General features: G+C 37.5%; 2 protein-coding genes across 2 annotated transcripts; both read left to right on the top strand.

Annotated features, from left to right (window-relative positions):
* Positions 1-37,277: 37,277 nt before the first annotated feature.
* On the top strand, positions 37,278-124,323 carry srrm4 (serine/arginine repetitive matrix 4). The gene is made up of 13 exons (XM_053481340.1): positions 37,278-37,409; positions 91,552-91,698; positions 98,092-98,181; positions 106,114-106,191; positions 106,335-106,361; positions 108,259-108,309; positions 111,249-111,329; positions 112,201-112,318; positions 117,171-117,454; positions 118,954-119,121; positions 119,217-119,321; positions 119,590-119,733; positions 121,723-124,323. Exons 1-13 carry the CDS (start codon positions 37,279-37,281, stop codon positions 121,967-121,969), a joined length of 1,671 nt encoding a protein of 556 aa, XP_053337315.1. The 5' UTR covers position 37,278; the 3' UTR covers positions 121,970-124,323.
* A 6,622-nt stretch (positions 124,324-130,945) lies between these two features.
* Positions 130,946-140,496, top strand: hspb8 (heat shock protein b8). The gene is made up of 3 exons (XM_053480455.1): positions 130,946-131,498; positions 134,035-134,098; positions 140,235-140,496. Exons 1-3 carry the CDS (start codon positions 131,150-131,152, stop codon positions 140,398-140,400), a joined length of 579 nt encoding a protein of 192 aa, XP_053336430.1. The 5' UTR covers positions 130,946-131,149; the 3' UTR covers positions 140,401-140,496.
* The last annotated feature ends 3,683 nt before the right edge of the window (positions 140,497-144,179 follow it).

Here is a 144,179-nt window from a genome sequence, read left to right as displayed (position 1 = left end):
CACACACACACACACACACACACACACAGAGCACAGCCCGGGGTCACTTGGGACTGTTTGATTGACAGCTTGGAGGGTCAAGGTGTTGAGAGAGAGAAAGAAAGAGAGAAAGAAAGAGAGACGCAAAGCCCTCTCGCCCAGAGCAGTGTGTATCTGAGTGAACTGATAAGAGATGAGAGACATACGAAGAAGGAAGATTTAAAAAAAAAAAAAGGTTGCTGCCACTTTAGGAGAAGGAAAAGGAGGAAGAGGAGACGCCTGTGTGGTGGAGGTGAAAAAGGAGGAGACACACTTGTGTGAAAGAGATGGAGAGACACCTACTCCTAAGGAAGAAGAAAAAGAGGAACAAGTGAAGAAGACATCTATAGCGAAATGAAGGAAAAGGAGAAGAAGCACATGTGAGGAGGAGGAGGAAATGGTGAAGGGAATGTCAGGAAAAGAAGGAATAAATAAATAAAACGAGAAGAAATGAAGAGGAGGCGACACCCAAGAGGAGGAGAAGCATGTGTGAGGAAGAAGAGAGAGAAACAGAAGAGGATGAGAGAGAGAAACACCTGTGAGGAAGAGGAGGAGAAACACCTGTGAGGAAGAGGAGAGTCATCCTTACAGGAGAGAGTGAGAGAGAGACAGAGAGAGAGAGACAGAGAGAGAGAGAGAGAGAGAGAGAGATCCATAAGGAGAAGTAGGAAAAGAGGAGAGATACCAATAAAGGAGAGAAGGAAAACATCCTTGTAGAAAGAGAAGGTCGGAAGGAAAAATGAATAGACATTTCTATTTGTTTTTCTGCCTCATACTCTCTCTCTCTCTCTCTCTCTCTGTTTTTCTGTCTACTCTATATTTCTTTCTCTTTTCCTATTTTTCATTTCACCTGCCTGTTTTTGTATAATTTCCTCCACCTGTCTGCTTTTTACACTCCCTTTTCTTTTTTTCATCTCTATTACTTTCTGTAATATCCACTGTCTCTCCGTCCTTCTTCCTTTCTTTCATTTACAGTCTCTTTTTATTCTCTGTCTTTCTCTCTGCCTCACTATCTTTCCTTCATTATCTCTCTCTCCCTCTCTCTCTCTGACCTTCCCTATGTTTGCCTTTCTGCCTTTCTCTTGGTCCTCCTCTTTATTCTATCCTCCTTTTAATTCTATTCTTTCCTTTTCTTTTTCTCTATCCCTTTCTCTTGCTCCATCTCTTCCTTGCTCTCTTTTCTGCATTTGCCTTTCAGTCTCATGTCTTTCAGTCTCTCTCAGTATCTCTGACACTATTTCTGTCTCTCTCTCTCTCTCTCTCTCTCTCTCTCTCTCTCTTTCTCTCTCTCTCTCTCATTATCTATTTTACCACTTACCTTTATATTCTTTATAGATTTTGTTTTTCTCTCTCTCTTTAAATACAGTATTTGTATTTCCCTGGTTCCTTTTGCCCAGCTCTCTTTTCTTCTTTCTGTCCGCCTTTTATCCTCTCTCTCTCTCCCTCTCTCAATTGAACATTATCTTTCACCCTTTTATGTTATATTTCTCTTCCTCTCCATTTCTTTTCCTATCTCCGTCTCCTTTTGTGCCTCTCACTTTTTTTTAATTCTTTTTATCCTTCTTATTGTACTGTTTCTCTTACTCTCTCTTTGTTGTTTTGTCTTATCCGTCTGTTTTTTTTAAAGCTATAAATCATTTGGTTATCTATCTTTCCATCTCCTTGGCTTTGATTCTCTCTCTCTCTCTCTCTCTCTCTCTCTCTCTCTCTTGTGTCTTTGTAATGAATACTTTTTGTATTCGTTAGGATTCTCTGTCTGATCCGCTGTTCCTGGAAATTTTAAGTGTTGAAAACAAAAGTTCCAATTTTTCCTTTTTAAAGAATTCAAGCTTCTTAAGTTGCTGTGACACCAAACATATAGCTATAATTATATTATCACTACTCTGCAATAGTTGCAGATGAAACGCATAAATAGACGAGCGTCTGTCTGGGTGTAGCAGTAAAAAGTGAAAGACTGAATGGACAGAAAGCTGTTTCAATTATTCAGGAGCTCACAGGTAAAATGGAATCACATCTAAACTCTGACATTTCATTACAGCACTTCTGAGAGAAAGAAAGAAAAGAGTGAGCGAGTGAGAGTGAGTGAGAGAGAGAGAGATTTTCTTGTGAATTCGCTTCGTGCTTGTCATATCGACACATCACAGTGACACCTGTATCTATTATTCATTATTCAGTATCGCTTCAGATCATCTTTTCTTTTTCACAGTAAAAGACATATGCATCTTTTCCTTTTACTCCTCCCTGATTATACGTTGTTGTATCGGTGTTGAAAAAATTTCCTTCAAATGACATTTTAAAATTACTTTTTTTTTTTTTTTTTTTTTTTTATAAATTTAGTCCTGTCCAATTCTTTTTTCCCCGATTTTCTCCCTAATCTAGTAGTGGCCAATTACTCCCCGTCACTAGGAGGCTCCCACACACATCAAGGCTACTACAACCACTCAGTCGGGAGGACGAAAGCTATCCCGTGTTTCCTCCGAACGACGTGACGCGAGCCGACCGCATCTTTTCGAACTGCTCGCTCACGCACCGTTAGGGGCGGAGTAACACACTTGGAGGAAAGCGCTAGCCGCTCCTTTCGTGTGCGCGAGCTCACAGACGCCCCTGATTGGCTGTAGCGCCGTGACTAATGTGGGAGCACTAATACCTCTCATCCCTCCCCCCTGAGAGAGCTCGGCCAATCAGCTCTCTCTGTGCCTCCGGCTGTGAGAGGAAAACAGCATCACCCGGGGTTCGAACCAGCGATCTCCGGATGATAGGGCGAGCGCTTTACCACTGCGCCACTCGGAGGCGACATTTTAAAATTACTAATTAAATTTTATGTTGAAATACATAAATGAATTTGTATAATAATCAAGGTATGACTGTCACATTGACTTATTTAAATGTTTTTCTGATAAATCTATGCAACAATCCAATTTGCTGGATCGTATTTATCAAATTATCATAACAAAAATCATTCAACATCATAAATTCTAAAATCGCTAATGGTGTTGATTAGCTAGCTTGAAAGCTCAACTTATTTAGCTTGGTATAATAACAAAAATGACCAACAAATTTAGTTAATCATACAGTTAAAATGGCTTGATAAAAAAACTAAACTAAAACAAAGGACTTTAATACCGAGGTTACTCTGAACCAGTGTTGGGTGTAACACATTAGAGTACTTGGATTACTTTTTTGATGTAACGCGTTAAGTCCGCCATTTAAGTATTCAGTTACAATGAAACCTTGGATTACAAGCATAATTCATTCACGGGCTCGTATTCCAAAACACCCGTAACCCAATCGAATTTTCCCATAAGAAATAATAGAAACGCAAATTATTCGTTCCACAGCCCCCCAAAAAATAAATACATAAAAAAATTAGTAAAAATGAAACAAATTAACCTGCACTTTACCTAAAAATAAATCCAGACAAATAAGTGTTTCCGTTTGTGCGACCAGGCGCTGTGTATGTGTGTGTGTGTGTGTGTGTGTGTATGTGTGTGTGTGGGGGGGTGTCCAATGACACACGCGCACACAAACAGAAGGAGCAGGCTGAGCCTTGAGCAGAGAGAAACACTGTTTTATTAAAAAAATAAACAAATCTCTCTAATGACACTCGATTGAGCGACATACTAACGAAATCACTGCTGTAAAGTAAAAGTAAAACAAATAAACCTGCACTTTACCTTTAAAAAGAATGGCAACAGAGCAGTGTTTCTGTGTAGAACAGAGAGAAACAGTGTGTGTGTGTCTGTGAAGGCAAAAGTACGATGGGTCTGTGTGTGTGTGTGTCTGTGTGTGTGTGTGTGTGTCCAATGACACGCACGCACACAGACAGAAAGAGCAGGCTGAGCCTTGAGCAGAGAGAGAAAATGGATCTTTGGACCTCATGATAATTTCATTAGTGTAGCAGGATATTGTTTAAAGAAGTAAAGCTAAAGGACTTTGTACTGTGTTCTGTTATTCTGCACAATCAAAAGTCCCGCTTTGACTTAAACATCTTTTGTACAACTATTATATTAGCTTAAATCCTGATGTAAATCAGTAAAGTGGACAATAATGTTAACTTTTGTTAATGTAAATTTACACACGGTATGGTATATTGGTATACTTTATTATTATACCAACGTACATCTGGCTATGTTTCTTTGATTGTGTGAGCGTGTTTCTCGTTTCCACGGATTAATGTGTATATTTTTTTTTTCTTATGATGAGTCTTATTGTGACTTTATTAGTTATTTTCAAACCTTAAGCTGCATCACAAAAAGCCATAGTTTTAATTGTAGAGCCTACAGGAAGGTCTCTGAATCTGAACTCAAGGTAATAAACTGTTGCTTAACATTGACTCAATTGACAATAATGCAATGAGATGTCCCTTTAAGATAAGATTAACTTCTGAATCCTGATCCATTTGATCTTTCTTTCGTTAAAAATTTAAGGTGCTTTTTGAGCTAGATTTTTTTTTTACAACACCACCAACATTTATATTTCATTGTTCTTATGATTAACGAGTGCATGTCATTAATTTCACTAAATGTATTTTATATAAATGCAATCATATCAACTCTATGAAGCATTTTGGAATAAAAAAAGCTTATTAGCACTTACAACTGTAATAAACTATAATGGTTATTTTCTCTAAAGTGTGTATTACTATGTGTCTAATTTTCTTTGTAGCCTGCAGGTGTTTTGCTTCAATTGCCACACATCGTTTATAGACCATAAAGAGCATTTGTCCAGAGAGATACCTGCGTACAAGCCAATGGACAGGAAATGTCGATCTGTTTGAACGAGTAAACATAGAGAAACAAAAACCATTTTAAATACTATAAAGAAAACCAAAGGACTGTTTGGCATCGAACAAATACGAGAAATTACTGCAGAAATAATTTCTCTTTAGATCACTTTGTTTAAAAAAAAGTTGATCTTGTTTTAATTAAAAAAATGATAGATGAAAAGTGATTTCTTTTTATATAAAATTTTAATCTATCTCAGCATTTCATTCAATAACAATTTAATTTGACTTGTTATGAAGCTGTACATTTAATTTAAGACAAAATAGTATTTTTGGAACAGGAAAAATGGATATAGTGCATTTTTTTAAAGTTATTTACATCTTTTCTGTTTTAATCTTATAAATTGTGTCTGTATCATGTCTTTGTTTAAACTGTAGTAATACACAGTATCAATACTTACTGGGAAAACATTCCCATGAATTGTCTGTACATTAGCCACTTTGAGAAATGCTTTAAGCTGGGCCCAGCTGTCATCACCACATGACAAAGATTTGTATAAATTTCCTTCAAAATCCTTACAGATAACATAGCAGACTATAGATTTTAAAACCTTATGGTGAGGTTTTTAAAAATATATAAACTACCGTTTGGGGTCACTTGCAAATTTCTTTGTTCTTGTTTAGTGATTTATTTTCTACATTCTACAACAATACTGGGGATTTTAATACTGGGGAACTATAAAATAAAAACATATGGGATTAGGTAATTACGTAACAACAACCAAAACAACATTTAGTTGTTATTTTAAGACACAGAGGTCAGCCTTTCTGTAATAGTTCTTGCAAGAACTATTACTGAAAATGATTAAGAAGACAATAACAACAATAAAATGCAAAAGGCTGTAAATTTTTTATAGGTTCATAGGTTGAACAATACTTTTCCAGCAAACATTATGGGAAAAATCTTTCTCCCCAGAGTATCTTCAATATGAATTTGAATAATTAAATTCATCCTAAATTATCTGTACATGCATGCAGTACTGTGCAAAAGATTAAATTACAGAAATAGGATTTTTTTTTTTATTACTTTGACAGGCTGCAAAGTGCCTCAAGATACAAATAAAAATTTTATTATTTATGTAACATAAAAACAGGCTCTCACGAAACCTGGAGAACTATTACTTAGAATACTAAAAAAAAAAAAAGTTTGGCTCTTTGAAAGCAAACTATGAAGTAATGAGCGGTGTGGGGGATTGGTTGTACTGTGATGTGTTTAATATATGAATCTGAACCTATCCTGTATATCATCTGGCAAAGATTAAATTCAATTCAATTTTATTTGTATAGCAATTTTAACTATTGTCATTGTCGCAAAGCAGTTTACACAATCAAAAGAATTATTTAAGTTGTATGGAATGTGAATTGTGTATGAATCAAAATGGTCAGATAGTCCCTGGTGAGCAAGCCGAGGGAGACAGCGGCAAGGAAAAACTCCCTGAGATGGTAATAGAAAGAAACCTTGAGAGGAACCAGACTCAACGGAAAGACTCCAAAGATGAATTCGAAGATGAATTGTGAAATGTTTTTAGTTAAAATAAAATACTATTGACTTGTGTTTCTTATGGGTTTTATGACTTATTGTACTTGCGTTCTGTCAGTAAGGATGCACAGTAATTAGCGCTGTACTTCAATTAGTAAAGAATGCTGGAGATCTGTTTCAGAAATATGCATTTCTAAACTAAAAACTAAAACAATTAGTTTTTTAATATCTAATAAAATAATAATCATAATAAAAAACTTACAGTAAATGGTAGTGATTTTTGGATCTTACTGTAAATCTCCTAATGATACAGTACATAAGTGCATGTGCTAGACTGAACAGCGTCTGTGTTTTCACAGCTCCACAGCTCCATATCACACGACTGTGAAGAACTTTTTAATTGCAAGCGCTAAATCTAAATTTAAATCTGCTGAAGTCAAAACTCAGGGTTTACTGTGACGATGCCTCTTAGTTAGCGCGCTGCTCATGGTAAAGTGAAGATTTTATAATGATAAATGTACCAAAAGAATAGATTGAGGCACTTGGATTCAATCTCCAGCAAAGTGAATAATAATAATAGAAGATAGAAATAAAAAAGGGATTATCGGCATATAGCGTAAGTAAAGTGTAGCCATAGTGGGATGGTAAAGTAAGTGCTACTTTTTAAAAGCAGCAATCTTAGCTCAAAAGTTATGTTTAATATTTTTATCCAGGAAAGTTACATGAATTTAAAGTTGGCATACGTAGCTACTCAAGTCAATTTTCTGTGAGCTATTTAGCTTTTTTAAAGCACATGCGTCTAGTTCATGTGTCCAGGGTTGATAAAATTTTCCATTATTAGAAGATCTAAAATTTAAAGAGAATCAGGTGTCAACTTAATTATGGTACAGTATGTAAAAAAGATTCTGTCAATTTTAACAGTAATATATTGCTTTACCCATTATGTACTATGTTACTGTTAGACACAATGAACTACAGTATGTAATTCATAGGATGATACAAAGCGCACTCAAGTAAAATCCTCTTGTGATTAATTTTCTGGTGAATGAAGATGTAAAAGTGAATTATATTTACAAAAGACTTCAAATGAGTGTTGGCTTAGGGTGGCTGAGGCTCTAGGCTGTTGGTTTGGGGATCTGAGGATCCCAAGCCTGGATAAAAAATGAGTGCGTAAAACCTGGACCAAAGTTGTCCACTGCGGCAACCAATTAACAGGTGCAGCTGAAAAAAAGTTTTATTTAATTCTACTTACTACTTCGCCTTGTGAAAGAGTGACATATCTGTCTGTGGGAACTGTACACACAATCGTTCACCAACATCACGTGCACATTACCGAACCTCGGCTGGGAGTTATTGTTTTGTCCACTGTACAGTCTGGACCTCAATCCAAGCCATTTCCACATGTTTGGAAAAGCTATCAAACATGGCTCCGGCATCCTGAGAAAACCTTCCACCCTTATGGTATACAAGAACTAGTGAGACACTGGAGTAAGTGAATTAGTGTAGCAGGGGATTATATAGAAGAATAAATAAAAAATTTTAATCTCTGTACACTATATAGTAAATAATGTGTTAAGTACAGTTTTTAGTTGAAATGTACTGTACAGTAGGTTACTGGCAAAATGCCTGGTGCCAGCATGGTAAAATTATATATATATATATATATATATATATATATATATATATACAGTTGGGTAATATTTATTACAGTAGAATACCATAAGAAAATGACAGTAGCTCTTACTGATATTATTTACAGGTTTTTACTGTACGTTTATATTTATTTGCTGGCAACCCTGCTGCCTGTAATGTATTGTACATTTCCATTCATACATACATCCATTTTCAAACACTTATCTGCTTAAGCTTAAACGCTTACATCCTGTCACAGGATAGCAGTTCTAGCAGGGAACCTCACACTTAAATTTACATTTTCAATTTAGAATATTTTTCCAATGCAGAATTTTTTATTGATTTGTTTGTTTTTTAATTGATTTGTTGTCAAACATAATTTAAGATTATGAGCATTGACATGAATATCTAATATTTTTTACCTTGGATTTATCCCATAGTTACCACCTACATACCTCATAGTTGCCCCAGTTACCACAAAGGTCCATAGAGACTTCATGCGTATTTATCCTACATTTACCCAAATTTAACAGCTTCTTCTTCAATACCCCTAGCTACCCTGTAGTTATGCAATACTTATTTTATCTTTACTCCATAGGTGTCCAATAGTGATACCAATGATCCCTTTCTCCATATTTATTTTTCAATAACCCCAGATGTTAGTTTAATGCCTCAAATTTGGTAAATCTAATATATGCGGTGCACAAATGGCGCCATATTCATGGAGGCAACAATTACCGTTGGATAACAGAATAGGACGTCGAACAAGAAATACCAAGAACACATAACTGAGGAACACACCATGATTTTAACCCAGTTTCCTTTAGAAGATGTTTGACAGAGCCTGACGTTTTTTACAATGCATCCAGGTCGACTACGTCTTTTCATTTCCTTGTAAAGTGAACCAAATCTCTGCTGCCACCTGAATCTACTCATCAACTTGTTACCAAAGCTTTTGTGTGTTAAATTGAGTGCATTATTGTGGCTCTATAGGTCCACAATGTGTCACTCCTAAATTAAATGAAAGCCGATGTTTGGGATCTGTGGGGATTTTCCCCCCAAAAAATAAAAAACACTGCACTGTCTAATGACATGGACATGACTTTATGTCAGTAACACAAACAGGAAGAAACAAGTGACTGTCATTAGTACAGACAATCAGCGAGGATGCTGTAAATTTCGATCATAACAAAGGTTAAGGTTTTGTCACTCTGCTTATTGATTCGTTTACGCTATGAAATAAAAAGGAATTAAATATTAATTTTCATCTTTTCATGATGTTGGTATAATAAGTCTTTCTAAAGTTCATTCGAAACACACACTGTCGCTGATATAACGACTGAAGAAGAAGAGCATGACATTAGTGTATTAGTAAATAATTTAATCTCTGTTGATAAGGTGCACCTGTTTCTTGTCCTCCACTTTCCTTATTTGTTCCTGTTACCATCAAATTGTTCTTTTTGGTCCGGCTTCCATATTAAAGGTGGTTTTGCAAACCTGTTTTTCTCCTTCAGTATTTAATCTCCTATATACCTGTTAGTTTCTCATTGTTACCCAATATGTATTGCATAGTTACCTTATATTTGCCCTCTATTTTTCACATAGGTACTCATAACAAGTAATAGTTATTCTGGATTTATCACTATATAGTTACTCTTTGCTGATGCGGCGAGGGGTATGCTGGCCTGGGGCATCTAGGCGTTCTCGGAGGGGTGGGTTTCTTGGGGGGTCCGGCGCTGGGGCTGCGGTCCTGGCCTGGAGGGGGCGCGGGTGGCTCCTGGGCGGTGGTTTTTTTAATTTATTTATTTATTATAATTTTATTTTTCCCCCCTACCGTCCGCACACGGCGCTGCTGGGGAGGCCCGTGTTGGCGGATGTAGGTTGCCGGCCTGGCGGCCGTACTGCTCCGAGATAGGTCCGGGGGGGTTTTGGGGTCCTGGGGGCGCTCTACCTCTGGGCTGGGGTTCCGGCTGGGCCTGGGGGGCCTGGGTCCTGGCTGGTGTGCTGCCGGGATGTGGGTTGGTGCTTGCCCTGGTGCCCGGCCCTGGGCGGGGACCTTCGACGCATCGGTGGAGCTGGGGGGCCTCTTCAGCTGGTGGGTGGGTTTCTACCATCTGCAAGTGTCCTCTTTGCAGGGGGGGTCCATTACAGGAGGAGGACGGGCCTAACTTGGGTGTCTATTGTTCTATGTAGTCTGGGAGTCGACTGAATGTGGGGGTGGGAGTATTTTTTTATTTTTTTATTTATTTATTTATTTATTTTTTCCCTTCTTCTTCCCCTCTGTTGTGGGGCCTGGTGGGCTGCCCCGGGCTCTGCGGTGGCCAGTGGGGCCGCTGCCATGGGCCCTGGTTTGGATGGGCCTGGGTCCCCGGCCCTGGGCGTTTTTTTTTTGGGCAACGGGGGTGCCTATGGGGGTCAGTAGGGGAGCTGGTCCCAAGGGGGGGGTACTTGCCCCCTCTGATTATTTTCTCCCCATCCCCGATGCTTCCCTCTTCCCGCTCCATCACAACACCATACAGGTAGGGCTTTGGGGTGCAGGGGTGTTGCTGGGATGCAGGGGAGGTTTTCCTTCCCTGTCTCCTTGTGACCACCTGCATCTCAATTTTATATCACATCTTAGACACTCTCATTACTTACTGTCATGTTACACATACATATAGGGCCTTGGGGGTGGGCACACTGAATGGCGTCCAGAGGGCGGGCTGTTTAATCAGCCTTACCTCTGGTGCCAGTGCCCACTTCCCAATTTTAAGTGGCACGTAGACATTAAGGGTTCTTGGGAGGGGCAGAGCTGACACGAGCTGCCGGAGGTTGGTTAGTGTCTTGCCCCTCCCTTGTTTTAAAGCACTTTAGAACAACACACACAAACACTACATTAGAGCGGGAGGAGCGAAGCGGGGGTCTTCCTTTTTTCCACACCCCCGTTCTCTATCTGCGGTCCAGGGCCGGGGGCTGAGAGGAGGAGCTGGCCGTTCGGTCGGGGTCTGGGCTGGTGGTCCTTTCCGCTGCTGCGGGGACCGGGGGGGTCTTTCTGTCCCCACGGCGGAGGGAAGTGGGTATATGGGGAGTGTGAGTGTGTATACTGTCTATTTTTGTGTGTCTACATGTGTGAGTGTGTGAATATTTGTTTGTGTGTATGAGGGTGGGAATGTATGTTTGTGTATGTGTGTGCCTGGCTGTCTACGTTTAGGTGTCAGGTCAGGTCCTAGACTCCACCTCTCTCAACATCCCAGGCCCCCCCTGCTCTGCCACCACACACAGCTGTGGGGTGCCCCCAGCCGCTGGTGGGTTGTTGGTTTCTCGCTCCGGGGCGGGGCGGTCGTTGAGCGGGATCTGGCTCTCCTGGCTTGGCTGGGCACCGGCTGGTGGATGGGGGGGGCCCTGGGATCTCTGGACCCAGGGACCGGACTGCCTCGGAGTGGACGACCACCGGCGGAGACTGCGGTCCTGTCACCACGGCCCCCTGGGGCGTCTGCACTGGGGCTGCTAGATGACCCCCCTCTGGGCTCTCCGCTGCCCCTTTCGGGGTGGGGGGGCTGTCCCTGCGGTGGTTCTCCTGAGACTCCTGTGCTCTCGGGGGCCTCTGGATGTCTGGGACCCGTGTCTCTGCCGTATCTGCTCCATGCCTCGCGGGACGGGACTGTGGTCACACACACTATTAAACATTTACATGGAGGAGCCCTATGAACACAAGCGCGCTCACACACACAGGTGTGCACACAAACGTTCACACTGGTGTACAAACAGGTGCTCACACACACACTGTCTTTGCTGTTGCTTCAAAACAAAATGTTTATTTCAAAATATTTTATTATGTGCGCGGCTCAACAGGTTTTGGGATTTGTGGTTTGCCGCGAGTCGTGCAGGTGTTGGTTGTGGCTGCGGTTTCTCTGCTGTTGTGTCTTCTGTTGTTTTTTTCTCTTTTTCTTCGACAGGTGCGGAAGCGAATTCTGACTGTATTCTTTCCCATCTCCCACCCCCCCCTCCTTTTTTTTTTTTTCTCTTTTCCCTTTTTTTTTCTCCCCCTTAAATGTTTGTTTGTTTATTTATTTTTATTCTTTTTTTTATTATTATTATTATTATTTATTTATTTTTTTTTTTTTTGGTTTATTTTTTTTTTTTTTTTTAACTCTCTCTTCTCTTTTTTTGGTACCCCGGTCTTGTCTGTCATAATATGGGAAACAAACAAAATAAATAAATAAATTAAAAAAAATATAAAAAAAATGGCTGTGAATGATGATAGAACAGCTACACATACACTCTGCTATGTGTTATCTGTGATACTGACAGGCCGGGAAAAAAAAAAAAAACTATATAGTTACTCTTTATTTACCTTAAAGTTATGCCATGATTCCACAATATTTGTTCCATAATTATCCTCTATTTACCTTTTATTGACCTCCTGGTTACCCCATAGTTACATCATATTTACCATATCTTTACCACATAATTGCACCATTATAGATAAATAGATAGAGTATTTTATTAATCAAAAAGAGAAATTGTAAATAAAATAAAAATTACAATGTGTACCTATAGTTACCCTTTGTTTAGCCCATAGTTACCCCATAGTTACACTATATTTATCCTATAGTTACACCAAATTTACCCAATCTCGGTTACCTCATATTTGCCATCCATTTACCACATACTTTAGATACCCCATTGTTGTAACCCTACATTTAAGCAATAATTACCATATGTTTACTGCCAACTATTATTCACCTTTCTTACCGCACACTTACCATAAATTACAAAGTAATTTTAAGTTACTCTAGTTGCTAATTATTTCCCACCTGGTTATCCCATTACCACCTCGTTATTAGTTATTAGCTACTACTATTAGTTTATTAACTTGTGTTGGATGAAAGAGAAAAGAGAAGATACATGGTTCACTGCTTTTTCATGTGTGACTGTTTGTTCAATTCTGTTACCTAAGGCCATCTCTTTAGATTTCATAGTAATCCTATTATAATATGTAATTTAAAACGCCCAATAATTTTCCTATTCATCTCAGTTAGGATTAAAATGAATAATCCCGAGAGTTCCTTAGGGTTATTGAACATCAGACATTTTTAATGAACAAGATCAAAATGAGCCAAAACTTATCCTTGCAGTATAAATATTTCACATATAGCATATAGTTCTGTAATTGTGTTATGTTTTTAATAAAACAGTTATTTAAGTTTAATAATGATGACCTTTTGAAAGGGGCAGTTTTAACTGACAAGCCGGTATACTTTATTCTGTCTGTTTTTCCTGCAAGTTTTCTCATTCTCAAGAGGACGAATATAATCTCACCCTGTCAGAATGACTGATTTTATCTGTGTAATGTGTCCTCATGTTCTTCTCTAGGATGACCTTTTATTGGAAACAAGGGACACCGATATATATTAAAGCACCCATATATACAGTATATATACAGTATATATATATATATATATATATATATATATATATATATATTTTAAAATTGTATTTACTTTTTAATAAATGATGAGCCTTTCCTGTACAAAATCAATAAATCAATTTAGGAGTTAATTAGGGTCACTATGAAACATTTAATATCTAACAATAGCATTATTATTATTATTAGTAGTAGTATATATATTTCAAGACATTCTGTATTTGACATTATGATTTGTATAAATTGACGGCATAAAAAGAAAAATTTTACAGTAAGTTTTAGACTTACAGAAAACGTTTGATCTCTGTTATTGCCAACAAAGGGTATATAACAAAGTATTGAGATAAAAATACAGAAACTTAATTTTTCTCCCTAGTCTGGTTTCTGATTCTTTAATGTATTAAATATAAAGATATCATTGAAAGAGTGAGCTCTGACCAATGTACAGAAAAAACTTTTCTTTTATTTATATAGGTTTCAGACAATATTTTATATTAAATTAGCTACTAAATAACAGTCCCCATTCATATAATGCTACATTTTATTTCTATTCATCCTACCTAATAAACTTTAGTCATTGAGTTACATATATCTAAATCCAAATTAGTTGAAATATTTCCCGCATTCAGTGTACATGTATATACCAGAATATTATAGCTTCATTGGGTCAAAGTACGCCTATATACTGACTGAGGGAGTGAAGCCTGACATTGACTTGAGAGACAGAGCAAAATCATTTCACCATCAGCAATTGCTGCCAGTGTGCGAATCTTCAAAAAGACACATTTTAAGCCCTAATTAGCTCTCTGCTGTCTCATAAGAGGAAAAGGAGACACACTGACAAGTTTTTTTTCCCCCCACTTTTCACTTGGTCACCTCATCAGTTTCTGCTGTGCAAAGATGTTCGCACGAACAGAGCTTCTAATTAAGATCCTCATTAGGATTAGGGAGCTTTTCTTTTCTCACTGTCGGATCCACAGCGGTAACTTCAGCAAATTGTGCATTTTAGCTCCATGCCTCTTTGTTATGAGAGAAACGTTTTCTAAAATGTCGACTATGTTTATATATATATAAAATAAGTAAGTTAATACATGTAAAAAGTAATTTAGGTTTTTTTTATTTGCTGAGGAAAATATGCACAAGTCAGTTTTCTGGTAAATTTCTATTTAGATCTGTATTGATAAGATAGTTGATCTGTTTCTTCTTTACAGCCTTCCATAACTGGCCAGACCTTCCTTAATTCACCCTTTAATTCACATGTCCATATTAAATGCCTTGCAAAGGTCTTTATCCTATATATTTTAATCTATTAATCTCATGTGTACCAAGTATTTAGCTATTGCTTGCCTCATCAATTCCCCATACTTGCAAAGTACACTGTTTTATTGCCACAGTTATTATTCCCTAATGACCTCAACACTATTAACAGTTATTTCATAGTTACCTCACAGTGGACACTCTGGTTAAGTTTCTAATTATCTACTCGCTTTAATAATTTTGGACACACCTCCTAATTCAATGTTTTTTTTGTTTTGTGACTTATTGTCTACATTCTAGTCAGCTGTTCTGGAACGTTTCTCACAAGAACAGTATTGTGTCAAGTGCATTTGCAAAACCCATCAAGCTCCATGATGAAACTGGTTCTCATGAAGACCTTTCCAGGAAAGCAAGAACAAAACTGACCTCTGCTGCAGAGGAGAACTTCAATTAGAGTCACCAGCCTCAGAAATTACCAATTAACAAACAGCACATCAGATTATAGCCGTTATGAAGCTTTACAGAACAGAAGTAGCAGATATACATCTCAATATCAACTAAGGAGATAGGTGTGTCCAAACCTTTGACTGGTAGTGTGGCGTTAACATGACATTATTTCCTTAATGAATTAAGATCAATTGTGTTAAAGGCGCTTATAAAATAATGCATTTGGCTGAAATTATATCAGAATTTAATCGTAATGATTGCTTAGTGACTCTGGTTTCCATGAAAACAGCGATATAGTCCTGATCACTGTTTCCATCCCCATAGTAGTCACTGCTTAATGTACCTATTAACATAGGCAATTATAGTAAGAGCTACAAGATGAGACAAGGCGTGACATGCAGGAACTGCACACTCAATAAATATTGATCTCTCTCTCTCTTTCTCTTTCTCTCTGTCCATCTATCTTTCTCTTTCACACTTATAATATAAACAAGTAAATCATGTGTCCGTCAATAAGCTGCGTTTTAATTCCTCCTGCCTGTTAAATGCTTTTGAAATTGTATTAGTTTAACAAAGAGCAAAATATATTTCTGTCTGGCTCTATCAATCCTCTTTATGATTCTGAGATGTGTTTTAATTGTTTTAACAGAGGTACGGATGTTTAGAAATAATGCGAATAAAGGGCTTTTTAAGCAAATGTTTATCTCTCTGTTTCTGTCTCTTTCTTTCTATTTCTTTCTTTTTTGTTTCTAAGACATTGTCTCTCCCTCTCGGTCCACATCTGTTTCTCTCCAGAGAGTAAAACATTCCCACTATTCCCCCACTGAGTCCACAGTCGGTGGTGCAGCAGCAAATAAGGTGATGATGGCATGCTTTTTTATTGCACTCGTTTTCCACCACTGAAAGCAGAGTGAATGTCTTTTATGCCCTCGTCTGCATTCAGATAGAGGGAGGGAGAGAGAAAGAGAGAAAGAGAGAGATGAGGCACTCATTGCCCTTGTTCTTTTTCATCAGGACAAAAAAGATTTAAGCGAGGCAGGGTTGAGTCAGGATGGAGTGCATTGACCTAAAAGAAAAAAAAACAAAAGAAATGAAAAGTCATATATATTTTCAAAAGCACTGAATTGGAAACAGGATGTCTTCATTCCAGAATTACACCTAACATACTGTAACTACAATATGACAGAGTCACAAACTGAGCATAGTTACAAAGATGAATAGAGAAGAGAAAGAAATCACAGAAATGGCCTTGGTGCAGGAAAAATAACCACTTCTAGCTCAACAGCTTCGCTGACGTAGATTGGCTTTTTCACTTTCTTTCTGTTCAGGGGCTACAGTGCTGTTTTGGACTTTTGGTAGACATTCTACTGAGGAACATATCTAAATTTATACCACTGTGCTGTAAAATTCTCATTTCTGATTAGTCAGAAGGCACTGAATCATTTTCCAGAACAGCTTGATATCTTTATAAATCACAGGTTTATATTAATGCGCTCATTATACAGGACAATATTGTTTCTATAGTAACGACTCACACATGATGGATGAAATGTAGGCTGAAAATTGTAATTCTGGGCAAATTGCCATGGTTTTATGGAGGAATAAAGCACTCCAGGACAGGCTGTTATTGGAAAAGAATCAGTAACTCTGCTTAATCACATCACCCCATGATTGATTATTTACTTAAGCCCCCCCCCCCTCCCCTTATATACAGTGGGTATAAAAAGTCTACACATGCCTGTAAAAAGGGCAGGTTTTTGTGATGTAAAAAATGTGACCAAGATAAATAATTTCCGAACATTTTCCACTTTTAATGTGACCTATAACCTGTACAACTCAATTGAATAATAAACTGATATCTTTTAGGGTGAAGTAAAAATAAAGGAAACTGAAATTATGTCATTGCATAAATATGTATGCCCTTGAACTATAATCCTTTGTTGAAGTACCCTTTGATTTTATTACAGTACTCAATCTTTTTGGGTAGGACGCTATCAGCATGGCACATCATGATTTTGAAATATTTCACCATTCTTCTTTGCAAAAACGTTTACCAAATCTGTTGCGAGGACATCTCCTTTGCACAGCCCTCTTCAGATCACCTCACAGATTTTCAATAAGATTCAGGTCTAGGCTCTGGCTGGAAGATGAAGTTCCCCTTTGTCTCCTGCTTACTAGCAGAGTCTGAAAGTTTTGTGCCAACACTGACTGGTATTTGGAACTTTTATAATTCTCTAATTCTCTCCACCTTGGCTAAGGCCCCAGTTCCAGTTGAAGGAAAACAGCCCGAAAGCATGATGCTGCCACCACCATGCTTCACTATGGGTATGGTGTTCTTTTGGTGATGTGATCTCTTTAGCCTGGCATACACATAATTCATCCCATAACCTCATACTCCGGTACATTTAAATGCACACTCTTATCTAGTACTGCTAATATAATGAACAGCAACTACGATAATTCTTTCACACCTGTCCTTTCTTTTTCTACCCATCCCAAGGCACCTGGAGATTGTGCCAGCTCCAGTAGGCAGAGGCCCACCCTGTGAAGATCCTGAGGCATCCAGAGAATGACCACCTCCAGCTGGATTTTCCTTTATGATGCTTTGGAGCTACCGTACACGCTCTGCTCCCGAGCTCCCAGTGATCCAGACCACCTCTGTCATCCTGGTGCCTAAATAAACTGGAATCTATGTTAACTTAGACATCTTGTGTTATATTGAACTTCCAGCTGTCTAACACACAGTATGACTGCAGTTCAACCCCTGCTATCTTTTTTGAGGATGGGTTCCATGTTGAGTCTGGTTCCTCTCAAGATTTCTTCCTATTGCCACCTTAGGGAGTTTTTCCTTGCCTGCTGAGCAAGCCCTTGGCAATCAGATAACTATGATCTATAATCTATGTTAAAAGCGCTCTATAAATAAAATTGAATTGATGTGCTGTTTAAAAAGTTAAACCATGGTTTCATTAAACCATAACATATTTTCCCAGGTGCTTTTGAGAGACTTGTGTGTGTTTTTTCAAAATTTAGCCGGGCTTGGATAGGCTAGACATATAAAAAATATGGGAGATTGTTGTCACATGTACTGTACTAAACAACCAGTACTTGCCAGAAATTCCTGCAGCTTCTTAAATGTTGAAGTAGGCGTCTTGGCAGCCTCCCTGACCTGATTTCCTCTTTTCGTAAAATTTGGAGAGGCGTCCAATTCTTCCACTGTAGCACTGTCTTCACTGTGTTCCATGGTATATCTAATGTCTTGGAAATTCTTTTGTAGCCTTCTCCTGACTGATAACTTTTAACAGTGAGAACCTTCTGATGCTTTGGAAGCTCTCTGGGGACCAGGGCTTTTGCTTTTGTCAGGCATTTGCAAGTAAGACAATGTCACAAGTACAGCTGAACTTAATTTGGGGTTAATCAGAGGCACTTTAGATGACACACCAGCGACGTTATAAGAGAGTGTACACACCTTATGCAACCACATTATTTTGTTTTTTTTTATCCTTACCCCCCTCCGACCTCCCAAAAGATTTCAGTTTGATTTTCAAGTTTTGGAATAATGGGAATCAATTGAGTTATGCAGGTTATAGGTCACATTAAAGGTGAAAAAAGTTCTGAAATTATGCATTATTTATATGTTCTCATTTTGTTTGACAAAAACCTGGCATTTTAACAGGGGTGTGTTGACTTTTATATCCACTGTATACATTATGTATTGTTGCAGCAACAAGATTTATTCTTAGACTTTTCCAAAATTGCTACCCAGAGTTAAGTCAAAAGTGTGACACAGCACAGATGTTGTGAAAGAGATGTGTGTTGATGTGGCATCACAGGACTGATGTGTAGATTGACGTGAGTGCAGTGTTAAATGTTAAATGAACACTTTTAGGCGTCAACATCCTTACGAGGCTCTGAGTGTCATCTGTGTTCACTCTGTAGGGGTTTCAAAAGTGTGTGTGTGTGTGTGTGTGTGTTCGGACAATTGACCTCACAGAGTCTATTTATCTTGGACAGATTGAACAAGATGATCCTCACCTCCTCTCTCAGTGTGTCTGCTCCTGAAAAACAACTTAACTTACTTAAAAAAATTCTCTCTCTCTGTCACCTTCACCTATCTATCTATCTATCTATCTATCTATCTATCTATCTATCTATCTATCTATCTATCTATCTATCTATCTAGCTAGCTAGCTAGCTAGCTTACATATTCTTTTGTGTGAAAAAACATGGGCATAGAACACACACACACACACACACACACAATCAACAAAAAAAGCACAAACAGTGCTAGGGGTGATCAGGAGTCACAGAGTAAGATGGTGTTTTCGAGTTTGCCTTAATAAGTTAAAAAACAAATCAATGCAGTGTGTGTGTGTGTGTGTCCTACATCTAAAACTGAAACAGTCAGTGCTTACAAGCTGTTCCCCACACACACACACACACACACACATGCATGTATACACACACAGCTGAAACTTGAACAATTATTAAAGATTTCTCTGACAAACGCTGATTTACTAGCAGCAACATTACAGTCTGTTTCTACTTGCTAATTTATTTTTGCTACTTTGCTTTTGCTAACTTTTCAGTGTGTATTTAGTTTACTTGTTTTTTTTTTTGTTATTTGTTGCTAGGTTTTCTTTTCCTCACTTGATAATACTCTTACCCTCAATCTTTTTTTTGTTTTTTTCATTTAGAATAATTTACTTTTGTTAGCTAGTTAGCATTCCCAGCTAGTTAGCTTCTGCTTAAATTTCGTACCTCAGAAATATAAACCATGAGATTTCAGATGGCTTAAACATTCCTAGTCCCACACTGTCTAGCTCACTGTAACAGAATATGTGATGGATGTGTCAGGTTATATAATGAAGATCCTGTAACTGTAGCAACAGATTTCCTTTTAAAGAAAATCAATTCAATTTAATTCAATTTTATTTATATAGCGCTTTTAACAATGGTCATTGTCTCAAAGCAGCTTCACAAAAATGAAAGAAATTAATTAAAAATAATAATAATAAAAAAATAATAACAATAATAATAAATTGTGTATGTGTGAGAAAAATGTGTCTAGATAATAATGAGATGAATGAATGAAATGTCTCTGATGAGCAAGCCAAGGGTGACGGCAACAGTGGCAAGGAAAAAATCCCTGAGATGGCAATAGGAAGAAACCTTGAGAGGAACCAGACTCAACAGGGAACCCATCCTTATTTGGGTGATAACAGATAGAGATGATATAACACCATGTGTGTTATGCAGCTGAGAGTACAATATAACAGAAATTCTTTCCAGTCCAGTTCAGCATAGGGATGAGTCAGTAGGTGCAGAGGGCAGATGGGGTCTGGATCACTGGGAGCACAGGAGCAGGATGTTGGAGCTGGTCCTTCTCTGGATGCCTCAGGATCCTCACAGGGTTGGCCTTTGTCTACTGAAGCTGGTACAATCTCCAGATGCCTTGGGATGGGTAGAAAAGTACAGAACAGATGGAGGGAATTAGCGTAGTTGCCATTCAGGATAGATGTACTGAAGTATGAAGTTATGGGATGAGTTACGCCTATGCCAGATTAAAGAGAAATTAACATTAACGTGTTTTGTTTATGCTTCCATGCTATTCCACAAGTTTATCATCATCCTATTGGTTGATTTCAGATGAAAATTGTAGCAGAGATTTTAATTAAAACATATAAACTTCCCATTACGCCTGGAGGTTAGAACATCTCTAAGCAGAAGGGCTCGTGTGGTTTCTGTGTATGCAGTGATTAGTACGTAATAAGGGAACTGGTGACAGTTTCCAAGCCTGGTAAGTTAGCAGGGGTGGTATGATGCTCTGTGCAATGTTCTTCCAGGAAACCAAGGGTGTTGGCATTCATGTGACATGTTTTTTTTTTACACGTACCACCTACCTGAACATCGTTCCCATATACGTCCCTTCAAGGATTCCGTAATGGCAGTGGCCTCTTTCCACAGGGTAATGTACCCTGACACTCTGCAAACATTGTTCAGGAATGGTTTGATGAGCATGGCAAAGAGTTCAAGGTGTTGACTTGGCTTCCAAATTACCCCGACCTCAATCCATCCCAGCATTCATAGGATTTGCCAGACAGAGAAGAGCTTTCCATAGAGGCCTCTCCTCACAACATCTTCACACAAATCCTGGGCGTATGTTGGCTCAACTTTTGCCTCTCACCTCTAGGATTTAGGTCGGATTTCTGGTCTATTTATTGCTTTTTTTTGTTCTCCCTGTGCTTGATGGATTTTGTCCATGTGCACAATTTTTCTCTTACTGTCGAAAGACATTGCTCCCTAGTCTATGATTGGGTATGTGTGTGTGTGGGTTGGCTCTATGAGTGAGGAGTGGAACTTCTCACCACTCCACTCTGCTGGTTGGCTCCCGATCTGAGTGTCCCCTGCCCTGTGGCCTGATTCCCCTGCGAATAGGCTCCAGAAAAAGAACAAGAACAAGACCTTAGGAATTCAGGCTACAACTTTGTGTTCTGCATTTAAGTTGTGCTCTCTAATTCCTTTTTGTCTTTCTTCATTTCTTAGAACCTCACATTATGTTTCATGCTGACTGTTATATAATGACCAGCACCGTGACCTTAAACCCATCCACTGTCTCTCTGAATCAAGTAAAGTGCGGCCATTAGCGTAACTTAGAGATGCTACCATCATTACTGATGAACATTATGTAGTGTCCTCCAGGCAGGGATCGTCAGCTCCATCTTTCTCAGTCTCAGTCTGGAAATCCTCTAGCACAATCAGACTGACAGGAGGCTAATGAGAAAGGACATGACTGTCTCTCATAACCTTGTCCTTTCTAACTGCTCTCTTTTAGAGCTGTGACCATACAGGAAAAACGATCAGTCATATCAGGACGGAAGTAGACCAGAGGTGGATCCCAAATGCTAGAGATCTTATTTAAATAAGCAGAGAGATGTAAAACTGTGCAATAGTGTAGCTTGACAAGAGGAAAGCTAATAACATTTTAGAAAACATGTAAGCTAATTAACTGGGGGCCAGTCAGAAGCCTAGACAAAACATTACCGGTTTTGCAGAAGTCCGACGGGTCTCATCCAAAACCGCTGTCGCTGTCTGCGGGGTCTGTGTCATCTGAGTTTTGTATGTAGCAGCAGTGAGCCTCGTAGTACGTTCAGGCACCTCTGTTAGTTAACGTAATGTGTGAGTAACTGCGTGTGTATGTACACAGTCAGCAACCTTTATACAGTTACTAGTTTACTGTACGTAATTGAACTTTTGCACAAATATCTTCATAAACAAAGCTGACGTTAAATCAAGGAGACTAGCACACAGACAATGACATCATCGGCACACAAGGTGACGTAACAACAAAATTCTGTTTTCCCTGTCTACACAGTACCACTGAAAACAGAGTTCTGCAAAATATTCACTTTGGCTCAATTTTCAATGACCAAAACTATGTTCGCATGTGAACAAAAGGCCAAAATCTCAGTTTTTAAAAATATGTGTGGACATGGCCTGAGATGAACCACATTAAAAAATAATGAGATTGTATACAGTCACTCACTCACTGTCTATACCGCTTTATCCTGTATTCAGGGTCGCGGGTGGCCTGTCCCAAAAGGCTTAGGACACGAGGCGTGGTACACCCTAGACAGGGTGCCAATCCATCGCAGGGCACACACACATGCACTCACTTACACTCATTCACGCACTACGGGCAATTTGGGAACACCAATTGGCCTAATCTGCATGTCTTTGTACTGTGGGAGGAAACTGAAGTACCAGGAGGAAACCCACCAAGCACAGGGAGATCATACCTATAAGGTAAACACTTTGAAGGGTTCTTGGGATAGTCCTGGATTCTTAACTTCCTAAATAGGTTTTATTTGGAACACTCAGTGTTAGGGACAACCAACAAAATTTTTATATTTTTGTATAAGTATAAATAATACACACTTGTAAGGGTTATAGGGGTAATTATGGATTCTTAGCTTCCTAAGTGGATTTTACTTGGAACCCATAGTTTTAGCCTTTGCTTAAAGGGACAGCGAATGACTCTGAATAACATTATTGTGCAAGATTAACAATAGTAAAATAATAAATTTGTGCAAACACCTTTCTTCTTTCTTTCTTTTTAGTATAAATTACTAAGCTTTTATAAACCCTTTCATATAGGTTCTTGGGATAATTATGGATTCCTAGCTTCCTAAATATGCCCTAATGGCTGGAAGCACAATGACAAGTCTTATGGGTTCTAGGTTTATCATTTTTTTCTCTTTTTTTTTTGTAATCTTTATTTGGTAATCTTTTTACTTAAATTTTAGCACTGTAACGGGCTTAACCCTTTTTGCACAGGTGACACCCCAGACACACAGACACGAGGCGAGGTCTTAGGGGAAAAAGGGAAATTCTATTTGGAAAAAAGGAAAGAAAAGGGTTAAAGAAGGGAGGCAGGTTAAAAGGGGGAAAGGGGAGGCAGGATAAAAGGGGAGGAAAAGGGTGCACGTGCAGGTTCGTTGGCAGTGCACAGATGGCATGCGGGCACTCGGCTGGCTAAAGGTGGGAGAGTGGCAGATTGGAGCACGCGGAGGAAACGCTCCTGCACGTTCCCATGACGACCCCACCTAACACAAGCCAAGACCTGTTTCACCTATCTCTCTCTGGGTGCGGCCACAGGCGGGTTCGTGAGCAGTTCTTTCCCGCTCTGTCCTTATCACAGAGATCAAAGGGCTTTAATTCCGGACCCCAGACTAAACTCCATGCTTCTCTTTTATAATGAGGTCCATTAATGTTAATTATAACCAGCCGGCCCAACCTGGCGATCCGAAATCAGATCAGACCCGTTTCTTTCTCTCTCTCTCTCTCTCTCTCTCTCTAACTCTCTCTCTCTTCTAAATATCTGTACATGTGCAAGACAACTAAACAGAGCAGGTAGCACCACTGGCAGCATCTACCTAAAAATTACACTGTTGTCTATCAAGACAACTGGGGGAAAAGCAGAAGGTATATTATCTGAGGAAGAGGGAAAAAAACACTGCCATGGATAGAGTGGATGAAAATAAAACCTTTTAGTATAACATATTATATGAAATTAATTTAATGCTGTTTAAAAGTGCATGTTTGCACTTTTGTGCATGTTGCAACCAGAGTATGTTTAATTTCACCTTTAACTTTTAGAAATGGAGAGACGACTGTTATGGAAATACAAAACATATTAAACATAATATGGAACAAAACGCACAAACTATTTTGTTACACAGTTATGAATAGTGGTGGACAAAGTACACAAATGCTATACATTTTACTATATTAAATATTACTTAAGTGAATGTAGAAGTACTCCATTTCCCCTTTTACTTAAGAAAAAGTACAAATGTATTTACCTATAAATGTACTTCAAAGGAGCTTGTTACATAAAACAAATTACATAAATTTGTCCGTAGATGGCTACTGTTTCAAACACCACACACTAGTGCAGCTATGTAATGCAACCCCTGGCAGGGATGTAGGGAAGTAGACTGTACAGATATTTGTTGCAGGATATATGGGAGTGAATATATATATATATATATATATATATATATATATATATATACACACACACACACAGTGGAATCTTGGATTACAAGCATAATTCATTCCGGAAGCAAGCTCATTTCAAAACACTCACAAACCAAATCAAATTTTCCCATAAGAAATCATGGAAACTCAAATGATTCATTCCACAGCCCAAAAAAACAAATACCTAAAAATAATTAATACAAAATATAAAGTCAAAATAAAACAAATTAACCTGTCTTAAACCAAGACTTGTTCGTTTTTCAAGTCAGAATGTATTTAAAATCTTTGCTCGTCCTGCGGGACACTCGCAAACAGTGTTACTTACAATTTGAGGTTTCACTGTATATATACATATAAAGCCTTGGCGTTGTGTATTGAAGGAAGTACAGTATATCTATATGACTATACCATTATTACCTTGACTGAAATATGGGAGCATATTCAAAATGAGAATATTATTATTATATAATATATTATTATAATCAATGGTCATAGAAATGACTAAAAACAAACGTAATCATGTGCATCTGTGCTTTTCCTTTGTCATGTTTGTATAGTTGGTTAAAATGAAATAAAATTCAGTTTATTATATTGCCTATGCTGTACTTAAAAAACTAATATTTTACTCTTTACTGCACAATCCTGAGCTCTATATATATTATGTATATGGGGTATATGTATGTGACAAACACATGTATATGTTTTGAGAGCTACTTATAAAACACAACCTACACAATGTCTATGTCGCGATATGGCAACATTTTGTGGTAAGAAAGACCCAAAATCTCTATTCAAAAACTCGTCTTGTTCATTGTCTTTGAGAGCCATGCAGTAAAAAGCTGGCAGTAGCTTTAATTGACAAATAATAGTGCTAAAAGCAAGTCACCACAAACAAGACACAATAGCAATGTGGCTCAGAGTCAGACAGGAGCGGATGAGGCCAGTGGCATTAACGACATGGCTGAGAAAACGGTATGCTTCTCCGCCTAATAAGCTGAAGACAATGTGCTGAGAATAAGTGTGTGTGTATGTGTGTGTAGAAGATTTAATCTTTGTTTAATCTGCTCAGCGTGATATATTGTACTGCCAACACACAGGCTCATAAACATTACATCAGAATTGATGTGTCTGGCAAAATCTACTACATTTATCCAGAAACTTTCTTATTAGATATTATACATTACCTAGTCCTGACCGAGCAATCTGATTGGACGAGAGGCTTCCCACGAGCAATGATAATGGATGGTAACACCGCTGGGATGTTTAACTATACAGTATGTATCATCGCGTCACAGGTGTTTTAATGTTGCTCCGGCAACATGACATCTGTGTCCTTTCCTCTGGCACTGCCTTTTTTACCCTGGTTTCAAAACCGCCTGGAGGTATCAGAATCAGAAAGAAGCTACAGTAGGATCCACACTCAGGTCCATGCAAAGAGAAGCAAAGGTTAGCCACTGAAGGGCTTAGATTGATTTGCATAACAGTCATTTAACAAGTTCATTACAAATTAATGCTCATATAACCACATGAAAGGTAAAAGGAGTCTCTGTTTCTAAACTTTTTAACAGTCAGTTTAACAGTCAGTTATTATATCCACTACCAGTTAAAAGTTTGGACACCACTTCTAATTCCATGGTTTTTCATGTTATGCAAAATTGGGCAGGGTAATTACCCTAATCTGCATGTGTTTGGACTGTGGGAGGAAACCGGAGCACCAGGAGGAAACCCACCAAGCACGGGGAAAACATGCAAACTCCACACACAGAATTTGGTCAACTTTCGCATTAGACTGTGTCTACTGACTACATGTAGGATATAAAGTGCATCTACAACCTGTATTTGTGTTGCTGTCTACATCGCTGATGAATATCTGCAATTTCCTTTGGGATCAATAAAGTATCTATCTATTTATCTGTTTATTGGTGTTAACTCTAAATGAACTTCCCCTCTTGTAAGTTTTGGTCTTGCTTTCCTGGGAAGGTCTTCACGAGAGCCAGTTTCATCATGATGCTTGATGGGTTTTGCAAATGCACTTGACACAATACTGTTCTTGCAAGAACTGTTCCAGAACAACTGACCTTCGTGTCTTAAAACAGTCAGTTGTTAAAATAACAACTGACTGTTGTTAATTGTTCATTAACAGAAAATATTAATTATCTTATGGTACGGTGGCTTATTGATGAACTTTGTCGACTTGCACCTCCAGGGTGCAGGTTTGATTCCCGCCTTCAGTTCTGTGTGCATGTGAGCTTGCATGTTCTGCCCGTGCTTGGTGGGTTTCGTCTGGTTACATAAAGATTAGGTCAATTGCCGTTCCCAAATTGCCTATAGAGTGTGAATGAGTGTATGAATGTTGACCAGAGGTCTTATCACAGTCGTAAAATGGAGATAAATACAGTACAATGGTCACCATTGACCTCCACGGTCCCTAGTTATACTAAAGAGGATGGACGGATGGATGAACGGATGGATGGATGGATGGATGGGACACTAACTCTGTTATCACGTTACGTTGTTGTTTGACAGACAAGGGTTTATTCCTTATGTATTTAGTACTACTGTATATACTGAAAAAGGCAGAATTGTCAGGCAGCATTTATGTCAGCATTCCTGTCTAAGGAATAAAATTTTCAAAAAGAATCAAACACTCAGGAAGATGGCCCTGCATTCAGCACTTTTTTCTACACAAAACTAATGAACAGCACATTGAGATGAGATATCACCTCGGGGAAACATATGCATAATTATACGAACACTAAAACCAAACTCAGTAATCTTGACTCAGCATCAGCATCTGTTGATTATCATCAGAAAAAAGAAAAAGAAAACAAAAACAACACTTCTATTTGTACAGATCAGCTAAAACCCAATGATCCTGAATACAGCATTTCTCCCTGAAGTCTACAAAAGTGCTCGCTTTGCAATTCACACACTCGAGGACGAGCAAGCCGTTCCTGGTTGTCCCATGGAGGCGTCACGTTCAGCACTTTTTTTAATTGAATTTTGAAACTTTTATACAGACGGGATAGTAAATGAGGCCCAACAATTTGTAATTGGATGACTATAAAATAATTTCACAGCTGCAGACAACAAAATGTACATTTTCCTCTGCTCGGAGGCGTTTCTGCAAATGCGGTGACAATTAAGAGAGTCTAAATGGGTCTCTGCAGAGCGATGCGATATGTGAGCTCTGCTCTGGGATGAACTGAGCACTTTTAAAATGCTGTTAAATACAGAGCAATGCTTAGACATGTATTACGCAAGGATGCGTTTCGCTGTTATAGGAAAATAATCAATGGCTGGGGGGTGAGATGAAACAGAGTTACTTTACACGTTCAGAAGTGTTTTATTTTGCTTAAACAATCTCCCAAACATATCTATTTACATTTAGCAAATTATCTTTGAGATTGTGACCATATGAAAAGGGCTCTATAAATAAAAATGTACTATTACAAATTGTGTTCAAGTTCACTACCTTTATTTCTCTATACCGTATAATCCGCTGCTACGCTAATGCACATTAAATCACGATTAAACAATTTCTTAGTACGACTGATAAGATTGCCTGCCTACTTAACGTCTGACACGTTGGCCTCCCAGGAACTCCTGTAATGTTCCCAAACATGTGGAAATGACTTGGAGCGAGATCAGGACTGTCCAGGGGAAGTGGCAATAACTCTCAGCCGAGTTCCTGTGGTGTCATAAATGATTTCGTGTCCAGTTCTCACAGACAGATGGGTCTCTTCCACAATTTGGTGACAAGTTATTCTTCGATTTTTTTAAGGATCAGGCATTTCGAATGTTCACAGATATATGGCCTTCTTTTCACCATTCAAATGTTTTACTCAGACTAAAAGTCTCATCACCATTTGAAGTCTTTTGTAAATGTCAATCGCTTTTATTTCTTCATTCACCCAAAATTTTTACACAAAATTATTATTATTATTATTTTTATTATTATTATTACAGTTAATGTTGTTACACATCCACAAAGTTGGGTGCCTTACCTCTGAAACTGGAGACCCGTTCGATACATTTCAAACAAAAAACCTCCCCCATTTTTACGATTATCACGTTCTTTCCCAGCTGTGTATGTGCACATCGGTACTGTAAAACCGATAAAGTATTAAAGTTTGTGCATTAATATAAACCTGTGATTCATGTCATATCAAGCTGCTGTTAGAGAAAACTGATCAACCAATCAGAATTAAAATTAGGTACAAACGCAATAACATTACTACGTAGTGACTAAAAAAAAATACAAGCCTTTAAGGCTAAATGAAGGAGTTTATTAACTAACTGCCTTCAGTTATAGTTTAATTTGCTCACTTTGATAGATATCTTTGTTAACGCTGAGAAGGAGGGCGACAGATTCCTAATAATCCGTCCTTTAAAAAGAAAAAAAAAGGAAAAAAATCAGGGGCTTGTCTGTGACTAGGAGCTGAATCAGCTGCACCGAACTGGTGTTTAAGGACATCGCAATGACACACACCGGCTCTGTCTCGCCCGCATCGATTTAATCATGGGTGTAATTACTGTCATCCAGACTAATTCTCGGCAAATGAATTGCGTTTTGGACAGTCCGACTGCACAGGGAGGAGAGGGAGATAGATCTCGATCCAGCGTGGCATAAAATCAAATTGGACTGCTGACACTGTTTACACTGGCTGTTGATTTACATCACGCACAAATAAATATCACTTAGGACAGAGAGTTAACGTGAAGACACGCACGGACAGTGCTGATAGAAAAAAAACGTTAATTTTTCAGCTGCCAGAATCGAGAGGCATGAAGATGTGTCATGTTTTGCAAATTAAACAGGAATGGAAACTAGATTTTTGTTTGTTTGTTTGTTTTTGCAGGCCCTCGTCAGCAGAAAGACGAGTTAATAGTGTTTTATTGGTGTCTGTGATGTACGACATGCCTGTCGACGTGTTAACTGCTGAAATTATACAGAAAGCAACATAATAGGCTAGTTACATGCAAGCACAGTGATGAGTGATGAGAGTCTGTATGAACTCAATACACCATCAAGGATATGGGTTTCTACTTTTGTAATTTGTATTTTTATTCACAGTCAGGCGAGCTCATTGAAGGACATACGATAAGTGTAGAAATTCAGTTCAATCAATCAATTGCAAACATCATCATATAGCATCATGTAGTTTACTTAATGTTACCTGGTTTTGACAGAACGAGAACACAGTTCTCTGTTTCTGAAAAACAAACAAACAAACAAAGTTTGCTTCTGGTGTAAATGATTAAGAGCGCTCATTATCTTCCCAGCAGGAATTTTTAGCTGCCAAAACGTTATGGTGGTGTTAATTTGGCAACGTTGCAGTCATCAGAAAAATATTGGTATAAGGTTTTTTGAAAGTACATTGATGAAATTATGTCAGAACAATGTTGAGTACATGACGATGACCCTAACACAATGTTGCAAAATTGAAGTGGGACCACTGTGTGCTTATTACTGGGCCATTAGGGGGCATGCTGGTCAGGCTAGTAAATGCGCATACATGCCAACAAGCGCCATAAAACACCATATTATAGTAGAGAAATTTGGGAGCTACAGTATGATACAGATCAGAAATAAAATAAAATAGAGAGGCAACATTACAACACTAAGAGATGAATAACATTAGATACACAAGTTGTGTGTGGGAAGCTGTCGTATGCGTCTTAATCTCTGATCAGAATTCTAAACCTTGTTAGAAACTTAATGGACCGGATGTTGTTTCAATGTTGTTTTGAGGTTGTACAGTATTTGCAACGTTGTGTTTGGGTCGGGCAGAACGGTGGTAAAGTGGTTAGCGCTGGTTCGATTCCCGGCCAGGCTTGATTCTCGTCTCTGTGTGCATGGAGTTTGCATGTTCTCCCCATGTTTGGTGGGTTTCCTCCGGGTACTCCGGTTTGCTCCCACAGTCCAAAGATATGCAGGTTAGGCTAATTGGCGTTCCCAAATTGCTCGTAGTGTGTGAGTGTGTGTATATGTGTGTGCCCTGCGATGGATTGGCACCCTGTCCAGGGTGTACCCCGCCTCATGCCCTAAGCCTCCTGGGATAGGCTTCAGGCCCCTGCGACCCTGAATACAGAATAAAGCGGTACAGAAGATGAGTGAGTGAGAGTGTTTGGGTCGTTCATGTAACATTATCTCAATGCCGTTTTATCAAAGTCAACTTTCAAAAAATAACGTCCCAATTGTGGACAACCAAATTACAACATTCATCCAACATCAGCATTCCTGTCAGTTTGCTACTAAAACAACCAACTCTTTTAATTTATACAGTTAACTAGCTTACCTAACATTAGCTAGCTTGCTAGTGAGTTAGTAAGCTGTGTATTTTTAGAAGTTACTGAAGGAGTAAGGGTAGCATGAACACAACGTTAATATAATAATATTAATAATATTTACGAGAATAACATTGTTTTTTTTAACATTCTGGATATTATTAAAATAAGACGATGTAGAACCTGTTCTGTGAAAGACCTGTTACTATAGAGATGATAATGCATTAGAACAAGTGTATTAATATAATATGTGCTAGTGTTAGATTTAATGTTATAGAAAATGAATTGGTAAACTGATTCTAATATTGTAACAGGAAATGTAATTTTGTACAGTATTTAATGTTGCATAGCGAACAAACTTCCTTCTATGTACTAAAATTGATTATTTAAAAAAATATATCGTACATTTTATTTTACTTTAACGTTAATAGCCGGGGCTGGGATTTCAGGTATCAGTTACACACACTGTCACATATCTGGAGCTCATTATTTTCCCTAAACCTAGACAAGACTGGACCAAAACACTGCAGCTAAATAGCATTATTAGGCGCAGCTGCCTGTCTTTCTGTCACACACACTTATACACACTATACACACTATCGGACACTGATGATACTCCTTATTAAACTTCTCTTTCACTCTATTACAGAGAATAAGTTGCTGTATATCTGACTTCTGGTTTGGGTGTCAGGTGATAAACAGCCCTGCTTAGGGATGATGGATAGATCAGAAATATGTGCCAGAGAAAGGTTGATGGTCAGTCTGCTTGTTTAAAGCAATGCGAGAACGTGTCAGTAACAGAATCGAGACTTGTTATCGTAACCGGACAGCTTCTGTCTAGTGACTTCACTGCTGGACATCCTAATGAGGGCTTCCTCTTCCTGTTTATCTGTGAGTCTCTCTGTCAGGCTCAGTGGGTGCATTTAAAACATTAAAGTAATTTAGTAGTAGTTAAAAGTAATTTGCATAACTTGTATATTATTTTTTTTACAGCCATTGTAAATATTCAAAGTAAGTGGCATATATATGCATTGTATGTGCAACTAAGACATAGACTGAAAAGAGTCAATATAAGGTTGAGGATAATTTAAAAAATATTTTAATGTAAGTTTAAAAAAATGTGAATTACTGTTTTTACATAATTAAAAAATAAAAATTCTTCTAGTGCTCCTGCATCAGTGTGAACAATTAACACAGGCCAGTTTCATATAAAATAAATAAAACTGTTGTTATGAGGATTATGTGTGGGATGTTAGGTCAGTGTGGTTTAAGTGTAGATTTTCTCGGTGCCATTTTTAGTTTCTCTTTGGAAAAAAGGCTTCAGTTTTCTGAGGAGCATAAAGATTGGACTTTGGAGAAAAAGAAAAAGGCCATTTACCATTTCTTATATTTATTATTATATTTACCAGCCAACTGGTTTAAATAAAAAATTAGCTACAGTGGCTGAATATAGGTATTCATACCCCTTGAACTTTTCCTCATTTTGTTCAACCACAATCATAAATGCATATTTTATTGGGATTTTATGTGATAGACCAACACGAAAAAAAAAAAAATTTGAAAACAAACAAACAAACAAAAAATTTAAAGCATTTATCATTTTCCTTCCACTTCACAATTATGTACCACTTTGTGTTGGTCTATCATGTAAAATCCCAATAAAATATATTTACGTTTGTGGTTATAACCTGACAAAATGTGAAAAAGTTTAAGGGGCATAAATATGTTTGCAAGGCACTGTATGCTGCTTAGTTGATATAATATCAATCAAAATCAATTTTGATACTTTTAAACTTAATATTGTGAATTTTATATAAGTTTTTTTATACGTTTTATAGTTTTATAATAATATTTTACCCACTTAAATATATATTTTTTTACAATATGAAATTGTAGGAAAGGAAACACCTGTAATATGCCTGTGACATAAACAGGCTACAGGGATGCTATGCTAAAGGATCCTGGATAACGAGATTTCCCAAATCACTAAATAAATTCAAAGCGAGTCGAGTTCTGTAAAATAAAATCATTCATTTAAGACAAGACTTTCCACAAGCTTATTTTGTACCTTATACATAAATATACAGTTTGTTTTATAATTCAGTATAATCCAGTGAATGTTCTTGGCGTCCCGATTCCACTCAGAAACACACTGAAGCATAATTTAGACATGTTCCTTGATTAGACGAACAGACTTCGAGTTGCCATTTGGTTTAATTCGAGTGAGCTTGGTGGTAATCGTTATTCAAAGCACGCTGATGAGGGCTCCACTTAGCGTTAAGTGCTTGATGGCGTTACACGCTAAAGTTGCACGGATAAAATATGCATAAAGATGCCTGCTTTAAAGCTGTTGACAGTGAAAAAAACACCTTCATAATGCGAAATAATGTACAGCGGCTTGGGAAAACCTCAAGACGTGATGGTAAGCGTGGTCTAAGGCAGTGGTGTCCAATCTTCTGAAGAAATGGCCTGCATGTGGTTTTGCAGGTTTTCATTCCAACCAAGCATAAGCCACAACCGATGGTCCACTGAAAGCCAATAACAACTAATTTAACAGGGGGGATCTGAATGGCTGTATGGCTTTAGTCTGGGTTGGAATGAAAGCCTGCACCCACACTAGCCATTTCTAGAGAAGACTGGACCCCCCTAGGTGTAAGATTTACCGCATGACATTGCTATGGTGATTATAGTGCTACAGAGATTTAATTGGAATTGGTGCTACTGTAAAGATGAGAATCTATGACTCGCCGTGTTCATTTTCCCACGGTAGAAGAAGACAGAACGGCAATCAAATACAAATATGAGTTCACGCTTCATTTCCCTCAGCAGGTCTCTGCAGTCATTTACGAGGTTGTTGTGTAGAACAGGCAGTAATGATCCCTGGCTTAGGCATCATAATAAGTTGCCAAGGGTGCTAAGCTGCCAGGAATGACACTGGCTCACCGCACTTAGAGCTACTTAGTTAATAAAATGTCCACTATATAGGGTGTGGAGGATGTTATTATACATAGAGAGTGAGGAAAAGTGTCTCATACGCCTCCATTTTGTCAAATATTCAATGTGTTTACAACATGTGTCCATGAGAATGACCCAGACAAACAAATTTTTGCCTTAAGAACTGAAATTTTGCAAGAAATTAGCCTTGGGATACAAAGCATTTTTGCCATATAAGCGAACAAACCGAGTTGAACTGAACTACAGTAAGTTGCGCATATGTCCGGTGGGCGCTTCAGTAGAAAGTCAAGCGAAGTGAGTTTACATTTTCTCCTTTTTTTGTGTGGGTTTAAAATTAGAGGTTTAACGTCTAATTGTTTTGATTGTTTTATATGCAAAAATACGGTTATAGTGTTGGAAATTGGTAATATTCTGCTGTAACAAATTTTCTGCAATTAAATTTTTTTTCTATGGGAAAATGAGTTGCGCAATAAGAAGTTTCTGGTCATTCACTTTGAGAGGTGTGTTGATATCCCAGACAATTTTCTTTCATTCCCATTCTCACTTTGCCTAAGTATAAATAAGTGAACAGTCAAATAAGAGTCGACAGATATTTGACCAACACTACTTCCTTTTATTAAAACTGTAAAATCAGCTTAACAGCAACAATAAACGGTTCCCGAGCCTGGAATGATTATGATCAAAATGAATTACACTCTTTGGTCAAGCGTACTTGGACACGATCCTGGTCCCAAATGTGAAAACGCCCTTAGAGTCGACACATTTCTGACCATCACTTCTCAGGTAAATGTTGATACTCTTGAAAGTTTAGTGACATTGCCTGTCTCAGTCAGCCTTTCTGTTTATTAGTATGAGCAATGTAAGAGCTATAGACAATCTACCTACATAACTTCTGTTTAAGCAATTATACTGGAGGCTACTTCCATAAATTTTAAATAAAAATTTTGTTTAATAACGTTATACCATATATTTTTATATTTTATTATAAGTGTACGCACAAATCCCTTTGTGCTTTATGTTCTACTTTGCCTACAGGTGCACCTAGTCATTCAGTACGGCTCAATCCCAAATGTATATCTTGTGCACTGGGCAGTGTGGAAATGATTACACAATCTGTGCTCATTAGTGCATGAATATATTTGTGTATGGTGTGTAGTAGGACACTGAATTCCTGCTGCACATTATTGTGCATTGTGTAAGTGCAGTCATAGTTGTAGTGTGAAGTGTGAAAGTGTGCGTCTGTAGGGAGCAGGGAGGCATTTTGGATTGGGCCCTGGGGACAGGTGGTGTGCTGAAGAGGGTCACGGGGTTTTAGCTGACGGAAATGTTTCGCCTCTGGGGTCTTTAAGACAATCAAACACACACACACACACACACACACACAGGGGTCCATCTGCTGCCTCCGACCCGCAGCCCTTTTGTTATGCTGATTAAGGACCATCACTTTGTCTGAGAGAGAGCGAGAGAGAGAGGGAGAGAGAGAGAGAGCAGACAATGTGTGGGATGATGAAAGAAGGGAGAGGAAAGAGATGAAGATTGGAAAATGAAAATAAAAAGAAAGAAAGAAAGAAAGAAAGAAAGAAAGAAAGAAAGAAAGGAAAAAAGAGAAACAGGAATGAGTACAGTGTGGTAGCAGAAAAAAAGCTAAGAGAAAAAGAGAGGAGAGGAGAATAAAAAGCATATGTGAAGGGAAAGAAAAAGATAGGAAAGTGAAAAGAGGGAATAAGTGTATAATGAGAAAAAAAGGAAGAGAAAGGATGTGAGATATCAAAAGAAAGAAACAGAAATATAGAAGAGAAAACTAAAAGAGAGGGAGAGAGATGGATGGTGATGTAAAAAAGAAAAAAAATGCATAAAAGATTTCAGAAGACATAAAGAGAGAGTAAAGAGGGTTAACGAGCAAGTGTGTATTTGTGTGTGTGTGTGTGAGAGAGAGAGAGAGAGAGAGAGAGAGAGAGAGAGAGAGAGAGCAGGCAATATTAGGGTTGATGAAAAAAGGGGAAAGAGAGGAAAGAGTGGAAGGACTATGGAAAATAAAAAGAAAGAAAGAAAGAAAGAAAGAAAGAGAAAAAAAGGAGAAACGGGAGTGAGTACAGTGTGAGAACAGAGAAAAAGCTAAGAGAATAATTTAATGATGAGAAGAAAACTATTGGGAAACACAAACTAAACTGCAGAGTAAGATGCAGTGTTATCTGATGTTATCTGGCCCCAAACTAAGAAACACCCTGCCAATAACAGACTCTGTGAGCACCGTCTGTCCGTAGAGACGGGCGACACAGACAGACCTGGCTGCCCCAGAGAGGAGAGACTGTGCCAGCAGTGCACGCTCAATAAAATGGAGACAGAGCTGCATTTCCTCACTGAATGCCCGAAATATCACCACATTCGCACTGAAATCTTCCCCACCTAAGATCATCCCCAACTTCAACTCCCAACAAACTGCCCCACCTACTGGGGGAGCACAGGGAGAACTACACACTAGCAGCACAATACACACACCTGCCACCAAGTTTGGGGTAGCAAGTAACCACAACACAAAATATCACACATACACACACAAACAAATATGCACTGACCACTGTTATTTTATATATATATATATATTATATAGCTTTCCTTTTTTACATTTTTTTTATAATGTTTACAAGAGTTACTTTATCTTTGACTTTAACTAAATGTCTGTACTCTTTTGTATTATATACATTTTTTTTTACCCTTTTTATATTACGTTTTTTTCACAATCTGATCCTATAATTTTCTTGTGATTTTATTTCTAAGCTATAATAAATAGACAGAGAGAGAGAGAGTGTGTCTATGAGAAAGGGGGGAAAGAGAGAGAGAGAGAGAGAGTGTGTGTATGAGAGGGTGAGAGAGTGTTTGTGTGTGTCCTGGCAGTCTCCACTTCAACGTCACGCGCTGCGCCTCCCATAACGAGCCACCTTCAGTGGAGCTGCTCACTCGCGCTCAGTCCGCGCGCGCACACACATACTCACGCACGCACCCCACTCTGTCGCGCGACCCACTATTTCTCTCTCTCTCTCTCTCTCTCTCTCTTACACACACACACGCGCGCGCGCGCTCAGACTCGCTGCCAAGCACTGAGCTTTGTCTGTAGTCGCGTGCAGGTCCGTGCGTCTCGCACGCGTTCTGGAAGAAAGCAGCAGGATTCCGAGCCAGTCAGGAGCCGTCGCCAATGACAACGCTCTAACCGCCGTTAGGATTTAAAATATTTAAAAAAGTAAATCGTTATTTATTAAAAAAATAATAATAATAAATAAATAACGGCAAGATTAGAGTTTATGGCGAGACCGAGGTGCTGAACTTGGACAGCTCCCGTGGTACTGCAGCTCTGTGTGAGTGTGTTTGTGTGTCTGTGTGAAACAGAGACAGTGTGTATTGGACTAACGGTTTCCTGGGCTCGGTGTCAAATCTTGGGCTAAGGCTATCAGTCCGGGAACATCCGGGACCATGGCCAGTCTGCTCCAGGGGGAGAAGCAGCTCTTTGACAAGTTCTGGAGAGGAACGTTTAAAGCCGTGGCCACGCCCAGACCCGAGAGCGTCATCATCGCGAGCATCGCCGCGCGCAGGGAAGCCAACAGGTAACAAGCCACTCTACCTGAGGGGTTAGCTAAATACACGAGTTAACAACACAAACACGTAAACAAGCAATTCAAATGAAACAACAATGTCCAAAGACAGTACAATTTACGTAATTAGAGGTGCACACGATCTTTTTGTTTTTGTCAATTTTATGATTTAATTTTAAAGTGATTTTTTTAAATTTAATTAGTATCTACAAGAAACTTAAAATGTAGGATTGACAAAATGCAACAGTAAACCCGATGGCTACCTCTAAATGTTACTTTTTAGTTCTACATTTTTTCCCATTACTTTATTTATTTTCAGGTTTTATAATTTCTGCACTTTATACAGTCTCTTAATGTTCTCATGTTTTTCAAGTTTTATTTAAAATATAAAAAAGGACTTAAAATTGTATAAAAACATTAATAATATATAATTACAATAATTTTTATATAAAGTAACATAACAAAATATTTGGTTATTACGGTCATTACTGTTATTATTTTTAGTTAGTGGACAATTTTATTTTTATAAAAGTTTTATTTTTTTAAGTAAATTTGTTTATTTTTTATTTCTTTAACATTATACAATAGTTTTTTATTACTTTTTTATTAAAGAAATAATCAGCTTGTTAAATATTCAGCTATTTTTTGGACCCTCTAAGATTTTTCTTCCTTTTTTTTGGCTTAAACATGAAATAAGACATGTGGGATTACTTTTTTTGTTGATTTTATGGCTTTGCACTTTATACAGGAGTTTAGTCTCTTAATGTTTTCATTTTTATCATATTTTCAATAAAAAATAGTTTACCTTTCTTTCATTATCATGGGTTTCACACTAACATGCTACACAAAACCCCACAGAAATCTAAATGATTATATATTACATATAGTCACTGCTAGTCAGTTTTAGTCCATTTTAATTCATTATACAACAAAAAGATTTTGTCGCTTTTAAATGTCTCTCAGTTGCTCAAACCATCCAGTATGCCATGCGTAGCATTTGCAGTTTAATAGCAGAGGTGTCAAAATGATTGAAAAGACTTGTGACAAAATGTTTTGATGTTACAGTAACATGAAATATCTCAGCTGGGAATGGGGAATATGGGTCCAAAAATCACAAAAGTATTTTATATTTAAGAAATAAAACTGGCAGCACATTGAAAAATTCATTGCTAAATCATTATTTGGTTAACATACTGTACAGAATCAAAGAATTTGGACATACCTACTAATTCAAGAGTCTTTCTTTAGCGAACCTTCTGTTCGCTATTTTCTACAATGAAAGACATTTGATCATATCCAAGAATCTCATGTGAACAGTTGAGGTGTTGAAATGTTATGTCTGGTAAGTAAGCTCTTTCAAGTATTCATGTAGGATCTAATGTGCGGTTCTAAAAACCTTCACTGGTGATTACTGAAGCCGTGAATTCTAAATGAACTTCTCCTCTGCAGCAGAGGTAAGTTTTGGTGTTTGTTTCCTGAGATGGCTTATGAGTTTCCTTCATGAGATCTAGTTTCATCAGAGCACTTGATGGGATTTTCAACTAACTTTAACATGCATATCTTAAAGGAATGATGGCCTGTTGGTTTTAAGCATTGTTCTACAATGTGGGAAAAACAATACAGCAAAACATTGTCATGGTATGTTGGTTAGCACTGTGGCCTTGCACCTTCAGGGTTGGGTGTTCAAATGACACCATACAGTAGGTCTGTGTGAGTGGAGTTTGCATGTTCTCCCCATGGTTTCCTCCAGGTGTTTAAGTTTCCGAAAATTGTATGTAAGAGTGTGTGGCTTGGGATGACCCTGTCCAGCCTCATGCCCTTAGTTCCCTGGGATAGGCTCATCCTGCGACAGAGAGTAAGTGAGTCACTGAGTGAGTGAGTGAGTGAGAAAGCAAAACCCTTGTGTTCAAAGGTGTGTCCAAACTTCTGATGTAGTTCAACTGTACCTAGTCTACATCTAGATGGAGAAGTTTTTGGATGTTGAAGGACAGTGTGGGTCAGATCAACAATATCATACTACAAGTTGGAACCATAACACATTATATCTGTTATACATTAGCAGCTTTATCAGCACACACTTTACATTTTGTTTCAGCCTGTTTGTATTCCTAAGACAATGGACCTGGTCTTGAAATCTTTTCACAGGTATTCAGGGTGAAAACTAAGAAAGCAACACAAGTCAAAAACACAGAATACTAGAGATAGGGGAAAAGTGAACACTGACTTAAAAATCCTAAATTATCTTTTTTATTAAATTTGAACCTACATATTTTGGCATTTGGTAATATGTTGCAGTTCCTCTATGCTCCTACAGGTGGTGCTGTAAATTTTGCACACATAGGCAGGCAGCCCAGCATCCTGTGTGGTAGGAGCGAATTATTTGCTGGGTTTGTTTAGAACTATAAAGACATCTAAAATAAAATTAATATAGAAGGATATTTATAAAGTCGTGATACTTGCAGAATTGCAATACAAATCAATTGGCGCCTGGGTATCGTGATAATATTGTATTGGCTCGTCCCTGTGGATATCACACAGAGACGGCAGGAAACAGTGTAACGTAGATAGATAGATAGATAGATAGATAGATAGATAGATAGATAGATAGATTATCACAAAGCATTTTATTAATTTTATTGCATTCAGCAAACATAGAAAGAACCAAAAACAAAATGCAATATGCATAAATAAACAAAAACGTGTTAACATGTTCTAAAAGGTTATTTTCGCTCATCTAAGCCATCTAACATTCCACTAAAGATAACAACGATTATAAAAAATAACAAGTAAGACTCTTAGTACATGCACAAACTCATAAACTGTATACACACACACACACACATACACACACACACACACACACTAATACTATATATATATTTCTGTTTTTTTGGAAATCTACTACCAGAAGAGCAACTTTTTAATGAAAGTTGAAGAGTAACAAGGACAAGATGTGGTAAAGGTGATCCGAATGTACACTACCGGACTACAGTTTTTTACAGACTGTGTCTTTTTTTTATTCCTCCTCACACACTGTGGGTGAAGTTAAGATTCATACATCGCTCACTTTGAGTTGATCTGCTACATCTTTATCTTTTTTTCTGCTCGGCAAACAGAAAAGTTTTATTTGTATAGCACGTGTAAGAATGGATGTCACAATGGATTATACAGCAATATAAAAATAAAATATAAAAAATATAAAAATGAAAAAACGTAAACATTTCGGTGAGACGACGTGAGGAAGAAACCTCGAGATGACCAGACTGAGTAGGGAACTCATCCTCATTTGGGTGAGGCAGCGTGAAGATAAATAAATATATTTGATGTCATTTTCATTAATGCTGTAGTGCAAAAAGATTTAAAGCTGTAGAAGGTGCTGCAGGTCGTCCGTCTCACCTGGAAACAATCATGTCATCACCTCATTAAAGATTAGAGAAGGAAATGTGGTCACAGTATTTATGTGTGTGTGTGTGTGTGTGTGTGTGTGTGTGTGTGCGCGGTTGTGTGTTGAAGGTCATTGTTCCCTATTTTTTCCGAAGGTCAGCTGTTGTATTATTCGCTTTGAGCGTGAGTCAAAAGGCAGAGAGAGAGAAAGCGAGACAGCTCCTGCTCTAAGTGTGTGTGTGTGTGTGTGTGTCTTGAAAATCTTATACATCTCGATCCGTTACTGGAGAACTGCGATGCTGCAGCTAATTTTTTTTTACGCACACCAAAGACTGCATTGAATTCTATTCACAATACGCAATATACCTTTTTTTTATTTTTAGAAACTATAAAGTGTGTGTTCAGTAAATTACACAAGGTCTCTCTCTCTACCTTTTTATTAATATATATTTATGCCACAGTTCTGTTGTTGTTGTTGTTTTATCTTCAAAAGAAAGAGAAAAACACTCATCTGTGTATCCATTATTAGCTTTAATCTTTTACTTCCCGTCTTTTAGTTTGTCTTTTTTATTCCTTCGCTTCTCTCACTGTCTATCTCTCTCGATTCTTGAGTTCTTTTTCATGTTTTCCTCCACACTGATCTTCTCTCCGTTTGTTTTCCGTCTCTCGTTTCACTTCTTTCTCATTTTGCATCTTTCTAATTTTCCTTCTTTTTTCTGGAGACAAGACTTTTCCAAGATATTTTTGCTATATTATGTTATTTCTTACATTCTTTCTTTTCAAATCCTCTTCTGTTTCTATTTTCTTTCTCCACAGTTTGTTTTTCCTAAGCCTCTTTGTCTCTCCTATGCTGTCTCTCTGTCTCCATCTCTCTCTATGCCTGCACGGTGTCTCTCACTCTTGTCTTTCTGTCGTTCTTCTCTCTGTCCACATCTCTCTCTGTCTCTCTCTCATGCTGTCTCTATCACTCTGGCTCTTCTTTTCTACAGACCTTGAAAGGGCTTCGCCTCCCGTGAACAGGTACTTTCAGAAAATAATTTGAACTGTTTTGCAATCGTTCTGCCCCAGAAAAAGTCTAGTAGTGCGTCAGTGTGAGGCAGAAGGGGCATCGTGTTGGTGATGATGAATGTGGGACGTCATTTGAAATTTTTCAAACTAAATTCCACCAAATTATGGAATTTGTTCTGCTCTGATAGAAAGTGCAGGTCCCTGTCTCCACTCTCTCACACTCATGTCTCTTTTACAGCAGCTCGTTTCAGCGATCACTGTGTGTGTGTGTGTGTGTGTGTGTGTGTGTGAGTGTGAGATGAGTGTGTCGATTCAGTGCCAGAGAACACTGAGTTTTACTCTGGATGCTTTTGAAGTAGAACCCTGTTCAAGTGTGTGTGTGTGTGTGTGTGTGTGTGTGTGTGGTAATGAGCTGAAGGTAAAGACCAGCCAGTGGAGAATACTTTTCTCTCTTCTCATTCTCTCTCGCCATATTTCTGTGTCTCTCTCCCTGTCTCTATTTGTATCTCTCTTTGTCTCTCTGTCTCTCTTTATATATATATATATATATATATATATATATATTTCTCTCCCTCTGTGTCTCTCTGTCTTTCTGGCTGTGTCTCTCCATCTCTCTATGTGCCTCTTTCTCTTTGTCTCTCTGTCTTTCTGACTTTTTTCTGTCTTCCTATGCGTCTCTCTGTTTCTCTCTCTCTGTCTTAATCTAACTATTTTGTCTGTCTCCCTGTTTTTCTATGCGTCTTTTTGCCATTTTCTGTATCACTTTCCACTGTCTTTCTGTCCATTTCTCTGTGTTTCTTTGCTTCTATGTCTCTCTCTGTTTATCTATGTCTGTCTCTCTCTGTGTCTTTTTGTCTCACTATGTGCCTCTCTGTCTCTTTTTGTATCTCTCTGTCTTTATCAAATTCCTGTCTTTCTTTATGTCTCTCTGTGTTACTCTACCTATTTGTCTCTCTTTCTCTGCTTTATACTGTCCTTCTGTCGCTCTTACTGTTTTTCTATGTCTCTCTGTCTGTCTATGTCTGTCTGTCTCTCTCTGTTCTTTCTGTCTCTTTGTGTCACTGTCTTTATCGAACTGTTTCTGTCCATCTCTCTGTCTCTTTTTATGTCCCTATGTCCATATTATCCCTAACTGTCTTTATCTCTCTCTCTCTCTCTCTCTCTCTCTCTCACTCTTTAACATCTCCTGGTCCTGAGTTTTATCCGTCTTCTCCGTGTCTCTCTCTCTCGCACGTGTCTAACATTTACAGCTGAATGAATGTGTGTAATTTCACAGCACACATCACTTCCTTTTCTCTTGCTGCGATCACTCCAGTCCAAAGCAGACTTTTTTCACTGCGATGGAAAACAAACTCGGACAGTTTCATGAAATTTTAATTCAAAGCATTTGTTCAGGTTTCCGTCGTCAGTCCTTTTAAAAGAAACGCCGTCAGCGAGCAGAGCAGCAGCGTCGCGTTCAGCTTCAGGTGCATCGTTATTCATAGAGAATAAACACTGTCCAGTGGACAGACAGCCTGAACGGATACAGCCCTGAGGGAACACACACACACACACACACACACACACACACACACACACACAAACACACACCTGATCATTGTGTGGCTCTCGTTTCTCCTGCATTCAATCTGTCTCTCTGCTTTTGTTCCCTTGTTTCCTTAGTCCTCGTCCTCCTCCTCTTTTCCCCTTTCTTTCATCCACAGCGGAGTGGTTATAAAGATTACGTTGCTCCTCCTCCTTCTATTTTTTTTCACCCCGGGGGGGTATTTAGAGCGAAGCAGACTAGAGATTTTAGCCCTTTTCAGCTTCAGGCAGCTGCTTGTGAGTTACAGTCTTCATTAGAAATGCACTGATAGGGGTAAATTCAGGGGTAAGCCTCTGTTTGTGTGTGTGTGTGTGTGTGTGTGTGTGTGTGTGTGTTGGGGGGGGGGGGGGGGATGGAGAGCAGATGGTCTGTAGTCTAAAAAGGGGGCGGGGGGCAGGGATGGACCTGTTACACCAGCAGATGTCATATTAAAGAGAGAAAGGAATTCACCACAGGAACGATACAAAGTAAAAGAATAAAGTTCTGATCAGATGAAAGTATTTTTGTTGTCCTGCTCTTTAGATTTGCATAAACGTCGCTAACGAGTAAAGGAACACTCGTGGCCTGTAGTTTAGCTCAGAAATTCTAAATTAATCAAGCGTACTTTAGATGCATTCAGCTTTCAGCCCAAAGGAGACAGAAGACAAGCCGACGGTACACACGGATGAGGAAGTGGATTTTTGAACACATAATCTTGATGTCGTTGTTAAATAAACATTGTTGTTTTCTGCCGTTCATTGTGAGAAGTTAATGTACACACATACAAACGTCAGGCTCCATCAGTAAAGTGTTGACTCGAGTGCATATGAGCTGCTAGTTAGTGTGGACTTTGTCTACAGCAGTGGTTCTCAAAGTGTGGGGCGCGCCCCACTAGTGGGGAATAGAGACATGACAGGTGGGGCGCAATGAACGGGAGGGAATTAGTGGAAATTGTTTTACTAAAAAATATTCTAATAATTAGAATCGGTACTAGGAAAGTAGAAACTAGAAAATTCATGCTTTTCTTTATTGATTTTTTAAATCTTTATTTTTTTTATCGGACACTCGAAACTAAATAATGACACACAAAGAAATGGATCATTAATACAAATAAATTAAAATAACATCAGAGAAAAAGTGGAACCATAGTGCAACAATAACGGTTTAACGTCGGCATGTTAATTCCAGAGGAACAATATATAAGGAAACATTCAGTATTATATATGTCATTTCATTTATTCCAATGTGTATGCTGATGTTTCTGTGTTTTTGTTAAACATTAATATTTTATCAAGCAGTACTAGTCTGGCATTTCTAGTTTCCAGTTTGGCAACAAAGTTGCTTTTTAATCCTTCAGGTGCTGAACAAAAGGGAAGATCAATATCGTTCTGCGCTTTTTGTTGGTGTGCGGCATTTTGCGATGATCCCTAAGTCATTCGTTGCGCCGTAGAGAATAATGGTGTTTATGCTTTTAAACATCTATAATTTAAGGCGGATGTAGCTTAAACACACTGTAGAGAGGAAATATATGTGGGTATCTTATTCGCGGGTTTATTTACGCAGCTATTGAATTCGGAGATGCGAATATCAAACTAACTTTACCGCGGACACAAACAGGTGTTATGCGCTAAAATGCCCTCCTGCCACGGATTGCCCCCCTACATAATCTCTATCAAATATTATATTAGGACATACATTTAAAGGTTTATTATTATTAAATATATTATTACTATTATAATGAACCCTAGGCACGTGACAGCCGTCGAGACGATTAATACAAATCTCCCAAAATGATTATTTTATGGCACATTTATTTTGCAGGGGTTTGTCAATGTACAAATAACAAATTATTTATCACAAATTGCACTAAATATTGTTTGTGGTGAAAAATTACAGGAAATGATTTTTATTATAAAATAAGCAATATAAAAATATACATGTGGTTATGAAAAAATATATAATTTATATATTTTGCCCCCTATACAAGCTTTTTTTTAATATTGCTTTAATATTTGTTATTTGTAAACCATAAACCTATGAATTTAGGTGGGCAATCCGTGGCCTAGGTCGGGGGCATTTTAGACCATAACACAGTTGCGTACTGTATGTAGTGAGCATAATAACATCAATGGATACATTTGTTACATGGACCACAAATAAGCAGGTGATTCAGCACTATCAGCCTAATCAACCAAAAATCCAGCCGAAAGGAAAACATGATGAAGCCTATGTTGCGCTTGAATTCATGGTGGGGATGGTGGGGGCAGAGGAGAGACCCATGTGTGTTTTGTGTCTTAAACCGCTGGCAGCAGACAGCATGAGACAAAGTAGGAAGACACTTATCGACAACATCTTTTTTTGAAAGAAAGCTCTAGATAAGTAACAAAGTAAACCTGTTATAATAATTGCACGTGTATTTTATCTGTTTTGAACTTGGTGTTATTTGATCTTATCGGTTTAGAAATTGATATTTTAATAAATAGTACACGTGGCCATTTTCGTTATCATTTTGTTGACAAGTGGGGCTTGAAAATTCGTCCACCCTCTTAAGTGGGGAATGACAGAAAATGTTTGAGAACCACTGGTCTACAGTATGTGATGCAGGAAGCACAAACAAAAATCTACAACAGAAATGTAGAACAATTGTTATTAATGCTAAGAAAAAATAACGTACAGTGAAACCTCGGATTACGAGTAACACGGTTCGCGAACGTTCCGCAAGGCGAGCAAAGATTTGTGTGTGTGTGTGTGTGTGTGTATGGGAGTCACACTCTCTTGCGCGCGCGTTTAGAGCGAACATGAACACACACACTCTCTGCTTTTTACAGAAACTGCTCTGTCGCCAATCTTTTCAAAGGTAAAGTGCAGGTTAATTTGTTTGTTTGTTTTACTTTACAGCAGTGATTCCGTTAGTATGCGCTCACACGAGTGTCATTAGCAATGTTTCTTGCTAATTTTTCAGACAAAAGTCTTTCCGTTAAAGTGGGTTTATGTGAAATTCGAATAAGGAATGTTTACTGTGTAATAAAGTCTCATTAGAAAGTTAAAAATCCATTTTCTCCCTCAGCCTCTCTTATATGTGTGCATGCGCATAAGTTGACACCAAGCCGGTTCATACACTCTCTCTTGGGACAGGAGGGGCTTCACACACACACACACACACACACACACACACACACACATACACACACGCAGCGTGAAACACTTGAACGGAAACACTTATCTGTCGGGAATTATTTTACTTTTTTTAAAAGGTAAAGTGCAGGTTAATTTGTTTTATTTTTACTTAATATTTTGTGTTAATTATTTCTATGTATTTATTTTTTTGGGCTGTGGAACGAATAATTTGAGTTTACATTGTTTCTTATGGGAAAATTAAATTTGGTTTACGCGTGTTTGGTTTACGCAAGTTTCACCGTTTTGTGAGCTGAAGGGGTGGAGAGTTGTCATGAAGAAGGCGCACTTAATTTTTTTTAACCGGGTGCGCCATTTTGGTTTTGACCCTCTCGCGTAGGAGTCACAGTTATACAGACGGGCCTGTATAATCAAATTATTAATTATAGGTCTGAGTCTATACAGGACATAATTTAATAAGGGGCTCTATTGTTATCCGGCACAGCTTTTCCTGTCTTTACGGTACAGGTTTGACCCGGAAACCCACAACCAATCGAATGTAAATTAAGTCAGCTCACGTGATGCTACACAACCAATCAAATCTGTTCATTCCAGGCGGCCAAAACACACAAACAGATTAAAAAGAGGCAAGTGACAGAGCAATACAAGGGAAGACATGTGAGCAGGAGACAGGAGGAGGAATATGGACATAATTATAATTATATAACTGTTCAATGTGTTGACATTTTTTTTTTGTGACTGTTTAGAAACAAAACTTTTAATCGTAATCCATTTTATTTTTATATACAAAGCCCTCTTGTTTAATATTGTTGAAATGCTTTGTCCTTCCTTAAGTTGATTTCAGTCTGCTTGATTATACAATAGTAAAAAAAAAATTTATAATCTCCAATATTATCATAAAAGAGTTGCAGAAAAATCTTGTGTTTCAAAAGGTGTGGCTGCATCAGACAGACACAAAGAAATGCAGTTGATATTATATTGATTTTCTTCACAAGAAAGAATATCAAAACTACTGTAAATGTTTGATAGTTTTAGAATATTAGTTCTTTAAATTGTTGGTATCAAAGTCAACAAATAACAGAATGTGTTTAAAACTGAAAAAAAATAAAAATAAATTCATGATAATATTTGAGATTGTGTAAAATTTAAAGGGTATCCGAAAACTTTTCTCCTCCGATAAAATAATGATGTTTCGGACCTGCTTGAGGTAATTTTCTCTATGTGAACCTCATTTCATTTTAGTTGAATACCCCTCCTCTAGCAGCACCGTGAGACACTATACTGCAGATTTTTGTTAAACAATAAGAAATGTATTAATTTTCAGAGACCACCAACCAACCATAAAGCTTCTTGGGGTTGTCAGGTTTCAACCTAAACTATAACTGTTACTATAAACCGATGATCTGTTCCAGCCTAACTATCTTAACTATTCTATCAGATGAAAATCATTCATTCTCAAAAGGGAAAAATATCGTTGACGTCCCTCCAAAATCTCCCACAGGTGTTGAGATCTGCTGAGTTTTAAGGCTATAACATATCACGCTTTAAATTACTTTCACCCTCAACAAAGCGCTTAACGAGACCTTGTACTTTTTAGATGTGTGCGGGGTCATCCTCGAAAAAACACACCCACCAGGATAGACGCTGAGCCGTCATACAGTGAAAGGTGATCAGTAGAAGAATTAAGTAGTAGAGACCAATCATGTTCACATAAACAAACAAATAAATGACATCATAAGAGAGCCGCCTTTTTGTCTTTTAATTTCTTACTATTCTGCATGGACAGATCACTCACTTTACTCTTCTATATCATTATTTTATAACACCTTTCTCTTTTTTATACATGCATGTATGTGTTCAATCCCGTCTTTTCCATCTCTCTGTCCCTTTTTTCAGCATTTCTGCATACCGATGATGCTCTGTTTTTTTTGCACCATCATCTCTTTTGTTATGTATATCTATCCAAGACATTCTGTGTGTGTGTGTGTGTGTGTGTGCATGCTCTGGCAGGCTGCAAAGCTTTAGCTTTAAATCCACAGTAATTTTACATCACAGCACACAGGGAGCAGACTCCCATCTCATTTTGCCGGAAGTCCAAGACTGTAATCGTGAGCGCGATGAAAAGCGCAGCTGCAAGGCAGAGCAGGAGCGATACAAGACTCTCGCTATGTTTGCAGTCTGACGGTGAAAGAGAGTTTACGAGTTAAAAAGGAAACCAACGAGTTTTTTTTTTTTTTTCTCAGAGATTTCAAGATGGGCTCAAGTAGCACGGCACGTGCCGAGCAGAAGTAATCTCTCAAAAGTCTCTTTGTGTTCAATTATCACGTCCTTGACAACTGTATTTGTAACAGAAGAGCATGAAGGAGTTCTGAGACGTCAGTTCTTATTCAGAAACCGAACCCCGGGATCGGTGCTTAAAGCCGAGCACTTGGCAACGAGCACAGTTTGCGTTAACAGAATGAATTCTGAGCAAGCATGATGTATGGTTCAGGCTGAATGTTTCAGTGTGCTACCAGCTGCTCGCCTTTCACAGCTTTAATTAAATTACAATGCTACTTTCAATGCTGTAGTTACAGAATCTATGCATTCAAGCTCATCATTAAAGGTAGTTAGAGAGCTAGCTTGATTATTAAAGTAATTATTTTTAAATTAACTCTTATTTTAAACATGTACAAAGTACAACCAGGGATTAGCGATGTAATGCAGCGTACACAGCCTAATTAGTGACTACGTGAGTACAAAGTAAGAATTAAATTACCATCTAGACCTGAAACCATTCTGTAACAAGTTTATATTATAACTTGAAAACTAGAGAAGGATATGAATATCATACTGCAAAAAAAAAACTCCCTTGTCGATAAAGACATTAGCTAAATGTTGATGCATAAGAGGGTGGATAGCTCTTTTCTCCGAGTATGTTGCACTCCCGTGTTAAGCAACATAAACGCTGGAGCTGTGAATTATTTTAAATTTGATTCAGTTCATTAGCACTAATATTACATCAGAATAATATAAGTATTTAATAACCATTGAAATGCTGTACAGATGTTTGCAGATGTGTTGCTGATGCCTTGTACAAAGCGGTAATTTTTTTTACAGCCTTCTTCTTCTGCTCCACACTCCAATGCAGTAGGTGGCGGTATTGCACAAACTGCTAATAAACACAAAAGAATGTGAATAAGAAGATGCAATTATCTCACAAAACAGAGTGTATTTTGCACAACTTTACTTTGCAGAAGAATAAAACTAATCATATTTTTTGAGGAAAATGTGTAGCATATTTTCATGGAATTTGTAATTTTTAGACATTCGTACGTTCTAAAATAATTTTAAAGTGTGAATCGATTAGAGTCGTTGCATCAGTGAATCACATTGACTCACAAAAGAGTGATCAAATTGCTTAAAGTGTCTCCGGGAAATCATGCGTTTTCCTTCACCCTCACTGGTTGGTAATTAAATTAGAAGAAAAAATTTATAATACTTACAAACAAGTTCCATTTTCGGACCAAGTACGTAACTCAGATTTGTTCGTAAGTCTGGGACAAGGTGAGCCATGTACACCTTAGACACAAAATTAAACAAAATCCGTAACTGCGCCTAAGGAAATATTACAAGTATTCACAGTGAAATGTTGTCTTTGCCACTAATATCACGAGAGGAGCCTTGGACGCCATTTTGTCTTAGAGCAAATTTCCCCATAAGAAATAATGGAAACTCCAATGATTTGTTCCGCAACCCAAAAATATATTTATAAAAAAATTATAAATAGAAAGTATAAAATAAAAATTAAACTAATTAACATGCACCTCACCTTGGAAAAGAATCAGGCTGTGTGTGTGAAGGACGACTTTTACACACACACACACACACACACACACGCGCATGGATGTTGACTTTACTTACTGTAGACTGCAAACTAAGTTTACGAGTGGAATCTCAGACGCCATTCTGTCAACATTTTCCACTGTGTTGGACCGTGAACTCTGTTTTGTTGAGGCGATTTGTTCGCATCTACGAATGATCGTTGCGAACCTTGGTCTGTTCATTTCAGTGGAAATTTGTAACTTGAATGTTCGTGTTAGTCCTATTAGTCAAAGAATTATTTAGTCATTTAATTTATTGTTTTTTTTGTCCAATGGTACGGGCACAAAACAAAAAAAATTATAATTGAAACATAAAATCAATATCAAACCTATTGCATTGTTTTTTAACTTATAATTTACATTTGCTGAGTATATCAGAGGTATAAAAAGGTAACTAAGTATGTTTACTTGGTTCCTTTACTCATTTACATATTTCATGTAATTTTACTTGAGTAATTTACTTGAGTAGTTTTATTAGTGGATACCTTTTTTATTTTCACTTAACCATGTCCTACAACAAATATCTGTACTTTTACCGGTACACAGTATTTCCTGGAAACAGAAATATTACAACCTGCTGATTGTTATGCGCAAATGCGTGATATCCCTTCCCGCCGCATAACAACTAATCGTATAGCAGGTGTTTGAAATCAGAAGTGGAAATGGTTGCAGACCATAATGAAACAGCATGGTTACAGTTGGAAAGGAGAAGAGGAAAGAGAGCAAGAGGGAGAGAGAAAGACTATTTAAGACTATTTAACTTAAAGGCTAGAGTGAGCTACTACAAGTTCATTAGTGCTTTAAAGGTAAGCACTTTTCTATTTTTTCTCAAGTAAGAATGTAAATTGAGGACTTCCACTTTTACTTAAGTAGTATTTTACCTCAGGTATTTTTGCTTTTAGTGGGACAGGGGTGGCTCGGTGGTTAAGGTGACTGACTGCTGATCAGACGGCCCCACGTTCCCTGACGCTGCCAGGCTGCCACTGTTGGACCCTTGGGTAAGGTCCTTTACCCCCAAATGCTCAGATACCATTGACCTGACAACCCGAATCCATAAGTAACTGCCACAGAAATAATGGATATACCTTTAGTGCGGAGATCAGTCATCAGATGGCATATACTGTAGACGAACCCTTTCACCTTCATCTCTACTTTTACTCGAATACAGGATTCGTGTTTGGCCACCACTGAAGTACAGTGTATGCTTTCTTACATGGGCTTAAAAAAATCACACAAATGGCTTGGGTTCATTTCTGTGTGAAGTGTCGCACCTTCTTTGCATTCTACCATTTCCGATAAAAATGCCCCTAGGTGTGAACAAGTGTGGAATTAGATTACAACTGGCTGCAGTGGGCGTGTCACCATTCAGAATAGATCACATCGCTAAAGAGATGGCTGAATAATTACCATGCAGGTGATTAGAGGAAGGCGAAGTTGATGTGGTTGCTTTAGTGAAGTACCCTTGTGTATTTTCTCTCTCTCTCACTCTCGTCATACTCTGTGACGGCAGACAATTTGGAAGTATGAAATCATGTTTGAGAGCTGTAAGTAGGGCAGACATCATTTTCATACACTTAAGCAATATATGTTTCATTAACTATTAAAAGCAAAACCTAATTAGCGAAAAGCTCTTCATGATCCTCCAGCGTGACCTAATAACGAATTGAATAATGTTTATATTTTAATTGGCACTCAATGGCGTCAGGCTTTTAAACATTGTTTCTGAAAATCTGGTTTTAGTTCGAGGATTAGGAGTGAGCTAATGTATGCAGAAATGACTAAGTGCTATAAAATGGGACAGAAAGCTCTATAGAGCAGAAACTGCAAACTTAAAGACTTAAAACAGAACTTTTTTCCATTGCTTCCCAGTCACCTAAATAAAGATTTTCTGGTGACAAACCAGTTACTGGGAGATGGGATTTCTTTTTAATAAGCTGTGTTGCAGAACTCTGTGTAAGGTTAATGAAATACCACTTAGTAAGATAAACACTATACATGCTGTTAGAACAAAATACATTGTACAGATGCGTTTTTTGTTCCCCGAGGTTTACATATAATAAATGTGCCTTTAAAAGAGAACAAAGCTTCTCAAGATTTAATTATGTACCTCTAGAGTTACTTTTGTTCTCTAATAAGTGCTGGATTATTCATTTTACAAGTTAACTCAGTAAAGGTACAAAGGACAGCCACAAGGTAGAGTTCAGCGTAAACAGTTTCAACTGTAAAGTTACAGTGAAGTTTAAAACATTTAAAGATTGGTTCAGACTATACAAGTACAATAAATAAGAATAAGAAGAATATTCATAAAAATGGCAGCAATATCGCTATTGCCTTGGGCTTATCTATAAAAATATCTCTAAAAAATTTTTTTTTTAAATTTTGTGTAGCCTGTACTTTAGTATGCTAATTAAACCCAACTTCCATGGCATGAGATCATGTGACCTGAGGCCTTATTATAATTTACTTTAAAACAACCATCACGCGCTTACAGAGCTAATTTGCAAAAAAATAAATAAATAAATAAACACAAACTTTTAACGGAATCTGTCAAGAAAAATCTTTACTTGTTTGGGTTTCCGACATCTTGTTTGTTTTCACAACTTGTTATGTGACTGTTGCATTTGCATACTAATTAATACTCATTAAGGTCTGCCAAAGATGAGCGTATCAAATTATTTCAATATTTACGCAACACATTGTATTTGCTACACATTATATTAGTGGCTTTATTTTATTTTTTTCTCTTCATTTAAACACACATTCTTACACGTGTAATATACATTTTTGGAACTATGTTACAGGAACAATACAGCATGCATAAATGATTTACATCATAAAGTGAGAGTTCAGTGTAAATGATTTACAGGTACATGTGAATAGTTTAGTGCTTAAAGTGTTTAATTTGGTGGAAATGTTATATTGTGAAGGGATGGATGTGAGTGTTTCGTGAAGGCATAAGGTAGAGATTAGCATAAACATTTTAAAGTGTAAAGGTAGTGTTAAGCATGAATATTTTGGATTGTAAAGGTGTAATTTAGCGTTTAAATTGTTCAGTTGCAGTTTAGCATAAACATATTAGAGAGTAAAGTTGATGTTTAGCATAAACAATCAAGAGTATAAAATTTTGCATAAACATTCTACAGTGTAAAGGTAGAGTTTTTGTTTTAGTTTAAAAGTACAGTTTATTATTTTCAGTTTAAACACGAGTGTAAAGAGAGATAAATATAAACATTTCAGTGTAAAGGTGGAGTCTGGCATTAACATTTTAGAGTGTAAATGTAAAATTAGCATTAATGTGCAATATAAAGTTAGAATTCGGTATAAATATTTTCGAGTGTAGCGAGCATAGAGGTATTTTTTCTATTATTATTTAAATCCTTGAATAGTAAAAAAAAACATGTCATTTTCCTCAGGCTACCCGACATTATTTACAGACTATACAGTAAAACTTCAATATTTTCAACCTTATTTTTATTCTTTTGTGATTATTTTACTCCTACGATCATTTTGCTCAATGTTTTCAGCCCGCATGAATATCCCTTAGGCTAGACAGGGTAAAAAGGATCATTTATTATTTCTGTTCCTTCCTGTTGGAACGAGCGAGGCGAGTTTCCCATCAAGACTTAATGAGGTAAAAAAAACTTTACAGTCGAAGCCAAAGAGCAGTAAAGGCCTCACGGAGTGACAGCAGCGCTGCATTATTACAGCCTGTTAGGGAAGGAAAAGAAGAAGCTTACAGTAAAAAGAAGCACTAGCAGAGCAGCCTAGTGGATTTATGTACTTTGTGTAATGGTGTCTTTACGTTAAGTAACAGTGCTGTGTAGATCTCGATTATAGATTGTTTTATACATAAATAATGTTCTGGTAATACAGTTAATGCTGTCAGTCATTAATACGCAGGACGATTTAGAACTGTTATAATTTGATCAGATGAAATATAGACCTGAAAACTAAAAATAAATTATTTAGAATCCACTTTACATTTCTATTTAGATTTATGGCAAAAAATATTACTAATATAGTTAAACCTTGGATTGCAAGCTTAATTTGAAAAGAACCATTGACTCAGTTGTGATCATGTGAAGCCCGGCAGACAAAGCGCATACATACTACAGTACTCGTATATAAAGACTTCGCTCGTTTATTAAGTTAAAATTTATTTTAAAATTTTGCTCGTTTTGAAAAACACAATATAATAAGATAGGCCCTGCAGCGAGATACAAATAATAGGCACATTATTCTAACGTTCCAAAAGGTTATGAAGGGAATCTTAAAACTTATAAAAAAACTCAAAACTTTTCTTGTATTATTTTGGACTTGTCCTCGTTTTGGGCATTGGACTTAATAAATATTATCTTGGTGGTCTCGACCAGGTATTTGTGAAAATATGTTTGGTTATGGTTTCTGCACAAACGTCTCTCAATTTTTTTTCCACCTTGGAAACAATATAACCGTTTGCATGAATGTAGACAACTGGTCTTGACCTTGAAAAGGATTTGATTTGATTTGATTATGGTCTTTAATTTCGATCTTAAAATAAATCAATAGACTAAAGAAATTAAAGAAATGTTTAGGCCACGCCCACTTCAAGATTGAAAACATTTATGCATAATAAGAGGCGGACACCTTCTTTCCTATGACTTAGCACAAGTGCAGAGGTCACTCTTCCTGTATTCCTGCAAACAAATCTTCATTATCAAGACTTTTTTTTGCAACACATTTACACAGTGATACTCAACTAACCCTCTTACACAGATATCAGTGTGCTAGGAATTCACCGACTGAGCTAAAATACTATCTCCTCAGCTTGAAACAGAAGATTAGAGCCATGCTTTAAAGCTCTAGGTCTCTCTGTTGTTTGAGATTAAAGTGTAAATTATCTGGAGCGAGAATCCTAAACACACCGTCGTTCTGACATGATTTTATATAAAAACTACAACAGCAGTGACATTTTCTTAATCTCTTTGTTGTGTTCGCTATTTAGTAGCCAACTGTGGTTTTTATTGCACTTTAGACCGCACTTTCTTTGGAATTCTCAAATATAATTTTTTTTGTAAAAACATACAGTTGTGTATAGCAGACGTTACGCATAATATAGTTTAAAAAATGTGTCCTGTTGTTATAAGACAACAATAAATGTAGTAGTTACTGTGTAATTAGTAATTAATGAGTAATAAATAGTAACTATGTAATTAATAGATACTTAGTTGTTATTAGTTAATGAGTAATCAGACGTCACTGAACAAATAGTTGTTAATGAGTAATAATAGTTGCCAAGTTAAGTATAGTTAATGAGTGATTAGTACTGAACAAGTAATAGTTACTGAGTAATTAGTAGCTATTCAGTTATTATTAGTTATTGAGGGATTGGTAGGTATTGCACAAGAAGTGGTTACTGGTATTTGTAGTTGCTCAAATATTGATAGTTAATAAGATCTTAGTAGTAACTGAACAAGTAGTAGTTACTGAGTAAAAGTTGATTTTCAGTAATTTATAGTTAAATAGATATTATTAGTTACGGAAGAAGTAGTAGTTATTAAGTTTTAACAACAATTTACTTATTACTTCTTAAAAGTAATTAGTATTTACTGAACAAGTAGTAGTTATTGAGTATTAATAGGAACTCAGTTTTCAGTAGTTAATAAGTCATTAGTAGTTACTGGACAATTAGATAGGTACTTAATTATTAATATCTAATGAGTGGTCAGTGGTTACTGAACAAGTAGTAGTTACTGAGTGATTATTAATCAGTTATTATAGTAAATTAGATATTAGTAATTACTGAAGAAGTAGTAGTTATTAATGTATTAATAATTGATGAGTGATTAGTTTTCACTCATAGTCGTAGTTAAACAATATTAACAGTTACTCAGTTATAAATGATATATGTGATTAGTAGTTACCTAACAAATAGTGGTTACTGAGTATTAATAGTGATTTTTTTTAACATATTATTGAGTGATTAGTATTTACTGAACAAGTAGGAGTTACTGTTATTAACTGTTGGACATCAGTAGTTACTGAATAAGTAGTAGTTACTAGTACTATATAATAATTATAATAAATAATAAATAATATATAATTATTACTAAGTTATTAATAATTAATGAGTGATTAGTATCTACTGAACAAGGTAAAGTTATTCAGTATGAATTGTTACTTAGTTATTAATAGTTAATAAGTTTCTTAAAAAGTAGTAGTTACTAGACAAATATTAGTTACTGAGCATCACCTGACAGAAATACTTACTTACTTATTAATAACTATTGAGTACTTCGTAGTTACTTACTTATAGTATTTACTAGGTATTAGGTATTTAGTAGTTACTGAGTTATTAGTTTAAGTGACTATACTGTTACTAAGAAATGGCAGGTTTTAAAAAAATTAATAGCCATTGACTTATTGAGTAACAGTAAGTACTGAGTAGTAGTAGTTACAACTAGTCACTAATACTAATTAATAAACAATAGCAGAACATGCACTTTTTTATTCTCTGCAGTACCTGAGCAGGTTCCACTGAGAGAAAAATAATAGATGGAATTGAACTCATACTGTAAAAGTTCATCATGGAAACAGATTGTAGCACATGAAGTTTTATCTTCCGAAAATTATTGTAGTAAAAGAATTCATAATGAAAATATATCACACAACATTCTAAAATGTACTTGAGAGGTTATTGTCTGTCAGACTGCTGGATTCCTGATTCTTCTCCACGTGCATATCAGAGCGCAATTTTCCTTCTGAACGAACCCCACACACATACACACATACAGACCCCCACACACAGGGCGATTGCGCACCGTTAATAAAATGCAAACTTATCAAAGTCGAACCTTCATCACTAAAATTAAATCATTTCAAGCTTGACTGCCTTTGCACGTCCCTGCCGCCTCTTCGTTTCTCATTTCCCTCCCTCGCCTGCCCTCATTCTCATGAAGACGACCTGCCAGTCAGGCGAAATCGCTCTCATTTGCATAACTGATGCCTCATTTGGGGCTGGCGTCTGTTTCCGTAGCCGTGTCACGAGCACACTGATGCGCAAGGAAGCGCAATAATGGCCAGACGAAGCTCGGTTTAGAGGTCGCAACAAGCAGCGAAGGCCAAGTGCTACCCGAGGTTGACATTATCTTTGTCCTTCATGCTTAATGCCATGAGATGAATGTTGAATTGGTGTTTATTGGATACATACTGACATCCAGGTGACATCCAGGAGATAAAGTGAGACAAAGCATAGTCGAATTATTAGACGCTAGAGAAGACATGTTAGAGGAAACTAGTCGGATTTGCTGCAGTAACAGTAATTCCACTTCATCACACGACGCTGTCAGTGGTCCAGTCTCCCAGTCATTTTATTTAATGACAATTTCCTTTCGCCAGTCAGCCCGATTCTGTTTGTTGGTTTGAACCATAATAAATGTAGAGACATGAAGTGAGCGAACAGAGACAAGGGTTTTGTTTGAGACTCGCTCAGTACTGATCGTGGTTTCAGTGCTTGAAGTTTATCTCTCGCGATGTTCCAGCGGTGGATGGTTTTGCCAGAGCGCTGATTAGGGAAATGAAGGCTGACACGATGGCACTCTTTTCTCCAAGTTTGTATCCATGCATCCTTTCCTCATTAGCCACATTTTTGTTTGTCCCTGCTTTGTGTTGACAAATCAGAGAAAATGGAAGTGACATCAGGAGACTTCTGCAGACCTAATAGTCTTGTTTCGTTCAGAGGATGAATTAGGCTTTGAGTGAAGATAAAGATTGATTCAGACTTTACAACACATTTAAGATTCAAAGAACTTTATTAATGCTTATTTAATTGCTTAAATACAACTTTACAGCAAAATGCAACATTACAACAACATGCAACTTTACACAATAAATAAGAAGAATATTTATATAAATGATGACTGATACCGTTATTGTCTTGGCCTTGCACATCTATTTGTAAAAAGGTATAGTTTTCATAAAGATAAAGTTTAAAAGCTCATTTTTTTAAAGGTATAGTTCAGGTCTGTCTTAAAGCAAAATTGTGGCGCATGTAAGTACATTACCACAGGTTTTGGTCTGTTTATGTTTTCCTGCTCTGCACACCGTGTTTGTCAATGGAAGTACAGTGTAATAATTGGAGCCAAATTCCACATCCCTTGTTCCATTCCAAAATGCATTTCTTTCATCCATCTCCAGGAAGATCAAAACCTCCTCACAGGTCCACCAGGAAAGCCACATATACCCTCCTCATTGTCTGTTTTGCTGTTTCTTCTTAACAACCCTCCCAACCACCTCACTCTCTACGAATCTCCATTTTACTCTCACCTTCTCCATTGTTTACGTAACAAGCCTTTTCATACAGTGGAAGACCCTTTTGACCCTGGAGGATACAAATATGAGGAACTACTGAAGCTAATTGGATGAGTAGTGAAACGTTTTTACCGAATAAGAAAGAAATCCAGTTGACATGACACAACTCCCAGATAACCTCACATGGATGACGGAGAATCTTCATAGATATAATTCATTCATACAAGTTCAACTGAGACTCATATGAAGCTTCTCCAGGTCCAGTTAGCCATACAGCAAGTTTCGGAGGGGAAAGAAAAGAGTAATAAATAAAATTTGTACTAAATACACAGTGACTTTAAAAGATACAGATTCGATGTAGCTCAGTGGGACTTCAGAAGCTTCATATGAGTCTTAACTGAACTTTGGAAGGAACAAAGGTTGTTAATGGGCACACATTACGTATATTGTACTCACATTCTAGGTGATGAAATTCATGAAATTTATAATGACCAAGACTTACTGTAATGCACTTACACTACCACTCAAAAGTTTTGGATCATTAGCAAATTTCTTTGTTTTATTTAGTGATTTCTTTTCTACATTCTACAACAATACTGGGGGTTTTAAAACTGTGAAATAACACATATGGAATTAGGTAATTTTAGAGACAACAACAGTCAGTTGTTATTTTAATACACAGAGGTCAGCCTTTCTGGAGCAGTTTTTGCAAGAACAATATTGTCAAGTGCGTTTGCAAAACCAATCAAGCTCCATGATAAAACTGTCTCACATGAAGACCTTCGTGGGAAAGCAAGACCAAAATAGACCTCTGCTGCAGAGAAGTTTATTCAGAGTTACCAGCCTCAGAAATCCCCAATTAACAGCACATTAGATTAGAGCTGTTATGAAGCTTTTTTACCTTTTACCTTTTTTAAATTTCGATCGACCACTTCAAGTGTCCGTTATGTTTGGAGATTTTGTCAAGCTTTAGTTAAGGGACTGTCTTAATTCTTTCTTAATCAAAATGTGTAGCGCGTTTAGGGTTTTAAACTTTAAAGCATCATTTATAAGTGCTAGCTTATGCAACATGTTTACCCACACTACCTTAAACAAAAAAAATATGTTCTTTATATAATCATTTCATTTCCTTATATTAAAATGTCATGTATAGTCTTGACAGCTTTCACTAGCATTAGTGACAATTCAACTGTTCATCATTCTGAAAAACTATTTTAAGAAACAGGAAAAAGGACTTTTTCATATTACATGTCATATTTCATATAACATTTAAGGCTTAAACAGGTCCATTTGTTCTTTCCTAGTGCTAAGTCATTAGCCACAAGTTTAGCCACTCTACACTATTCTGACAAACCTCTTTGAAGAAAAAGGAAATGCCCGAGATCTTCAAGTAATTGTTGAAATCTTTTTAGAGAAGCTTTTAATGCATTTATGGCTTTGAACATGTCCAAATATCCTTTCACAGCCTGCTCATTAGCCACAGTTTTGCCCATTTAATTTTATACTGACATACCTATTTCGGGAAACAAGCGCCACCTCGCAGTGCTACTGTAGCTCATTAGCTATATTTTCTCCATCCTACTTCATACTGTACTGACAAAACTCAAGTATTTGTAGGAAAAAAAGGAAGTTAAAGGGACTTTTAAAAACATTTCATATCACATTTAAGCCTTTAAAGGCCTGAAAGTCTGACTGAATTCATTCTTTTAGAGTGTTTCCTAGGGCTAGTTCGTTAGCAATGTACCCCGCCCCGCACCACACTACCCCCCCCCCACTACCGTAACAAACTTTTCCTATGAAACAGAAAGTTAAATACACACATCAGAGAATCGTTCAGATCGTTCCCAGTAAGGGTTTTCAACACGCCATGAACTTGTTCTTTACTAGCAAAAGATCATTAGCCACTTGTTTTCCCATCTAATTTTTTTTGCTCTGACAAAACGCTTTTTAAAAAAACAGGATCCGAAAGGAAGTTTTTTTTAATCTTATTCCCTTCATTCCCTTAAAAAAAAAAACGTTTAAGGTTCTAAGCATTTCCAAAGCGTCCTTCCCTAGCGCTAGCTCATTAGCCATCTTTGATCACTGCACTTTACACTGACAAACCTCTAGAGATAAAAAAGTAAAAAGGGACTTTTGAAGCTAATTGCTTAGTGTTCTCAAATGAAAATTAGACTTTTTTTTTGTTTGGTTCACTCATCAAAAAGCGTGCCCCTTCTTTTCAGGATTCATTCCTAGCCCAAGTTTATTAGCCAGTGACAAATCGTTTTTGGGGATTAGATGGTTATGTTTATTCTAATTAAAGACATCAGAAAGTGCTTTTTATACAAATGGTATATGAGTCATAGCTGTTTCTTAAGTTCTTACTGTATATAGGGAAAGAGATTCATTTAATTTACAATTAGCTAAAGTCAATACTTACTTCATGTTTCCCCTCAGAAGTTTATCTGTGTACAGGAAGATGGGTGAAAAAGTGGCTAAGGAGCTAAAAAGGAAAAGTGTTAGAGCAGGATTCTTGATCTTGGTGATAATTTTCGCTCACAAAAATCTTTAATGTAATATAAGATATGCGAAGTATACAGTTAATTTGTGAACACTCTGATTACTCCCCAAAGCAGTAACGACCCTATTATTAGTGCGCATGTAAATCCACTCGAGTATGCTTTGAAGACTCTTAGAAAATTTGTTTCCCAAGGCGAAATATTTTTCACGCGCTCACAGTATAACCTGAAGTCAAATTTAATCCACTCCGCCTGCTCAGACGTGTCTTGTGCTTAATTATACTCGCACCCCGAAGCCTCTTTAGTTTTGGCAATCATTCCAAGTTGCGAGCCTTTAATTACTCGCAATTAGCTCCCATTATTGATCTAAAACTTTGCTCATTAGCCTGGAGTTAATATAATTATTACATGCCTTCTATGTTTTCTGGCTTTTAGTGATGTAATTATACAGGGAGTAAATTGCACAGACTTCAAGGTCCAAATAAGAGAAACCGTAGTGTAGAGAGCGTCCATGACATCGACATCTGTACAAGACGGTCACATCACGGATAACGCAATAATCCGTTTTCCTTGAGAGAAATTGGATGAAACTGCATCACATAAAAAATAGACATGGAGGGATTAAATAACCAGCCAGAGAAGGTTACATGTAATAAATGAGACAATTTATTAAGGCACAGAGGAGAATAAAGAGAGGTCACCGTCTCTTTAATAAACACATCCAGGTGGAAAGCAGTAATTACCGAGTGTTTAGAGGGGCTACGACGGGCCAGCGCTCGCCGTGGTAAGGAGTGAGACCGCCAGGATATTAGGGTGGGCGTGGCCTTTAATGATAGAGGATGTAAAATATGCAGACGCAATTAAATGCACGTTTATTCTTTCTCTCCTCTCAGCATGTTCAGATGAATGAAATCGTCAACTGCATTAAATAATAATACAAAATAGGACTGATTCAAAAAGGTTTAAAGAGTGTTGTGAGGACTGATAGGCCACACCTAGCTACTTAACCAGGCTAGGAAACACAGACAGTCTTCACTGTGACTGACAGGCAAATAAGTGTCTTCACTTTTACTGAGACTGACAGACCAATAAGCTCCGCCTCCTTCCCTGACAGGTGAATAAGTCACAAACTTTCCCTGAGGCTGACAGGTACAAAGGCCATGCTTTCTTTCCTTAGGCTGACAGGCAGATAAGCCACACCCCTTTTACTAAGGCTAAGAGATAAATAAGCCACACCCCTTTTACTGAGGTTGACAGTAGATAAGCCAGTCCCATTTCACTGAAGTTGATGTAAATAAGCCACACCCCTTTTACTGAGGTTGACAGTAGATAAGCCAGTCCCATTTCACTGAAGTTGATGTAAATAAGCCACACCTCTTTTACTGAGGCTGACATAAATAAGCCCCCGCCTTTTTACTGAGGCTGACATATAAATAAGCTACTCCCATTTTATTTATGTAAACAAGCCACTTCCATTTTACTAAAGCTGACATAAACAAGCCACACCCCTTTTACTGAAGTTTACATAAATAATTCCCTTTCCATTGAAACTGACAGATAAATAAGCCACTCCCATTTCACTGAGGCTGACAGATAAATAAACCACACCCCTGACAGATAAAAAAACCAACTGATACATAAACCACACCCCTTTCACTGAGACTGACAGATAAGTAAACCGCACCCCTGACAGAAAAATAAACTGACAGGTACACAAACCACACCCCTTTCACTAAGACTGACAGATAAATAAACACCACCCCTGACAGATAAATAAACTGACAGATCCATAAACCACACCCCTTTTACTGAGACTGACAGATAGATAAATAAACCACACCCCTTTTACTGAGACTGACAGATAAATAAACCACACCCCTTTCACTGAGACTGACAGATAAATAAGCCACACCCCTTTAACTGAGGCTGCCAGATAAATAAGCCATAATTCACAATACTTGTAAATAATATTTATACAAATAATAAAAAAAATTTTTTGCGTGTAACAAATGTATTTCCTCACCATCCTGGTGTTGTGAATCCGTGCAGGCGTAACATAAACAGCACGGAACGGTTCGGTTCTGCAGTCGTTAGACGAAGCAGCTGGCTACAAATGAACTTCTCCGACTGAGCTGACCCGCTGCTGTAATTCTCTGAGGCGAGCCATAAATCCTGCTCCGACAGCCATCAACTCTCCATCTGTAACTTCACACACACACACACACACACACAGACAAACACACATACTGTACAGGTGGTGGAGAAACAGCAGCCTCCTTTCGGACAAAATTAATGCCCAGGGCTCAGCGTGGGGCTTCAGAAACACACACACACACACACACACACACACACACTAAGGTGAGAGAGAATTCCCATCCACATGTTCTCATGTGTGTTTTGTATTTCGTTATAAAGCAGAGTGGACTTTGTGTATCTCTGCCTGCATGATGCTTCACTCTATTATTAAATAAGTAGAGATCTTAAATTTTTTTTTTTCGTATGTGCTTTAGTAAATGTTTTTTTAATTAGTAACATGACTATAATATAGTATATTGATCTAGCTAAGAACTCCTTACAGCATCTGCATACAATATTCTACAGTAGATCAGCTTTGCTAAATTGCAGGCTTTCCTTACAAAACAATAAAATTGTGATAATTATTTTTTTCAGCTCATGTTTGAGTGTAATCTGCGATTCTCAGTGTCAGTGTTGTAGGACAGCGCCCCCTCTTGGCGATGGTTAATGACCCTTTACAGTCTTAGCAGCTGCCCTTTAACAGAAGTGGCAAAAACTTCTCATGCTACTGTAGCTTGCTAAAGCCGTACTCGATATTCTGAAAACATACTTAGTCGGATTCCGTCAAATTTCCTTGATGCAACTTGTGTAGCTAATTGATGTAAAATGCATTAAAGTTTATTGGGTGCTTAGTTAGTTACACATGAGTAGCTCAAGGAAGGAGGACATACAGTGACAGTGACAATAAACGATTAGCAAACGTGCTGAATATTTATGTACATACTGATATTTAGTAGATGTTTGATTGTGTATACTCATCCCTGCAAACCACAGAACACTCCAAAGGTCTTGTGGCGGTCAAGGGGAACTCAAAACCTAGGTGGTTTTAATGTTCATGGTCTTAATGTTATTATCAGCTATTGAATGCTATTAAAAAAATATAAAGCGATATAAAGCATAAAATATCTCAACCAGGTATAAATAGCATCAGGTTAGTTAGCATCAGGATCATGGGGGCGACTTATGAACTGTGTAGCTAACAGTTCTGTTCTTATAGATGTCAAACTCCAATTGTGCTCTTAGATTTAATCTGACATACCGATTTTATTGATCAACACTAGGACCACAATTAGGATCCCACCTTTTCTCAATTTCCCTGTCCAGGCTTTTAAAGTAAATCCTGAAAAGTTACATTTCATTACACATCATGTTAGGTGAAATATCTAGGTTTCAGGAATAAGAGTTAATCATGAAATTCACACGATTAGGTATTCAGCTGAAGCAGAAGATCTCATCACATTACTCAAGTCAAGCTCATAAAAGCGTCGTTGTAGGTCTCTTGCATGTTCATGAAAAATCATGAAACATTCCAGGTTTCCTCGATCACCTCCGTTATTATTAACGAAGACGAGAGAACTGTTTTTTTTTCTCTCATCATCTCTTCAGAAGTGTGAAAATCCCTTAAAAAACTGTCACCACGCATAAAAATGCACGCTTTCCTCGCACACAGCTCGACAGATGTTCCATGTCACATCCCTCAAGCTACCGCTGCTTTTCCACCAGATTGTCCCATAAATCACGCGCTCGCCTTTTTACACAAACTACATCCATATTTTATCCGTTATCCCTTTCTCACTCTTGTAAAAAAAAAGGAAATTCTGGGGTGAGGTTTTGAATTATTCACAGTGCTGTTTTGCATAGTAAAGGCCAGCTGCGAGAAGAGGTGCATGACACAGCCTCCGCCGTCGCTTCTTCACCCGCTCGCCTTTTCTTCCGGCTAATTAGCGTATCAGACTCTTGACAGGACCTCTCGCCGTCTCTGCACCTACTTCAGATATCGATGTGTTTACGGCTTTCGCATCTCTACAGAGATCAGTCGTTTGAGTTCAGTTCAGCTGCAGTGGCTTTTAACGTCATCCCTTCATTCATGCTTTACTCTGAAGAGTTAACGCTCTTTAAAAGCCACGACCGTCTTCATTCTTCCTGTTAAGCCGCAGTTATTCAAGGTGACCTGTGATTTGTGTTTTTTTTCCTCTCTTTCTCTCTCTCTCTCAATTCCCATGCGCTAGCTAGAACTCACTACAATAGCTACCAATCTGCAGAGGTGACACCTAAAGCCTTCAGTTTTCTTCTTCCCACAGTCGACAATCAATAGTCAATTATTTTCAAGGAAGCAAAGATCCGAGGCTTTGGATTTGGCACTAAAGAGGACACAAATACAGTATGTTAGTAGCTAGCGAGCAATACATGTGGCTTAGGTTTTGCACGGATAAGCTTTTTATAATTTACACTCTCAATATTTAAGAAAATGTCTTTAAAGCAGAAGGACTCCATAAACCACCAGGAACGGCCTACAAGACTAGCCTTGTTCTTCTCGCAAACTGAAAAGCCTCTAAGAACCATTTTACAGGTAGTCAAACCTGAACATTCGAGTTAAAAATTCCTGCAAAAATCAATAAATTGCGACTCTGCGAACATTTTGTAGATGTGAACAAATCACGGGAAGTAGCAGATGTGCATTGTACAAGAAATACACTGCAGTGCACCAGATACCAATATTTACAGTTATATACAATATTTTTAGTGTGTAAGTGACAGTGAGGGAGAAATAAGTCAACCTCACCTGTTTCAGAGCACGATGATAAAATATGTCTGTCCTGTGAAGCGGTCCTGATAGTGAATAATCATAATTTTGGAAAATCCTCAACAGGAAAACTGTGAGTTCACAGTCCAATACAGTGGAAAACAGCTGAGACAAAATGGCTCCTGGGATTCCCCTCAAGGTTTAAAAGCACAGAGACAACGCTGTTATATTTCACATCAATCACTGAGAGATTCAGTTCCTTAGGCTCGGGTAATGTTTTTGGCCACATGATGGCAGTGTGGGGAAAGGGGACAGAGATTTAGTCAAGTGGATTGGTATGCTTTACATTGTACACTTGTGTCACAGGCGTAGAAGACTCACTTTTCTGGACATAAGAACAAATCCACCTTACAAATGGGCTCTAGGAAAGGAACTTGTTTGTAAATAGGGGACTACCTGTACTTAACATTTCAGGATTTTTTATCCCCTGATAGCCCAACATGAGATTTTCTCTTCTATTTAATGCAACAACAACAACAACAAAAAATTGAAGCTGAAATTCTGAGCCTTTCCACATGCAGAAGTATGGAGAGCCAATCAGATCACTATTAAGGGAAAACCTGTTTTTCTTTTATTTGTTAGTTGTTGTTTTGTTTTTTTTTCGACCCAAAAAGTTTTTTTGTTGTAAAAAAGTCAGACAAAGCAAAAGTCATTGGTGCAATACCAGCACTTACAGGACCGGAGTGTAGACCCAAGAGGAGTAAAAAAAGTTTTTATTTTTATCTTATAAAGATTATCGCTTTGTATGAGACCTGACATTACAGCAATTAGCTAAAATAAAGAGATAAAGTTATACAGTTATAAAGTGCTTATTAAATACTTTTAAGTAGTTTTAAAAACATGAGACAAATAAAAAGTAAACTTTCGTTCTATTGAATCAAATCGAATTGAAAATCACAAGAGATTCGAATCGAATTAGCAGTCTACTTAAGATTCACAGCTCTTTTCAAAAAGACAAACAATTTCTATTGAAGCAAACAGGAGTTTTTATTTACAGTAAAGAAGAGAAAATAGGAGATGTATTGTTGTGTTCTGGAGTGTTTTAAAGTAATCCATGAAGGTGATGGAGGTCATGCAGTCTAGCCCGCTCTCCCTCTCACTCCTGGGGATGGAAGCTTTTTTTCTCCTCTGGGGAATCCGAGCCAATACGGAGAAAGAGAGCGAGAGAGAATAGCAGGTCATGAGAAAAAAAAGGAAAGAAAAATATTGTTGAAGAACCTTGTGATCTGTACAGCAGCACAGTGAGATTTTAGTGGGAGTGTTGTGTTTAGAGCAGTTGGAGTGTGTAGGCGTTTCGCGCATATCACGATTGTGACGTGTGAGATGCGATAAATCAAGACTCATTTATTTTAATGAATAGATGCATGAATATAGAGCATATGATTAAAAGTTACATGTGTCTTAGATGAAGCCTGTGTGTATGACTTTACTGTTTGGGGAAAAAAGAGGAGAACACAACCTGACAGATGTTTGTCATTAGGATGTTGGCTCAGGATTAAAGAACAGAGCTTTGACATTTTATTACTAGACAAGTCTTTTGGACAATTCTTGGAGTTTGTGTGTGTGTGTGTGTGTGTAAAAGTTGGCCATGTTGTTATTGTTTTAAAAGGGAAAATGCTGCAAAATGACATGCAGGTACTGTAAGACGGAATATGACAGATGAACAGCTGACAGGTCAGGCTTGACGATTCAACACTGTGTAGTGAAATTTGGCAGGTTTTTTTTTATAGAAACACTAAAACTCTTCTAACACTTCTAACTTCCTGATCGTCAGAAATTGTTTATTTGTTCCTGTATTACCCATGATGCACTACTGTTAGTTGGTTTATAAACATAACCCTGCTTCCCCAATGATTGTGAAATGAACATTCTGCAATACAAACCTGTGTTTTCTAATCGGACAGAGATTATACAGTATGGACTTGTCCTGAGGATTGATATTGTGTTCAGTGTGATTTATCAAGACATTTATTAAAAACAAAAAGGGAAGCGGTTTAAAGTTCTATAGTAGTTTTCATTCTAGCATTTAATCCTGTACTTGTTAAATATTAAATGTACATTACATATGTATTATTCATATTCACGAATGCTTACACTTGTCAAAAGTTTGTACACCCCTTATTCTAATTCCATAGTGTTTCCTCATTTTATTTCTTTCTACAGTGTAAAACATTACTGAAGGTGTTTATCCAAAATACGCAATAATCTCCTTTGAACAGTTGATATTGAGATGCATCTGCTACTTCTGCTCTGTAAAGCTTTATAACGCCTCTATTCTGGTGTGCTGTTTGTTAATTGGTGATTTCTGAGGCTGGTGACTCTAAATGAACGTCTCCTCTGCAGCAGAGCTCAGTTTTGGTCTCATTTTCCTAGGAAGGTCTTCATGAGAGACAGTTTCATCATGGGGCTTAATGGGTTTTGCAAATGCACTAGACACAATACTGTTCTTGTAAGAAAGGTTCCAGAACAGCTGACCTTCATGTCTTAGTTTAAATTCAAATTATTTATTTTTATATATTACAAAGTTAATTATTTATTTGTCACATACCCAACCATACACAGTATGATAATGCAGTGAAATGCTAATATGACTGTTTGTGACCTAAAATGAGAAGATAGATTGCACTAGGAAAATTGCACTAGAGGAGTACAGTCAAAATAAAGATTTTTAAAGATGAAACAATTTTGCAATAAAATGGAAAAATTTAAAAACAGATGTTATTTCCTTTTTTTTTTATTTTCAGTATTGCTCTAGAATATAGAAAATAAATAATTAAACAAGAACAAAAAAATACATTAAATAAAAATGTGTGTCCATATTCTGACTGGTGCTGTATACAGTATTTTTGTTTTGTGGCTTCATTGCTAAGTCAGTACTTTTTCTGATTTCCAAACATTAGTATTCCAGCAATAAATAAATAAATAATAAAATAAATCACACAGAAAATATCTGCGGGCAAAAAAAAAAACAAAGCAGCAGATTATGTAAAAGAACACTTAAAAAAAAAAAGAAAGCTTCTGGGTTTTGGTGCATAAAAAAAAAAGCAGTTTTAACAAAGTCCTCAAAAGGACCATGTGTGTGGTTCTGCAGGATGTTCAGTAAAACCAAGCAGCTCATCTATACATATGATAAAACTGCCAACTTGATGTGTCTGTACATTAAAGATATTAGTAAAAAAATAATTGTGGGGGGTAACATAAGTAATATTAACATCAATTAACATCAGCTATTATAGCTGAACTGCCTCCCACCCTACACACTGTATAAATGCAGATCATTTACTGCTTTCTGTTGCACCCAAATGAGGATGGGTTCCCTGTTGAGTCTGGTTCCTCTCAAGGTTTCTTCCTATTACCATCTCAGGGAGTTTTTTCTTGCCACTGTCGCCCTCGGCTTGCTCACTAGGGACAAACTGACCATTTTTGATTCATACAAATTCACATTTCATACAAACTTAAATAATTCTTTTGACTGTGTAAAGCTGCTTTGCGGCAATGAAAATTGCTAAAAGCGCTATACAAATAAAATTGAATTGAATTGAATTAATAGAACACATCAAGATGTTTTTTGGAATTTTTGTCTGTTTGTTTGTGCATGCATCACGTAAAAACTACTAAATGAATGTTAATAGGGTTTTCACAGGTGTATTTGTCTGAACCTGAGGTAACATATAGGTTTTGTTTAATCGCAATTGGATTAAATGAAAACACCCTTATATTGTAAAAAATAAATGAATCAACTTTTGAAAAAAAAAAAAATTAGTTAATCTTAAAATTCAACAGATGGCGCTGTAAATTTTTAAATCCGCGTTATGTCACGGTAACACGTAAAACATTTAGTTAATTCCAAAATTCAAGAGATGGCGCTGTATACTAAAACGCGCTTGTACTGTAAGTGTGCAATTAATTTCCACGCAAACTAAGTTTTCTTATAAAACTGCATACGTTGTTCCTGGGGCGACTCCAATTCTCGTCAAACATTATTGGCTGTGTCATATTAATTACTGTTTCCTGTTTTTTATTAATTACTGTTTTCCTGGTATTTTTTCAGAAACTTTTTTTAGAAACTTCTCCTGAGGATCACCTTGCTCCACAGCAGTTATTTGCAGTACTGTACATGACCTTTAGCTACAGTATGTGGTACAGACAATGTACAGAAACGCTAATAACACCCAGCTTCCCTTATTGTTTTGAGAAATAATAATACTGCAGTGTAATTTTGGTGAGCCACTGTGTTCCTGAGGCACGGAGAATAACGCAGTAACCGGACCAGGTCTAGCCTCTCGAGACAGACTTTTGTAATAACGCTGCGTAACCAGTGCAGAAAGTCGTCCCATCCTGAGACAGTGACAGAGAGACGACAATACAGTGTAGTTGAACTACACAAACTCTTTAATTCCCTCGGCTGTGGGCTGTAACAGAATCAGGGCTTTGAGTGAGAGTCAGAGGTGCTTGCTGCTGGAAATAATGAGGGCTGTTCAGGTGGGCTTCGGCTTAATGATGTGGACTCGCACTAACACGAGTGACATTCTCCTCGGAGAGAGACTGAGGCTGAGCAGTCGGGACAAAAATGATCAATGAACTGTGCTTTTTATTTCTAGTCTCGCTGTTGAACATTTCCACCTCATCACCTCCATCCATCTCTCCATCACTCTGAAAACCGTGGAATTAATATCAGCAAGGACTTGAAGAGCACAACCTTTTTTTGCAGGGGGGGGGGCGGGGGGGAAATTCTCAAAATGTATTATAGCAACAACCATTTTATATAATCCACAAGATACAAACAAAAATGCGAAAGCTGGTCAAAAAGTAGTTCAAAACAAACCAGTGCCCCAAAAAGTTGGTTCCTTCTTTTTTTTTCCTTCTCCAGTTTTTATACATCAAAGGTGGGGCTACTGTATAAAATAATCACCCCCCAATTTAAAATAACCACATTTCATTGCTTTGCAGCCAAGAGTTTTTTTTTTTATCCAGCTGTATTTCTGCTCTGGTAAGGTCACAATCTCCCATTGACTTGAGAGCGCATGTACTGTATGCTACTCTTCTCCCAAGTGGGCGACGCCAATTTGCTCTCTAGGCTCATGACGATGACCCAGGAATCGAACTCGCAATCACCAAGTAATAGAGCAAACTCACACTTTACCTTTGCTCCACGTGGGAGACCATAGTCTGGATGGGTAAAACTTTATTGTGATTGCATAGTACAAGTACTCAGCAATGAAATGCAGTTTAGCATCTACAAGAAGTACAAATAGTAGTGTATATACTGTACATCAGTGCAAATATTGTTATTGTGCAAATCATAAGGTGCAGGTAAGGTAATTAGAGTTTTATATAGTTAATGCAGTAAATAATGTGTAACATGGCTAGAATATGTGGAAGAATATACAGATGGGGATACAGGGGATATATACTTACTAAACGTAATTCGCTAAATACGGTGACCTAAAGGCATTCTGGTGCTTTCTAACGATGATGACAGTACAGGGGATTGTTCTGCTCGAGTTAAATGAAACCTGGATCACCTGAAAAGCAATGGACGATACTGTAAATAAATACATACTCTAAATAAGTAAATAAATAAATAATCTCGTTTCCATGGCAACATTAGTAATATTGAGGACACCGGTCCCATCCATTCTCTTTCTATCAGGCTATGTATTGGGCAATCTGAGACGGCCTTACAGGTTCCCCCTCCTGCGTCCCCGTTTGTCATACAGGAGCAATTTAAATGTAATGTAACACGCTCCATTTGCATTCGATGGCCTTATGTGGGTCTAGACATTTTTCTACCTTTCACACCTTTCCCCCCCTGCTGTCTACGCTGTATCCTCATCTCCTGTCCTCAGTCCGGCTGCTATCACGTTTAAAACCCCATTTCAGTGCTAAATCCCATTCCCTTGTACTAAATTGTGGCATCATCCGAATGATTGCTATTTTAACCATGAACTATTATAGAAAATGGAAGAAAAAAAAACGGTGGACGATTTATTACGATTGTATGGTCCAGAAAGTGAATATGTCAGAGCCTGTAATATTCAAGTCAGATCATGTATTGAGCCAAGGGTGAGTCTTCATTATTAATTAAGGAAGAACATTTACCTGTTAAAGTTGGGAATTACCAGAGACTAGCTAGATATGAAATGATTATGATGCCTACGTAAGTGCCAATTTGATTTGTACTGCGATATCATGATTTTATAAATATCCTGATTATATATGTCCTGTATATACTGTATATTTTAGTCACAGTTTTAAAATACTCAGATTTACTTGTATTATAAATATGCAGTGTTGGAATAAAGAAATGCATAACAAACTGGTTAGAGGAAACAGATTATGCAGTTTTATATTATCTTATCTATTAACGTTCAATTAAAATCACTTGAATGGGACCGACACCGCATGCAGTGGGTGGGTATTATGGGGGTTTGGCAACCCACCGTCAGCGGGGCTCAAACCTCTGATTCACAGATCAACACCCTAGAGCCTTAGCCACCTGAGCCACCAGTCCCACATCTTACGTTTAAGGTGTTCTTGTAAAAACAGTATCCCTTGATGGTAGCTAGAGCACACAACTTTGGTTTTTATAATGAAGCTTTTTATAATGAAACTTGCCGGGCAGCACACCTGGTGATGTTTCCTCAATCATCTCATTATATGGTCTAAACCGTGCTGCGATTATGGGAAGCCATTAGGGTCAAACTTGAAGTAAGGGGGTTACTGTTGACCACATTGTGCAACATAATTAAAGCTAAAAAGTATTTTTTTTTTGGGCCAGGCAGTGTGTATAAACACGGTGTTAATTAAACACTCTGGGACTGGGAATTTTTCTGTGTAATTAATCAACATTTTAAATGTAATATTTGAACAAGAGTCTTGGTCAAGCCGTTGCTTTCCATCTTGCATTTTCCTCAAAGCTTTTACTAAACCATGACTGAGAGACTCTATTATCACCGTCTTGTTTTTTAAATGAAGTGCCCCTATGAGGAGTACCATCACACCCATATACAGTATTTTTTTTAATGTTCCATTAAATACGAACCTACGTGCAGCAAGATGCGCTTGTGTTTTTTTCCGAGCTGCTGTTGCCTGTTTGTGGTTATAAAACATAATAGATAGTTGAATTTCATTTACTTTTGCCAGGTACAAAAATCATCAAAGACAGCCAGGCTGAAAAACAAGCTCGACACAGACAGACCGAGAGATCACGGCTAAGCTCGGTTAGCAAGACACAGGGTCTAGACATAGCACTGCGAGCTAGCACCTCAACTTAACCTTACTGTTTTTTTTCTGACTACAAACTTTTTCCAACATAGTTTACTCTCTTGGTATCTTTTTTTTTGTTTTTTTCTCTCTGTGTGTATGTATGTGTGTGTGTGTGTCCACTTAATCCGCTTACTGAAGTCATCACTCAGACTTTAGGCCACGCCTCTTTTCTGAGCCTAACGCAGAAGCTGTGGATGGACACCAGATTGTGCTGATGAAGAAAATGATTCATCTAATTTATCCAGGTTTTTAGAAAACAGCATATCAAACAGAGTCAGAAACCATATCACAGCATCAGCACATCTGTTTAAAACACCACACGCTTCGGCATGAATGTGTGATGACGTGCAAATGCTAAACTAAAGGCTTTCCTTATTTGTTAGCGTCATTAGATTCATAGTTGGCAAAAGTGCAAAAACATTTGGGAAACTCATTTTTTTTCTCTCTCTTTTAAAAAAAAACAAGTCATCTTTAAAGGTTGCATTATGCGGTTGCATAAAGTTTTCATAGTGCAAATCCCAGCGCTAGCAGTCACGTATAAACCGCAACCTGTTCGCCACGCGTCCGTCACCACCCCACGTTTCTCAAAGCTTCATGTTCACATGCTAATTAACTACTGCTACATTTCCGTCCCTGTTCAAAAAAGAGATTTTTTTTTCTCCCTCCTCGTCTTGCAAAAAAAAAAAATGCAGATCAAAGAAGCGTGCTTCTCTCGAGTCTCACCATCTGCTTCTGTTTGTGTCCAAGATGGAACTTGTGGATTTGCTCCAAACCTTTTCACTCAAACTCCCCTGCCAAAAGCAAAGCCTCGTGCTGAATGGCGAGAAGCTAAATCTGTCACAGAGAGCCGTGCCTGACGTTTTAATGGCAGAGCCGCGGAAATGCCACGCTCCAATCACACAACCCCAGCTGACTCTGTTCTTCTGTCTCATCTCTCGGTTTTCTCTGTCTCTCCGTCTCTCCCTGTCTGTCTCTCTCTCACACACACACTTGTGCTGTCTTTCTCCCTCATCACCACTGCAATTAGTGTGACGGATCTGACTGATTAGCTCTCGCTGTTCTCCCTGTACCTTTTTTTTTACTTCTTCTTCTTCTTCTTCTTCTTCTCAAGAGTCAGACAGGAAGTGTCTCAGGGAGTTTGGAGCTCATCACAAACAGCTAGCTAATTAAACCATTTTTTTTTTCGTTCCCCTTTCCTCGCACATACTGAATGCCCACTCAACACTAACTCAATTTTAGCTCGCTAATTAGCATGTTTTTCTAAAGAACGAATGTGTTAGCATTTCTGATCCTGTTATTTCTAAGACAAATTATACATCTGAGAGGAACACTTAATTTTACAATATGAAACTTTGAGGGGTTTTTTTTAAATGCAAATTTTAAATACTTTGCCTCAATGCCATGTGTGTATGTGTGTGGATGTGCTCCAATATTCTTTTGAAAGAAACCCAAACCAAATAATACAGATGATACGGTTTCGCTCAAGGCGTGGACGGAAACTATTTGATTTCCGCTTTCAAATCCTCCGTTATTGTCTGGGGAGCAAAGCCGAGCTCACGGCGAGCCAAGTGCACTTGTTCTTCCCTTTCGGTTTGTGCAGTCATTACGAATCCATCCTGATAGGAGCTGGCGAAATGAAATGAATTTGCCTTGTAACGTACGGCAGGCGTAAAGGCTAATGGAATTTGAAGAGTATCTGCGGGAACGAGGGAGCGCAGGAGATTGGTGTAGGCAGGCGTCCTCAAGGCCGATACGCCGGTGAATACATTGTTGAACCTAAAAGGCAGTCAGAAGCAATTGGATATACAAAATGTGCAGAGTTTTTTATAATATTATTATTATTATTATTAAGACATTTCTAAGAGTCGTATTCCAGAGACAGTGAAAGGGTCCAAACATACAGTTGGCTGTAAGGCTTTGAGGTTGTTGATGACAACTCAATAATTCAAGGCTGAAACAGGAAAACTAGGGCAATAGCAGAAAAATATATAAAATGAGCAGTTATAAACCAACTAAGACACATTGTTATTAGAAACTAGGAAACTCGGGTCACAGCTGCAGGATAAACGCATGCATGCAAGCTTCGCAAGGACACAAAACAAATGGAGGCAGAAGAAGGAAACAGATGAGACAAATGAACAGGACACGTGGTCGAGAGCCAAGGCTGAGCTGGCAACAGGTGCAAAGACATTATGAAACCTGTATTCTGGAAAAAAAAATATGCAGATGAAGTCCTAAAATATTCATGGTCCTAAGAGACAAAAGAATTGATTGATGACCTGACTACACAACAAGGTTAGCTTTGATGTTTGTGATCTACGTCAAGATCACATTGAATGAACATGGGTGATTATTTATCCAGACTTGGTCTGGACTTAAATGCTCATTGATCTGTTCATTTACTCCAAGTCCAAGTTCAAAATTCAGTACAGATTTAATCGGAATATTGGTTGGAATCTTGTCTTTATTAGTCTCGGTCTAATTACACAGCATGTTTGTGCTCTGGGTATCATTACTCAGTGTCCCGGTTTCACTCCGCAGCATCTTGTTGTTCTTATTACACAAAGTATTTTTGTTTTGGGTCTCATTACTCCCAATTTTGATCTCATTACTCACAGCCTTGGTCTTATTACTCAAGGTCTCACTGATGTGGCCTCATTAGGGGTTGTGAGCTCATTACTATAATCAAGTATTATTATTTTGGTCTCAATATTAAAGAGTTTTGATCATGGTCCCCTACTCAATAGTCTTGAGCTTGGTCTCAGTTTTCACAAGTCTTTAGTTTGATCTTAGGACTCAGTTTACTTGATTTTGGTCTCATCAATGAAAATTATTCTCTCATTACTGAAGAGTCTTTGATTCATTATTTAGAGTCTTGGTCTGGGTCTTATTCCTCAGTGTCTTGGTTTCATTACTCAGGGTATTGGTCGTCTTAGACATCTTGATCTTATCACTGTACTCAAAAGTCTTGGTCTTTGTCCCATTATTCAGTGTTTTGGTCTTTGTCTTATTACTTAAGAGTTTTGGCCTCATTATTCAAGAGTCTTGATTTCCACAGAAATCTTGATCTACGGTACATTATTGTACTCAAGAGTCTTTATCTTCTCAGTATTCCAGGTCCCGAGTCCTGAGCTCACAAGTCTCGAGCTTGACCTCTGTCCTCAAGATTCTTGGTTTTCATCTTGGACCTCAAGAGCTGTCATATTTTTTTGTCATAATACAGGGACTTGGTCTCGTCAATCAGAACCTGAGTCATGATCTTATTACTCAAGAGTCTTGGTCTTGGACTCATTACTTACTGTCTTGGCCTCATTACTTTAGAGTCTTAGTCTCCATAGAAGTCTTGACCTCATTATTGTACTTAGCAGTCTTTATCCTTATTTCAGTACAAGTCTCACAAGTCTTGAGCTTGGTCTCAGTCCTTAAGACTCTTGGTTTTGATCTCCGGACTTAATAGCTATTATATTTTTTGTCATCACTGAGAGATTTGGTCTCAACATCCGAATCTTGGTCTCATTACTTACAGTATGAATGTCATTGCCTTGAGTCTTAGTCCTAATACTCAGGAGTCTTGGTCTGGTTCTCATTACTCTGAGTCTTGGTCTCATTACACAGAGTCTTGATGTCATTACGCATAATTATTTGTCTTATCACTCAGGATTTAAAAACTATTTTATCAAGTATAGAACTTATTAGCTGTTTCAGGATGCTTACTGCCTTACAGAGTTGTTCCTTAAAAGAAATATGTTAGGAAATTCAAGCTTTAATCTTTGAATTTGAAGCAGTATTGTAAGATTCATGTCCACGTCTCAAAACTTGTTTACAGTCTTGGCTGTGTCATTCTTGTGGAGCATAAATAATTTATATAATTTATATGCATAAAGGAAAATATTGCAAATGCCTCGCATCTGACCAGCCTGTCTGCTAGGCATTACTTTATCAACAAATTGGATTCTCTTCCAGCTTGCTAGCCATCTGGAAATGTCAGACTTGTTAAATTTACTTTTGAAGACTTCTTCGTATTCACACAGGCTACCGCAGCTTACCGCTTTTAAATCAGGATGGAAAAAAGCCGAATAATGGTCACGGTGGTTGGTGTTATGATCACATGTATATACGTACAGTACATATAAGAAGCTCACATATTCAGAGCAGGTAAGAACTGGTAGGACGGTGGTGTGAACCGACCACAGAGTTTCTATCACACACATGCCAATTCCAATCTTATCACATCTGCCTGGTTTTTGACATTTAATGACCGTCCATCTTATGTTTGGTAAAACTTGGGCACTACAAGGCAGTGATTAAACTCCAGAACACGCACACACAAATACGCACACAGGCACACCAAAAAAAGAAAGAAGAAAGCATGTTGCTAAGACACAGTGCATAGCAGGGGTGTCGATACGATCAGGGAGAATGTCTGGCTCTCTCCCAGAACTAATTCCCTCCTGACCTGGCGTTACCCTCGCACACTTTAGTGCTGTTTTGTAACACATGTAATTACAATCTGCTGTGCTGAGCTCAAGTGGTGCCGGTATGAATTTTAATCTCTGAATGTGTGTATGTATAAAAGAGAGAGAGGGAGAAAGAGAGAGAGAGAGAGAGAGAGTTTAAGTCCTCCTTGCTGATTTAACATTTGAATTCTGCTTCGTCTATTCATACTGTAGCTGAGTTTCCAATAAACTGAGGAATAATAATGTAATGTCACTTTTGATTTATAATGTAGACCACGCTACAATTTCTGCTTAAAAGAATTATGAGCAGAATAATCTTGCATATAGGAATAAATACATTTATTTACTATAAATTAAATTAAAATTAAATAAATATCAACCACACCGATGCATCTACCGTACTTAAAAGGCTTTTCATGCTTTTAATATGATGTGCAAACAGGCCAGCAACGTGATTGGTCTATAGCTCAGGAACGTAACCTTTTGTTAGACTGGGACTCTACTCTTTGGTATGTTGCATTTTCTCCTCACCGAACTTAAAGTGTCTTCAAACAGGAAGGAGTTTGTCAAAGAAATTAGACCTAATTGTCCTGCTATGAGGATCGTACAAGGATATATTGACAATGTACGAGCACTGTTTGTCTTGCGATGATATTTCTGGTGAATGAAGGCGTAAATGCGATTGACATTTACAGAAGACTTCAGTGGGAGTACAGTGATGAGACGCTAAGCCGCAGTAAAACGTTTGAACAGTGCAAACTTACTTACTAAAGAACGCTGTACATTTGTGAATAATGATCCCGGTCGAGGTGGCTCTGAGCCCACTGCAGTCATTCCTGTGAACATTCAGCAAGTGGAACGCCTGATGCTGGAAAATCTAGGGGTAATCTTACGGAAGAGACACTTCTGTGCGTGTGAGCTGGACACACAATCTTTCACCCACACCACTTGCACATTACAGGAACTCGGCTGGGAGTTATTGTTACATCCCCTGTACAGTCACTCCAAGCCACTTTAACATGTTCCTGGAGTTTCTGGAAGGCCAGCGTTTTCGACATGATGCAGGCAGTCCAATAATGGCTCCGATGGCACTTACACATGTGAAACCCAATATAGAGTAGGTCAGTTATTTTGGGTTGTTTGTTTGTCGTACTCCTCCTAGGGGATTTATTAGATCGCTACCAATCCGGGCCAATATGATCTCAAGACAATTAGGATGCAAAATTGCAAAGAGATTTTTGATGTCTTTAATAGTTCAGCCGTTGCGATGCCATCAACTTATGATGAAAATTGGCTAATAACTTCCTAAGCTACATTATATTGAATGACATAAAATTGAGTAATGAGAACTTTTTTTTTCAGCATCCAGAGCTTTTTAGAGGTCTTGATATAACATTCCATGTATTATAAAATTATGTCATAATGGTTTCGTTTTTTTCCCTTTAAATGTGTCCACTGTGTTTCTGGTGTGCCTGGGCAGCGATGGTGCAAGTGCTTGGGCCCGATCATCATTGCTTGCAACTATTTAAATATAAAATTTTTGCCTTGGGAGGAAGCCTGAACTTCGCTCATTTGTTCTTAACACATTAGTCAAGTTTATCTCACTGAAAATGTTTTTTTTTTTTTTTTCAGAAGCTAAACATAGTACAGTAAACAGCAGGGAGGGAACTCACCAGGGACGATTTACAAGTCTAAAAGTATCACAATTTTAGAAATATTCTGACTCAATATTCTTTTGTTACAATTCTAAACAAGGTACGCAAATAATTTGCCACACAGGATGCTGTACTGCCTGACAATGTGTGAATAGTTTAGAGTGCACCACCTGTAGGATCTTAGACGAACTGCAACATCGTACCGCCTTGAATGCAAACATATTATTTTAATTTGATTTTGGAATCATTGTGGCAAGACATGAAAGCGTCTAGCTTTGTGCTATAACTCCACTTTCGGTCTGTTCTAGATATCTACGTCAAACATCAACATCAAAATGGGAATATTCATTATATTTATTTTTTTATTTGGCTGAACTAATGTTTTAATCAAGAGTTTAGTGTTATATTTTTTTCCAGCAGCTTGCACGATTAAAACTCATAAGAAAATAATGAAAAGTAATGGAGTGATAAAGAGAATAAGAAGAGTCTTTATTTCAGAATGGGATTCACTCAGTCCGGTGCTTAGTACAAATCATTTTGCAAAAGCTGACTTTTCAGCATCGTCACTCTGGCGAGGCGGGAAATCAGACGCTATTGTATAAAGCAGCAGGGTGTGTGTGTGTAGCAGCTGTCAGTAAGCTAAGAGAAAGGTATATACCAAAACACCAACACTGTTGCTATTTAATGTACCGCCAAGTTCTCGGCTCGAACATCCAGCCATTTCGTCTCCAAGTGGCTTAGCAGTGATTAGTTATTGTTGAGACTAGCACTCTTTTCCCATCATGCATCTGCAGGGAATCATTTTTGCAGGGCAAAAAATGGGTATCTTGAGTGACTGAGTGTGTGTGTGTGTGCGTGTGTGTGTGTGTGTGTGCTCTTCTTGGCCAATTATGATTTCCTTGAGTAGGAGAGAAAGTTATGGGTCGAGAGAGAGGAGCTCGTTTGTTGTGTTTTGGAGAAAGTGATTGTAGAGAGCGGCGGGTTGTTTAGTGTGATGGATGGAGGGATAACAAAGCAGTGCACTCGGCCATAATTACTCTTTGTGCTCTCCGTGATCAGGAAATTAATCGAGCTGCTACGCCGCTCTGTTTCATCAACAAAGAAATAACAGAAGAAAACAGGAGCACTTGAGATTTGAGTGACTTCAGATTATGGGGAATGCTGGATAGTGTGAAGGAGGCGTGGCCTCTGTGCTTTCTAGTCTCAGAGAAGAAGGCGTGGCCTCTGTGCCATCTAATTGTAACAAAACAAGGTGTGGCTTTTTATACCCGTCAATCTCAGTAAGAGGAGGTGTGGCCTGTACATTTTAATCTGTAAAAGAAGGTGTGGTCTTTTGCCTGTCAATCTCAGTAAAAGGGGGCACATTGCTTCTGCCGTTTAGTCAGTAAAAAGAGGCGTGTCCTCTACCTTTTAATCTGTTAAAGGAGGCGTGGTCTCTGTCTTTTAATCTTAGTACAAGGAGGCGTGGCCTCTGTGCCTGTCAATTTGAATAAAGTAGGTGTGTTCTTTATGCTTGACAATCTCAGTAAAAGAAGGTTTGGCTTCTGCCCTTTAATCTCAGTAATAGGGGCGTGGCCTTTGTTCCTGTTAATCCGAATAAAAGGAGACGTAGTGTCTATGCCTCTTAATCTCAGTAAAAGGAGGCGTGGCTGTCAATCCGAATTAAAGGAGCCATTGTGTTTATACGTGTCAATCTCAGTAAAAGTAGGCGTGGCCTCTGTTCCTGTTCCTGTTAATCTGAATTAAAGGAGGTGTGGTCATTTGCCTACCAATTTCAGTGAAAGGGGGCATGGCTTCTGCTTTTTAGTCAGTAAAATAAGGCGTGTCCTTTACATTTTAATCTGTAAAAAGAGGAGTGGCCTCTGTCTTTTAACCTTAGTACAAGGAGGTGTGGTCTCTGTTCCTGTCAATCTGAATAAAAGGAGGCGTAGCTTTTGCTTTTTAATCAGTAAAAGGGGTGTGTCCTTTACCTTTTAATCTCAGCAAAAGAGGATGTGGCCTTTATGCATTTTAAGTTCAGTAAAATGAGGTGTGGCCTTTTCTACCTGTCAGTCTCAGTAAAGGGGGTGTGGCCTTTGTGCCTGTTAATTACAGTAGAAGCGGCATGGCATACTGCTTCTGAAAGTTGTGTTAAATTTGCGATAAAGAAAGTGTTAAATTTGAATATTTATAAACTTTAAACTGTATACATTACATTAATGAACATTAATGATGCTTAAATGGGACATGATATTGTTTGTGAAGACAAAATTCACACTTGATGTTATTTTTTTCCAGATTAGGTATCTTGTAAATTACTTCAAAGCTATCAGGACTGTAATTCAATACAATTTGTTTTTCGTCTTCAGGTATAATGCATTAGTCTGTAGTCTACTACAGTCAGTACAAATGTTTCTGTCCTGTTATTAGTGCAGAACGAGTGTGTGAACCGCAGCAGGGGTAAAGGTATTTGGAAGCATGTTGTGGTTACAGTTGTCGGAAATGCTCTCTGAGTTTTGGACCCGAACTCCAGACAGAAACGCAGAAATGAGTTTGAGGTTTCTCATAACCCTGAGGAGGCGGAGGAGAGAGGATCAGAGATTCAAATCTGTCTGAATTGCCTGTAAATCCTCCATGTCCTCTCATAACATAGCAAGAAATAGAACGGCCCATTCTCTCTCTCTCCTTTCTCTCTTGCTCTCTTACACGCACACACACACACACACATCTCTCTGTTTCCAGCAGAAACCTCATTCATTTGGGATTTATAGATCACTGTTGTGTATTCCACATATTAACACCTGCTGCAATGATTTTACTTCTCCCACAAGATATTACAGAGAGTTCAGGGAAGAAACCCGCGGAGAACATATGAACCTCCATGTTGACCCGAGATCAGGATTGAGACTCTGGAGCTGTTTTAAAAGATAAACCTACAGTTTACATGGAGCTTTAAGTCTTTAAAACAAAGAATGATTGATTTAGTTTAGAATGTCCAAACTGAAGGTACTGAAGAGCAAAAAAAGTGGGGACCATGAATATGCAGTTTACAACAAGAGACCAGAAAACACACTTATCACCATTTATGTGGTTTTTTTTCTCTGATACTGTATGCACCTCGAAGAAAATTCAAATTCAGGTTTTATTTGTCACATATACAGTCATACACAGTACGATATGCAGTGAAATGCTTATTCGACTGCTCATGACCATTATGGAATAGAATAAGAATAAAATATAGAAAAACTTAGGTGCAAAAAAAAATAAAATAGAAGAACAAAATATAAACAGCAGGATAAAATAATATTTTAAAAACTTAGTGAAGTGAAATAGAAATGTCCAGAAATGTCCAGGGTGAGTTCAAATGTGCATGAATGTTTAAATGTATAATGTCCATAAATGGATCATAAATGTCTTGGGTGTGAGCAATGTCCATTGTCCATAAAGTGCAGAGTGCAAAAAGAATGTTTTTAGTCCTGCGTGAAATCCCTCCGATCATAACGTTCAGGTTGTATTAGGCGTCTGTAAGCCGCGCTACCTATTGAAATTCACACCGCGGGATGTTTTCATCATCGCAGCGGGAAGAGCAATAAGCGCGAAGAGACATTCCTAAACCAAGAGGACGCTATCTCTCTGAAACACACACCACTAATACAAACGTCTTTCCTATCGTTTGTTCCGCATTTCAATTCATTTGTATAAAAAGGAACCCGATCGCACGTGGGCTTTAAATAACCACACTGAAATCAGAGCAAGCTTCAGCAGGTCTGTCTCTGAGATTCATTTCAGTGAGGACGCTGTCACAGTGTCTGCACGGTGAAGTCTGCATTTAGCTGGCGGTGCATTTTATCACAAAATCAATGCTAAAAGGGGTGTATTATGCAGAATTCACTATGTAGTCATGTTTAGACATTCAGATGGGTTACCAGTGCATGTGAGTGTGTGTGTGTGTTTGTATGGAAAAGAAAAAAAAATGTGAGAAAGAACAGTCCCTGCTTTAAGGTTTTTTTTTTTTAATTTAAAACAAGCCAGTCAGCTTTACCCCCTTTTGTGATGTCAATTAAGATTTCCCGCCCCCAGCTTGTTGCTCAGCGGTAGTGCTCATGTACAAGGACAATGAAATCTATCCAATGACGGTAACTTTAAAGCAACTTAGAAATTTAAAGTAACTTAGAAAATGTCTGTCCTGTAAAGTTGTCCCGATAGTGAATAATACTGATTTTGGAAAATCTCCAAGAAAACAGAGTTTACAGTCCAATACAGTGGAAAACAGCTCTGAGACAAAAGAGCGTCCAGGATTCCCCTCAGAAGAGGCAACACTGTTACATTTCACAAGATTTATTTTCTTAAGCGTGATTACGGTTTTTGGCCACATGATGGCAGTGTGGGGAAAGGGGACAGATTTAGTCAAGTGGATTGGTATGCTTTACATTGTATATTCGTATCCAAGGCGTATAAGACTCACTTTGCCAGACCTAAGAACAAATCAGACTTATGAACGTGCTTTAGGAACGGAATTCGTTTGTAAATAGAGGACTACCTGTAAAATAAATTTGAAGTATTACAAAAAAAAGCTTAATTATCTTTAAATATTAAGTAATATATAGAGCCTTTAAGAGATCCTTTTTAAGAAAGACTTTACAAATCCCCAAGAACAAAAAAACAAAAACAAATTGTTAATTGTATATGTGTACTTTTTAACACCACATGCACAGCAATGCAACCCCCAATCCTAATGTTTACCTTTAAAATAAAAGCATTTGTTATCTTTCGTTCTTTTTGTTTTTGTCTGTTTGTTTTAGACGTCCATTACGGACAGTCATTAGAATAGACGGTGCTTCAGCAGATTGCTCTTCACATCAGCTGTTGAGAAATCTGTTATGTGTGTGTGAAGTGGAGAGAGCGCAGGGAACAGAGGGAGGAATAAAAAAAATAGGATGAATTTAAAAAATGCAACCTGTTGTAATTTTTCTAACAAAAAAAGTTAAAAAGTAGTTAACTACTGTCATTTTTATTGTTTATTTTTCTTTTTTTTTTTTTGTAAAATTGTCTGATCGCACCTAAACCCACGCCTCCGTCACACTTCTGTAATCGTGCACCGTCCAGCACATGGTAAAGCGGAGCCCAAGGTCTCTCTTTTCAAAACTCAGTAACAACTCTCTGCACTGTGTCTCAGTCCCATTTATCTTCAAAAAGAGTAAACGGTTAATTATTTCTCTCTGCTCGTGACGTCGTGTTTCAGTTGTTTTCAGTTACTCTTCAATGTGTCGGACATGTTTTTTTTGGGACTGTGATTATGGAGTGTTGTTGAGAATTAAGTGTATTTGAGAAAGATGGAGAGGTGGAGATACAGACAGAGTGAGAGAAAAAGAGAGAGAGACAGGGGACTCTATCTGTAGATGGAGAGATTTGGGAGTCTAGCAGAAAGAGAGACAGAAGCAAAGAGACAAAGCGATAAAGAGGAAAAAAGATGGATAGATCAAGAGACAAAAAGAGGCAAGGAGCGATACAGAGAGGCAGATACAGAGAGAGAGAGAGAGACGAGGCAGTGAGAGAGACAAAGACATGGAGAATAAAGAGGCAGAAACAGAGACAAAAAATAAAAGGCAGAAGAAGGGAATGAGACAAGGCGAGGCAAAGAGGAAGAAAAAGAGATGTAGAGGAAGGGAGAGAGAGAGGGATAAAAAGAGAGAGATGGAGACAGCATGTTAGAGAGAGAAAGAGAGGGAGACAAAGACAAAGAGTAAGGGAGAAAGAGATGCAGAGAAAGAGGAAGAGAGCGAGGGAGACAGAGGGGTAGAGGGAAAATAAGTATAGAAATAAGAGGGAGACAAAGTGTCAAAGAGACAGAAACAGATACAGAGAGAGAGAGAGGGAGAGAGAGAGAAAGAAAGGCATAAACAGAGATGCTTTCACTCACTCACCCTTTTTAAAGGGAGACAGAAATCTCACTTTCCCTTTTTAAAGGGAGAGTGAGAGAACAAGAGGTGGAGAGAGTGAAACACTTTAGCTGAGACGCTAGAAAGCATTGCTAGTGATGACAAACAGACGAACACATTAGCATGATAGGATTGTAAACTGCAGTAAAACTCTGGTTAGCCAGTTTATCACGTAGCTCTTCTTTCCTTTAGTGTCTTGTGTCATAGCAGTGTGTTTATAAGCGTGTTTATTATGAGGACTTGTTTATTCAGCGACCTCAGCATAACTCCGCGGTGTAGAAGCTAGCATAACGTCAGCGTAAAATAAACAGCCCCAGTCTCCCGGTGCTAACGGCCGCCGCTGAGGGATTTAATGAACACACTCAGTCATCCTCTCTAGCCTTCATTATCATCCCTCTCTCATTTTTTATCATAACCATTACCAATCGCTCAGCTGTGAACGCGACAGGGCTAATAGTGCGGGATGGGTCCTCCGCAGTCACTGCATGTGTGTGTGTGTGTGTCAGATTTATGTATGGTGGCCCCCGCATTTCATTTCTGCATCCAAATTCAAATCTTATACATTACACGCAGTACATGGAGTAAGATTTTTTCAGGTTTTTGTTTTTGTATAAAATCGGTAAGATTTCTTAGCTACAGTAGCTTAGCACTTTCCTGCTAAAGGAACACAGTATGGAACTTTTCCAACTGTAGAAACTGTACGTTTCTAAAGTTTTTAAAGTACTTATGTTATCTTCCAGGTAGAACTCTTTAATAAAGGCGGAGTTTATGTATTTCTTTTATGTAGAAAAAAAATTATTTTACTAGGAATTTTGAATTTGCTTTAAAATAAATAATATTTATACCACATTGCTGTTGAAACAAGAGGAAAACATGATTGGTCAGAAGATATAGATTAAGTTCTGTAGTCTCAAAGTTAGATTCTTTAATATGATTGGTCATAATTTGCTCCGTTGTTCATGTTAAATCCTCGATTCTGATTGGTCAGAATGTGTGACGTCCTTTATGGTGAAAGTTTCAAATCAAAATTTTTATTTTTTTTTGTCATACTTTAAATTCCATTTACAGGTAGTCCACTAAATACAAACGAGTTCCGTTCCAGTTCCTAAGTCCGATTTGATTCGGTTCAACATGCTAGATTTTTTAATTAGATTGGTCAGAATTTGTTGAATACGGTTCTTTTTGTGAATTTCTCCAGTCTGATTTGTCCAGGTTTGCGTGTTCAGAATGTTGAATATTTTAGTCTGATTGATTTTAAGACTTTAAGTCCTTTAAGCTACATTTTTTAATCTGATGTGTTAACTTCTTTAAACTTCTTTAAACTGATCTATCAGCCTTTGTTATATTTTTTATGTTAGATTATTGAATCTGTCTGGTCAAAATCTGTGAAGTTCTTCATGTGAAATTGTCTAAACTGATTGGTCGTATGTGTAGGATAATTTCTTTATGTTGAATTTTTGAATTTGCTTGGTCAGAAGGTGTTGAATATGGTTCTTTCTGTTTCTGTAAAATTCTTAAATCTAATTATTTCCAATTTTGTGTTCAGTATGTTTCTTTTTGTTTTTTTCTTTTTGGTTAGATTGTTGAATCTGATTTGTCAGAAGTTGTTGATCAATTTCTTTACATTGGTTTCTCTAACCTGATGGGTCAGAAGGTATTAAATAGTTTTCTTTGTGTTGAATTTGTGTATTTAGTATGTTTCTTTATGTTTCCTTGTAAAAAAATTTTATCTGATTGGTCAGTAGGTGTTATTCAATTTCTTTATGCTAGAATCTTAAATCTGTTTTTTAAGTCATTTATGTTAATTTCTGGTTATAAGATTGGTTAGAAGGTTTTAATTGATTTCTTTATGTTAGATTCTCGAGTGTGATTGCTCAGAATTATCGTTATTTTGATTCCTCATGTCTAAAGGGTCTGTGACAATTTTGTTCTTTATGTTGAATTCTGGAATCTGATTGGTCAGAATAAGTAGTTTAATCTGTGATTTTAATCAAATGATTGACGAAAAGCTGTTGATTCTGTAGCTAAAGTTTTTCCGTGACATAATTGTTGTGTTATATCACTAATAAAACACTCCTGTTGTAAGAAACTAATTCTCTTCCTCTACTGGTTTAATCACGAGGGACATGGAGAGCAGAGTTCGACACGGATAAATACAAAAAAAATCATATTAAACCGTTGTCGTGTCTGTATCCGAGGCTTTCTCTCCGCTCCCATGATGCTTTTCTAAACCTGATGCCAAACCTCCCGCCGTTTCCCTCAACACTAAATCATCCCACATCAAAGCAGGTAATTATTTCAGAGCCTCGGAGATGGAATGATTCGGAATTTATTTTTAATCTCGTCCTGGCATTCTTCATCTCATCTTCATTTCCCATGTGTGTGTGTATGTGTGTGTGTGTGTGTGTGTGTTTGTGTGCATGTGAATATCACAGTGCCCAGTCGCTGGCGGCCATATTGTTTTGACTGAACCTCCTGCCAAGTTCTGCTGATGGTTTCACAGCTCCTGATATTTACTGCAGAAATGAAGATGAATCATCCGAGCGAATGTTTATCCCAGATTTATATATTTTCATTCCGACGCTTTGATCTTCATTCCGTCCTGTCATTTTACACCAACTGAAAAACGACAGATCCCGTCAGCTTCAGGAGCTTTGTGTTGCGTTACCGTGGCGATGTCACTGGCTTTATCACTGTAGGGTCTCATTAACCCTGCAGTAAATTCATTTGTAGGGCAAAACTGCTTCTTACACACACAAACACACACACACACACACACACACATACATTTGTAGTAATTATGATTGTCTCTCGCTTTATTTCACACTTTGTCCATTCTCTCTAATGCACACATTTGTTTTTCATCTAAACTGTAGTTTTTCGTTCATGTAAAGTGTGTGTGTGTGTGTGTGTGTGTGTGGTGATATTTGACCAACACTCTTGTCTCCTTGCTCAGGTTGTTACATTTCCACTCTTATGTTTGTTTTTTAATTTTATCCTCCCCATCTGTCCAAGTTTTTTATCTGTCTCTCTCTCTCACTGCATGTCTGTCCATCTGACTTTCTTTCTCTTTTCTATTTCTCTCTTTCCCTCTCTCTGCTAGAGTATGTCTTCCTGTTCCTCTTTCATGCTATCTGTATCTGTATGTTCTTTGTATATGTCTCATATATATCTCACACACTATTTATCTCACTTTTACTGTTTATTTGTCTCCTCTGTCCCACTCTTTCATTGTCTGTTTATCTGTCTCTCTCTCACAGCCTATTTATCTCTCTCTCGCTGTCTATCTGTACGTGTCTCTCTCACTCCCTGTCTATCTGTCTCTCATTCACAGTCTGCGTATCTGTCTCTCTTCCACTGTCTATTGGTCTCTCTCTCATTGTCCATCTGGCTGTCTTTCTTTATCACCATCTGTTTCTCTCTCTCTCTCTCTCACCGTCTATTTGTCTATCGCACCATCTATCTATCTATCTATCTATCTATCTATCTATCTATCTATCTATCTGTCTCTCACATGCTGTCTATTTGTCTCTCTTAAATAGTCTATCTGTCTGTCTTTCTCTCACTGTCTATTTGTCTCTCTCACTGTCTATCTATATGTGTCTCTTTTACTGTCTGTGCATCTGTCTTTCACTCACTGTCTGTCTCTTTCACTCTCTGTTAATCTCTCTTACTGTAATGAGGTCTGAGGTCTGATGTCTGTCCCTCTCTCACTGTATATCTATCTGTCTCTCTCATTGTCTGTCTATCTTGCTCTCTCTCTCCCTCACTGTTTGTCTGTCTCTCTCTCATTGTCTGCCTGTCTGTCTTTGTATATCTTTTACGGTCTATCTTTCTCTCACTGTCTATCTGTCTCTCACTGTCTGTCTATCTGCCTTCCCCTGTCTCTCTCTCTCTCTCTCTCTCTCTCTCTTCCTCTCTTACTCACCACCTGTCTATTTCACCACCTGTTTCTTTTCCATTCTCTCTCTATCTCTCTCCAGAGTCTGTCTCTCAGTCTCCCGCTGTCTGTCTGTCTGTGTCTCTGTCTGACTGCCTGTCTTTCAATCTCCCGCTGACTGTCTGTCTCTCAGCACTTCACGGCTATGAATAAAAGGTGACCTGAGTTAGGAAGGAGTCATGAGTCATCCAAAACCATGACAAAAACAACAACAGCAGAGGCACACACACACACACTCACACACACACACTGAGAGAGATCACAGCACAGTGAGGGGGAGGTCATGCTCTGAGTCTGATACGAGCATGAATGCTGAGCAGAAACACAACGGCCCCTCTGGATCTGAGAGTCACTTAACTACCCAATGACACAAAAACAGAGGCAGTGGTACTGACACACACACACACACACACACACACACACTCGCAGTGTACACCTGCTTATCACGACACACTGTTGTAGAATAGTTTCCTTCAACAACACACGTATCGTGGTATTCCTTTTGTAAGGATCCACTATAATGGTTTATTATAAGTGTGTGTGTGTGTGTGTGTGTGTGTGTGTCACGCTCATATTAGCATGATTCTGTTCTGCCTTTGCTAATTCAGAGGTGAGAGAGGACACACTACATCCTCCAGCAGGGAGACAGAGAGGAAATCAGTGCTTGATTAATCTGTCATTATAATCACACACTCACACACACTCACACACACACACACACACACTAGTACACACTGGTATTGGGTTACGCAGCCCTTGTTTAACATGGCAGCCAAAGTAAAATAAACAAGTTCAGATTTCTATCTAATTTGAAGCTCAAAGATCTAACAGTTCCCCTTTTATTAAAGGAACGATGCTCTGCGCTAATTAGCTCATTAGCAGCTATTAGCTAGTGAACGTGTCACAGCCGCAGCTCATGCACGTATATCAACCGCTTAACAAGCATTAATCTTTAAAAGGTTCTCTCAGTTCATGATCTGTATAAAAAACAAAAGGTTTTGTCTGAATGTTGGTCAGAATTCGCTCTTACAAGGAGATCTTTACGTTTCAGACATCGGAGGACCAGAAACCAGCCTCAGAAAGAAATTCTGTATGTCTGTATGTCTGTCCAGACAGATTAATCACTTAAAACTGTCTGTCTAGAATTTAATGAGACTTTTGCAGTATTTATATCTCTGCCTTAAGTTTAATCTGCACCATGAGTGAAATCTAAATGTTGAATAAAAGTGATGGTATGAACAGTTCACTCACTCACTCATTCATCTTCTATACCGCTTTATCCTGTATCGCGGGGACCTGGAGCCTATCGCAGGAGACAGGGTGCCAATCAATCGCAGGGCACACACACTCACACACTCACACACTATGGGTAATTTGGAAACGGCAATCAGCGTAACCTACATGTCTTTGGACTGTGGGACGAGACCGGAGTACCCGGAGGAAACCCACCAAGCACGGGGAGAACATGCAAACTCCATGCACACAGAGACGGGAATCGAGCCGTGCCGCCCGTCATGAACAGTTATGTTTCGGATTTATATCTACTTTAAAATAAGCTACTAATGCGCTACTGTCTCAATGTAAACAAGTAAGTTAGACAGAGAGTTAATAATTGATAAGAGACAGACAGACATGTACGTGGGCTTCAACCTGAAATAATAATAATAATAATAATAATAATAATATCACTGATTACATTAAAGATCAGCAGATTATTTTTAGCTTTAACCTTTTAACTATTTCTACAAACTCTTTAACAACCAACAACAGGTACAACACGGTATGCGGGGACTGTACAGTACATTTCTACAGTGTTTGACCCCTAGTGGTCAAAAGTCTGAACTGCATCATGAAGAGGCTAAATAGATTCATTAGAATCTTGTTTTGTTTTATGGCAAATACTTAGCAATTAAACTATTATTTGTTTAAACCCAGGTGTTCAGACAGTGTGTGTGTGTGTGTGTGTGTGTGTGTGTGTGTGTGTCTGTGTTTGTATCATTTTTATTATTATATTCTTATTTTATATTTTATATTCTTTATAAAGGGCTTGGGACGTGAATCACGTCAGGCAGGCAGTCAGTCCGATTACGGCTCTGACGCACTAAGAAAACTTTTGATGGTGTCCAAGCACTAGTAAAACACTGCGATAAGTGCATTAGATTATATAGAGAAATAAAGGGAGTTTTTACTGTATGGTGCTGAGTAGATATTTGCTCTATATTTTGCCCTCATTTAAAAATAGAAACGTTTATTAAAAGAACACGGTGTCGGCTCTGTCTCTGTTTTGTGGCGCAGATTGGAGACGTCGGTGTGCGTGGCAGCGAAACCCAGCGAGAGCAAATCGGAGCGAGCGGAGCAGGAAGTGAAGGAGACGGAGAAGAACAGGAGAAGGCACAGGAAACACCGGGGGCGTAAACGTCACAGCCGACGTCGCAGCCACAGGTCTGCTCAGTAAATCAGTCCGCATGATGTGTGTGTGTGTGTGAAGATGTGAAGATGTTCAGGGAAATGTTCCCTTTTTCTTAAACATTATGCTCGTTCTGCCTATTCCTACACATCGTAGCAGTTTATCAGTACGGCCTCCGTCTGTGTTTAGTTAATCAAGTTGACATTTAAATCCACACGTGTGTATACAAGCTGTGATGATTCTCCAGGCTCCTGCTGATTAGACATTTGATTTCTAAAAACCGGTCGCTCTCCAAATAATTTGCACTTCAATCCCGACAAGAGAGAGAGAGAGAGACCCGGAGGCTGGCGTCGAACCGATAACCCGATATTTAATCTCACTAGAGAAAGGGACGTGAACAGAATGAAAGGTTCAATCTTCACGTACGCACACGTATATATCTCATTGTTTTGTTGTTTGCTCGTTGTTGTTGTTGTTGTTTTTTTTAATGCTAATGCAATTGGACTCTATTTGCAAGTCCATTCACACCTCGGCCTGTTTACCATATTCGCCATTTCACTTTCAACATCCCACGGAATCCGTCCTCACAATCAGAGGAAAGGGAAAACCTTCAAAACGCTAATGGCAAACACACACTAACACTCTTATCTAGCTTCCACAGCGCCAACGCTCAGGTGTGGCTGAGAATTTTAAAAACGAGAGTCAGGTTCTCTCGCTCATTTCACACTTTATGGAAAAAGAAAAAGGAGCACTCAGACGCAGGTAAGGTAATCGATTCAGGCTCGGCATAATCGCCGTGATAGGTTCAAAGCGAACATTGGGGTTGATTTTTATTTATTTATTTATTTCCTAGAGCATTTATCTGAAAGTTCTGAGAAAACAGAAATAACAGAAATTACAGCCTGTGCTCGGTTTTATCACCGGGTGGAAAAAATGACAAATGTTTCGTTTTTCAATTTTTTCATTTTGCCATTAGGCTAATTTATGTTTTTCTTTTTTTCCCTTCACATCCATTAGTTTTTTCCCTTTACATCCATTAGTTTATATCACAGTGCTGCTGGATACTGATTAATCAAAAGGGTGTTGGTTAATTAGTATAATCACTTATGTTTTTTTTTTCTCGTAAGTTTTTTTTTCCACCAGATTTTTGGCACCGCTCCTGTTCCTCTGGAAATATCGGCATCTCTCCAACTCTGTGATGTTCGTTCGGATCAGTGTAGTGTTAATAATAACGCCTCCTGTTAATAATAACGCCTCCATCTCTCCTTTTTAAATAACGAGTCCTGCTACCTTTCCCCAGTTGTGACGTTAATCATTTTGCCATTCTTATGTTAGTGAGGAGATTTTTCCCAAACATTAAAGGTCCCATGTTTTCCTTAAACAATATATTACACACGAGGTCATTATTTTCTTTCGGAAACCTCTCTGCTTTCACTCCTGTTTCAAACACACCGTTTTAGTGTCAAGTGAGCATCTGCCCCTCCATGACTTTTTGTGAGTCATTTTTCATTTTTAGCCAATCAGAATACAGATAAAACAATTATTAATTCAATAAAGTAATTAACAACGGCAAGGAGCTGAGCAAGAGGAGGGACTATGTAAATTGTGTGCCTCTTTTTTTTCTTCTTGCCTTAAATGACATCATACTAGTCAGAAACTTTGAAGCTTAATATTCTGTCTGAATATGAACACACACACACACACACACACACACACACACACACACACAGACCCATGTGAATACCCAAAAAATAATCAAAAAGTGAGTTTTGCATAAAATAAAAAAAGGTCCCTTTAAAGGACCTAACGCACAGAGTTAGATTGTTTTCTATATGAAAGATTGACGTTTTCAGCCGATAAGAAACTCACTGAACCAGACCTGTAGAGATACCGATTGGGTTGTTTCAGAAACCATAATAAAACTTTATTTTCATTAAATAAGCTCCTGGTTGCTGATTCTTCCTCATTTCTAACGGATATGACACTGACGGACAGGCAATTTTAGATCTCTCACAAGACAAGCCGGCAAATATAAAAAAAAATAAAAGCCTGACTGCGCTGGTGATAAACAGGCTTCATATTGTTTTACAGAAGGTCACCGGGTCACATCCTCGAGATTTAAAGCGTGACAGCGTCACACGCCTTACAGCGGCTTAAGGCTCTCCGCTAGACATCTATCATCAATCCTGACAGGATTTAAGCTCTGTAACCTCCACCATCCTCCACAGTCATTCATCACCCGCGTGCCCTCAAGGTCGTAGCGTCGCGGAGGAGTGATGGGAGGGAAAGGCTGCTAAAGGGTGAAAGAGGTGAAGATGAGGAAAAAAATCAAACTTACACATGTGCAGTGAAAGTAAAATCAGTCGCCACATACATTTACGTTCAGTTTTTAAAAATATATATATTTTATATCCTAAACCTATTGATGAAACTCAACAAGCCTGAATAAAATGACTAACGTCAGTAAAAGGTTTGGACGCCATGTGTATATTATACCACAGCACTGTTAATTAATCTGATGGGTTAATATTAATAACTCCAATTAAGAAACATGTTATCACAGACACGCCACTTTATTTATGTAGATGTTTATTTGGCTGGTACGTAAGAAGACTCCAGTATCACTGCTTTCTTCTTCAGGAAAGACAATGTACAGGTTCTACGGTGGCAAAACACAAAAAACAAAATAACAAAGCCAAAAGCAAACTAATAAATAAAAAAAACACATGTTACATATTATATAAACTTATTTGGTCTTTGTTATTTTGTTTTTTTTTTTCTTTTAAAATTTGTTTTTTGTTTTTAAATTTATTTTGTTTTTAGTTTAATATGTTTCTGAATTTGTTATTTTGTTTTTGGTTTTATTATTGTTTTGGTTTTATTATTGTTTTTGAATTTATTTTGTTTTTAGTTTTGTTATTTTCTTTTTGAATTCGTTTTTTGTTTTTAAAATTGTTATTTTGTTTTTAATTTTGTTATTTTGTTTTTGGTTATATTATGTTTTTGAATTTGTTATTTTGTTTTCCCTTTTGTTATTTTGGTTTTGTTATTATGATTTTAAATTTGTTTTTCTGTGTCCAGTTTTGTTATTTTATTTTTGAATTAGTTTTTTCATTTTTGGTTTTGTTCTAAAATTCTTTTGTTCGTCTATTCTATTGGTCACCGTAGGTTTCTCTGCAACATGACTGGAGATCTTTTTTTTTAAGCTATATTGCTTGATTAATAATTAAAAAAAGTGATTGGTGGGAATCAAACCCAGGCCTTCACTATGGTTGGTGAGAAACCTACCACTAAACTACTACTGCCCTGATATTAAAGTAACAATAACTATACTATAAGGATAAATACAAATATGCTGTTATAAGATTTTTTTTTTCAGAAACACTTCAATACACCGATTATTGTAAAAGACTTTTGAAAGTAAAAAAAAAAAATACAAATCACACTGTGTCATGTGTGTTTTTTGTTTTTTTTTAAGTTTTAAAAGTCTTTTACAATAATCGTCAGATACGGTAAATATTACACAATATAGATATTCAAAATGAACAGCACACGTCACACAGGAGCCCTGGTGTACTGATGGACGGAATGGCACTGATTTGAAATAATCGCAGGGTGTGATAAGTCCATTAGCTGAAATCTTGCAAATACAGACGTACTGTGTTTGCAAGACAAGCTCAATATGCTAAGTGCAGAAAGCTTTTAGAGCTGCTTTACCGAGATCCCTCTATTTGTCTGTAACGATTTCGAAATGATGATAAATGGAAAAGTCTGAGACTTTTCATACGAACACTACAGAAATGAAAGAGCAAATTTGCCTCTCTACCATAAACAAACTCAGTTTTGTAGAGTGTGTGTCATGGCACAAATAGTGTAAGGAGTGACAACGCTTTCTAATTAAGCAAAAATGATACTGGTTGTGTGTCTAATCATTATCTTAAGTGGGACAGATCCACTAATGCGAAAGCCGTCTCTCTCTCTCTCTCTTTCTCTCTCTCTCCTTTTCTTCATCTCTCTTCTTCTCTCCCTTTCATTTTACTGCACTACAAACACTGATCTATCTCATCACACATTTCATATTTTCCAGGACTCGTTAGCATCACCTATATAACCAACACATCTTGCCTCCATCCCAGATACAAAAAAATCATTATTTTACTTTCCTGTGGAGAACAATCAAGATTTATTAAAAGTCAGTGTTTTATTTTAGATAGCATGTGGCGTAGTGGTTAGCGCTATCTTGGTTCGGTTCTCGCCTCGGGTTTGCATCTTCTCCGTGTGCTTGCTGGGTTTCTTCAAAGTACTGAAGTTCCCCTCCAATAGCCCAAAGACCTGCTGTGTAGCCTGACTGGTGAGTCTAGAATTTGTAGTAGTGTGTGCTTGTGTTCTGCAATGATTGTCTGTTAATTCTTTTAATGCTTATACAGTGTAGAGACAAGAGAAAAAAATCAGTTACATATCACAATTCTTTTGTGTGGCAATTCATGTATCGATACACAGACACTGCAAATTACAGGTTTATATTAATAACTTGTTCTGATATGTTATCGCAGAAAAGACACTTTATTTAAGGAGTTGTTTATTTCGCTGATAAGGTTATTTAAGGTTTTACAGATTTTTTCTTCAGGAGAGACAATGTAGGTTGAAAACAAAATAACAAATTTAAAAACAAAATGACAAAACTGAAAACAAAATAACTAATTAAAAAAACAAAATAAAATTGAAAACAAAATAATTCGAAAACAAAATAACAAAACTGAAAATAAAATAAATTCAAAAACAAAATGACAAAAGTGAAAACAAAATAACTAACTAAAAAACAAAATAACAAAACATAAAAGAAAAATAAATTCAAAACAAAATAACAAACCTGAAAACAAAATAACAGAGGTAAAAACAAAATAAATTCAAAAACAAAATAAAATATCAAATTCAAGAAATAACAAAACAAAAAACAAAATTACTCATTCAAAACAAAAAAAAAAAACTAATTTAAAAACATTTTATATTTTTATCTACATCAATTTAAGAAAATAAAGAAAGAAATAAAATAAGGGAAAGACCATGTTGAGTTAGAAGTAACTGAAACAAAACAGTATGATGAAGACCCATCAGAAATACATCTGTGACGAAACCTGGAAACATGCAGTGTCAATTATCTAAAAATGGAGAAATCAAGGCGCTTTGTCTAGCAAGGATGAGAAGCAGAGAAGCTAACAAGATGCCAAGAGGTAACCCAAGACATACTGGAAGGACCTCAGATAGGAGACCATTATTGCCCATATTCTCCACAATTCTGCCATTTGTGTAACATTGGAAAAGCGAAAGGAGACGTGTGGAAACCATTTTATAGCTTGAGGAGAACAAAAAGAGGGCTATGTTCGATGTTTGATAGAAACCCATCAATCCCACAGTGAAGCATCATGCTGAGAGTTACCCTTGACTTCTTGTTAATTATTGCATGTTTGGCTTATTATTTAAATCACAACAATTAGCAAAAGGGTTTTGTTTATGTACTCAGAGTGCACTAATCCTGGAGTTCACAGTGTGGCCGTCTAGCAAAAGTGCATTAAGATCACACTTAACTGTTTTAATTTATTTCAATGAAAAGGTTCATAAATACCACGTTCTCGTTCTCAGCGCTAATGAGCCAACTGCTAGCGCACGTGAACTTTAGTGACGCTTTGTGATGCTGTATCTCTGAACGCTTTCTCAAACCACCTGTTCTTTTTGTGCCAACTCTGTAAACTCACCTTTCCTGTGGTCCATTTTTAAATCTGTGTTGCGCTTTCAAATCAAACCAGGACTTGTGATGAAATTTAAGGTGAATATAGAAGTATCAACCGATAACTTGTGGACAAGACACATCTGTGTGTTTTTTGAACTGTACACAAAATCTTTACCAACACCACTTGCACATTACAGGAACTCGTGTATGGGCTATTTAAGGAGTTCCTGGGAGGCCGGTGTTTCAGACATGAAGCAGGCAGAAAAATTAGAAAACTTTCTACGTTGATGGTGTCCAAGCACAAGTGAAACACTGGGATAAGTGCATTAGTGTAGCAGAGAATTATATAGAGAAATAAAGGGAGTTTTTACTCTCTGAACTGTGTTCTATTATTTTGCAATCACAAAGTCCCGGTTCGACTTGAACACAGGCATTTGGCAGATGCTTTTATCCAGAGCGACTTACATTTTTTTTTTTTTTTATCTTATTATACATCTGAGCAGTTAAGGGTTAAGGGCCTTGCTCAAGGGCCCAACAGTGGCAACCTGGTGGTTGTGGGGTTTGAACCTGGGATCTTCCGAACCGCAGTCCAATGCCTCTGCCAGATCACAAGTTTCCACACATATGAAAATGGTGCCATTGTTAACCTATTTCTTTCTCTCTCTCCTTCTCTGTCTGTCTCTCTCTCTCTCTGTTGCAGTGTGTCGCTTGATGCAGACTTCTCTCCTCGGCCAGCGGCCAAAGCTAAAAAGAAGAAGAAGAAATCTGTAAGGAAGAGGAGGAGAGAGAGGTCAGTAAAACAAACAAAAAAACAAGAAAGTAGGACAATAATGAAGGAGAGAAAAAGGAAAAAAAGGATGGAAAGCAAGAGAGAGTAATAAAGTGAAAGTGATAGAGTAGTGCAGAAAAGTCAAAGAGAAGAGTGACTTAAAGAGAAAGAAAAGGGAGAGAGCAAGAGAGAACGATACATAGTGACTGAAAGAGAGATATTGAAAAAAAGTAAGTAAAAGAGAGTGACTAGATAAGAGAGAGAAAGAGAAAGTGTGTGTGTAAGATAAAGAAAGAGGCTAAAAGAAAAGAACACACACACGCATACATTAACTGCCAACAAGCTTAGATCCAAGAATTGGCATTCGATGAAAATAAAATTGTTTTAATGGCTGCTCTCTTTAACACGACGTCTCCTCCTGCTGCAGTTTATCAGTGAGCAACGTGTGTAAGATCAATTCTACATCAGTACATCAGCTGCAAAGCAAAACATTTCCCTCTTTAATCACACTGAGTCTGAACGATTCCCGCTCTCGCTTAACACACAGGCGAGCGTGCTGCTGGATTTAGGTCCTCTGTTGTGTTTATTTTATACTTTAATTTGGTTTAATGTGTAGTGTTTTTAATATATGTTAAGATAGAAATTATATATCAAAAAGAATAGGAAAGAAGGGTGAAAGAAAGGAATAAGGCTGAAAAGAAGGAAAAAGGTAAAGAAGCAATGCAGGAAGAAAAGGAAGGAAGTGAGAATGGAAGGGAGGAAAGAAGAAATAAGACTAGAAAGAAGCAGGAAAGAAATGAATAGGGGAAGAAAAACGAAAAAAGGAATGGAAGGAAGGGAAGAAAAATAAGACAAGGAAGGAAGAAAGAATAATAAGGAATAATACTGCAAAGAAGGAATGAATTAAAGGAAAGAAGGGGAAGGAAAGGAAGGAAGTAATATGGGGAGAAGGGGAAAAGAAGAAAGGAATTTGGAAAGAAAGCAAATCAAGGGAGAAATAGGAAAGAAGGAATAAGACTAGAAAGGAGAAAGGATGGAGGAAAGTACAGTGGAACCTCGAATTGCGAGGAACACGGTTTGCGAGTGTTCCGCGAGACAAGCAAAGATTTTTAATAAATTTTGACTTGGAAAACGAACAAGTCTTGGTTTAGGAGTACCAAGTATGTGATCACAACTGAGCCAATGTTTTTTTTCTCTCTTGTGCTGTGGAATTGTGGGTAATTGTCTCCCGTGCGGGATCTTAATGCGTGTCTCTTACTGGTATAATCAACATCCGTGCACGCGTATACTGTTTACTATAACACTGTGACCACGTGTAAGTTTGTAAAACATATTTGATTTTGTGTCTGTATGCGTGTGTACACATTTACATACACACACATACACACACAGACACACACACACACAGACCCCTCCTACTTTCGCCTTTACAGACACACACACACACTCTTTCTCTCTGCTCTACGCAGAAACACTGCTCTGTCGCGATTCTTTTCAAAGGTAAAGTGCAGCTTAATTAGATTTATTTTTACTTTACAGCAGTAATTCCATTAGTGTGTCACTCAATCCAGTGTCATTAGAGAGATTTCTTGTTAATTTTTTCGATAAAACAGTGTTTCCGTCGTGTGCGCATGTGTGTGAAAAGAGTGGAGGAAGGATAACTGTAAGACGAGAAGGGGGAGGGGTTCCTTACTTTAAATTCACACACATACACACACACACACACAGACACACACACACACACACACATAGTGCCTGCGCGCACAAACGAAAACACTTTTGTCTGGATTAATTTTTACTTTTTTTTAAAGATGTAAAGTGCAGGATAATTTGTTTTATTTTTATATTTTGTATTAATAATTTTTATGTATTTAAATCAAATAATTCAAATAATTAGATCAAATAATTAAATATCTCATAAAAATAATAAAATAAATAAAAATAATAAAAATAGTTTCCATTATTTCTTACGGGAAAATTTGATTTGATTTATGAGTGTTTTGAAATACGAGCCTGCTTCCGGAACGAATTATGCTCATCCAAGGTTTCCAAGGTTTCACTGTAATGATGAAACAAAGGAAGGGGAGGAAGGAAGGTAGAAAAAGAGGGTCTGTACATGGCAATGGTGTACTGCATGTCACTGAAGCATGGCTCCTCATACAGGCATGTTCCTGAACAGAGATGTTCTCTCTACATAGTTTCCAGGCTTGGAGGACAAACAGCTTATAAAAGAGGTGTAACAGCAGACAGATCAATTCTCTTCATCACAGCTTGAGCTGTAATTGTCCAAAGGAGACCTTCCTGTTGGAACAAGAGTCTCTGCAGCTTGCAAACAGCCCATGTTCTTCTTCATGCGCTGACAATTTGAGCGCAGCTGCTTAATTCCGGTGCCGTCCAGACCAGAAGAAGACTTGGCGGCTACAGCAGGATTAAACCTGTGGCATATAGCAGAAGCAACTAGGCTGCTCATCCCATGTAGCACAGCTGTGGTAGCCATTTATACAACGTGCCACACATTCTTAACACCACTCGCGTCAATGTTTTCTTCTGATATTCCTCTGTACACACATACATGAAGACGTGCAGAGAGAATTCAAGCCTCTAGGTTGATAGGCCCCACATCTTCAATGCAAAAATCAAGGGAAGAAAGAGGGAGAGGGAAGCATGGGAAAGTCAACAAAGCCAAAGGACAATATCAGAAAACACTAACAGTTGTGTGAGTGTGTTTATGGGATTTTTTGACCATTCTTCCAGAAGCGCATTTGTGAGGTCAGACACTGATTTTGGACGAGAAGGCCTGGCTCACAGTCTCCACCGTAATTCATCCCAAAGGTGTTCTGTCAGGTTGAGGTCAGGACTCTGTGCAGGCCAGTCAAGTTCTTTCATGCCAAACTCGCTCATCCATGTCTTAATGGACGTTGCTTTGTGCACTGGTGCGCAGTCATGTAGGAACAGGAAGGGGCCGCAAACTGTTTCCACAGTGTTAGGAGCATGAAATTGTGCAAAATGTCTCGGCACGCTGAAACATTAAGAGTTCCTTTTACTGAAAGTAATGGGCCGAGTCCAACTCCTAAAAAACCACCCCACACCAGTTCCAACCTGAAACACTCCTAAACCTTGTGGAAAGCCTTCCCAGAAGAAGTGAAGCTGTTATAGCTGCAAGGGGGGCGGGGCCAACATCATATTAAACGCTCTGGATTAAAAATTGGATGTTACTAAAGTTCAAAGGCATGCAAGCAAATACTTTTGGCAATTTATTGAATGTATACTGTTAAATATATATATATATAATTTCCTTTTTTAAATACAAATTTGATGACGTGGCATGAATTCCTGGAGGACATCCAAGCGAAAGCTGCGACACTGCAATGGTACATTTGTTAAAACTGAGATCAGAGTCTAACTTTGCGCATCCTCCAGGCATGCCAGACCTTCCTGAAGTAAAGCTGTTTCTGCGTCATCACAGCTTTTATTTCTGTACAGACTGGAGAAAAAAAAATTAAAGGCATGGCATGGAATCTCAGAGCAGTCAGTTGCAATTGTGCCATCTGGAAGACGAAAACATGTCACAGATTTTTCATAATAACAAAAAAAAAAAAAGAAACCACTGGGAGCATCCATATCATTCAGTGAAGTGAAGCCAGACTGCACTAATAACCCCCTTTTCACTTTCTCCGTTCCCCCCCTCTTTTAAAACATTGTCTGGAGCAGAATTTTTATTCCTAGTCTTCTTTTAATTAATGATATTAATGTCTTGCTCGTGTTTCTTAATAATTTTCTTTGCTCTAACAGCAGAGCAAGAATTGAAGACTGCTGTCTTGAGACTGGGTTGCTCTTTTTGTTATTCCAGTGCTCCAAGAAAGATATACATTTTTACAGATCACAGAATTTGTGATCATTACAGTGTAGCATTGAAATGCCAGAAACGATTAAATCTTGGAATGAACGAGCTGTTAAAGCTATGGTAATCTGTAAAACCAGCAGGACTAATGTTAGAATTCATTACTCAACAACTGTACGCTATACATAAAACCTATCCAGTCTTACCGCATTGACCTGCTCGTTTGCCATTTTTATCCAGATATACTGCCTGGCCAAAATAAAATGAGAGACACTCTAAGATTTAATACCTTTAGCTTAGATTATGGGACACAATGTGGTGTACCAGATATTTGAAAAAAATGATTCATCATGCTCCTAGAACCACTCTTTCACAATCAGACTCCTGGAATATGTGATTAGTGGATTAAACCTGGTGATTCAGGACATTCAGGTCGCCAGCTGACTTAGTTTTATTGCCACATAACGTTGCTGAGTCTCGAACTGGGCAACTAAAGCAACCCCAGATCATAACACTGTCTCCAGAAGCTTGTACAGTGGACACTATGCATGATGGCTTCATGTTCTTTTCTTTTTACCCTGACGCGACCATTGCTCTGGAAAAGGCTCGGACATGGACTCATTATCCTTTTTTTCCATCGCTCCAAAGTCTAATTTTTATGCTTCCTAGCAAATCGAAGCCTTTTTCTGATGAGTCTCACTAGCATGAATACACAGGTGTTTATTCCCAAACCTGTGAGTTCTCATCACATTGCACACATGCTTTTTTCTTTCAAGTTAGCGGTTCAGCACTATCTGTCCATTGTCTGTCTCATTTCCATGAATTTTAGCTAACTTCTTTTTATTTGCTCAAGTCAGGCCCTTTTCTCACCAAATTCTTTCACATTTTTTTAGCATACATTAGCTAATCAAATGGCATTGGTAGCTCTGTGGTAGGCTTTTTATCAGCCATGTCGAAAGAAGGCTTGGGATCTTGTCTTAGCCCTACACCTCGCCACTGGTGTTCCTCGACACCCTAAGTGCAGGTCCCATGCTCAGATGAAATGGACGGGTTGTATCAGGAAAAGCACCTGGTGCAAAACTTGTGCCAAATTTTTAACAATATGCAGATTGGATAATCCACTGTGGTGATGCTTTAAATAGGAGCAGGTGAAAAAACAACAAAGATACTGTAGATCCAATTTATTAAATAATAATTGAAAAGACAAACTGTTGATTGTTAATGAGGTTGTACACAGGTTTGATCTTTTGCAAAATCTTCAATACACTCCCATCAAATTATGTGGAAGTGTTTTACAAAAGCCTGTGTTTTAAGCCTCTGTATGCTCTTGGCCAACATTCTCACTGTATACGTTCACTCATGTTCAATCTTCAGAGATAGGGCTTTTACTTTTACAATGTTAAACTAAAAACAAGATGAACATTCCTGCACTAATGTTAGTCCCATTATTAATAAAAATAAAAAATAGCTCCGTCCCTTTAACCTGATTTCTCATTCAAGTTCATTTACACAGCCAGGATATTAAGAGAGCCAACCCTCAGAGATCTTACAAAGAGGTAAAAGTAGAAACACAGTGTAGAAGAGAGAGAGAAAAGGAAGCAAGGGGTATTTTTTTGTTTAGACATTCCTTCTTATTTTAAAAGACATTACAAGCTTTTTCCTTTGTGAACCAGGTCTACAGCTTTTTCACAGCATTATAGCAGAACACAGAAAGCTGCTGATTTTATGACACGAGTATGTAGAATGATCACCGGAAAAAGTTTTGTGGACATTCTACAGTAGGTGAATGTAGATGTCAATCCCCTTGCAGAAGATACCATCTCTACCAAAGTTTACCAAAAATAAATGATCTAATAATTAACTATGGTTGCGTTCATATAATGAGGCACATTGCTCAATTCAGATTTTTGGTCAGATTGGATTACATGTCATGACAGTTCACTTTGTCTCTACCGTGAAGGCGTCCTTCGAAACGGCACGTACAGTATGCTCACATCGATGCGTCTTTGCTCACGCCATCTGGGATAAAACATGCTATCACTCATTCATTTCAAACAACGGATGCGATTTTGCAAATTCTGCTTGGGGTCTCGCTCTGGAGGATGGCTGGCAGTTAGTCAGCTGGATTTGTTGAGGTCCAAAAGAAGGAAGAAAACCAGACGTCTGCTGCCAGTGCTGAATAATGACATCACTGCGCAGAGGCAGAAAGTCATTTGAATCTCATTCTCTTCTCATTAAAGTCACATGACCACATACTGAGTATAAACCTGATCTATGACCACATATGAAACTGACTGAGGTCCGATCTGAAGGAAATCACATTTTAAACTTAAGATGGCCATAACAATCAGATCTATGTCATATTAATAAATAAAAAAATCTGATCTGAGTCACTTCAAGCTGGTAATGTGAATGTAGCCTCAACTTATCTTAAAGTGGAGTTGACTACGAAGAAAAGAAAGAAAGTAAAAAAGAGTGAGCTATCCATCAAAACAGTCACCATCTGTACTCACACACTCATATACTTACACCCCCTGCAGCAAGAGAGAGAGCGCGGGAGAGAGAGTTGATTGGGATTAAAAAGGTCAGAGTGATAATGTACAGCTCTTCATTACACTAATATCTATAATGCATTATAAATCCACCTGCACTGAATAACTGCTACATCATACAGTAATCCACTTTATGAAGGCAGTATAATATCTCACATTCATTACACTGTACTGACCCAGCACTGTTTTACCTGCTAACGAGTTCTAGATTGGACTGTACCACTGCACACTGTACCACGGGGTCGAACTTTATGAAGCCCATCCTCTTACACACACAGGTATAAAGTGAGTGTAATAAAGCTTTATGATTCAACTAATTAATTAACCTGTATCCAGAGAATGTAAGAAGAAAATGCCGTCTATAGCCTCATGATAAATTCAGTCCTGATGTTAGTTATGTGTAGATTATAAGTATTTATAAAACACACTATACCAAGTCGTACTGATTTCATGTTAGATGTGATGCCTGTTTTGTTTCTGAGTCTGATTCTTGACATTTTTGAAACACTACAGTACATGCTAGGTAAATGCTAGATAGACTTTTTTTTCCCTTTTTCTATAATTTGTGTCTAGTTCATACTATGGCAGTAAAATGCTTATACAACCGCCAGTGAAGCTTATACATAAGAAATAAATATGAATAAAAAGAAATATGAAAGAAAATAAATTTAATTAGTAAAAAAAACTTTACAAATAAGGGCATAATAAAAATATTACAAAATATAGAAATATAGAAGAAAAAAATAAAAATTTGTAAAAATTTGGAAGTGACTATGGGTGTGCAAATATGCATAAAAAGTGACTTATGAAAGTGTCTATTAAAGTGTCTTGTGCAATGGTCCAGAAATGAGAATATAAATATATAGTGCAGGTGTGTATGAATGTGTCCATAGTGTCCATGATAATTTAAATATATAAAAATACTAAAAATAAGATATGGCAGCAATCCAATGGGACAAGGCAATATGGGGTAGGACAAAAAGATCAAAACTACCTGATCTGCGTCGCTACCCAATTTTCATTCCGTATGCTCAAATGGATCCGTCTTGGACACGTGACTAGGGCGTCTCCATTTAAAAAAAAAAAAAATACACAGTCACTGGAACTGTGCTCATTTTTAACCCCCCAACAATATGTTGTTAAAATATTATTACATAACTACAGTAGGCCTAAATAAGCCTACAGAGGCAAATCGCAAAGCGGCAACACCGTAATTTGTCCTGTTAGAAATACAGTAATCACACGTCCAAGATAGCAGCACCATCTGCACGTCCAAGATAGCAGCACCATCTGCTTCCTGATGCAAATCAGGAAGTAGTGCAGATCAGGTAGTGACATTACCTATTCAGAAGAAACCAAGGCTGGAACAGGAGGAACAAGGCAATTGAAGTGACAAACAAAGATTTCAGATGAGAACGCCCTCTGGTGGTCTGCTGGGGCTGAGTGCGTGCAACTTTACTGTAATGATTTGTTCATGACATCATTTATCATAACTTAAAATTCACTCATGAATTTTTAGTGAAAATAATCAAGTCTGACCGGAAACTGCTCAATCCACAGGTGTCACTCCTACAGTCCGTCACCTCTCCACAAGAAAAAGAAGAAGAAGAAGAGCTCGAAGAAGAGGAAGCAACACAGGTAACGTGTCAGATGGCGTTTGTGGCTGTTTGCTTATCACCTAGCAGTCACATTCACACTGTCTCTAATTTACACCTCTTTTTTTATTTTAACACACACTGCTAATGAAACACATTCTCTCTCTCTCGTTCTCTTTTTCACAGGGTTGCCTCGAAGAAGACAAGACACAGGTATAACTGAGTTAGTGTTTAATTTAAGAAAAACAGAAACCACGATAATAAGGAACCTCTAAAAAACTGAAATTTCCTTTGTATTAATACACCTGTTATGATTAGCTTCCTACTTGTAGACTATAAAGCAGAGCTGCTATAGTACACCGAAGTACTTATTTAGTAAAATTAATAATAAATACTGACAGTATGTGTGGGATAAACTGTATGGATCTCAGAGAGATAACTAAACATAAAACCTGTTAATAAAGTGTCAAGTATATTGAAAATACAGCACAGTACAGTAGGTATTGCTTAGTGTACAATTATAAGTAATGTAGAGTATAAATAGTGTTCACGTATTGATAAAACTGCATGTTTTGTTTTGGCTTAATTTTTCACAACTAAGGCCTGCATCAAATGATAAAATTGAAGGTGACATGAGCTATACATACAACTTAAAACGAAACGAGTGATGCTGCGTTTAACATGCGAAAGTCCTTTTGTCTTTTTTTATTTAATGCCTGATGTTTAAATATTCAACCTCTGTGTTCATTATCTGATATGTAGATGAACATCGTTTGACCTGTCTATTTATAGCAGATGGTTTCTCATTAATTGCAATGTATATTTTTAACACATTGGAGTTTGGGTTTTAATTTTAGATATGCATATTTTCATATCAAAATGAACCTTAAATAAGTTAAAGTTAATTAAGGGTCAGTTTACAAAGTATATTTAAAAAAATGTTGGCCTGGTGTAGGTTTTACATAATGATGTTTTGTCAATTTTAATAAAATAAATTAAGCTTGTAAATGTGCTTACCGAATAGTGCAAAAGTTTTGACACCCCTCCTTACCTTAAAACCAGACTTTAAAGAAATACAAGAACGTAGTCTTAAGGAATAGGTCTCCAGGGTTCCTAAAGGACTTTTTTTAACTCTAGAAAATCAGTCCAGTCCCTGTATGAAACATTTAAGAATAAAACACCATCTAACTTACGGCATGAACCAGTGAGAAACAGGTGCAGATGATCAGGCGGGTGATTAGTTACTGCTGATACTGAATGCTGTGCGGTTGGAACAGACGAGAGGGGAAATGAGGTTGCTGATGAGGTTGTTACTTAAACATCATCAATCAATCTTTAAATTGTATCAGCCTGTCACAGTAAAACATTTGGCTCCATTTATTTTATTTAATTAATGATAAAGAAATAAAGGGGTGGCTCAAGACTTTTGCAAAGTACTGTAATTCTATTTAATGAGTTTTAATTTAAGTGTAGACATTAACTTTGTTTTTGCTTTTTGATTTAGCAACATTTTTGTTCTGTTTATTTACACTTATTTAGTTGCCAAAAAAAAGAAAAGAAAAAACAAAAATACAGTACCTGCCGATGCAGTGTACTATATTCATTAATACAAATACAGAAAAACAGACAATTAATTTGTAATGTGTACTATGCGATTCTCTGATAGTAAATTGAAAATGAAATTTACGTCTTTTTGCTTTCAGTTATTGTTGTTTCTTTAAACATATTTTAAATGCGATTAGCAGTGTTTAATGTATTTAAGTAGGGATGTTGAACTTTTTATTCCTTTGATGTGAGACTTATACAAGTCAGAATGAAGCGAATTCATATTTGTAAACCAAAACAGCAAACCTCAGGGAACAAGGGAGCTCACCTCAGTCAACTTTCACAAGAGTTTGATTAAAATAAGAACTAAAATGCAGGAAGTTTGATTTTATTAGTTTTTTTGTAGCAAATTTTATTTGACTCTGAGATTGAGAACAGGTCACTGGACAAGGAGGTGAGAAAGGGATTTTCCTGAAATCCAGGGAAATGGATAAATCAGCGTAATTCATAGTGATAAGCAGTTGATTTATAATTCTCTGTCTACAATGTGCTTTGTATCGTACAGCTCCTCCAGTACCAGACGCAAACGGAAGGATGACAGAAAACATAAAAAGAGGTGGGGCACTCAGACTCATGACTTGTCTAACATTATGCTGGGTTTAACACCAATAACTGATACTAGGGAATATTGACTTTCAGTTGGCTGTTCTTCTTTTAGTACAAGAGAGAGGGAGGGTGAGAGAGACATGCAGTGATAAAATACAGACTGATAAAAAGTGAGAGAAAAATAGACATCTGGAGATAAATAGAGGGAGAGAGGGAGATATAGAGAGACAAAATGAGTGAGAGAGAGTGAGGAAGACAGAGAGAGACAGTTAAAGTGAGACGGAGTGGGAGACAAAGACAGAGATTGAACGGGACAGAGTCAAAGAAAGATTATGGGACAAAAAAATAAAGAGTGTGTGTGTATGTGTAAGTGTGTGTAAGAGAGAAATAAAAATAAAGGAAAGACTTCAACAGAGAGTGACAGAAAAAGAGCAAGCCAGAAAAAAAGACAGAACAAGAGGTAGAAATAAATTTTTATACACACAAAAAAGAATGAGATTATGATAGAGAGATGCAGAAAGCAAGACAGAAAGAGTAACAGTGTGAGAAGGAGACAGGAAGAGAGACAAGCACAGAGAGAGAAAGATAGTGATAACAGAATGATAGAGAGACAGAAAGAGAGGTATAAAGAGAGAAATTAAATGAGAGAAAAAGAGAAAGTGAGAAAATTAAGTCAGAAAAGGAGACACAGGGAGGAAAAAAAGGAAAGAGGGAAATAGAAAGAATGAAGGGGATGAAAACAGTGTGTGACAAAGAGGTGAAGATAAAGTTTTGCTTGTGTGTGTGAGACCAGCATGATCCGCTTGAGAAGAATTATTATGTTTGATCAATTCACTCACGAAATGAAATTTCTGATTTAAACTCAGTGTGCAAGTCATTTCACTCTCACAGCTCTCGCACAGGCCCCTGTTAACCCCCCCTGCATGCCTTACACGCTGCAGACCTCAATTTACATGTCTGATTTCATGTCGCAGTGGAAATTCGCAGAGGTAAAAAAAAAAAAAAAAGATGACTCAGGCATCAGTAGTGAGTCTAAGAGGGTAAATGTGCTGATTTGAGAGTGAAAGAGCAACGTTCATGAAAACACGATAAACTGCAAGAAAATAACAATAAAGTCCCTGGCAGAGTGCACTTAAAGTGGAGACACATGACTCACTGGCCTAAAGAGTGTCTTTTCAATAGAGAAATATGGGCCAGAAGGGGGGACCTTCCAATGACAAAAACAAGATGGAATGACTTATAGGGAGCATCTACATACAAGAAAACATGATGAAGTGCCCTATAGGTTGACCTTCCCGTGGAGATAACAGGATGCAATACCCTATGGAAAGCAGCTACACGCAAGTAATTTTAATAAATTTTCCTATACTGTTAACACATGATGAAGTGCCCTGTAGGCTGCCTCTCCAGTGGAGAAAACAAGACATCATTGTTACGCGCATGCTGGATTGATGCGTGTCGCTCTCTCTTACTCTCTCTTTCTCTTTAGCCGGCGTCTTAGGGAGGCAGGTGCTTGGTTTTGCCTCTGTCTCTTTACTTTCTGCACGTTTTGTCTTTGGGCCTGATACCTGATACCCGGTGCTACCTAAGGGATCACACAAAGGGGACGAAGTATCAGGACCCTTAAATTAACATATCGGCTCATTCCGGCTGATTGCCTGACGGCGGTATTGCCCGGCAACCGTGTGTATAAATGACCGCGCCTTGCCTGTTCAGAACTCCGTGTGGTAGCAGCCTGCGGATCTGCCCGTTCTGAACAGTTTATGCGCGGCTATGCCCCTCGCGCGACCCGCATTATTACAATCATGCTCTATAAAGTGTCACTACATACAAGAAATTATATTGAAATGCCCTATATGGTGCCCTCCCAGTGGAGAAAACAAGATGCAGTGCCCTATAGAGAGCAGCTACAGGCAAGAAAAAATTATAAAGTGCCCTATAGGATGCCTTTCATTGAAGAAAACAAGAGTGCCCTGTAAGGTGACATCATATACTGTACACAAGGACAAGCAGTACCTTATAGGGTGACCATCCAGTGAAGAAAACAAGATGAAGGGCCATATAGGGTGACTTTCCAGTGAAAAAAACATAGTGCCCAGAGAAAACAGGATGCACTGGCTAGTAGGGCGCATCTACATGCAAGAATACATGTGGCCCATAGGTTGACCTTTCAGTGTAGAAAGCGAGATGCAATGCCCTACAGGGAGCAGATACATACAATTAAACAAAGTGCCCTATGCAGTGATGCAAGATGCAGTGTACTACAGTATGATCTTCCATGGAAGAAAACATTAAGTCCCCTATAGGGTGACCTTCCAGTATAGAAACCATAAGGGAGTACCTTATAAGGAGAAGATACATGCAAAAAAACATGAAGCAGGGCCCAACAGGGTGTCCTTCCAATGGAAACACATTATATGTCCTTCCTTTAGGAAGCAGTTATACACAATTAAACATAATGAAATGCTCTATAGGGCGCTGTTTCTGGAGAGAACACAAGATGCAGTTCCCTATAGGGGGCTGCTCCATGCAAGAAAACATAAATAAGTGCCCTATAGGGTGATATTCCAAGGGAGAAAACAACATGCAGTGCCCTATAGGTTCTGAAAGAACCCAGGTTCTTCCAGTCCAACTGTAGCATACCATGTCATTATTGTGCTGGCTTTGTGCACTGGGCCATCATCATGCTGAAATAGGTTTGGACCTCTAAGTTCCAGTGAGAAGATTTTATACTGCTACAGCATGCAATGTCATGCACATCAGTTTCACAAGCTGGGAGAACTTCTTTTCAACACTGGAAACTGCTCAGTTTCAGAACGTTAAGTGCAATGTGAAAGTGGGGGACTAGGCAAGGGGCACAATCATGCTCAGGAACAGTACACTGCAAGGCAACCGGTGAGATAATAAATTAAGATAGTAACTGTGTGCGTGTGTGTGCATGTGTTTCAGCTGCCGTAGTGATTCTCGTTACAGACGACGATCACATAGAACAGACAGTTCTGACTGGAGATGTTCCAGCACAGAGGGCAGGTAGGTACTCAGAATGCGAGAGAGAGGGGTACTTTTCCTAAAGAAAAAAATATATTATTGGGTCAGTCAAATAACAAATTCATTTTCTTTTTGGGTAATAAACTAAAAAAAACATAAATTTAGAAGAAAATCATAATTTTTCCTCATAAGATATACACAGCAGCAGTTTATTTTTACCCAGCCTTTCCACCAAAAGCAGGAGCTGTTTTTTGGGTTTTTTTTTTACTCTCTGACTCTGAGCCATGTTGCTGGAAACGCTTGACTTTTGGCTCTTCCTACTGTTTCAGATAAGAAATCCAGCAAGCCCCAAACGTTTTTTCTCCTTTCTGTATCTTTGACCCAGAGATAAGCACCAGGAGTCAGAACACCTCACCTGAAAATTATTTAGAACTGTATTGTGCATTGTGCAAAAAGATAAAACAAGAACACAGTTCTCCAGATAAAACGCTCATTCTACCCCAAAAGTGGTACTGAGGTGCAGCAGGTGTCTGTTTGTTGTTGTTACCTTGTGTATTATTCTCTCCTGGGGCCAGTTGTGCATTTGTACATCAGACGCTTACGTCGTTCTATAATTTGGGGTTCTGATTTGTCCCAGTGCCAGTAACCAGCATCAGATGATGTTATCTCGTTCTGCTTGAACTCTTCTGTAAATGTCAACCAGTTTTTACAATTTAATTCACAAGTATTTATTGAACTTAACCTTGCACGTGCCTGGCAATAGTAACTTTTTAAAAAAAGAACATTCGTAAACATTCTCAGCATTGAGTTGTTTCATTTTTGACTCCCGCTCTGTGTTGAACATACATGATAACTGTATCTCATGAGTCTTTTTGCTGAAGCAGTGTAAACACCTTATGATTCTGTGGTGCAGATGTGAAGACAGCAGTAAATCAGGCTTTCAGCGCAGCAGCCACGGTTCAGGAGAGCGTGGAGGGTTTGAATGGTGTTCAGCAGTGAAGCTTGCCACTAAAATTCCCTCCAAGTGCACGGTAAGTGTGTGAGAGTGCCGCCCGGTGCGCTAATAGCTCCCCGCTGCTGCTCTCTTAAAGGCTGTCTGAAAACGTCGATTTCTTTTTTGCCGTTTAAATCGAACAAAAGAACGAGATGGTGCCATTTTACAGATCAGTACCACTCACAAACACACACACACACACACACACACACATACACACACACGCACACACGCACACAGACTTAATATTGATCTAAGGTCAGTGTTTGTGTTATCTGTCTAATAGTGTGTAAATTATAAAAAAAAAAACACACACACACAAATAAGCTCTATACTCTATGAAATGTCAGCATTCACTGTAAAAAAAATTACACAAGTAAAATTCACATGATAAGAGATGGACTCTCTTTATTACTGTAGATCTATAAGATCTTATTTTTGTCAGCAGATCATTTTAATTATTGTAAACATTTATCTCTAAAAACAATTTATAATTTATCTGAAATAGAATAAAATGTGAAAAAAAGAAAAAAAAAGGTTTTTGGGAATCATCTCAAACAGTCCTTAAACAATAACAATCTTATACAATCTTAAAAAAAAATCATATACATTTTTTTCGGTGCAATTTAATTCAAAAAGTAAAAATCTTATGTGTTCTAGAATCATTACACGCAAAGTAAAATATTTCAAGCCTTCTTTGTTTTCATTTCGATGATTGCAGCTTACAGCTGAAAATTTCAGACCAAAATCAGGTTGCTTTAAAAGCAGCCTTCACCTTGTCTGTATTGTTGAGTCAGGTTTTAGTCAGTTGGCTGGACAATCAAGCACAGTTATATCAACTTCCACCGTGGGCAGGTTCAAGTCCTGATGGAAAAAGAAGTCAGCATCCCTATAGAGCTTGTCAGGAGATAGAAGAATGCTCTAAAATCTCCTGGTAGATTGCTGTGTTGTCTTTGGACATGATATAAAAAACGTACCAGCAAATGACATGGAACCCCAAATTATCAGCACCTGATGATATTCAAGCAATTTGGATTATTTACCTCTTCACTCTGAAGACCTTGGACTCTGGGACCTTGATTTCCAAATGAAATGCAAAATCTTACTTTCATCTGAAAAGAGGACTTTGGACAGCAGTCCAGCTCTTTCAATTTCCTGAAGACGTCTGTGTGTTGTGGCTCTTGTTGCACGAACTTTACTCCACTCCTAATGAATCGGCTTTGTTTGACAATCTTCTTAAGGCTACGGTCATCACTGTTGCTTGTGCACCTTTTTCCTACCACATTTTTCTCTTACATGTACTGGACTAGAACGAGAGAAAACTTAGTATTTATACTAATATACTAATATTTTAATAAATTGGGTTTTTGATTTTCATGAGCTGTAGGCTGTAATCATCAAAATCAAAACAAAAGAGGCTTGAAATATTTCACTCGATGTGTTATGAATGACAGTTTTGGAATTAAACTACTTTTCCACCAAATTAATATTTTTTTACAGATGCACTGTCTTATACTGAAGAATAATCTCATAATAAAAAGTATTCAATAAAATCTCTTTCAGACAGAATACACAAAATATTCACATATAAAAAAATCATTATTATAATCATTATATAAATCATATTTATAAATAAACCTTCTGATTATATAAACAGAAATTATAATCAATAAGTAGCAGTGTGATGAGATTATTACTCACTCGCCCTCTAGAGCGATTATCCTGTTCAGGGTCCAGGAGGTCTGAAGCCTATCTCAGGGGACTCTGGTGCACACCCTGATCGCAGTGCACATGAGCACAAACACTCTCATACACCAACTCACACACTATGTGCAATTTGGACACAACAATTAGCCTACTCTGCATGTCTTTGGACTGTGGGTGGGAAACACACACACTTAGATCCAAGGTGGGAATCAAACCATGACTCTGGGGGTGTGAAGCTACAGCGCTAACCGCTACGCCACAGTGCTGCCAATAAAACAATTTATTTGGAGCAATTATTAAGGAAAGCTGAAATTCGGGTCCCTATGACGCTAATGTGGATTTAAATATTTTTATCAAGATGTCCGATCCGGAGGTCAGGGTGGATCTGGGGAGCAATGCAGGAGTACTTTCGGGTTAGACTCTGGATTTGCTCTGTCACTGCTTACTGTACTGTTGCAACTAATTACACTAATAATTTTTTTTTAAATAAAAATCATCGTAATCCTTTTTGTTTTTGTAGCAGATTCTCATTAATTAAACATGAGGCTGATCCGCCAGCCTATGTGCATGTGTTACATCTCCTGTTGCCCCAAATGTTCTGAACAGAAAGCAACCTTTTATTAAATCCTTCGCTAATGATAATTTTCAGGAGAGAAAAGCTCTCTCATACACACACCATACACTCACACACACCCCATACACATGTATGAGATTTGCATTAATTAACATTTAAACCAGAGTGGGCTTTCGAGTGTTTCCCAGCTCCAGTAATTATACACACTCTAACTCTCATCTAACCTTTCATCCCTCTCTCAGTGCGTCTGCTATCAAAAAAAAAAAAAAAACGAACAAAACACTAATTTCGCTAATTACATTTTATATAATAACATGGCTTTGGTGTTATTTTCCTATGATATGATTTGTGGAACACGCCACATAAAAAAAAAAAAAATGTGTGTATTATGTGTGTATGTGTTAAGAAAATAATTTACTAGTTAAGGGCGAAAAATGTGAAGTAATGGAAATTGTATTTGATTTTTATTTAATTTACTTTTTCAAATGCAAAAAATATTCTTCATTATTGGAATTTTTATTTTGTTCAAGAGCAGCTCAGGAAGTCATAACACACAATAGATCTATTTGGGGTTTATAAACAGAAAGAGAGCAACCTGGTTGGAAAACGATGCAAGCAGCCCAGCAAACTGTATTTAACCTAACAGGAAATTTAATCAAGACGTAGTTTATTTACAGTAGAAATGGGTAAAAAGTTAGAGTAATAGTTATTAAAGTATTATTATGGATTATAATTAAAAGACATAAAGAGCTGTTCGGCTAAACAGACACTTTAACACGCTGTAGCTTGAAATTGTTCTCACGGCTAGGTTTTATGTCAGTGGCTAAATGATGCTAAGCAGCGGTCTCACAGAAAAGCTTTTATACTAGAAAGAAACTGAAGGCATCGTGCTAAACAAAGTTAGCGAGCTAAAGGTGTCCATTATAGGCCACAACTTCTTTCTAGTATTAGCTACCAAGCAGTAGATAACTTAGCCAGTTAGCCAACCCCTGTATGGAGTTATCTAGACAGTATTAAGTCAGTATAAAATCTTACTTATTAAGCTCCTGGTTAGCCAACAACTGGAGAGTGTTAGCTAGTTGGCCAACATCTACTTAGAATTGGCTACTTAGCACATACTAGTAAAAACTTGTATGCACTACAGTACAACATGTACCTAATATGTAGCACCTAATCAGTTTTAGCTGGCTAGCTACTGTAATACCCATCTAGAATTAGCCAGTTAGCCAACACCTGTCTAGTGTTAGTTAGCTAGCATATATTTAGGGTTTCGCGCCCCTGAATACAGAATAAAGCGGTATAGACGATGAGTGAGTAAGACGATGTTTAGAGTTAGTTAGCTAGCACATACAGTAACTGTTATCTAGCTATCACCTATCTAGTATTAGCAAGTTAGCTAAAATAGCTACATAGCCAATACCTATCTACTGTTAGCTAGCGAGCGAGTTTTTTTTCAACGTTGCACCTAGGTGATATAAGATTGCTAAAATTAATCTAGCCAGCTAACTAGCGAGCTAACCCTGTTAAATTCCTAATTAGTTTAGCTATTTACTGTAGCTGAGATCAGTAGCCTGTTCGATCAAATAAAAAAGTTTTCTGAACACTTTTTTTCAATTTCTTAACAGCACAAAGGAACATTCTAGAAAACAAAGTGTCAGATATAATCACTACAATTTGCTGCTGTTTTTGCAACCAGAAGGCACAAACGTTGTAGCTGCTCCTGTTTTCTTTCTGTAAATGTTCCTCATAACAATGAAGCATGTTGTGTTTATAATATTAAGACTAACAATGTGTTGAGATTTGATTTATTTAACTTTTCTTTTGGGATACAGTAGAAGAAGAGATGTAAGGGGTGAAGCGTTATGAACAGCAGTGAGACAGGGTGGGGGGTTTGGGGTTTTGAAGACGAGGCTTATTTGTCTTTTTCTTGCCTTTTGCCGCTCTAATGATGCACTTACGTTACCCGCTCTTCCCTTTTTCTTACACCGTACCTACTTAAGGAGGAAGTCTGGATTGGTAAGTCGATGCTATCCGCAGATTTAGGGACTTACTGTAGGACGCTGGAGGACTTTAAAGCTCTTCCCGACCTAAGGGACCTAAACTCAAACCAAATGTCTCAATCCAAATGTTTAGTTAGACTGAATTAAATGGAAGTCTTGTTTTTTTCCTCTCTGTCTTTTTATCATATATTATTTTTTAATGATGTTTAATAGACAGAACCTTTAAACACAGCTTTCTTTGCTGTTTTTTTCTTCTTCTTTTTATTGCCAAGTGTTTTATTATTATTATTATTATTATTATTATTATTATTATTATTATTATTATTATTTCCTTTCTTTTTAATCCTTTCTTCTCTTTTTAATAAATCAGTCTTTTATTTTATTTTTACACTTTCCCTTTTAGTGCATATTATCAGTTCTCCTTTCATTTCTTCTCCTCTTCTGGCATGTGACAAATTTGCATGACTTGTTTTTTAAATAATTCTGGTCTTAATTTCTTCTCTGTGCTTCGTAGGCTTTTGTAGAAAAGCTCACTCTGCTGCTAGAAGATTAGCACTTGATTTTTTTTTCTTCATTAAAAAAAATGAAACAGCATTGTTTTCTTACAGGTCGTACACTCGCGTCCTGGGCTCGAACCGTCCATCATGCAGGACTCGGGGTGTGTTCAGGGTAAAGGACGCACAGATTACGATTCAGGAAATGATACGTCCTCTCCGCCGTCGTCTAAAACCGGTGTCTTGAGGGCGCAGGACGTGACAGACAGACAGGAGAAACTGAAATTTATGGACAATTTGTCCGATTCAGGAAACTCTCTGAGCAGCTACGAGTCTCTGAGTAAAGCCGAGCGCAGGGAGAGACGCCTTGATGTGTCGGTTTTCAACAAGGTTAAAAGGTGAGAGATGAAAGCTACGGTGATTATTTTCCTAATTACAGCACTCCTCATGGGTTGCCAACACTGATAAAGATTAAAGCATGGTGCATTAAAATTTCTCTTTACTAGTTTTATTGTACACTGACAATGGAGACTCGTTCCATGTTAAATTACGGTCTCCTTACAGAAAGCTTTACCATATCAGTGATGACATAAAATTTTTAACCAGATTAAGTGCAGCATCTTCTATTTATTTTGTTTCTATGAAAAACAAATTGATAATGTTGTATCTAATTAAGAACATTTATACAACACTTACTTCCGATTTGGCGAGAGGCATTTTTACGAGTGGTGATAATAGACAGTAACATCACTGGGAGGTTTAACTATATGTATCACTTCGCGTCACAGGTGTTCTAACAATCGTTAATAAACTAACTGTTGGTTAGAGCGTGGGTGAAAGTAGGTCTGTTCGGTCCGCAATACTGAGCAGAGAGCAGCTGCCTGCCAAAACCCACATTCTCAACAAGCCACAGAAGCACTTTTAGCAAGGATGCACATTTTAAACACCACTATGTTGGCTTAGTAATTGCTTCTAAGTCGTTCCGAATCGCCTTAATCGCTACACTACTAACTAGGTTCTAACACAAGGCTGAATGCCAAATCCCTCTCTAACCTCTGATCAAGTCCACTGCTTGTTGTGTAGAACAAGGGATTGTACACCCTACATAGTGCACTAGCCTTCCAATTAATTTTTGAGTTTTTTGAGATTTAACAACCAGAACCCGAAAGTTAACAGAGCTGACATTCTACAATGGAATGAAAGAAAATGTAAATAGAAACTTAATAGATTTACAGGACTTTCCTTCGCCTCCATGTTGTATTCTCCTCACCTTTTGGCTACAAAGTACTGGTAAGAATTTAAAACTACTTTCACCCCTGTTAATTACAGCTTCACCAGTCGTGGTTAGTTAGTTCCGGGCAGGGCAGAAGGATCTGTGTTGTACTGTATTTAACTGGTTAAATAAACAAACAAAACATAATTTGTTTAGAATAAATGGTGTTTGGGAAACTGTTGTATAAAAGTAATGTCACACTTGAGGTCGTGCTGTATACTGTATAGCATGGCTGTGTTTACATGGCTAATATTTGTCTATCAAATATATTATCAAATATTTACACAACCTACAGTATTACTCTGAATGGACCAGATCGGGTCAGCCTGTTCTGATCTGGGTGGTCGCATGATGCAGTTTTTTTCAGATTATTAATAGAATATTACGGTCCATGTTAGCGCATCTAGAGAAGCTATAGATAGCAAAGTAATCAACTCTTCCTGACTAATAAGATTTAAGAATTCAACTTGGGTAACTTGCCTACATAATGGAAACTTTAATTATTAAAAATTTTAGCAAGTAACGTTGTACTTAACCTAAATTCGGTTTACATAGAAGCACAAATTTAAATCATATTCACAATCTTATTCAGCTAATATTGTCACACGTTTCCTGTAATTTCAGCGAAGAGTCGAGCAGCTGCGTTGGATTCATGAGCCATCGGTCTCCATCTGCTGTTAAATATCATTATCGTTCAGAAACTCGGTCTCGCAGCAGGAGCCGATCGTCACGCAGTTCTCGCCACTGGGGGCGTTATTTATCCAGGAGCAGGTCTCCATCCTCCAGTCGCAGGTTTGACACGAAACACACCTCAGTTTAGGCGCACCCATGTGATTATTCAGCTGGAGTATTTAGCTCTGTGTGTGTGTGTGTGTGTGTGTGTGCAGGTCTTATTCACGTTCGTCCAGTCACTCTTGTGACTCCAGGAGAGGCAGTGTGTGTAGCGTGAGCAGCCGACGAGGTGGAAAACATTCGAGATACACACCGGACCGGTACGCAGCAGTGCTCTGACTTGTCTTCAGTTGTAATGTTCTGAAATAATACTAAAATAAAAAAAAATCCAGCAGTTCTCATTATGTCCTCTTGGACATTCTGTTACATAATCAACTGGGGCAAGGTAAAGTTTGTTAGACTTTTTCACTCTCATCATCACTGCCAGTTTTAGGTAAAACATTTTCCCAGAAGGCATTGCAAATATAAAACCTTTCAGATTTTTAAACAACAACGAAGCTCAACGTTTGTTATTTATGTTACTGAAAGCACCCGAGAGAGAAGAAGAAGCTCCAGTTCTTGTGAGAAGCCATCAAAGCGAAGCAGGAAGCGCAGCAGGAGGAGAATCTGTTCGCCGCTGAGGAAAAGGAGACGAGACTCACCCAGTCATCTAGAGGCGCGGAGAATTACCAGGTCTGGACGCAGCTGTATCGCTCCACTCACTTCACTGTAAAAGCTGATAGGTTACTTTTGTAGACGTACATCAGGTCCTGATACCTCGCTAAAGTATATGCGAAGCGAGCACGATGAAAATAATAATTTTCACAAAGTCTGCTGCTTCAGTGTTTTTAGATCATTTTGTTATATTGTTTGTTGATGTTATTATGATATACTGATGTATAATTACAAATGTTTCATAGGTGTAAAACTGTCTTTTATTGACAATTATTGTACATCATGTTTATGTAATAAGTCAATATTTGCAGTATTGACCCTTCTTTTTCAAGACCTCTGCAATGCACCCTGGCAAGCTGTCAGTCAACTTCTGGGCCACACCCTGACTGGCAGCCCATTCTTGTATAATCAGTGCTTGAAGTTTGTCAGAATTTGTGGGTTTTTGTTTGTCCACCCTTCCTTGAGGATTGGCCACAATTGGGATTAAAATCCTGGCCATGGGGCCAAAATTTCAATGTTTGGTTCCCCAAGCCACATAGTAATCACTTTTGCCTTATAAAGGTGCTCAATTATGCTGAAAAAGGCATTGTTTATCAACAAACTGGTCTTGGATGGTTGGGAGAACTTGGTCTTGGAGGATGTCTTTGTACCACTCTTCATTTATGGCTGTGTTCTTAAGCAAAATCGTGGCATGACACAAGACTAATGGTAGCGCTCACCTTTTCTTCTCCACATAAGCTTTTGTCCTGATGCCAGTCCTCAGCATTCCAATCCCTGTACTTTTTGTAGAGTATCAGTCTGTCCCTGATGTTTTTCTTGGAGAAAAGTGGCTTCTTTGCTGCTCTTCTTGAAATGTATAAAAGTGAGCACTACCATCTGACACTTGTCTCATGGCAACAGTAAACCATCCTGAGACCATTCATGTGTACTGTTACTTCTCAGCCAGGGAAGCGGACTCACTCACAATTTTGACTAAGAACACAGCTATGAATAAAGAACGGTAAAAAAAAAAAACATTTTCAATAAGCAACTTCTCCCAACCATACATGGACGGCATGATGGAGCACCTTGCCATAAGACAAAAGTGATAACTAAGCATAACATTGCAAATATTGTCTCTTTGCATAAACTTACAGTAATCTAATTGTCAATAAATGCCTTTGACACGTAAAAAATGCTTGTGAATGTACTTTAATATACCATAGTTACATCCAGTGTTGGGGAATGTTAAGTTTTAAAGTAACTAATTAGATTACAAAATTACTGCCTTTAAAAAGTAATCAGTTACATTACAGTGTTACTTTCTAATAAAAGTAACTAGTTCGAGTACTTTTCCACTGCAGAAAATGAAAACTCCTTTGTGATTCATCATGCCTGTTGTTTTAGTCAAGACCTTTATAATTATTCTACCATCATCAGTCAGCGAAGTTTAGCCAATAATCTGTTAACTATTAATACCCCTATCTCACCTATGTAGTTTCACGTGGTGGCCGAAAGTACGGTTCATCATAAGTCACCAGAGAGTTTTGGCGATGTGATTACGTTTCTATCTTTTCACGCGTCGGTCCTGGCATAGTCAAACCGCATAGATAAGATAGGGGTATAGATAAGATAGCAGGAATAACAGAGGGGGGCGGGTTATCGGAGGCGGGGCTTGTAGGACGGCTTTCACACACACACTAAGGGATTAGGTATGACTGCTGTCTGGCTCATAGATTACATAAATTGTCTAAATAACGGATTACATTTTTGAAAAACTAACTAAATAACTAAGTACTTAAATGGCGAACCTAACGCGTATGATTAATCGTTACATCAAAAAAGTAATCCAAGTACTCACCCAACACTGATTACATCTAACAAAAAGACCTAAAAACAGTGAAACTGCAGACTTTGTGATAATTTATATTTGTGTCATTCTCAAAACTTTTGGCCACAGCGGTAGAACAAATTAAATAAGACAGGATTTATTTATCAGATTTTTAATGTTATCTCTCTTTTCGGCAGTGCAAGGAAGCGGCCGATTCCCTATTACCGCCCGAGCCCTTCCTCTTCCTCGAGCCGCTCGAGCAGCCTGTCGGCATGGAGCCTATTCTCCCTCAACCGCAGCCAATCACGGAGCCCGCTCCACGGCCGCAGCAGGAGTCGCAGCCGTTCTTCGTACCGCAGTTACGGTCGCAGCTCGTCGCTCAGCTCCACCTACAGCAGCAGGAGCTACGACACGCTAGCCAGCTATAACCGCAATCGCCGCTAATTTACAGACAAGGGTTTTTTTTTTCCTCCCCTTAAAAAAGTGACATATCACAAATATACGTAATCTAGCAGAGGTGAAGGACAAGCACAAATCTAAACATAGAAGCTGGATTTATAGTGAAACAATGTAAAAATTGACAAGCTAAATCTTACTCTGTTAGCGAGATATGACTAGCGAGAAGGAGCTAAGCATTGCTAAGTTTATCACAACAGCATAGTTCCAGCTAAAATTACAGTTAGTCGAACATAAAGTCAAGAGATGAAATTTTACTTTAAAACAAGTTAAACAAAAAACTGAAATTACAGAAACGAGCAAAAATTAAAATAATTGTATCTAACTTGGTTAACAATGAAGCAGACTAGGAGCTAGCAAGGGGTGAGGCCATTTAGAGAAATATAGATAGATACTTTATTGATCCTGAAGGAAATTACAGTAATACAGAAATTTACACTAAATCTAAGGTAAAGATAGGGGTGTTTGTACGGTAACAAAAAAACATGGGAAAAAAAAGTTCAAAAGAATAAAACTGTGAATGGATACGGGATGCCATGTGGTGGGGGAAAAAACACCACAGAACACACTGGAACCTTTCTGTATTTGGTATCACTTTCTTTTCACTAGCATTCCAAACGACTAGCAGGCTAAATGAGTGTCGTATGTGTGTGTTTGTGGGTGTGAGTGAGTAAAAAAAAAAAAAAGAACGTAATTTTTTTGTTGTTTAGCCGCGCTACAGCAGTTAAAGCAACACAAGCTACAGTGTCCCTTCAGATTAGTAACCTCGAGGCACACCATTTACGCCTGACGTGTGAATCCCTTTTTTATCCGACCTGCCGTCACTTTCTCTCTCTCTCTCTTTACATTTTTTTTCTCGTTTGAAGAAACGTTCAGAAATCGCTCGAGGACAGAGATGTATGGCCTCCATAACAGATTTTACTGCTCTTCGGGATTGTTTGACACCTGCATCACATTTTCTTCCTTTTGAAAAATGTGCCACGCAGCAGAACGCACGCTTCATCAACTCAAATGCCAGCCGTATTTTTCTTCCACCCGAGTGAAAGACAATCCAAATGCCAGTAGCCGTTACAGCGACGGTGCTTATGACGGCGATAATGGCGGACGATTTGAATGAGACAGGAGCCCATCTGTCTACACTAAACAGCTTCTTTTATTTTATGGGAACATAAATTCATTGGTATATCTACAGTGTAAGACCTCTAAATACTGAATCATTTATCATGCAGTGGGGAATTGGCTTAGATGTACATACAGAGTTCTGACTTTAGACCAACTTTATTTATTTATTTATTTGTTTATTTATTTAAATGCAAAGTAGTGTCCAGGTCATGTGTAAAAATTATTTCCCATGCTCCCACCACCACATTTTCACAATCTGAGCCCTGGAATATGGCATGTGCTCCATAGATGTGATATATTTAATACATTCAGGTCGTCAGCTGACTTCATTTTATTGCCACATAACGTTGCTGAGTCTAGACCTGAGCAACTGAAGCAATTCCAGATCATAACACTGCCTCCAGAGGCTACTACAGTGGACATTATGCATGCTGTGTATCGCTTCATGCGCTTCCCTTCTTACCCCCACACACCGATTGTTCTGGAATAACTCAATCCGGACTCACATGACCTTTTCCCATCGCACTGAACTTAAAGACAAAGCCTTTTTTTCTGATAAGTCACACTAACAAGTGGTTTTCCTATAGACACACAGCTGTTTCGTCCCAATCCCGTGAGTTCTCATCATATTTTGGATGTATGGAAATGCTTTTACTCTCCTTTTTCAACATAGCTCTAATTTCTACTGCATAGTTAGTACAATGCAGCTCGACTAAACATTTAAGTGTTGTCTAATCACACTCATTATCAAGGTTTTTCTGTGAAGTTGATGGTTCAGCACTATCCCTCCAGGTCTAAATAATATGCTGGGCATTTCTTAGCGTTCCAAGAATATAATCTGAAGCATTCCCTAACATTATTCCAGTCGCTCTTATAACGTTAAACAAACATTCCAGGAATTCCCAGAAAATTGTACAGTACAGAAAATTGTTTAAGGAACCTAAAAATGTTTTCCAAATATCTTTTTTTAATTGTGTAAAAAAATAAGGTAATACTGACAAAATGAAACCAAACGAGGCAGACAAACATTACACACTTACTGTAGCCAAACCTGAAGCTAAAGCTAGGAGTAAGAAATTGTAAAACCTTAAGCAAGTATTTTATTAATACATTTTAATCTACATTGTCAAGGACTTGAATATGTACATCTATAGCAAATCATCATAAGTCAAACTAGCCATCACAATTAGTTACAAAGTAATAACCACTGGAAGAGCTCTTTATTTTAATTTATTTAAATACTTATTTTGACATCATTTCACATTCCATGTATTATCAAATATATTATTTATTTATTTATGTGCTATTTATTTAACTTATCATATTTATTTCATTTCTTGTCAGAACATGGAAAGCAGCCAGATACTTGAGTTTTTTATATTTGTTGTATTTATTACTTTTTATAATCTAGATGATAGATAGTAGTCAGTAGAAATAATTAATTTTTCTATGTGTATTAAGGATAAAAGTTTGTATTTTTTATTTTTATTTGTTTTAAACTTGTCTGCTCTCACACACACTCTCATACAAATGTTACAAATTCATACAAAAGTTACAAATCACAGCCACTAAAAATTATATAAAGCACCTGCTTAAAGTTTGTTTTACAGTTGTAAAATTAAGAAACTGTAAACATTTTAGTAGGAATTATTAAAGTATAATAGATATGATTCTGAAAATGTCTAAAAGTCTTCACCAGCCTTTGGAGGATGTTCAAGTCTAAGGAAAAACATGTTAAAGACTAAATACACGTTTCTAGCTTTATTTAATTTTCACCATTGTGAACAATTTCAAATTTCTTTGTTGTTGTTTTCACTTTTTTTTGTTTTTGCCTAATTATGAACATAGGCCAAGCTACACTTTTATTTTAAAACAATTTAGCATGATAATCTGTAAATCTTTTGTGTATATTATGCAGAGGATTAATGTGACTGAAGTAAGCATGTGTATGATTTATTGAAAAGGACGTGGATTTGTAAAAAAAAAAAAAAAACACGAATTCTGGCTGTTATAAAGATTCAGCATATTTATGATGTCAAACTATATGTACTATATATTACAAAAATAGATAATACTGGAATTTCAAGAGAAATGAATAAGGTTACACCAGCGTTGTCTGAAAAGCCGGATGTATCTCGATGGCTATTTCATGGAGAACCAAACTCAAAGTTCTTTAGTTCTTTGTGAAGGTCTGTGTATTATATTGTACAGTGCATCGTTTTAATTAATCCAACTGGTCAAAGTTTTAAACATGGCGAGACACGCGGCCCAGACGCTAGAGTTACTGTCTTACTTAGGACTTCATTAGGGTTAGGCATGGTACTGTACAACAAAATATGTGTAGATTTCATTTAAATAAATTCTAATAAACATCCAAAATACTGAAATTTTTCTCTGCTTACTGTTATTATTAGAATGCCCACTTTAATAAACACCCCAAATTATACAGTTTTTTACTACCTAGCTTCCTTTCTAAAACAGCAGTCATTATAAAAACGTTCCAAACACTTCAGTTTTACTTTTATTTTTATTTTTATGACAAAATTGTCAATTTTAATTTATGTCCCAAACACAATTTTTTTATTTTTATCTTTGTATAGTTTTTATGAGCGGCATGGTGGTTTAGTTGTCATCTTGCACCTCCAGGATCAGGTTCGATTCCCACCTCGGCTATGTGCATGAAGTTCTCCCCGTGGAGTGCATGTTTTCCCAGTGCTTGAGGGTTTCCTCCGGGTAATCCGGTTTCCTCCCAAAATCCAAAAACATGCAGCTTAGGCTAATTGGCGTTCCCAAATTGCCCATAGTGTGTTAAAAAAGGGGAATAAATACAATGGTCACCATTGGTATCCATAGTCCTTAGTTGGTTCCTGGATGGATGGATAGTTTTTATTACAATGTTGTCCGTTTTAATAAACATCCCAAACACTACAATTATTGTCTTTTTATAGTTTTTATTACATTATCCAATTTAATAAAAGTCCCAAATGCTGGAGTTTGTCAATTTTCAGAATCGTTACTAGAACATCAGCCTTTTTCTACTGTATATAATAAACTTTCCAATTGCTTGCATTATTCTCTCCTTGGTGTATTAGGAGGTCATTTTATTAATTGTAATAAATGCTACAATTCATCTTCTTTACTGTATAAGCCAATATTATAGCAAAACCTAGCATTTTTACTAGCATTCTTAATAGCATTCCTACTGAAACCCTGAAATGTTTTAAATGGCTTAAAATGTCCACATTCAAATGCTAGGATTCTTCTCTTCTTAGCATTCTTACTAGAACTTTAGCCAATTTAATTAAACATGTCTGATGCTACAGTAGATGGTTGTTAACTGCAACTTTTATTAACTATAAACTTGACCAATAATAAACGTCGCTAACAAACACAAGAAATTTCATAATGTTTTATAAAACATAATGTTCTTTACTAGCTAGTGTTCCTAGAAAGCTAGAGTTCATCAGTATCAAGCATTCGTACTAGAACATACAGCATTTTAATACATAAATGTTATAAACACTGAGCCGTTCTCAATGGAGCTATATTATTAGAACATTGACCATTTTAATAAACACGGCAAACACTAAAACTCCTCAACACATTGCTTTTGCTATAATCTTATTGTAAATGTATTAAACAGTAACGTTCTTCACATCTTAGTTGGCCATTTTAACGAATATTTCTTAACCTCTACAGACAATTCATTCCAATAAGCCAGCATAATAACATCTTGTTTTTGTTAGAAAAAAATTGAGGTTTCTTAGGATAAAAAATTGTTAGTAAATCAATTTTCTTTGATTAGTTTTAATTTTAAAGTCTTTTTTTCCAGTAATTTTCCTGTACGTCTGAGGGAAATGTCAACATTCCTGACCTGTTTTCAAACTTCATATACAGACTCGTAGGCTTTAAACTTCTTAGCTGCTGTCATTAACCAGTAAACTTGCGTAGGTAATGGTTGCTTAGCAACAGTGCTCTATACACACATATAAAACGTTACCTCATATGCTAACTTTTAATTAGCCAGCAGATATTATTATGTCTTTCCTACATACTTGGTAAAAAAAATTTTTTAATTTATCTTCTTAAATACATTCTTGTATCCACTGTATTACTGCTTGGGATACAGTATGTCCCGTCACTTTCTATCAATTGTCAGTATTTAAAAAAAACAAACAAAAAAAATTACAATTATTTCAAATTTCATTGAGAAGTGCTATGAGGATCCAAATTAGATGTGTGTATATTAAAATGATTATGGAATATTATGAGAGAGTGAAAGTGAAAGAAAGAGTGAACGTTAGTGTGAGTGTGTGTATCCTAGAATACGAATGTGTCCCCTTTTGCTAGGCCTAGTCTTCCTCTGTTGTCTGAGTCCATGTAGAAAACCTAGAATAAATAAAGAGACTTGTTTAAACCCTAATACATGTGTGTTGATGGTGTTGAATTGGAATGTCATGCCTCAGTGTCTTCATAAGGGGAGCCTGGGAAGGAATAAGAGGAAGGTTAGGTTTCTTGGAGGTCAATTTCGTCGAGTCATCTTTACCGGTATAGAATAAGCGTGTGTGTGTGTGTGTGTGTGTGTGGTGACATCACCTCGCATACCGATGACCCGAGCCCTGACACTGGTCTGATCTGAGGTGAGTTAGCTTCCTTTAAATAGGCAATGACTCACTGAAGGAGGGGAAGTTTGCAGGCAGTGTTCACATGCACCCTAATTTGCTATAAGAAAATATATTATAACTCCATTATGAAGTCAGCATGTCATCTTTATACAAACCATTTTGCCAACGTTTCCAAAAATGTATTTAGTATACACACATCATACACTATATAGACGAAAGTATTTGACCAAACCTGTTAATTATTGAATTCGGGTGTTTCAATCAATCAGGTATTAAGGGTAATCTTAATGCTTCAGCATACCAAGACATTTTGGACAATACTATGCTTCCAACTTTGTGCCAACAGTTTGGGGAAGGCCCTTTTTTTATTCCAACAAGACTGAGCCCCAGTGTTCAAAACAAAGACATGGTTTGATTAGTTCGGTGTGGAAAAACTTGACTTGACCTCAACCCCATCGAGCACCTTCGGGATGAACTGGAACGGAAATTGCGAGCCAGTACTTCTCATCCAACATCAGTGCCTGACCGCCTAACTCCTCTACAAAATGAATGGGCACGAATTCCCACAGAAACAATTAAATCTTGTGGACAGCCTTCCAAGAAGAGTGGAAGCTGTTATAGCTGTAAAAGGGGGACCAACTCCATATCGAAGTGTATGTATTAGGATGTCATTGCAGATTTGGCCGACTTTTGTCTACATACTGTACTGTAGTGTATTTCCCATCCATTGTTAATAAAAATGTGAGGGTAGGACTGGAGTGTATCCCTGGGAACAAGGCGGGGGACACCCTGGATGAGGTGCCAACCCATTACAGGGCACAACCACACACATACACACTCACACACCCAGTCATGCACTATGAGTAATTTGAAAACACCAATCACCAACACCAATGTTTGAGGAAACCCACCAAGCACTGGGAGAATACACACATACACCAGAAGCAAGATTCAAACCCCCGACCGTGGAGGTGTGAGGCGACAGGGCTAACCACCTGTTTTCACTTATGATACAGAAGCCTTAAACAGTTGCTCCCTCAAGAGCTTCTCTCTCACTGAAACACTGCTTGTCATGTTCCTAAAAATCAAAATATTAGATGACACTGGAGACTTCTTCCTTAAACGTTAAATAAACATGTCCATATAAAAAATGTTACCATATCAAGAATGATATATTTTTCTTTGGTAAATAACCATTTTTATTGTAACTCCCAAAGAGTATGTTGTTCGTTTTGGAATTTTTTTATGCATACATGATACAAGTAAGCATGTAAGTTGTTCCCGTAGAAACAATAATGTTTTAGCATTCTGTGTTACAGCCAGAAATACTGCATGTACCATCTGAGCTGTAATAGAACATAAATAAAATAACCGGATAATGAGTGAACGAGACCGTAAACATGACGTTAGCTATAATTAAAAGTACGGTATAAATAAAATGCCAGTTTAGTAAATTAGATACTGATCTGATTATAAGTGTGAATGGAGTGATACACACTCACTGATGCTAGGGTTGGATATAAATAGATCATGAGTTCTTCCTGGATCATTCTGGATTCTTCTGGAACTTAGAGTAAGAAATTGCAAAGCACTTGAACACTGCAGAAGCTGCTGGAGTCCTGTCCTAAATGTGGATAGGAGAGGAGGGGTCTTTATCAGGGTTGCCAGATTGATTGAGGCAGCCTTCAACCATCTACATTCAACTAAAAGAAATAAGGAGAAAAATATTGCAGAAATTAATTCATATTAAAAAGTTGAAAAAAATACCTCGACCCCTGAGCATTTCCATGGACCACAGTTTGAGTTCCACATGGATTGTTTTTACGCTGAGCAATTTAGGCAGTCTTTAATAAGTATTAATCTATACATCAGACTGTATGAAATGATCCCAAATCTACTTCTATACCACTGTTTGCAGTAACATATTTATCATGTCAGATTAAATTATAACATTTGCTACACTCCTGTCTACACACATGAAAAAATCTAGTTGAACCTTGCATAGCGTGATAGCTGTGGTTGGTATAGTGGTTAGCGCTGTCGCTTCGCACCTTCAGGGTCAGGGTTCGATTCGTGCCACGGGGTCTGTGTGCATGGAGATTTCATGTTCTCCCCGTGCTTGGTGGGTTTACTCCGGTTTACTTACACTGTGCAATGGCATGCAGGTTAGGCTAATTGGCGTTCCCAATTTGCCCATAGTGTGTTCATGCAGTGTGTGAATGTTGACCAGAGGTCCTACCACAGTCGCAAAATGGGAATGAATGCAGTGGTAATCATCACTGTCCTCAACGGCCCATAGTTAGATTACAGAGATTCCTAGATGGATGGATGGATGTCGAAATGCTACTGTTGTTTGAAGTGATAGTATTGCATTTAAAAGTCATAAGGAAGACATAAACATAATATTTTTTACAAAATTATTCCATTACTATTAAAATTAATACCATTATTATTATTAGTAGTAGTAGTAGTAGTAGTAGTACTGCGCTGTGTAGCAAAACCAGTGTGTACATGCAAATAGTTACACATCTAAAAGTCAAAATGTTAGAAATAATAATACAGTTGTACTTTAGCATACAAACACTTTGTTTTTTTTTTCAGAACTAAAATAAGTTGCGCGTACATCCGAAAGCCGGTCTAAACTTGTTGGCATCAGTGGAAAGCTAAGGGAAGAAATTTACTTGAAAAAAAAGGAGCATATTAGCAAGGACGATAGCAAAGAAAAGGAAGTCACTTTCAGTTTTGTATTTAAAACAGCCAGTGCCAATGGGGTTAGTGTCTTATTTATGTCATATTTTACTTCATTTACATCTTTTCTAAATGTTTTGATTGTTTTTATATGCGGATTATAATGTTGGAAAAACGGTAATATTTTTGGATGACTGGAACAGATTATCTGCATTTACATTACTTCGTAAGGGAAAATGTGTTTTGCAATACAACCTTTTACCTTAAATCTGTATGCCCTAGTATAAGATATTTAAAGCAAAATATAGGCTATAGGTAGGCTGTTTCGATAATTTAAAGCAAGTTTTAAAACTTGGCACAGAACAGCTTGTTCACACATTGTCTACAGGACAATCCAAGCCCAATTATTATTATTTTTTTACATAATACCAATCTGGCAACTTTTCCCAACCCAAATATGGCAACCCAAACTCTCCAGGCGGTATAAAACTGCGCCAGTCCACTTTTGGCTGGGGATCCTTTTAACACACACAGCGAGTGTGCTTTAAAACTCTAGGTGTATAAGAGAGAGAGTGTGTGTGTTTGTGTGTGTGTGGTCGGGCATCCAAAAGTGACCTTATTCACTTTTTTCTCTTTTGTTCTCAGATAATTTATTAATCTTTTCAGAAACACTTTTTTTAACTCCTAAACTTTTTAGAGACTTTTCCAAACTTTTGTTAAACACTTGGAGAAGATGGCAGAAGGTGATTTCTACCCCCTGGGCAGCAGGCAGCGGGTTGCGCGTGACCCGTTCTCCGCGCGCTTCATGGATCCGGACTTCTCCGTGCCCATGTCCGCGTTCCCGGAGGATCTTTCTCTGGACTGGCCTGGCTGGGCGCGCCCCCGCCTCAGCGCGCGCCTCGGCTCGCCGTGGACGGGCTCGTTGCGCTCCTCGTTCCCGCGCACGTCCATGAGCGCGCAGTCTCCGCGAAGCACGCCGCCGCTGGACCCGGACGAGCCGTGGAAAGTGTGCGTGAACGTGCACAGCTACAGCCCGGAGGAGCTCAGTGTCAAAACCAAGGACGGCTTCGTGGAAGTGTCAGGTGAGAGGGACAGTGGGGACAGAGTAAGGGAGGAAACCAGAAGGTTTCCTCTGTTCCCCAAGACAAGTTATTTATTTTTAATTTAAAATATAATAATAACAAAATAAAAATCACAAATTTAATACGAGCACAAACATAAGTTTAAATTAAAACAAATAATGTAGTCTAATATTGTTCCTATTTTATCTTTATCTTTATTTTAAACTGATCAAAATTAATTCTCAAACCAGACAAGTATAAATAGACTGGTTTAGAAACTGGTTCAAACCGGTTTGTTAGACTGGTTTTATGTTTAATATTTGAGGTTAGAAAAACAAGGTGATTTTTATGACTGTTTTTTAGTTACTTATTTTAGTTAGATTTAGGTTTAGGCTTATACTGTATATTTAGATTAAACTGGTTTAGTTTAGATTTGGTTTAGTGTACACTTGTTTCGATCAGAATGGTTTAGTTAAACTGGTTAAGTTTAGACTGGTTTTGGTCAGAATGGTTTAGTCAAACTACTGTAGTTTGGACCAGACCGATTTAATTTACACTGGTTTGGGTCAAACTGGTTTAGGTAAATTGGTTTATAGTTAAACTAGTTTAGTTTATACTTTTTTTTTCTTTTTTTTCTTTTTTTTTTTAGGTCAGAATAGTTTAGTTACATCGGATTAGTTTAGTCTGGTTTTGATCAACCGGTCTTAGCTTAAAGTGTTTTTTGTTTTTGTTTTTTTGTAAAAAACTGATCTAGTTTATACTGGTTAAGTTAAAACTGGTTTAGATGAAACTGATGTAGTTGTAAATTTGTTAGGTCAAACTGGTGTAGTTGAACTGGTTTAGGGCAAACACATTTAGATTAGTCTGGTTTAGGTCCAACAGGTTAAGATTTTACTGGTTTACGTCAGTTAGGTTGATTTGGTGTGGTTTGAACTGTGTTAGATCAGTCTGATGTAGTTTTAGGCTGGTGTAGTTTAAATGTTTAGGTTGGATAAGTTAATTCATACTGATGTAGTTTGGATTGATATTATTTAGGCTGACTTTGTTTCATTTATGTGGTTTAGAGCAGTTTAGTTTGAACTTATTTAGTTTAGTCTGGTTTAATTGACAATGGTTTACTTTAGCCATTTAATTTTGAGTGACTGACTATGTGTGTGTGTGTGTGTGTGTGTGTGTGTATGTGCATGTGACACAAGCACAGTGACTTGCACATTTCAATTATGCCTGTCTGACGCTCTGTCACCTGCTAAGACACTTTAAGAAAGATCACACTTACAACCCCGAGTCAGAATTAGAGAGGTGTTGTGTGGTGTGTGTAAACAGTGCTGGAGCAGAGACACACAGGGACATAAAGTCGAGTGAGGATTCACATTCAGCTTAGTGTATCAGTGGCATCTGTATAACGATCAGGTTTTAAAGATCACAGCGATAACTAAACTTTGATGAAAGAACAAAGCGTGGCTCTTTAAGTAACATTACACCAGACATTAGTAACTAGGTCACGATGTTGTGAGTAACACACGACAAGCTACAGACACACAGCGAGATACAGACACGCCTTAAGATACAGACACACACCGCAGCCTGTAGACACACAGCGAACTACAGATGAGCAACGATCTAGAGACACACAGCGATACAGACATACAGTAAGAGACAGACACACAGTGAGCTACAGTACAGACACAGTGAGATAAAGACAGAACGATTTAGAGACACATCAATCTATAGACACAAATTGATCTACAGACACACGGTGAGATATAGTCACACAATGAGCTACAGACACATGGATCTAGAGACAAACACTGAGATTTAGACACAGCGAAATACAGTCAACAGCGAGTTTGAGACACTAGGAAAAGATTAGCTATGACACACTGATCATGTTTCTTTGTCATTTTAAGAGCTGACCTCATGTTTAAACTTTCCAGCAGTCTGGCATTGAGCTTTCTGTGAAGGACACACACACACTCACACACACACTCACACATATACACACTCAAGCATGCGGCCCTGTCCTAAAAGACCCTACCGCAAAATTACCTACTTTATGTTGTAAAGTGGAAGCAAGTGTTTGTGTGCGAGTGTGTGTGTGTGTTGGGGTGTGCTCACCAAAGCCAAGAACACACAACAATTTATGGTCCAACAGCTGCAGAGAGAGAATGAACGGACAGACTGAAAGAAAATACAGAGAGAGAAAGAGACAGAAAAACAGAGGGACAAAAGGAGCAGAGAAAGAGAGATAGAACAGCAGAGAAGGAGAAAGACATCGTGAGATAGAGAAACATGCAGGGAGAAGTTAGAAAATGTCTGAGAATGAATTCGAGGCTTAGTGCTTAAACTTTTCCCTCTCTGAGGAAAAAAAACTTGGGGTCAACGGTCATGATCAGAACGTGTGCTTCTGTGTGTTCATCCTCGTATGAAAGAAGAACCACAGCGAACTCGTGCACTGAGCTAAATGTCAAGTGTCACTTCATTTAGCAGCTGTTTTGCTATTTTGTGTGTGTGTGTGTGTGTGTGCTAGGTAATAACTGTAGTGCTTTTTTCTGTTTAGGGAAACATGAAGAGAAACAAGACGAGGGAGGAATCGTGACGAAGAACTTCACAAAGAAATTTCAGTGAGTGTCTCTGCATGGATCTAGGACCGAGATGGGAAGAAGGATAGAGAGGGAGAGAAAAGGAAGAGAAAGACAGCAAGAAAGTTAATGATAAAAAGGAAAATGATTGAGTAAATATTATATGAGAAGTGAGATTAAGTGCACCAGATGTGAAATTAATTACAAAACATGTGAGCTAAAATACAATAGATGTAAGATTAAGTGCACTAGATCTGAAGTTAACTACAATAGATGTGGGATAAAGTGCAGTAAAATTAAGACAAAGTGCTCTAGATGTAAGATTAGGGGCACTAAATGTGAGATTATTGCACTAATTTATTTAATGTATTTTAAATAAATAAAGCTTGCATCTAATGCAATTGATATCACATTTAGTGCAGTAGATGTGAGATTAAGTGCACTAGGTGTGTAAATAAGTGCACTAAATGTCAGATTAATTGCACTTATAATTTAAATAATTAATCTCACATCTAGTGCAGTAGATGTGAGCTTAAGTGCACTAGGTGCGTGACAAAGTGCAGTAGAAGAAAGATTAACTAAATGTAAGATGTCAGATAAAGTGCACTAGACATGAGATAAAGTGCAGTAGAAGTGAGATTAAGTGCACTCGATATGAGGTAAAGTGCACTAGGTGTGAGCAGACTTCACATTAAGGCCACTAGCGCCCCATAGCGTGACAGTGAGCTCGTCCTGCCCTCGCAGCACATCTATAAATACACTGTGTCTATTTTGGCTCGCTCCTTTTTCTCAACGCATGCTTTAGTCTGCACCTGGTTTAGGCCCTCATGCTGCCTTTACACTCCTGGTGACCTCTGACCTTCTGTAACAGCTGGGAAACTTCTGAATGAACACAGGATTATGTTTGGGTTCGGGATTCTGATTGATCTGTGTGTGTGTGTGTGTGTGTGTGTGCGCGAGTCTATTTCTATCATAAACAAGGAAACGCACAAAATGTAATCAGCTTCAGCCAACATTCTCCATCACTTTTTTTCTTTTTCATTTTCATTTGATTACTTCTTTCATTTCTTTGTTACTTTTTTCTTTTTCTTCGTTCTCCATTGAATATTTCTGCCACTTCTCTCTCTCCCTTTCTGTCTTGCCGTTACTCCATCTATCTGTTCCTTCTTACTTTTATTCTTACCTTCTGTCTGCCCTCTACGTATATACAGTATGTGTGTGTGAGTGTATGAGAGAGAGAGAGAGAATGTGTTTCTCTCAGACAGCAGTTGGCAGTCTTACAGGATCGATACAAGAGATGAAATGATAATGAAAACTTTTTGCTGGAGGTAAACAGACTGCATCGATGCCTGCAGCCCCAGCGCTGAGATCATTTATCTCACACACACACACACACACACATACACACACATACACACACACACACACACACACACACACACACACACACACACAGAAAAACAACTCTACTGCCTTGGAGGGGGAGAGGGAAAACTTTACCATGCTGTGATGAATTGAGAAGGCAGCAATAACAAAAACAATGGAAGAAAAAAATGAAGGATAGAAAAGGAGTGAGACCATCAAGGCCATCAGGAAAAAGAAAGTGACAAGAAGAAATGGCAGTAACAAGCAATGTGAAAGAAATAAAGAAAGAAAGAAATGTGAAAAGGAAACACAAACAAAAATGACAGATTGGAGAAATAGAGAAAAAAAGATTAGAATAAAGAATTTAAAAAAGAGTGAGTGAGAAAAGGGATAAGAAAAAGATAAAATCTGGTATAAATAAAGAATGGATGATGGGTAAGACAATGAAAAGGTGAGAAAAAAAGAAGTGAAGCTAAAGGACAAGAAAAAAATTAAAAGGAAACAAAGTTAACATGAAAAAGAAGCAAGGTGAATGTTGTATTTAATGAATTTTTTTTTCCCAAAGATGCCTCATAGCTATAAAGTGTTGTGTGTTTCCATGGTAACACACAGCCTGACTGACAGCCCATAGTAAGTGTACTAACAGTTTAAGTGTAACAAAGTAAACTTCCTGAGGTAAAATGTTTATATAATTACTCTCTGTGTAAAACACAGTGTTGGTATATAAGCACTATGTCTCGATGGAGTGTGTGTGGTTTGTGTGAAGGGACACACACTAGTGTTAGCGTACTGTAGCAGCGTGATGTTAATGAAATGCCGAGGGACTCCTGAACTAACACTGCTGTTTAGATTACAGTCCACACACTCGCCTTCACTACCGTATTAGGTCAGAGCGCTGGTGTGTGTGTGTGTGTGTGTGTGTTCTCTCTGTCCCTGTGTATAGGGCAGCCAAATAAATCATATGATATGCTCTAAGATCATAAAAGTTCTAAGATTTATAGTCTATACGGCTAATTTTAGCAAGTTAGCTAACAAATGCTAACCTGACAGGATTTTTCAGAGAAATTTATGGCACTGTTTGAAAAATTCGTAATTTTTCTCGATAACAAAAGCTTTCTTTGTTAAGCTAATCTTAAAGGAATTCTAAAATCTTGAAGATACGTAAATCATTTTTATAGCGAAAGCTAGCTTGACAGCTAACAAGTGCTAACCTGATAGGATTTCTAAAAAGCTTTTACATCATTTTTTTTAAAGTTTATTGTCTCAATAATAAAGAATTGTAATATTGTACCGCTAACACTATATAAGCTAACTATTGCTTAATACTGCTTAGGCTATGTTTAAGGAATTTAAAGTAATGTCCACAGTCTTCATTGCTAACACTAGCATTAAATAATGTGGGTATTTTTATGGTGGGTATTTTATAGCATTCATAATCTTTACTGCTAATGCTAGTTATTATGATGAGATAGTCTCCAATGATTTCTAAAAATGTTGAAATTATATCTATACACTGTACTTATTGTTGAATCAAGCTAGACATTCGTTTTGACAACACAAGCTTTCAATGTTGCTCAGGATATATATATATATATTATATATATATATATATATATATATATATATATATATATATATATTTCGCTAACACTTAAAAGCTAACAAGTGCTAATCTGACAGGATTTGTTTAAGGAATTTATAGTTCATGAAGTCCACAGTCTTTAGAGCTAACAATAGCATTAATTGATAAAAGGACTTTTATGTTGGGCTTTTATGTCATGTTCATAACCTTTACTGCTAATTCTAGCTACTGTAGTTATGACTGAATTTTGAAAGTTTGAAGTTATTTATGTATACTGTATGTATACATTTTTTATGGACTTTATAGTTCATTAAGCTCACACTAGCTAACACTAGCATTAATCAATGAAAGGATTTTTTAATGTCATGTTCATAATCTTTAATGCTAATGCAAACTATCTGTGATGAGCTAGTTTGACAGGTTTTCTGTTTTTACTGTAAAGTTACATACTGCATTTTTTTGTATCTGCTTAAGCAATTTGTCAGTATTTATATAGTTTATAATCCTTCATATTGCTAATTCTAGTATTGCTAATTCTCTAAGCTAAAAAGTCCTAACCTGAAAGGATTAATGAGAGGAATTTATACTTCACGATGTTTATCTTCAATGCTAATACTAGCATTAACTAATGAGAGGATTTAATGTTATGTTTTTATGTGAAGGTCATAGTATTTATTGCTATTGCTATTTATGATGAGTTAATCTGTCAGAATGTTTTCCAGATCAGTACAATGCAGTACAATACTTAAGGTTTATAATTATTTTTTACTGCTGAAGAATGAGCTAACAAATGTTAATCTGACAGGATTTCTATAAGGATTTTTGTGTCAGGGGTTTTATGTAAAATAATTATCTTTACCGCTAAGGCTAACAAAAAAAATAAATAAATAAATAAAATAAAATAAATATATATATATATATATATATATTTATTATTATTTTTTTTTTTTGCTAAAGCTAGCTAACAAAGGCTAATTTATTATTAGGTGTGCAACAATATAGTTTTGCCTAAGATTTGTTAATAGCAATAAACTTCTCGTTTTATGTTAAATCTCGACTTACAAACTAAGTGTGGACTAAAAGCAAGTGTGTTTTACACACCAGTGTATTAAGAGCTCATTGTAATGCCACGGAGTGTTGTTTGACTATACAAGCTGTTAGCGTTAGCACAGTGTACTGTCCCTGAAGGCTCTAGAATGTTCCGCACCTCCCAGTCCCATTTCTATTCAGGAATGTTGCAATAGGAGATGATTTGGGGAGGGGGACCTCTGATCCATGACATCACTACATGTTCATGTTAAAAGCATGCACACACACAAACATGATAAAAACAATTTAATCAGTCTCTCTTTCTCTCTCTATTTCTCACCTTCACTCAGCATTTTCTCTTTCTTTCTGTATGTTTTGCTCTCTATTCCTCTCTTCTTGTAGTCTCACACTATCTTTTTTCCATTTGTGTCTTTTTTACTCTCTTTCTATATTCTCTTTCTCACTTAAATTTTTCTCTCTTTTTTCCCTTTTTTCTTTCTCTCTTTTAGTGTTGTATTTTCCCATTTATTAATTTTTTTCTTATTTTTCATCTTATTTTTCATCCTTTCCTCATTACTTATTTTTTCTTTCTATATTTTATCTTACATTTTTGTTTGTGTTCCAGTCTGTTTTGCACTTTTTTTCCTTCTCCCTTCTTATTTTTTTCTTTTTTCCCCCATTTTCTTTATGTCTGCCTCTTTCACTCTCTCTACTCGTCTTTCCTTGTGGTCTCACTCTGTCACTTTCCTTTTTCTGCAGTTACACTCTCTCCCATTTTTTAAATTTTGTCTTTCTCTCATTCTTACTAAGTTTTTTTCTTTCTGTCTATTATTTCTTACATGTTCCATTGATTTCTTTTCTCTTTTTCTGGCTGTTTCTGTCTATCTGTCTTATTCTGATACTATACCACTCTGATATACTCTCTCCCTCTCTTTTTCCATATCTCATTTTTCACTTACTTTCATTGCTTTTTTTTCGGAAAACTGATGCTCTTTTGCTCACTTTTGTTAATCTTTTTTATTCTTACTTCATTGTTTGTTTTTTCTTTCTTTTATTTCTCACACTTTTTCTTATTTCTATTTCCATCTCTCTCTCTCTCTCATTAAAATGGTTGCCACACTGATTACCCCACTCTGCAGATGGAGATTTCAGGTGATAATCTTCTCATGAGCGGTGATTTGTAGTAATTGGGAGCAGACTCTATTTCTGAACTCCACACCTGCATCTCTCTCTCACACACACAAACACACAGCAAAATGACGAACTCAGGAAATACATTGATGGAATGATCATTCTCCCATCCACCTGTGTGAAGAAAAAAACTTTAAACTAACAGAGAGGTCATAGTGGAGTAACTTTCTACTAGTGATAATCATGTGTAGATTTATTATTAATCCAGTAAACCAGATGTGCTTAATGAGGAGCAGTAGAAGAGTTTAGTAAGCCAAAGCTTAGGATATTTCACATCTGAGATACTACACAGTAAATGTAATGTACAATTTAGTTTACCATGTGTGCCGAAAGAAATAAGGGAAAAGAAAGATAAAAAACTGACAGAAAGGAAGAGAAAGAAAGACATTTGAATGAAAGAGATGCAAATAAAAAAGAAGCAAATTAAAAAGATAAAGTTCTTAAAAAGGGCATACTAGAAAGCAAAGAAAGAAAAAAAAACTAAAGGCAGGATGAGTAGGGGAAAGAACGAAAGAAAGACTTGGAAACCTGAAAAAGATTAAACAGACTTTGGAGAAGAAAGACAGATTAATTAGGAATGGAAATAAGGAAAAAAAATAATGAAATACAGATAAGGACAGTAAACAAAAATTAAGAGAAAAATGAAGGAGAAAGATAAACTACAAAACATAGAAAGAAAGACTGAAGAGAAAGACAGAAAACAGGCACAGAAAAATAAAAAATTAAAGAGATAGAAGGAGAAAAAGGGACAACAACAGGGAAAGAAATGACAAAAGAAAATAAATAGACAAAGGAACAAGTCTAAAAAAGAATTAAGAGGAAAAAGGGAAAGGCGCAAGAGAGAAATTAACAGGAAAAAATTACAAGAAAGGCAAGACAAGGATGAAATATAAACTCAGATAAGAAATGAAATGGAAACAGTGTGTGGTGAATTGTGTAGCTTTTGCTGTTTTTTTTTTCATAGAAAATCACCTCTCTCACTCTCTCGCTCTCTCTCTCTTTCTCGTGCAGGATCCCGCTGGAAGTGGACCCGCTCACGGTGTTTGCTTCTCTCTCTCCTGAGGGAGTGCTGATCATCGAGGCGAGACAAACTCCTCCGTATTACCTGTACAGTAACGAGGCGCCGGTCGAGCCCATGGAAGAACAATTCAAACCGCAGGAACCTACCATGACTTAAAAATCTGCTTCCCCTGAGGAAGCAGCGGGGATGTGATTTTGTACAAACTATTACTGCATTTTCTAACTTGAAATGTTGTTTAATGTAAATGTATGGCTAGAAACCAAACGTGTGACTAAGAAAGCTAAATCTCAGGTCTAAGAGAGTAAAAAGGACATTGAAGGACATTGTTTAGAATAAATGTTGGTCTGGTGAGTGTGTGGTGATGATGCTGTGTTGCTAAAATACCTAGCTAGCAGTAACCCTTCTATCAACAAACATGCTAATTTGGAGTGAAAGGAATTGTTTGGAAGAAGTTATGCTTAGTTCCTAATGAAGCACAGTTCCTTTTTTCCTGACATTTGCTTAAAACAGCTAAGGCGACAAGGCAAGGCCACGGAAAACGACAATAACTTACAAATAGTGCTACGGTGTGCTGTGAGGATCTGTGAATCCCTGTATCTCTGATCTCTTGTCAGACCTGTAATAACTGACAAAAGGCTACAGTACATAAAAGTTTACTTCCCAGTGATAACATCCTACAGCTTAAAACTTGCTGTCACATGACATAGTGCTGATATGAATGACTACGATTCAATACGGAAAACCCCAAATGACCACTATGGGGTCAAGAAAACATATAGAAGGCCTACAAGTCATATAGATTTCAGAAAGCTGCATATGAGGCATAGAACAGACTCTTTTTTTACTTAATTAGCTAGCTGACTGCTACCCTAGCTAAAAGCTATCTGTGCTAGGTTTATACACCTGGCTAACCTAGAATTTTCAGTCAAAATATAACACCAGAAAATTCCTTCTGCTTTTACCCCCTGATGATAACAAACAACTAACCAAAGGTAAAGTTTTTTTTTTTTTAATTTGTAGCTAAGAAATTGTGAAAACAAAACCCGAGCTAAATATGATCAAAAATTTAGGCTAATGTGGTTTAAAGCAGTGATAGCCAGATGAAGCCTCATTTTGGTATCGAGGCTTCCCAGACAATCGTTTCACCAAAAGGCCCTATTCATAAAGCTTCTTTCAAGGGCTCATTGTACTTCCATCTAGTGGACGAATTTTGCATAGCAACTAGATCGTAACATCACAAGCAGCACAATTATTATGTACATGCAGCTGCACTGTTCAAGGAAATGTTTGTGCACATAACCAACATCTCTTAGCCTTTACCTAACAAGTCAATCACGTGATTCCGGCAAACGCGAGGCTTCGTTTGTCATTGGTCACGTGACTCCCAGGTGACACACACCTTGAAGCGAGGTTTCCTTTGGACACGCCCACTTCTGATCGATACAAGCTTTGGAGTTTCTGTGTCACAGTAACATCACTAGTTTAAAGGAATGTAAATGGACTGTTTGGAATAAATCATGGTATGTTTTTTCGTTTGCCCATAACTGTATGGTGGCTTTATCCGATGTCTTTTCACTCCAAAATATTTAACGGAACAGTTGCTCATTCTCTTCAAGCAAATTTTAGATACGTGAAAATATTAGTCTTCGTTGGTGTCTTTGGTTGATTCTAACTCTACCCACACAGCAGGTTATTGCTAGCTAAGTAAATTAGCATACAAGTATGTAAAGAATGAACTAAAAGAACATAGCAATAATAGATCACCTATAGAATTTCAATTAATCAAAATCTCAAGTGAAAAAGGTTAAAAAAGAAAAAACTTATAACAATATGGATGTTTCTTGTGTTTATTATTTTTGGTTTAACTGTCTAAGTTAGCTAGCTCGCAGTAACTTCCTGTGATAACGTGACCCACATGGCTAACTTTAAGTAAACATTTTTAAATTGTTTTTTGACAATACCTCAGAATTTCCTCTTTTTTTTTTTTTTTGCTTCATGAAATATTTAGCAGTCTGTGGCATGGTTTAGGAACAGCAGGAAGGCGTTGTGTTTAATTAAAGGTTGCGTTGTGCTTGAGGGAGGAGACCCATAAGAAATTTTACTATTGGTACTGTATACTGTAGGTACCATGGTAGTCAAACTCCAGTGTTGTACATGTACCAAACCAAATGATTTTATGTATCATATTAGTTTTATAGTGTGGTACCATTTTTACTTGTTAACCTCCAGAGTTTAATACACAATATTTTGGTGAATACCTTGGTACTTATTGGGTACCACAGTGGCTACCAAAGTTCAGCAGGTACAAGTATCTTATATGGTCCTGCTCTTACTATACCGTACCAGTAATATGCACTAACATATCTAATACTGTAAAAAAAAAAAAAAAAGTACCATAGTGTTCACCAAGGTATTGTGGTACACATTGTAGTATTACCACAATACCCACTGAAGTGCCACAGTACCCTGGTAGTCAATAAAGTCCTGTGGTGCCACCCATGGTAATGTCGAAGTACACAGTGGCATATTATGGTATTTACTAAAGTTTCCCATGGTTAACTATAGTACATATCATAGTTAAATCTCTTATGGGTAGTTTTATACAAGGTACTATACCACATCGAGAATGTTCTGCACAGGAAATGAGTTCAAGTTTAAGGTCTAGAAGAAAATTCTGTAGAGACAAATCAACAGAAAAAAATTATTTAGCCAAATCTGCATGCAAGGTTTATGAAGGAGGATCTGCAAAGTCTGATTCTAGAAATCAATGTATTTTATACCCCAAACACCGTATGTGTGTGAGAGAGAGATAGAAAGAGAGAGTGACTGAGTTCTGTTTGAATGTTATATTTTATGAAGGCCAGCCTTTGTGAGGACTTTTTTTTTGTTTTTTTGTTCTTTTTGAGATGCAGTGTATTTTTTTTTGTAACTAAACATATTAACAACTGTTACTCTTTTAATTTATCCTGAAATTGATTTATTTTGAGTGGAATTACTATTCTATCTTTTTTTTTTCTTTTTGATGCTTCATTGGGTGTAAATATACTGTTTGTAATTCATACTGAGAAAATCACTACAATAAAATGTGTTTACAAAAAGGACACCTTTATCTAGTTTGATGGCTAGGAGATGTTTATTTAACGTTTATGTAAATGGTCTCTAGTGTCAATGCTATGTCAGAGGTTAAAGCTACTTATGTGTGTATTTATTTATTTATTTAATACTTTTTTTTTTTTCAGGAACATGGCTTCAGCCCTATTTTGGCATAAATGACCTGATGGAGGTTCCTGATATTACACCTCCATGCACACCACTTACTTTTTCTTCCGCTAGTTTGTATGGCTATGATATCATCAATATGCAAATTCTGCATGCTGCATGACATCATTTAGTGACACCTACTGTGCCTTTATTTGTCACATACATTACCGCACAGTGAAATTCCCTTTTTCGCATATCCAGCTACTGTACTTTCTATTAAAAATAGACAGATTTTAATAGAAAATAAATAAATAGACATTGATAATAGTTACTAACTTTTTTCATTACTAGATAAGTTGTGACTTAATCCAACAGCTACTAAGCAATTTTTTAATGCAAGATTAAAAACTATCCTTTTTTTATCTTGCCTTAAGTTTTTTTTCGCAGTTCAATTTATAATAACCATAAAACACATCTTGTTTTCTAAGCTTTGATTATTTTTGTCGCAAGGTTCCTGTTCACGTTTCTAATATGGAAGTTTGCATTAAAGTAAATGCGGACTACTGTACTGAATATGTAAATCCAGTGTAACTACATCTTTTCATAGCAATTGAACTCCATTTGTGAGTGAAATCTTAATATTCCTGACAGCTCTGTCACATTTTCTACAGTAATCATGCCTAAAAATCATACATATAACAAACATAACAGCTAGGTGATAACTAGCAAATTAC

The sequence above is a fragment of the Clarias gariepinus genome, chromosome 21 (genome assembly GCF_024256425.1).
Source record: "Clarias gariepinus isolate MV-2021 ecotype Netherlands chromosome 21, CGAR_prim_01v2, whole genome shotgun sequence".
Classification (NCBI taxonomy): Eukaryota; Metazoa; Chordata; class Actinopteri; order Siluriformes; family Clariidae; genus Clarias; species Clarias gariepinus.
The sequence above is the reverse complement of the archived record's forward strand: the minus strand, read 5'-3'. Positions and strand labels throughout refer to the sequence as shown.

Excerpts from the sequence above, each read along its gene's own strand:
- srrm4 (XM_053481340.1), top strand. The coding sequence starts at position 37,279 with ATGGCCAGTCTGCTCCAGGGGGAGAAGCAGCTCTTTGACAAGTTCTGG. Across the intron at positions 117,455-118,953 it reads GTTTTCAACAAGGTTAAAAG|CGAAGAGTCGAGCAGCTGCG; the intron begins GTGAGAGATGAA and ends CTGTAATTTCAG. Across the intron at positions 119,122-119,216 it reads TCTCCATCCTCCAGTCGCAG|GTCTTATTCACGTTCGTCCA; the intron begins GTTTGACACGAA and ends GTGTGTGTGCAG.
- hspb8 (XM_053480455.1), top strand. The coding sequence starts at position 131,150 with ATGGCAGAAGGTGATTTCTACCCCCTGGGCAGCAGGCAGCGGGTTGCG. Across the intron at positions 131,499-134,034 it reads CGGCTTCGTGGAAGTGTCAG|GGAAACATGAAGAGAAACAA; the intron begins GTGAGAGGGACA and ends TTTTCTGTTTAG. Across the intron at positions 134,099-140,234 it reads AACTTCACAAAGAAATTTCA|GATCCCGCTGGAAGTGGACC; the intron begins GTGAGTGTCTCT and ends TTTCTCGTGCAG.